Source organism: Mus musculus, chromosome 2, assembly GCF_000001635.26.
Source record: "Mus musculus strain C57BL/6J chromosome 2, GRCm38.p6 C57BL/6J".
NCBI classification, from domain to species: Eukaryota; Metazoa; Chordata; class Mammalia; order Rodentia; family Muridae; genus Mus; species Mus musculus.
Genome location: NC_000068.7, coordinates 170,423,109 through 170,557,121, shown reverse-complemented (window position 1 = coordinate 170,557,121; position 134,013 = coordinate 170,423,109). Strand labels below are relative to the sequence as shown.

At 47.4% G+C, this 134,013-nt stretch overlaps 3 protein-coding genes, 3 long non-coding RNA genes and 1 pseudogene across 26 annotated transcripts in view; 5 read left to right on the top strand and 2 right to left on the bottom strand.

The window, feature by feature from the left end:
• Positions 1-38,051: 38,051 nt before the first annotated feature.
• On the bottom strand, positions 38,052-60,694 carry Pfdn4 (prefoldin 4). 3 transcript variants are annotated; one of them, NM_001013369.2, is made up of 4 exons: positions 60,523-60,694; positions 41,276-41,383; positions 40,432-40,572; positions 38,052-38,449 (listed from the first exon to the last, which is right to left on the bottom strand). In NM_001013369.2, the coding sequence occupies exons 3-4, from the start codon at positions 40,531-40,533 to the stop codon at positions 38,318-38,320; spliced, it is 234 nt and encodes a 77-aa protein (NP_001013387.1). In that variant the 5' UTR covers positions 40,534-40,572; positions 41,276-41,383; positions 60,523-60,694; the 3' UTR covers positions 38,052-38,317. The 3 variants fall into 3 exon arrangements, with proteins under 3 accessions (NP_001013387.1, NP_001103622.1, NP_001186831.1); NM_001110152.2 differs by lacking the exon at positions 60,523-60,694 and adding an exon at positions 45,653-45,892; NM_001199902.1 differs by lacking the exon at positions 60,523-60,694 and adding an exon at positions 45,653-45,892 and having other exon boundaries at positions 40,432-40,560.
• Positions 45,195-57,765, top strand: Gm16796 (predicted gene, 16796). The gene is made up of 3 exons (NR_040367.1): positions 45,195-46,283; positions 52,759-54,431; positions 57,356-57,765. It is a non-coding gene; the product is annotated as a predicted gene, 16796 (long non-coding RNA).
• On the top strand, positions 59,977-74,165 carry Cyp24a1 (cytochrome P450, family 24, subfamily a, polypeptide 1). The gene is made up of 12 exons (NM_009996.4): positions 59,977-60,605; positions 60,758-60,948; positions 61,705-61,798; positions 62,950-63,046; positions 64,398-64,489; positions 65,423-65,534; positions 66,862-67,007; positions 69,082-69,248; positions 70,273-70,351; positions 71,038-71,235; positions 71,335-71,454; positions 72,780-74,165. The coding sequence occupies exons 1-11, from the start codon at positions 60,348-60,350 to the stop codon at positions 71,443-71,445; spliced, it is 1,545 nt and encodes a 514-aa protein (NP_034126.1). The 5' UTR covers positions 59,977-60,347; the 3' UTR covers positions 71,446-71,454; positions 72,780-74,165.
• A 482-nt stretch (positions 74,166-74,647) lies between these two features.
• Gm40000 lies at positions 74,648-75,520 on the bottom strand. Of its 2 annotated transcripts, none has more exons than XR_867042.1 (2): positions 75,306-75,520; positions 74,648-74,807 (listed from the first exon to the last, which is right to left on the bottom strand). It is a non-coding gene; the product is annotated as a predicted gene, 40000 (long non-coding RNA). The 2 variants fall into 2 exon arrangements; XR_867043.1 differs by having other exon boundaries at positions 74,648-74,767.
• Positions 75,521-87,077: 11,557 nt separating this feature from the next.
• Positions 87,078-92,075, top strand: Gm34608. 4 transcript variants are annotated; one of them, XR_001783587.2, is made up of 4 exons: positions 87,078-87,810; positions 88,001-88,262; positions 89,230-89,906; positions 91,794-92,075. It is a non-coding gene; the product is annotated as a predicted gene, 34608 (long non-coding RNA). The 4 variants fall into 4 exon arrangements; XR_375324.2 differs by lacking the exon at positions 88,001-88,262 and having other exon boundaries at positions 87,119-87,810; positions 89,230-89,482; positions 89,735-89,906; XR_375323.3 differs by lacking the exons at positions 88,001-88,262; positions 91,794-92,075 and having other exon boundaries at positions 87,119-87,810; positions 89,230-89,482; positions 89,735-91,615.
• On the top strand, positions 93,185-94,369 carry Gm14269 (predicted gene 14269; annotated as a pseudogene).
• The window catches only part of Bcas1 (breast carcinoma amplified sequence 1), an 83,939-nt gene continuing 79,136 nt past the window's right edge, over positions 129,211-134,013 (top strand). For 7 of the 15 annotated variants that reach the window (XM_006500381.3, XM_030252201.1, XM_030252199.1 and 4 more), the window contains exon 1: positions 129,212-129,376. The gene's annotated coding sequence lies outside the window, so the exon portion shown is untranslated. Of the gene's footprint in view, positions 129,377-134,013 lie in introns of all 15 variants that reach the window. The other 8 variants (XM_006500382.3, XM_030252200.1, XM_017319334.1 and 5 more) reach the window with 3 other exon arrangements.

Genomic DNA, 134,013 nt, shown 5'->3' with positions numbered 1-134,013 from the left:
AAGTGCAGACCCAGCTGCCCCTCTGCTGCTTCAGGAAGCACTTGAGAAACTCCCACGGCTTTGCTGGATCACACGTAGGAAGTGCAAGGTCACCCCGAAAGGGCATGCATGTGAATGATATAGGTATGTTTGCGTAAGCATGCACGCACTGTACTCACAGATGCTTGGGTAAGTGTTGGGAATGTACATGAGGTCAGAGGTCAATAGCCGGTGTCTTCCTCCCACACTCTATGCCTCCTTTTCTGAGGCGTGGCCTCTCACCAAACCTGGAGTTCATTCATTCAGCGGGGCTGTCTGTCCCTAGAGCCCTGGGGAGCTATCTGTATTCACCCCACCAGCACCCCGGTGCTAGGGTTATAGTTCTGCAGCTGTAGAAAACCCATTTTTCTAACAGATGCACTGGGTATCAAGACTCAAGACCATGTTTGCAGGGCAATCGCAATGCCGGCTGAGCTATCTCTCCAATGCCATGAGGAATTTTTGTTCTTTTTTTTTTAAATCCCCAATGCATTCATCAGGTTTCGTTCCAGGCTGTCTTTTCAAAGAAGGTTGGGAAGCGATAGGCCTTGGGAGATGGAGTTATTTACTCAGAGGCATGGGGCAAATTGGTGTCTTGACCAGCGTAAGAAGGATAATGTTTAGTTCTTAGCAATGTTGGGGCAGGTTTGCTATTGGCCGCTTTAAAAGACAGGATGTCTCATCTCAAGCTTCCTTAAGCTGTGGCCTGTGTGCACACACACAAAAATGCACATGTACAAAAAAAAATGCATGAGTCCACATGCATACACAAAAGTGCACACGCTGGTATACAAATGCATACAGATAGACATGTACGCATTCACACACCCAAATACCTTCACACACATTCACACACACTCACACACACACACACACACACACACACACACACACAAGCAGCATCTACGTGCGCTGCTTCCCAGTTCTGCCAGGGACCCTGGGAGGAAGAGGTGTCGCACGCTCAGGCAGTGCTCCGAGGTGCTCTGAGTTGCGAATGCCTTTTGTATCTGAACCAAGAGTCCTGTGGCTCCCGCCAGCACCTACAGAGCAACAGCAGAGCAGAGTCACGACTCAGGAAGCAGAATGAAGATCTCTGACCCTTCACCGTTCTTGTCAGAAAGGAGAGACTTTTGCCAAACAGAGTGGGGGGGGAAACATGATCCATTTCCCCGAAGGTGCTGTGGTATCAAATACGGGATCTCAGGAGTGTACAGGTAAAAATCTCGCCAAGGCAGGCAAAATCGTCAGGGCCTTCACACCTCTCCATGTCTCGGGTCTGAAAGGTCCCCGTGAGTGGTCCAAGGGGGACCGTGCTGGGTTGCTCTTCAGGGTTAACAGTCTATTAGAAGAATGCTATAGCAAAGACAGACAGACAGGTGGAGAGACAGACAGCAGCCTGGAGGGGTGGGGACTCTGATGAGAGTTCAGGTCCAAGAAGCCCATCTCATAACTCTCAGCATCAGGGAGGTCCCCGGTAGGGATGCAGCAGGGCTGTCTCTCTGATTCCCAGACTGTGGAAGGAGAGGTGAAAATTCAGGGGAAGGGAGTGTCAGGCTCTGACTTCTGCCATGAGGAAACTCAAGAGGGACACACCTAGTTGGGGGTGTGCCCATTTTATGGGTGGGAGAGATGTGTCACCTCAAGTGACATTTTGATGTCAGGGAATCTAGTAGGTTGGTGGACTGTCTGGCTCTCCTGGTAGCATCAGAGATTCCACAGTCAGTGATGAGGCCGGAGGCTGCAGCAAAGGTACCCTTGAGCTTGAGAGGCCCTGCCCTAGAATGCAAACTTTGCTTTCCCAAAGTCCCGTGGAGAAGAAGCATGGCGGTGTGTCACAGAAGGGCTCTCTGTGGGTGCTTGCCAGGAGCTGAGTAGCCCTGGAGAAATGTGGCTTCATTATCCCCAGCTTAAACCTAAGAGCATCCCACTCCAGTGTGTCTGAGGACTTTACAGAACAACCTGAGACTTCATGCAACGAACAAATGGGTGACACTCCAGCTTTGACCAGGATGCCCCAATCCCTTACGTACCAGTCTTCCAGCCAGACTCTAAAAACTAGTCTGGGTGACGGTAGGAGCTGAGATAACAAGGCTGAAAAAAAGTGGGTGGGTGCGGGGGAGAAAGATGGGTGAGAACAATAATGAGTGAGGAACTATGACCATGACACTGCATAGCACACAGGTCTGGGATGAAGCTGGATTCTCCACCTCCCTCCCGGAGGTTACGAATCTTAGCTCGCGGTGTGCTGGCTCTTTATCAGGGTATTTTTGTATGTTTATGTCCCTTGAGGTCCTGAAGTCCCAAGCACAAGAGAGATTCCACTAATGAGTGCCTCCCACTGCAAGGCTCTACCCATTCAGCAGAGAGCTCCCAATTCCATACATCATCCCCAGAAACCCCATCTTTGATACTGGATGCTAATCAATACAGTACTCAAGGACTCCTCTTTGTAGTACTACAAAACCCAAGTCCCTGACTGTCCCTAACACCAGGGAAGGAGCCCCAGATCTTTTTGGCCCCAGGCTTTGCTTTTGTGCAGAACAGAATATGCAGGGATCCCAGGATAGCCTCTGGGGACTTTTCCATTCGGTAGGGTGGCTCAACACTTTAGTATGCCTCTGCTGGCTTGATTGTCCTTCCCTGGGAACTTGGCTGGATTTAGAATGAACCAAAGGACATACCTCTGAGAGCATCTTTGAGGGTGATTGCAAGGAGGTCTTACTGAGGAAGGAAGACATGCCCTAATGTAGGCTGGGGTCCTGGGCTGAATAAAACTGAGAGGTAAAACTGAGAGCTTGCATGCATCTCTCTTTGCCTCCTGACTGTGAGTGCAGCAAGATTCACTGCCTCACACGCCCAAGGTGATCTCACCACCACCTCCAAGATAGACTGTACCTTGCAAACCAAACTAAAGTAAACCTTTCCTTTCTTAAGTGGAAAGTAAATGTCCCTGCTTGCTTGTGGAGAGAGAGAGAGAGAGAGAGAGAGAGAGAGAGAGAGAGAGAGAGAGAGAGAGAGAGAGAGAGAGAGAGAGAGAGTTTTGAGACCGCATCTCACTACACAGCCCTGGCTGGCCTGGAACTAGCTATGTAGACCAGGTTAGTATTGAACTCATAGAGATGTGTCAGTTTCTCTAGTGCCAGGATTAGAGGCATGCACCACCTTAGTGAGCTTTAAGTTGCTTTGGCCAATGATTGCCACGGCAGTGAGAAAGGAAACTACAGTGTGGGGAGCCTTTTGGGGTGCCACTTGGCAGGAAATCTGACATTAGGGCATGACAAAGAAGTAAGTTCAGGCAGGGACCTGACATTGGCCAAGGACAAGGAAGAAAGAATCTGGTTTTAAGGTGGAACAAAGAAGTAGGCTCAGATAGCTTGATCATCCTTAGAAACAGCGTCACTGGAGTGATCGTGTGGCTGTGTGTTTATTGTCTTGCTAGATTCCTCATTGTACTGCTCGCACTTAATACTTCCATGTAGTTAAAATGGCATAAAAAGCAGATTGGGAAAATTAAATTTGCCTTCAGCCTCAGAACTGGCCCAGTGCTTACCCGAACATGCAGTCTAGTCCCATCCTGCAGGTGGCTATCTCCTCCTTGCAACGATCTGGGAAAATGACTCAGACTCTACCTTATGATTGGCTCTGTCCCTTGGCTGGCAAATACACACCACCTGCACAGTGATGCACTGGTACAAGCGGTGGACTGACAGGTCAGAATTCTCGCTGAGCAGGCTGACTCTCCAGTCGCTGCCTGAGTACCAGGGTCTGTGATGGTTTGTATATGCTCTGTCTAGGGAGTGGCACTCTTAGAAGGTGTGGCCCTGTTGGAGTAGGTGTGGTCTTGTTGGAGGAAAAATGTATCACTGTGGGTATGGGCTTTAAGATCCTCATCCTAGCTGCCTGGAAGCCAGTATTCTCCTAGCAACCTTCAGATGAAGATGTAGAACTCTCAGCTTCTCCTGCACCATGCCTGCCTGGATGCTGCCATGCTCCCACCTTGATGATAATGGACTGAACCTCTGAACCTGTAAGCCAGACCCAATTAAATGTTTGTCCTTTATAAGCGATGCCTTGGTCATGGTGTCTGTTCACATCAATAAAACCCTAACTAAGACAGGGTCACTGTAAGCTTTACTCTCTGGTGTGAAAGAGGACCAGATTCATGTTATTTGTTAGCCTAAGGGTGTCCATACTCAAAGCTGCTCATCGGACTCTTAAAGAGCCGGAGAGAGAGCTCAGCCAGTAAAGGGCTCGCTTGCCACACAAGCATGAGGAGGACCTATGCTCCAACCCCAAGACCCATGCTTTCTTTAAAAAATAAAAAAAGGCCGGGCATAATGGAACTCGTCTGCTGCAACCTCTGTGCTTGGCATGCTGTAGGCCAGTAAGAGACCCTTGGTCAAAAAGCAAATTGAAGGTCACAAAGACGCGTGCACGCACGCACACACACACACACACACACACACACACACACACACACACACACAAAAGCAGGCACACACCACAGGCCTGTGTTATCATCCTCAAGTCTATAACCTCAAGCCTCCATCCACAAAATGGTACATTCTCCAGTGTTTGTTCGCTAAATAAACCTTGTCCACTCTCTGAGATCCTTTTACATTTTTATACTCGGAAACCACCCAAGCCTGAGAGCTGAACAGCCTGTCTTTGCACCTTGAGGTCAGGCTTTTGGGAGGAGTGGTGGAGCTGCCTGTCAGAGTCTACCCACTTCAGTGTGCTCCCACTTGCAGGGGAGTTGACATCCCCTTAGTGGAAGACAGCAACTTTCATCTCAGAGCTATGCTGTAATTAGTGGATTTCTTAATTACAGAGTGCGTGAATTACTTCCCGCAGGGGAGGGTGGTGAGGTAAGTGGGGTGGCTGCGGCTGGCAGGCGAGCGCAGTCTCTCAACTGCCTAGACCTCCAGAGAGTCTGCAGGCAGCTCTGCCAGTTTCTCCAGAAGTTTCTCCAGTTTCACCATTCAAAGGTGGCCCTCTACTTCTTAGTTAAAACGAGAACTTCTTATACTTCTGCTCACAATGGCTTGACCACAGAGCACAGTTTTTAGGGTTTGTTTGATGGAAAGCTGAGGGCTCTGTGTATCTGCCTGAGCCAGATATAATATTGTGTGTTGGATGTGTGTGTGTGTGTGTGTGTGTGTGTGTGTGTGTGTGTGTGCATGAGGACTGAGCCTAACCCAGCACATGTAATGCATGATAGGTGAGCAATCTACAACCAAGCTGTAGCAACTCCAGCCCTCCTTTTCCAGAACTCAGTAAATTGCCCAGGCTATCCTTGGACTCACTGTGTGTAGTCTAGGACAGCTTTCAGTGGGTAAGCCATGAGTGGGTGAATCTTCCTTCATCCGTTTTTAAATTCTTGGCTTCTTATTTAGTGATATGGTAACTGGTGTGTTTAGAAAAAAAATAAAGCAAGGAAGAAATGTGTGGTGGGTGCATGGTCAGGTATGGCGGAAGGGGGGTGCCTCCGCTGGCCAATGCTGAGACATCCCTTCCCCCTGAGGGACCAGGTATAATATAGAATAGAGTTTATTCAGGGCATGGAGAGGGGAGTTGGGAGGGTAGTAGAGACAGAGAAAGGCAAGGGGGGAGGGCAAGGGAGGGAGGGGAAGGCAGAGAAGGAGAGGAGAGGAGAGGAGAGGAGAGGAGAGGAGAGGAGAGGAGAGGAGAGGAGAGGAGAGGAGAGGAGAGGAGAGGAGAGGAGAGGAGAGGAGAATAGAGGTCGGCCATTAGCACGTGGAGAGAGAGGGGGGAAGGGGCAAGAGGACAGAGCAAGAAAGCAAGAGAGACAGGAGGGGGCAAGTAGCCCCTTTTATAGTGAGTCAGGCACACCTGGCTGTTACTGTGGGGCGGAGCTTAGACAAAAAAAAATGCTAACAGTAACTTTTGTTTTTAGATTGCATTGAGTTGGCAGTCAAAACTAACCATTGTCACAAGTCCTTCATCTGTCCTGCAGGGCCACCTCATTAGCATCACACTCTCTATTCTTTTTATTGTTGTAGCACCTAATGCTTGCACCTCCTGAACCCAGACTTCCATAATAAGGTTCATTTTAGGGAGTATTTTAGAAAATGCCTCCACAGCGGACAGCCTAATTGGGTTGCATGGTCTTCAGCACTTCGAAGATTATGTCATTTTATTTTCACTGGAATTATTTTTGTTGAGTTTTAAAGAAAGATGTTCTGTTGGCAAAGGGCTGTTTGTTGACTATAATTACCAAATTTTCCCACTGACTGCCCCTCCGGGCAAATCTACTCATAGCTATAGTGATAGCTGTAAAGGAAGGTTTTCTGTTTCAGTTCAGGAATTCATAAAGTTAGGGAGGTCATTTATACAAACTTTCCTACACTTAACTAGTCTAAAAGAAGGGGAGAGATTTTTTTCAATAGAACTTAAATGATAGGATTAATGACATCATTAGGAAGGGGGACTATTTCTATCGACTCCTCGAGAGATGGATTGTGCTTTCCCCAGTGCCCACGCATGGAAGCCGAGACACATAAAACAGGAAGGAAGCCGCTGGGCCTGAAAGGCTGGGAGCCAAGCTTAGTGCGACCTTGAGCCCAGAGCTCTGAGCTCTGTTTCTCAGGGGCTGCATTTCAGATGCTATAGAATTGGAAAGCTGACAACATCCACCCAGGATTCTTCAAGACTCTTTGCTTCAGAGGGAAATTGGCAGAGTTCCTAGTTTCTCTAGGATTGAACAGAGGAGCCAAGAGCCTTAATTGGGTTCCTGGTTGGAATACTTTGTGTGTGTGTGTGTGTGTGTGTGTGTGTGTGTGTGTGTTATACACACATAAATGTGTGAAGATATATGTTATGTGTTATAGTATATATTATGTACTATATATTAATTATGTATTATGTGTTATGTATTATATATTATTTATATATTATATATCCCTTTTCTCAAATGATTTAGTTTTCAACTACAGCAGAATTTTTTAATTTTTATGTCATACTTAAAAATGAAAGGGATGTCGTTGGGGAGAGTGGAAATGATGACCTGTCATTTTGAAATTATCTGTGTATCACACCCAGAATCTTTTGGGGACATCCTTTAAGAATGCCCTTCCCACACTCACACAGCATGGGTACAGGGTGTGCGTTGGACCTGGACAGAGCAGTACGCCCATGAGCAGCTTCTACTGCAAGGAGTTTATCCCTCCAGTACACTTACACACGTGCCCAAAGACCACCCAACACAGGCACTTTGAAAGGCATCCCCAAACACTGAGAAGAACTTTTTGTGCCCACCGGGGGAAAAGTTGAGTTCACTCAAGCAACAGAATGGAAAGTTGACTGAAGTCAGTAGGAAGGTGTTCCGAAGACTTCCAAGGGACATTACAAAATAAAATCAACTCTACTGTGGGTCAGACTGTAAAGTGAAACACATCTAAACTTACCCAGCTTGGGTCCCTCAATACAGATTAGCAACCTGTGTGAGACACAAAAACGTCTAGTGATGAGTGAGCAGATGTCATACTATCTGCCAGCCAATTAAACAGTAATAATCACTGATGGAGAAGAGAATCATTAATGATTCACATCAATGAGGAATAAATTGATCCAATAGCTGTCATTTTGCATTTGTATGTGAGAGTCAGCAGAGGTAGAAACAATATAAAAATATGCACAAGTCGGTTCTATTTCTTTCACTTGGTCCAATGAATTAAACTCAGGTCAGCAGGCTTGGCAGCAAGTGCCTTTAACAGGTGAGCCATTTCACCAGCCTAGCTTATTAAAAGCACCCCTGCTGCTGTGTCTGGCCTCAATGGGAGAAGGCCTAGCTGCTCAGAGACTAGAAGTGCCAGGGTGGAGTAGATACCCAGGGGCCCCCACCCACTGGGAGGAAAAGGGGAGGGGGGAGGGGGAAGGATTCTGGGAGGGGTGACTGGGAGAGGAGCTGTGAGCGGGATGTAAAATGAGTAAGTTAAGAAATTAAATTAAATTAAATTAAATTTTAAAGAAAGAACACCCCTGATTGTGACTGTGAATTCTTCTGCCAATTACTATAAAGACTGGGCTTTATGTGTTTTCTCTTTGCTATTATGCCAGGCATTGTTTTTGTGCAGCATACATACATATAAACATACATACACATATACATACATACATACATACATACATACACACACACATGCATACACATATACACACATATATACATACACATATACACATACATGCATACACATGCATACATACATACACACATACATGTATACACATACACACATATATGTATACACACATACACACATACATACACATATGTACACATACACTCATACATGCATGCACACACATACATACACACATACATATATGCATGCATGCACATATACACATACATGGATATACATATACATACAGGCATATACACATACATATACACATGCACATACACACACACATACACACATACATACACATACACACACACACACACACACACACACACACACACACACACACTGCCAAACTCACTGCAGTAAATCTTCACCCTCACTGAACCTGAGAAGCACTGAAAACCAGCATCTGCCTGACCTCATCCACAGCGGTGGGACTGACCCTCCAAGGAACAGCCATGTAACTAACTGTATCAAGGACAGGGATGGATTTAGGCACCTAACATAACTCATTTAACTCACTTTGGCTGCATGGTGGACTCACCTGGGAGACACACGAGCGTCTCAGCAGTATCACAGACTCATGAGGCTCTGGAGGCAGGACCTGAGCATTCGCCTAAAAAACAAACAAAGCTGGACTGGGAATGAGGCTGAGTTAGCAGAGTGCTTGCCCAGCATACAGGACCACACACACTGCATTAACCAGACACGGGGGTGCATGCCTGTAGTCCCAGCTCTCAGGAGGTGGAGGCCCAGAGGATTGGGTCATCACAATGCAAAGCAAGTTTAAGGCCAGCCTGAGACTGTGGCCTCACTCTGTCTGAACAGAATAAAAAACAAAATACACACTAAGGGGAACAAAATGTGTGTGTGTGTGTGTGATATAAGAGACTTTACAAAGACTCTCGAGTAGCTGGCCTTAGAAGCAGGGAACCAGAGATAAATTGACTCTGACAGTCCTGTGTCCTCAGAGCAATCACTGGGGTCAACGAAAACTCTAATTCTTCTTGAGGATCCACGGGAACTTGGAGGACTTTTTATTTTTTTAATCCACACTTTCTGTTGACAGTTTTTAACCACAGTCTGATTATGCTTTACCCATAAAGAGAAAGGTCACCTTGGTCCACTGTGGTGCCCTGGGTTTTCTTCCCCGAGTCCTGTCGCTCTCTGTTTAATCTTGGAAACAAACCCCTGAGCCTTGACCCTTCCGACAGCAGGTTATGCTGTAACTCTCCTGCCTCCTGAACATCTGGCCATTAACCCCACACCCCTGCCCCTTAATTCCCACAGGGGCAGATGTTGGCAATTAGCGCTTCTCCTGCTCAGACCTCCAAAAGGCCTCCTGCCGAGCCTTTCTGTAAATAGCTTCAACTACCTAGCAAAACTGACATAAGGACTTTCGGACAATTAACCAACCATGAGGGACAAATGCAGCAATCTCTCCAGACTCACTGTGAGTATATATCATAGATAACTAAGATATAGTTTAATTTAGGCACAAGAATGTTAGGGCACAGGCAGTCCCTTTCAGTAGCCCCTAAGAGGCCAGAAGAAATCAGATCACATCCCCTGAACCCCCTCTCTCCCCAACCCCCGTCTCTCTGTGTGTCTCTCTCCTCTCTGTGTCTCTGTCTCTCTCTGTCTCGGTCTCTGTCTCTCTCTCTCTCTCTGTGACAGGGTTTATTTGTTTGTTTTTTTTAACAAACAGCAACAAAATGACTTCTTTCACTTCATTTTATTTTTAATTATCCACGCTTGTGTGTGAGTGCAGGTGCCCTCCTCAGGTGCCTCACGCATGAGAGCTCCTGGAGCTGGACTAACAAGAGGTTGTGAGCTGCCTGCATCACGGTGTGCTGGATAGTTTTATGTCAACTTGACACAAGCTGCTTGTCAGGGAGGAAAGAGTCTCAATTAAGAAAATGTCTCTGTAAGATCCAGCTATAGGACATCTTCTTAATTGATGATTGATGAGGGAGAGCCCAGACCCTTGTGGGTGGTGCCATCCCTGGGCCGGTAGTCCTGGGTCCTATAAGAAAGCAGACTGGGCAAGCCATGGAGAGCAAGCCAGTAAGTGGCACCCCTCCACGGCTTCCACATCAGCTCCTGCCTCCTGCCACGTTCCTGCCCTGTTTAAGTTCCTGTCCTGACTTCCTTCAGTGATGGATTGTAATATGGAAGTGTAAGCCAAATGAACCTTTCCTCCCCAGCTTGCTCTCTGGGCATGGTGCTTCCTCACAGCAATGGAAACCCAGACTAATGGGTGCTGGGAACTGGACTTGAGTCCTTTTTGTAAGATCATCATGCTCTTAACCACTGAGCACCTCTCCAGCCCTGGGCCGTGGTTTTTATAGCTCCTTGTCTATGATACCTCGTTCCTTCATGTTCCTTGTCGTATTTAACCAAATCACATGGTATGAAGTTCCCTGAGCCCCCATGAAAGCAAGTAAGAACCAAGTATCCCCTTTTGGGGTGATTGCTGCTGGGGTCTAGGGAGGATTTCCCTGGGAAGGCACCTCCGGCCCTACCCTCACACACACCAACTCTCTCACGGATGCAACCTCTTTTCGGATCTCTCTTACTCTCCCTCTCCTTTCCAGGTTTTAAGGGAAGTCTCTCCTTCCCTTTAAGGCCCTTTCATGCTGGTTTTGAATAGGGTGCTGTTTATTTCTAAAACTGAATCAGCTCAAATCCCGATCATGCCCCTGAGGTCTTTTCTCCTAATAAAGCTCTTTTTAAATTCTTTATTCTGTTTTCTTTGAATGTCATACATGCATACTACACATTTAGATCATATCAACCCCTGACTCCCAACTTCCAACTCCTCCCAGATCCACCCTTCCCCAACATTAAGTCTTTTTTAAGAGCCCATCAAGTCTAATTTGCACTGCCCAAATACTAAAGGGGCCATTCCCGGGACTGTGGTTCACTTACCAGGAGCCACAACCTTAAAGGAGGCGGGGTCACCTCTCTCAGAAGTCTTCAGTTGGGGGTGGGGGCTCATGAGCCTCTCCAGGCTAAGGTGCAGACTGGCTTGATCTGCTACATGTCTCGTACAGGCGGGGACAGCTGCTGTGAGCTCATGAGTGGAGATATCCATGTGCAGAATATGCTGTTTGTGTCAATAAATCTCATTCTTGAAGGGTAATTAACTGTCAGTGTCCTTTGCACAAACTGACTGTGTGTTGTCAAAGGCCAGCTTCAACTGCGCTTGTCAGCCGAGGGCCGAGTGTGGAGTCAGAGATTAGTGACTCAGCAGACTTCTTCTGAGGGAGCAAAACTTAATTTTGGGGGGCTGGTGAGAAAGGGAGAAAATCACAGAGAGAGAAAGAGAGAGAGAGAAAGGGAGAGAGAGAGAGAAAGGGAGGTGGAGAGAGAGAGAGAGAGAGTCAGAGAGAGAGGGAGGGAGGGAGGGAGAGATTTGATGGATGAAGCAAGTTCCAACAAGCTCCTATAACTTCACAAATACACAGATAGACAGACAGACATATTGGATGGACAGAGCAAAGCTGCAACAACTTTATTTTTTTTTCCCCTTAGCCCTTTCATACCACCTAAGACAAAGTTTGTGTAAGAAGAAAATGAACTCATAACCACAAGTTCCTATTCGCTAAGAACAATGACCACAAAAACATATTCTTCAAAAACAGTTTTAAATCATTACACAAAAGGGAATCACAACGGGATTATTGGTTACGTATTCTTCTTTTGAAATTCATACCTAACTAAACATTTCCCATCTGTCTCTCCACAAGTTCATTGTAACCCCAAAGCGATAATTCTTTTGTCACTGATTAACAACGTTTAAGCAAGGTAGCCTGGAAGAGTCAGTCCTTTCCTAGGCTTGGCTGGTGAGGGTTTGTATTTACCAAGAAACATCGTCATCTAGCTTAAGTCTTACTTTGGAAGTCTTGATTAGCTAACCTGGCTAATCACCTGTTCTCTGTTCTTACATACACAATGAAATGACTTAACTCTTTGTTCCTGGCCTTCCTCTTCGTGGTGCACACCGAAACCCGTGGCCATATCCCCAGATCACAAGATCCAGGAGCTCAGACCCCAACCTGGAATGAATGTTTTCTTTGGATCATTACCTGTCCCCAGCCTACTTTTCTTGCTACTACAGTTAAGAGCTCACTATGCAGCTCTTGCTAGTCTATGAGGAAAGGGCACATTCTAGTCTTAATACTAACATTAAACTTTCCATCAACCACCCTAACTTCCCCAAAATCATTTAAACAAAAACTAGCTTTCTAAAACTAAATCAAACCAAGAATTCCATGAAACCATGAATTCATCTAAGCAGCATGAGCTCAAGAAAATTTATCTTCATGTTGATCTGCAGGAAACTTGCCCAACAGCGTGGGGATATCACACCCAGGAAGCAATCACACCAGGCTATAGGCAGTGAGGGCCCCCCCCCCCCACCACACACACACACTCACTCCATGCCAGGCCTATGAGGAAGGACAAACATGAGAAGACATGGCAGCAACCCTGAGACATGGCCCCTGGGTCCGTGTGTCTCCAGGGTATGCCCATTAGTGCTGAGCAGAACAGTGAGTCTTCTCCAGGAAGCTCACTTGCCCACTGCAGCTCTTTCTGCATGGCATCTTGCCAGTGTGTCTTGTTTCCTCCTTTTTCTTAGAGTTAATGAGCAATGATTCCCAGAGAGAAGCTGTGTCTTCGAGGGCTAATTAGACCTCGTGCTATGGAGAGGCTGAAATGGTGCAGGTCCCAAGGCTAATTACCATCTTTTGGGCTAGCTTCAGCCCCATGAACAGCTTTGCCCACCTCTTTGGAGGAACTAACATCCTAATAGGGAATGGCCTTTGGGAATCTATTAACATAGCAAACCACTTGCTTCCACCAACCAAAAGTTAAGTTTTCAGATAGCATCTATAGTCTCTAGAAGAGATTCCCCCATTTTGCTGGAACCACCTCCCTGAGGGTGGTGTCTTGGGTTACTGCTGCTGTGGCAAAACACCGTGAGCAAAAAGCAAGTTGGAGAGGAAAGGGTTTATTCAGCTTACACTGTTGAACCAGAAAGCCCTTCCTTGCAAGCCCCGAAAGACCAACCAAGAGCCGACTCTGATGTAATCCGGTCTCCTTATTTACACACCTGGGCTTACTCACTGCCAACCCACAGCATGGTTTGGTGAAGTAACCCTGAACTCTCCTCAGGACAAGGTTTGACAGGAGATGGCAAGCAAGGGCTGAGTGCTTCTAGCCTAGCAAGCATCTAACTGGGGGGGGGGGGGGGGGGGGGGGCGGTTACTGTGTCCTTTAACATAATTGGCTGGCACTGGGAGTCAAATCATAAACTTAACTTCTGTTTTCCTCCTGATTGGTGGAGTCTGAACACAAGATCTGGTCCCTCAACACTTCCACATTGCTGCTCATCACTGAAGAAGTCAGGACAGGAACTCACAGAGAACAGGAACTTGGAGGCAGGAGCTGATGCAGAGGCCATGAAGGGGTGCTTCTCACTGGTTTGCTCCCTGTGGCTTGCTCAGTATGCTTTCTTATAGAACCCAGGACCATCCGCCCAGGGATGACACCATCCACAATCCACTGGGCCTGCCCTTATTGATCACTAGTTGAGAAAATGCCTTACAGCTAGATCTCATGGAGGCATTTCCTCAATTGAGTCTCCTTCCTCTCTGATAACCCTATTTTTGTCTCAAGTTAACATAAAACCAGCCAGAGGTGGATATCAATGCGTTTATTACTTTCTTTATTTTGTTTCTATAAAATTCCCTGAAAAATGCTTCCACATCAGGAATGCGGGGGAGATCTATAGCTACAGTCATTCAAATTTGCTCGAGAATAATCCATTTCCCTTGTACTCTGAGTTGAAAGTTGTGTTGTGTCCGCATTAACAGAACAGCCACAGCCATGCAGGGTGCTCAGAGCTGGGGCACTGAGGTCTCCTCTCTCTAAATACCTTACTGGCTATATTGGCTGTACTCTCCCATCATGGCGGCATGAGCTGACATGGTGCCACCTTGTGAGGTGGTGTGCAGGAGGCAGCACAGGCCCAGTGACACAGCACTAGACTTCTGCAGAAGAGTCACCCTAACACACGCATAGCCATTCTGTGAGCGTTGATCTGATAAGCAGGAGGGCTGTTGACTAAGGAGCTGGAGCACAGACAGTGTGGACGTAAAGGGAAGACAGTGTGGACGTAAAGGAAAGACAGTGTGGACATAAAGGGAAGACAGTGTGGACATAAAGGGAAAATCCTATCCAGGCAGGAAGAAGCGGGGCTCCTTCACATTTCATCACGTCACTCAAGGCAGTATGCAACTTAAAACCTACACGAAATGGTTTACTTCTGGACTTTTCCATATGAGGTTCTTGAACTGCAGTAGACTGTGGGTAGCTGAACACAGAGCAAGCTAAACCACAAAGTTGGGGCCATGATAACATAGGCTAGGGTATCTAGCTTGATGGCACATCCTTAGGGCATGATGTCAATGATAAATGGCAAAAAGCATCATTTCCAACATGGGTGTTTGGTCCAGTCCACACACTCCCTCCCTCATTCGTTTTGGTCCCCCAGGCCCGGCATCCCATGTACTCCAGCACAAACTCTGTCTCGGAAGAGCATAGCATCTGGGAAGAATAGAAGTAACACAGCCATCAGTCACACAAAACGAGGCTCCGTAGCAGGAGATTAACACGCTCCTGGCTGTGTGGTGCTGGGGATCCTGCAACTTCCCTGCGCCTGGGGTTTCTTGCCAAGAAAGTTGAATTGTTGAGAGTATCAGGAGGCTGGAGAGATGTCTCAGGGCTTGAGAACACTGACAGCTCTTCCAGAGGACCAACATTTGATTTTCACCACCCACATGGTGGCTCATGACCATCTGTAACCTGAGTTCCAGGGTCATCAAAGCCCTCTTCTGATTCTTGTGGGCACTGCACATACATGGTACACAGATATAAAACAGTATGATTAAATCTAATAAAATTTTTTAAACACCACAAAAGAGGGCTAATAAGAAGACTCAGCTGCTTAAGGCATTTACTGCCAAGCCTGACATCCTGAATTTGATTCCTTAGGATCCTCACAGTAGAAGAAGAGGAAAAAATTCATAAAAGTTGTGCATCATGGCACACAAGTGCACCTCTCCCTCTCTTTCTCCCTCTCCCTCTTCCTCTCCCCATCCCCTTTCCTCCTCTCCTCCTCCCTCTCCCTCTTCCATCTCTGTAAATAAATAAATGTAATAAAAATACATACATACATGCATACATACATACATACATACAAGGATACTCTACAGAGAGCTAAAGAAACACAAACCCACTGGGTGGTGGACTTAGTGACCCTAGGCTATATTCTCAGAACTCTGAAAAGAGAGGCAAGACGATCAGGAATTCAAGGCCAGTCACAGGTACACACTGAATTTGAGGCTAGCCTGAGCTACGTGAGATCAGGTTTAAAAACTTAGTAAATTGAAGCATAAAGTCAAGAAAACAGACTCGCCCTTGGGAGGTTTAGCAGCTGGATAGAAAGAAGGTTTTAGTGTTGTTAAAAGCATCCAAAATGCATGGTTGAAATTCTGTCTAGAAAGACATGTAAAATTCACACTCTTTTTTTAAACTTTCAAATGTTTCTTATAGCTTTTTATAAGATATGCTTTTGGCCTGAATCTGTCATCCATAGGCAGACATTAGCATTTCCTGGAAGGGCAGACTGGGAACGTAAAAGAAGACAATGCAAAATAAACCAGATTGACCAGAATTTGTTTTAACGGTCCACGTATGTCAGAAAGGCTTCCAGAACGTGCAGACTCATAGCTGAGGAATGGCTAGAGGGTAGAGGCTCTGGGTACATGACTTTCAATTCACTGAGCAAAATCCATATGGAACAACAGAACTGTGTTTGCCATTCACCAGGCAGGGCGTCACATGTGGAGATGGATAAATCCCTGCTGTGCAGGGTGCTATCCCTTGAGACAAGATGCTTAGTGGCATCTTTAGCTCCTCCTCCTTGAGATGCCAGCAGTATTCACATCAAGCTACATAGGCAGGAATGTCCCCAAATATCACCAAGTCTTACCTGGTGAGGGGGCAGGGAGGTGGGACTCAGTTCCACTGCCCAAGGCAAGAGATAAAAAGATCACAAAAAGATCACAGCCTCTTCTCTCTCTCTCTCTCTCTCTCTCTCTCTCTCTCTCTCTCTCTCTCTCTCTCTCTCTCTCTCTCTCTCCTCTCTCCTTTCTGCCTAAAAAAAGCTGCCATCTTATCGAAAGGAGTATATATATATATATATATATCATATTATAGATTGTATATATGGTTTATTCTAAACTCGTTTATGTCATGATTTTTTTTTTGTCTATGTGTACATTTCACATTTAAAAAACAAAACAAAAACCCTTGCATTGCACAGGGATTAGCTATGGAGAACTAGAGACCAGCTTCCAAGTTTGAATCATTATCAAGCACTTAGTAAGTGTGTGATTTATGGCCTGTCATTTTTCCATCTCACCTACCTAAAAGAGAACCATATGCCAAAAGATTGCCAGAAATGGGCTAGAGAGATGGCTCGGCCAGCGGAAGCTCCTGCCATGCATGCCTGGTGAACTGAGTGCAACCTCTGGAACCCACACAAAGGCAGAAGGAGAGAACCGACTCCACAGGTCAGGCACTGCGGCACACCCCCCTCCCCCAACACACACGCCACCCCCCAAAAAAGACTGAGGTGGTGGTGGTGGTGGTGCACACCTTTGATCCCCAGGCTCAAGAGGCGGGGGCAGGCAAATTTCTGTGAGTTCAAGACCATCCTGATCCCTCTATGCAGCAACTTCCAGGCCAGCCAGGACTAGGTAGTAAGGCTCTGACTTAAAAACAAACAAACAAAGCTGGGAGTGGTGCACTTGGGAGGCAGAGGCAGGCAGATTTCTGAGTTCGAGGCCAGCCTGATCTACAAAGTGAGTTCCAGGACAGCCAGGGCTACACAGAGAAACCCTGTCTCGAAAAACCAAAACAAACCAACCAACCAAACAAACAAACAAACAAAACAAAACAATAGCAAATTATTGAAAGCATCTTTAAAAAAATCAAAGATTGACAAGCACAACCTGTAACATGTGGGCAGAATTCAGACAGCTTGCTCATCATACACCAGCAGTTGATTCCCAGGGGGGCGCAGAAAGGTCCCTTGAAGGCGGTGACAAGTTGTGCACAGTGTGCTTGACACACAATAAACTCTGCAAAGGAGGAGGGGCTGGATTTGTAAAACATCACCTGCTGCGTTCTCATCCCCTAGGATGCTGTAAGTGCCAACCGAGCACAGTGGTGTTGAGACAGAAAATGTGTAAGAGCTCCCGGTACCAGCGTAAAGCTGTCAGGAGGGATAACTGACTGCCAGTCACCAAGATCTTTCCTGTCCACGACTCTGAACAGAAGGCAGCTCAGGCAAAGGGGTGCAGACTCTGAGATCCTCACACACTTTGTCTCTCACCACTGGTGCCATCGATATCTTCAGGCTTGCTGAGGAGCTGGGATGTTACTAGCCCAAGCTGAGAGGAAAGAGAATGAGGTGGGCACGGATAAAGCTACACTCAGACGCTCGCCCACTCCCGCCATCTGTTGTTTATGTTCTGGCTTCATTGAACACCGTGAGGATGAAGGACAGAAGGAACAAGAACAGAAATCTGACTTCAAGTACTCAGAATTTGGGGTTCTGTGTGGAGCACTGTCTCTCAACCCCAGAACAACTGCGCATGACACTTCCCTATGCCTGGACTTCCTGACCCAACAGCAGGGATGGAAGCAAAAAGGGGATGAAGGAGCCACCACAGAGCCAGAGTTGAGGTTTCTTGGTGTGTTTTGGTCCACCTGAAGTTCTTTATTGGAATGCTAAGGGTCCTTTTGCCTGGATTCAAACCTTAGCCTCATGCCTGTTAGCTGTATGCCTTAAATATATTAGGTTCTCCATGGGTGTTCAAGGAAAAGAGGAAGACATGAATGTAAGTTTTCTCCTCCCCCCGCCCTCTTCAAACGCTCCTGTGAGGTCAGGAGAACAACAGGAGGCCATCCTTGAAGTGACTGACTCTGTCAGGTGAGGAAGGACCAATCTTTCCTTTCCTCTTCTTTGAAATGGGATTATGGGGTGGGGCTTCCTTTGCAATTGTTGCTGCTAGGTCACTGTAGAGCAAATCTTGGCCACCATTGGCCGCCATTGCAACCTCTCCACTTCAATCCACTTCTCCAAGCAAAATGCAGACCACAAAACCATCATCACAAGCTGCTCCCATGCTGATTACAGGCGAAGTCTACCATGGTCCAGATAGTCTTCTGGGCCTAGCACAAAATGGCGGTCTCCGTTTACCAGCAGGGTCTCTCCTTCTCTGACCTCTACCTGTAGACCATCTCATAGCCTAAGATTACAGGATCAACTTTCTTCCTCCCAGTATGAGCCTGGTAAGCTAGCACCTGAGATTCCTGGAATGCCTCTCTGTGCTAATGAGGTGTTTCCCAGTATCTTAAGCCTTCAGGCATGACTTTTGCCCACCCTGGATGTTCTTACCCCCTGAGTCCTCAAAACTATATAATCACCCCAGTAAAGTTAATCTGCTTCCTCACAGCTGGCTCCAGTGTTGTCATTACCGTAAGTAATCACAGGGTTTCTGAATGCCCCTCTATCATCTCTGCTCCATTTGCCCTCGGGGTCTAATGTCAGCCAACAATCGCTAGGGACCGGGAGAGTCACAGCAAGCCAGTATCACCAAGAATGACTAAATCCTTGATACCGCATAATATGAAGCCCATGTCTAAATTTTTCTCATCTTTAAAAAAAAATTTTTAATTGTACTTAAAGTGTGTGTGTGTAACTGTGTGTGAGAGTGTGTGTATGTGTCCGTGTGTGTGTGTGTGTATGTGAGTATGTGTATGTATAAGTGTGTGTGTATGTATGTGTGTGTATGTGTGTGCATGTGTGTGTATAAGTGTGTGTATATGTGTGTGTGAGTGTGTGTGTCTGTGTATATCTGTGTATGTGTGTGTATGTGTGAGTGTGTATGTGTGTGTCTGTGTATGTGTATATATGAGTGTGTGTGTGTGAGTGTGTGTATGTGTGTGAGTGTGTGTGAGTGAGTGTGTGTATGTGTGAGTGTGTATGTGTGTGTGTGTATGTGTGTGTGAGTGTGTATGTGTGAGTGTGTATGTGTGTGTGAGTGTGTGTGTGTGTGTGTATGTGTGTGTGTTGCATCAGAGGACAATCTGCTGGAGTTGACTCTTTCCATTGTGAGTTCTGGAGACTGAGCTCCAGTCTTCGGGCTTGGTGGCTTGGTGGCTTGGTGGCTTGGTGGCTTGGTGGCAAGTGCCTTTGCTTCTGAGCCGTCTCTTTGCCCCTTGCTTAGCTGTCTCTCACACTTTGTAGTCTTATTGCTCTAAATGTCCTGTTTGACAAAATTAGTGAGCTGGCAGCTTTGTGTCATTCTCACAGAGCAGAAAGAACATGGGGAAGAAGAGCACCTACCTCATGTTTTGAAATCCAGGATTATAGATGCTGGGCCCCAGAACCTGCAGCCTTGCCTTACAGATGCGCTGGACCTCAAGGCCTTCTATGATAATGCATTGTAGCCAAGGACATTTGCCTTCCATCTCAGGTCTTAGAAAAATCTGGAGAGCCATAGGCATGCGTGCTTCCTGCACCACTCGCTGCCTTTGAGCACAGCTCCTGCCTCACAGACACTGGTTGCTAAGTTAACTTACCCAACAAGTACCAATGAGTACTTACCACAGCCTGGTACTGTTATGGGTTAAACAAAGGACTCACTTAAGAGCCTTTCCTCACTGAGTACCAGTGAGGAAAGTGCTTGTTGCACAAGCATGAAAACCTGAGTTCAAATCCCAGCACCTACATAAAAACAGCAAGTGTGGCGGTGCGAGCCCATATTCCCAGTGGGGAAGCAGAGATAGCTTGACCAGCCTAACCCAACCAGAGAGCTCCAGGCTCAGTGGAGATCAATTGAGGAAGACACCTGACACTCACCTCTGGTCTCTACACACATTCTGCAATGTATGTCCATAGGCACAAACCCATATACACACACATGCACCCCAAACATCCATACATGAGAAGATCCTTGATTCTATAGAACTTAGATGCTGATGGAAACAGAGAAAACAATGAGTTCGTGTGTGTGTCAGGCAGCGACACAAAGCCAGGGATGTGGTTGGACGGTGACCGTGGAATGGAGCTGAGATGAGGCCAGGGAGTGAGCCCTGTGGTTCAGAGGGCATCCCAGGCAGGACATACTGCTGGCATTTAGTCCAGACTCTGCCCCACAGCTACCTGGCAACACTATAAAAGGGGCTGCTTGCCCCCTCCCCTCTCTCTTGCTCTCCTACTCCCATTCCTTACCTTCTTTCCCCATTCCCCTCCCCACTCTCCATGAGCTCATGGCTGGCCTCTACTCCTCTACTCTCTCTCTCTCTCTCTCTCTCTCTCTCTCTCTCTCTCTCTCTCTCTCTCTCTGCCTTTCTCTGTCTCTCCTCCCTCAACTCCTCTTTCTGTAACCCGAATAAACTCTATTCTATACTATGGCTGCTCCCTCAGGGGAAGGGATGCCTCAGCATGGGCTGCAGAGGCACCCCCTGCCCCCACACCTGACTACACCTCCACCACACCCTTTTCCCTGTATCTTTCTATAAAACACAACACATACCACATGTTGAAACTCTACAGTGGGAGAAAGAGAGGGAGTTCAAGGAAGGGGGGGGGGACTTGGTGGCAGGAGAGAGCACAAGAGGGGAGGGAGCTAGTGATGACTTCAGACAGGGAGGCAGGGGCATACCATCTGGAATGGGCTAGCAAGCCCCTCCTTACTGAACCAGGCAGTAATATTTAGACTCTCTAAGTCCTTTGGCCTTCATCAAAATTACTCAATACTGCCATCACAGAGGGAAGCATTGCCATAGGTAATATGTAAATGAGTGGGCATAGTTATACTGCAATAAAACCTCATTTATGGGAGCAGGTGAGATTTGGCTCAGTCTCCTGCCCTGTGATCTAGGGTTTTATAAGACCTGGTAATTAGCATGGATTTAATTAGAAGCACAGTTAGAAGCCACTTGAGAATTTTGAGCAGGAGAACAATATAATTTAATTTACTTTTTAATATGACCATGGCTGTTCTTCATGCACTGTAGAAAAGCAGGCTCAGAGGCCAGGAGACAAGCAGGACACACAGGAAGCTGTGATGGTTGATTCTGATTGACGACTTCATGGGACTTAGGATCATACCAGTGGTGGGTCTATTTGAGTTCCCAGAAATGTTTAACTGAGGAGGAAAGGTCTGCCCTCTGTGGGTGACACCATCCCATGGACTGGATCCCACAATTAATAAAGAAGGGAAAGTGAGTGGAGCGCCACAGTGCATCTTTCCCAACTAGAGACGCAATGTGAGCAGCTGTCTCCAGCTCCTGCCGCCATGATGGACTGGAACCTTAAGCCACGAAGCAGAATAAGCCCTTCGTTTTCAAGCCGCTTCTGTCAAACTTTGTCACAAGAACAGGAAAATAACTGGTACAAAAGTTAGGTATGTCCCAGGCAAGAGAAGGTGTAGCTTTGACAAGATGGCGGTGCATAGCATTGTGAAGAGCTGACGCGGCCAAGAACATACATAGCATTGGTTAAAGATCAAACGTGGGCTGTTGGAGAAAGAGTGACTGTCTTCTTGTCAAAGACATGCGTGCCAACTTCTGGGATGTCACCGAGAGACTGCCAGAGTTTGTTAGAAGAGAAACTTGGAGTGGCAACCCCCCCCCCCCCCCCCCCACACACACACACACACGTAGTTCCATTGCCAGGGAGGCTGAGACAGGCAGACCCCTGGTGCACACTGGCCCACCAGCCCAGCCTAGTCTGCAGGTTGTAGGTCGGTTGAGAGATCACGTAGGTTGAGAGATCATGTCTCACAACGCACCGTTAGTGTCATCAGAGAAGGAACGTTACCAACGCAGACACAGTGTACCTGGGTGCGCGCATGCGCAAATGTGATGTGTTTAGTGAGCTTGAGCCAATGACTTCCTGACGTACACAGCTAAATTATCTGAGGTTTTTTTGTTTTTGTTTTTTTTTTTAAACCCCTCTGTTTCTTGAGTATCATCCTGAGATTAAAGACTTTGGAGAGAAAGCAGAAGTTTCAGTGGCTCACTGTAGGAGTCCCATCTTTGCTGCTCTGTCTCAGGCTTTTCGCCCCGCCCCCGCCCCCCCCCCCCGCCGCCCGCCCCATTTTCCAGGGTGGTTTTCAGGGCACCATGTATAGTGATAGGAGGAAAGCCATGAACACCCAGCCCCACCCTATCCCCCTTCCTGGTTCCTGCTTAGTGGCCCCATTCTATAATGGTTTCTGAGCACTGTCTGCCTGTTACCTCCCCTCCCTCCCTCCCTTCCTTCCTTCCTTTCTTCTTTAATTCATTTTAGCTGGGAATGACTTTGCAATTCCTAACGTCTCTTTGACATTTTAAGCTCAGTTAAGGGTTTTCCTTAAACTTTAATGCATTTCATCGGAAGGATAAAATAAAGCAATCTTGCCAGCTTTTATGAATAATTAGTGACTCAGAAAAGAGCCTCGAGTTAGTGGGGAATTTGGTGAAGTGACAAAAATATGCTCAAGTCTATAGTTTGATGCTCTTTAAAGAATTCATCACAGACTAATAATAGGGTGTGTCAAAGGGACCCGTCAGGCTGACAGGAAAATTGTTTTTCGGGAAACAAAGTCGGTGTGGCATTTATAGCAGCCCCTCTGGAGGTTTGCAGAACAAGAAAAAGAGGAAATTTAATTCCATTATTTTCCTGTGCCCAATAAGTGATGAAGCCTAGAAGAAAGATCAGTGTGCTGGCACATGCACTTGTGCGCATGAGAACACACACACACACACACACACACACACACACACACACACACTCACACACATTCAGAAAGGGGGACACATTTTCTTTTACTCTCTAACATAGAGAGGAATGAGTCGCTTCTAACCACTCTTACCCTTTCCTTGAAAAGTCTGATTTTGAATAAAGTAAAAAAAATCGCACTAAATACCATAGTGGGAAATGGGGCCGGGGAGTAGGGTGGGGAAGGCTCTCGAAAACCGTTTATGTGACATGCTGTCGTGAGGATTTCAGACCTGGGTTGGGGATGGAGGGAGTCAGTGCCCCTACCCTCTCTTCCTCAGGCCCAGTTCTTCTCTGTGAAGCCGTTCCCCCTGGAGAAACGATGAGCTTGTGGGGCTTCCTAACAGACCATGAGTGAGCGTTTTCAGGCATGGGTGACCCCCAAAGAATCCACACTGAAAAGTCTACACCAAGTATAGATGATGGCTGCTAAAGCCAGCATGGAGGATGGCTTCTTCCCCATGTCTTTTTAGGTGGGTCCTCTCCCTCTGGTCACCCTCAGTCTGTCTTCCCTAGCCCCGCCTGAGACATAAACGCCATATGCAATTAGGGCAAAATTGGGAGGAACAGTTGTATATACTTGGGTCAGGGTCCAGTTACCTCCCACCCCCTTCCTCTCGGAGATAGTCCACAGGTCCAGCTGAGATGATGTTTCTCCAGCGGAGGCAGCAGATCTGATGGAGAGGGTGACCTTTTGGCTCCAAGGATGATTCTGTACAATGCATACTCATCCCTCTGACACCACCTCTCTCTGTCTAACTACACACATCAGTCTTGTCATGGGACAACTTGGCCTTCCCTCAGCCACTTGGTAGGTCCATGTCACTTCTCTTCCATTTACCCTGAAGATGTTTTCCACGTAAAAAAGCTGTAAAGCGGACCCTGCCCCTGCAAAGGCACGCCGGGGAGGTGGTTAAAGAAGTATGAGGACGGGAGTTCTGATCTCCAGAAAGCATCTAAGTGCCAAGCAGACAGGTGGCTGCCTGTCCAGTACAGGAGACAGACGCAGGAGATCTGGAAGTGAGCTAGACCGGACAAATCGGTGAGTTCTGGGTTCGAATGAGAGATTCTGCCTCAGTAGAAGGTGGACCAACCACGGTCCAGGAAAACACTCAATGTCAGCCTCTGGCCTCTGCAGGCACACACATGTGCAGTGCACTCATGTTCACCTATACACATTACAAACACACATATAGATATTTAAAAATAAATTAATTAAAAGTCACCTCTTCAGTAGGCAAATTCCCAGCTGCTACTTTGTCTATTCCTAAAAAAATAACCAGGAGTCTCCAAATATATAAAATCCTTTACAAATGAAGTAAATACCAAGCTTGTGGGTTTTGTTTTGTTTTGTTTTGTTTTGTTTTCTCAAATAGAGAGAAAAAAATTAGTTTTGTTATCTAGAAAGAGAAAAAAAAACAATTTAGTTTGGAAAATAATAGTACCTATGAATGAAAAAACGATTTTTTAAATCCCCAAAAATACTTGCCTGATAGGTTGGAGTCTCTCTGTCTGCTAAGAGTCCCCTTAGCAAAGGTACTGGACAGACTTACGGATGGTGTTTCCATCCTGTGCCCAGCGCTCCTTGGTGCGATCCCCCTGGGTCAGCCTCTTAGGGTTGAACTTAGTGGCTTGCTTTTAGTCAACCGCCCATGGTGGAGGTAATAGATGCCAAGGTTTTTTTTTTAGATTAGGTGACAGAAATCTGTGGCTTCCATATTTTTATACTCTCCCTTCTCCCTCTCCCCCCGCCCTGCCCCCGTCCCCTACCCTTCTTCCCCTTCCTTCTACTCCCCCTCCCTCTCTCTACTCTCTGTCATAGGACAGACCAATGCAGAGTGCCCTGTTAGCAAGCTCTAGGGTGAGTCTTCTGAACCTGACAATGCTCACAGCAACGGGCTCTGTCTGGAGACTACGCTGTCTACTTAGAAGCGAGAGATAGCCACAGCCTAGCAGATGCCTTGACCAGCAGCATCTTGTGAGAGTCAGAGAAGAGCACGCCCAGCTCGCCAGTTCCCAGAGACTGACCTACAAGGAGCCTGCTGACTTTTCTTGATCCCAGCTGCCAAAATTCAGGGAGATTTGTCTGAGCCTCCATAGTTAAGGGATGCAAGAAGTCGCCAAACCCCCGCTGTGACGTCTAAGTTGTGTCTGCCGTACAAAGGCTCCAACTAGGACCGGTAGGAAGCTCAGGTGTGAATGTTCACAATCACTCCCAGTGTGATCGGATGTTGCTAAGGTGTTCATTTTCCTCGGATGCCAAGGACTGATCTCATTGTTGAGATAGAAACGTGGAAGAAAGGAAGCTGTAAAGACACTTGAAAGGTTAAACAAGGAAGCTATAGACAATTAGAAAGTCAACATTTCTGCAAGAGGCATATTCCCATGAAAAGCAATCCTTACATACACATATACGCATAAGTCTGGCTTCCTGCTTTAGTCTGGGTTCGGTGTGGAGTAGAGCTCATGACCCAGGCTTAAGCAAGCAAACCACTCTATCTCCTTAATAATCGACAGACTTGTGGACAAGTGACCCGAGCTGGTCCAATCAGAACGAATCTCTAGTTTCTCCAGGAAGACAGTTGTTTTGAATGCTTGCACCCAAATTGATAAGCAGATGTGGCCACCAAGGCCATCTCTCCATGATGACAGAAGAACTCGGAAGAAGCCCCTGGGTTCTGATGCTTGTCATCTAGGAATGAAGCCAGAAAGCTGACGGGGGAGGCTTGCAATCTCTGCCACCAGCACGAGGTCTAGCCCCTCCCTGCATGGTTGGTTATGCGTGGCAGTAAAATTCCTTCTGAGTTTTGGCCAGCACAAGGAGAAAATTCTGCCTGGTTGTTTGCCTAGATCACATTCAAGTGTCTTCATATCTTCAAGACCTTTAAGAGGACAGCTATTCCACTGGTCAGATACCTTGAAGAGTCCCATTAACACCTCCTAGCATCTCGATTATAGCAGGAGATGCTGTTGGCAGCCAATGCAGAGATGAAAGAATACCCACTAAGATAACCATGGTAGCAACAGCCAGGCATGGAGCAGCGGCTGTGCACTGGGTTCTGTTGACATATACGGTATCTCGTTATACCCCCTTTTTTCCTTCTGTAATTAGGAAAGTAGTTACAAGGCAAATTCTAGGTCTCAACATTTAAGGCTCGAGGAGTGTTTCTGCTTCTTTCTACCAATGAGATTGTTTTCAAGGTGTCTTGTATTTAAAGTATTTATTTATTTTATGTATGTGAGTGTTTTTTTTTTCCTTCATGTACATCTGCACACCAAACATGTGCTTGGAGCCATAGGACCTTCTGCAACAGGAGTTACAGAGGACTGTGGAGAACCAAACCCGGATCCCCTGTGAGAGCAGCATGTGTCCTTAACCACTGAGCCATCTCCCTGCCCAGGTGATCTTACTTAGACTCTCCATGCTTCAATTTCACTGCCAAATGGGATGATGATTTGTGGAGCTGAGAGCCAGGGATGGTGGCACACACCTGAAATCCCAGAATTCCACAGGAGTGCGGGAGGGCTGGGAGTTCAAGGTCATCCCTGGTAACACAGGAAGTCTAGAGGCTAGCCTGAGCTATAAGAAACCCTGTGTCCTTCCGAGAAAAGGGTGTGGCTTGGGAGGTTAGTCAGTAAAGCCCTTGTATGTATGAGATCTGGAGTTTGGACCCACAGCAACCACATATATAGCTGGGCACAGGTGCCTGCAGTCCCAGCACTGGACAACTGGAGACGGAATTCCTGGAGCTCACTAGCCTGGTCAGTCTAGAAACAGGCCAGAGTCATTGTTTGGTCTGTAGGATCTGATTTTAGGATCATCTTATTATTAGCAGGGCGACTAGATGGAGCTCTCGGATTCTTCAGTGTTGCCCGGTAGGCTGGTGCTGCTGTCTGTTCAAATGCTAAATCCTGTACCCCAAGATTTCCCGAAGACTAGCAAATTACCATGTACACTAGCTTTTGTTGTGCAAACTTAGCCGCCCAACGGAAAGCTATTGGTTAAATAAGAATGGCTACAGCCAATTACTGGGGAGAATAGAGAGAGGTGGAGTTTGTGTTACCGGGACAATGAGGAGAAAAAAGAAAGGAGGAGGAAGAAGGAGTAGACAGTGATCTCCATTGGCCATTGGAAGTGATGGACTGGGAGCACGTAGCCAATCGAGATGGACCCTGAGGACAAGATGGTGGAGCAGAACTAACCCAGGGCACAGCTGGGAATCTACACTCTAGCAAATAGAAATATAGATTAGAGGTGATCCCCCAGTGATTGCGCAACGCTAAATAAATAAATAAATAAATAAATCATAGTTTGAGTCTCATTCATTTGGAAGCTAGATGGGGATAGTAAAAATTCTTAATCTGTACTTCATGGCAGGTGGGTAGCCTCCCTCAGTTCCTCCTCCTCCTCTTCCTCCTCCTCCTCTTCCTCCTCCTCCTCCTCCTCCTCTTCCTCCTCCTCCTCCTCCTCCTTCTCCCCCCACCCCCCCACACACACATCAGCTAACCAGCTTCATCAGAGTTAGCATGCAAGAGAAAAAGAAAGACAAGAACACCAGGAATGAGAGTCGTGGGTTGTCGAGGGAAGGAGACGTTTGTCTATACCACTGGTATGAAATTAAAACTGGTTCCGTTTGACTCTTGACTCATAGAGTCAGCCACTGTGAGGCTCAGTTCTCCTTTCTCTAAACTCTGTGTTATATAAAAGCTCCAAGGTCCCTCTCAGCCCCAACATGATGGCTGGGAGACCCCAAACATTACAGAGAGCACACCCGGAAGCCTCTTTGGACTCCAAAAGGGATCGATCCGACTGCGTTTGTTAATGCCACCTCCTATGGCCTTCGGTGCTAATAAAAGTCATAGTGAAGAAAGCAATCGGATGCTGCACGGGGTTCACCTCCTGGGACGCGAGGGGCCATGAGATCCAAAAGGGGGCCCGCTGTGGCCATATACCGCTTTGCAGCATCTGAGAAGGCGGGAACATGAGTTTCCAAAATTTAATTGAAATGGGAAGATTTTATTAGTTTACCCGCAAGTGTCAATAAACACTGGTGCCCAGCAGCCAGTTCCCTGCGAGCCAGCAGCGGCGCTGTCACGAGGTTAATAACTTCCCTGCTTTATGGACAGGCGGACCCTCTCGGACTGCCTGCCGTGCAGTTTGTTTAGATGTTTTCCTGACCGTATTTTCAAAAGCTCTATCTGTTATTTATTTATTTATTTTGAACTGCTTTCCTTTTGAGCGTCTTTGCAATAATCTCTTTGAAGTCACCATAGCATGGCAACTAAACGCCAGAGTTAACAACTCCCTGGTGGTGCATTTTCTTTAAAAATCCTTGAAATGCTTATTTATTTAAAGGGACCCTCCTTTAGACAGAAGATAGGAAACATTGTTGAATAATGCTGTTTGATCGAAGGTCTGAGATAGGCAAGATTTGATTTAGTTTGCAATTAATTGGAAGGATTTTTGTCGGTGCACGTGGACTCCCACGGCTGCTGCGGTCTCCTTTGGAATTGCAAGGTGTTGCTGGTCTGTGCTCTAGAACCGGCAACTGTTTGTCGTCTCTTCCTTGCTTCCCACCTCTTCATGCCTTAAGGTTGAATGATTTCATAACGATTGAAAGCTGAGAGCTCACACATGCATAGTGTGATGCTTCGTGACAATTACATATTCCGGAGTCGCGTGGGAGATGGGTGGCTGCGCATGCCTGTTCCGGATTATTTTGATTGAGTGAATTGAGGCAGAACACCAGTCCCCGGTGCGTGGCGCCATTCCTCGCCGAGGATCATAGACTATGTAAATGTAGTACCGGAGCCGAGTAGCGTGAACTCATTGCTCTCTGCTTCTTGGCTATGGATGCCTGTGACCAGCTCCCTGTGAGCAGCTCCTGCTGCTATGATGTCTCTATCGGAGCTGATTGTGCCCTGGAACCATGAACCAGAATAACCCCTCCTCCTTTCATTTAAGCTTTCTTTGTATTTTATCACGCAACAGAAAAGGATGACAGAAAGAAACGCATATGTCAAGCTTTACCCGACCAATCAGAATTCTTGCATACGTCCCACCCGACCAATCAGAATTCTTGCATGAGTCCCAACATGGCAACAGCTGCCCAAAGCCAAGAGGTTGTTTCCTCCTGGTGATGGGCTGGGTTACCTCGTTACAGCCATCTCTCCAAATGCCAAGGGTCTAAACAAGAATGCTTTTAGCTTAAAACAAAACCCCCTCTTTTATAGAAGCCAGAAACTTAGTTACTAAGTCCATAGAGAAGGTATAAACTATGGTGACCTAGAAATTTTGGTCACCTACAAGTCCCATAGCTATCACTTATTGTAGGAACAGGACCAAAGATGGGAGGTAAGAGGCGATGGAGTCACGCGATGAATCCTGGGCATCAGACTCCAGAGATCAGCATCCGGGTACAGATCTGAGCTTATTGACCAGTGTATACGTTTATATAAAGTGTTTGACCCAAGCCCAAACCCCTAAATCCTCAGCCAATCATATCTCACCACACCATCACCATGCTCCAATGAAAGCCCTGCCTGATGAGGTAACTCAGAAGGAGCAGAGGAAGGGGAGTCCGGGAACCATCACCTGTTAGGACTTCCGTGAAGAAGGGGAAGCAGCCATCGCCCTTTTGTTCCTCAGTTCCTTTTGCTGTCTCTCTGGTGTTCCGGGAGCCATCTTAGATCTAATGCTGTGTGTGTGGCGGATCAGGTCTCTTCAAGGAGTAGCAGGAGCCTGCAGCGCCTCGCTCTGCATCCCACTTTTCCCTGACAAGGTTGACCTCCGCACCCCCCACAACTTATCCAGCGTGTCTCATTCATTTAAATGAGATAGATCCTCGGCTACCAGAAGTATCCGAGTCACACCGAGGAAAGCAAGACGCGGTTTACTCCACTCGCTGTGGGAAGTACCACAATCATCCAACAGTCCGGTGTGGCCTAACTCGGGTTCTTTGTATAGCGCTGGCATTTCTGGATATTGTAATCGTCTGTCCTCACATTCCTTGTTCTGGGCAGCAACGAAAGCCCTCTGTTCTTGGCCATAGAGGAAGGCATGTTACTGCCTTTCAGCTGCCTTGGTTTTGTCTGAGTAGCCGCTGTAATGTCAAAACTAAGCCGCATTTTACGCTTGCTAGTTGTTCTTGCATAGGGTACATGGCTGTTGTCACACACATGGAATGTAGACAGGTAATTCCTGTTGTGTGAAATATATTTTTTTAAAAAGGCAATCCACGCTACCGCTAGCATGTCACCAGAGCACAGGCCAGCCTGTTCTCAGCCCGGCCTACTCTCTGACTCAGAGCTCTGTAATCTCTCCACCCAGCTCACTAAGTTTCCATGATTGGCCACTGCCAAGCACGCCCCACACTTCCGGATTCCTGTGGCTGGCTAGGGTGACCTGCGTCCATACCTTTCTCTGGAACTCAGTTGAGTTGCCAAGTTAAGGCAAACACCACACACTCTTAGTTTAGAATCTACAGGTAACACCATCGCTGGGCACAGAAACTAGCATCTTAATTTGGTAAGCTATAAGTTATAAATCTCCTAGTGGTGCATCCCAGGGGATCTGCCACCTAAACCGGGGACCTCTTGCTACCTACATTGGCTTTGATTTTTCTCAGCCCTAATTTTAATAACGGTTCTTAAATACTTTAACCTCCCTTCTAGCCCACCACCCACCAGAGGTAGTGTAAAAGAAAGGTTATTAGGATATGGGGAAGTAGACCTGTTTACAAACTGTTCTTTGGAGCAACTCCCATCTGCATTGTCAGAAAATCAGCAGTTCTGTTCACAGAAATCAGTAGTGGCAGCTCAGACCACTGGCAAACACTTCATGAATACACCAGCAGTCCAGTTCAGTAGAGTAGGGACAGCAAACAGGAATCAGCAGTGGTGACACAGCCTAGCAGAGACAGCCAGGCCTCAGCCACATTGGCATGAGTCAGCAGGAGGGACCAGGACCACCAGGGATACCAAGAGACCTTCTTTGCTGTCTTTCTCTCAATGAAGTGAAGATTAGAGACCAAGAGATGGGGGAAAAGTTAGTGCAACAGTCTCTGTGGTGTTTTCTTTTTTTTTTTTTTCTTTTTCTGTTTTGTTTTGTTTTGTTTTGTTTTTTGAGACAGGGTTTCTCTGTGTAGCCCTGGCTGTCTTGGAACTCACTTTGTAGACCAGGCTGGCCTCAAGCTCAGAAATTCACCTGCCTCTGCCTCCCGAGTGCTGGGATTAAAGGCATGTGCCACCACGCCCGGTGTAGTGTTTTCTTTTATGCTGAAGGGTTAAGGCAGGTAAATTTGCTTAGGACTCATGAATATCCTAGCGGAGGCAATGTGTTCAGGGTTCCTACTGTAACCGAGAATTCCTGGAAAAATGCGATGCTGGCAAAAGCTGATTGTCAGTGATGTGGGGGACATTGGAATGTTGCAGGCTCAGAGTCTGATCATAATTTCCCCGAGGCTATCCTTAGCCCCCTGCTATCCATTCCTTGCCCATGTCCGCGTCTGCCTTAACATTTTGTGTTTAACAGTAAAAACCTTGGGAATATGCAAAAACCCCCATTTCCCACCAATCTGAGGGCTAAGAATGCATGCTCACAGGCAGCATCCAAGGCTCACAGGTGAGGTTGTCTGCTTGGCTGTTCCATCTCTCTGATGTTCCCACCAAGGTCTTGATTCATGCCTGTTTTTTGTTCTGTTTCTATAAACACTTCCCTGAACTACTGCCATGTTGGACAACGGAATTTGGAGTAGCCAAATGTGTGCTCCTTGGCTGCCACCACTCATTATTGGCTCCAGAATCAACTCTTTCATCACGTTGGGGGTGAGAATTGTGGTTTTTGTGTTGACACTGCGAAAGTCACTTAGGAGTTGGTCCACACAATGTTAACTGTGGTGCAAGCTACACAAGGATGACGTCACCTCGCTGCATGGCTTTCAGTGGCCCCACAGGCCTCTGGGTTTTCACAGGGCCAAACACAGCAGGCAGTATTTATGGAGGGAGCCCTTACTCCATCCCGGGACTTGTGGGTAATGCACAGCATGCTGGAGTTGTCTCACACACTCCTTCAGCTAGGCTATGACAGGAGCTGCATCCTGGGTGGGAGGAGAAGCAAGAAAAGACACAGTGAGGTCCCACAGAGCCTTACCAGGTCCAGGTCTGCGCCTGCCCCACAGTGTAGCCTTCAAAAGTGGCTTCTCCAGTCATCTAAAAAAGTCAGAGTCTCCTCATTTGAAAAAGAGGGCTAACAGATTGAATCACAACAGTTCTAACTCGAGAAGTGGAGCGACTGGAGGTTCCCATTGTCCTCTTCCCTACCTTTCCCAGTATTTAATCCTCTAGAAAAAGCTGTCTTAGTCAGGATTTCTATTGCTTTGATATAATGCCATGACCAAAAGGCAAGCTGGAGAGGAAAGGGTTAATTTCAGCTCGTACTTCCAGGGAACAGTCCATCACTGAGGGAAGTCAGGACAGGAACTCAAACAGGGCAGGAACCTGGAGGCAGGAGCTGATGCAGAGGCCATGGAGGAATGCTGCTTACTGGCTTGCTACCCATGACTTGCTCAGCTTGCTTTCTTATAGAACCCAGGACCACCAGCCTTGGGATGGCCCCACCCACAATGGGCTGGCCCTTCTCCATCATTCACTAATCAAGAAAATGCTGTACAGACCTGTGTGAAGCCTGATCTTATGGAGGCATTTTCTTAATTGAGGTTCCTCCTCTAACATAGTTTAGCTCCTGTCAGGCTGATATAAACTAGCCAGTACAAGCTTTCGCAAAAATTAAAAATATACCAAGTTTCTGTCTTGCCCAGGAAGAGCATTCACATAACCACTGTGCCGTCGTTTCCTTTTGAAGTTATTTTTTTTGACTATTGCTGCGGTGGGTGGTTGTGATACAGCAGGTGTGTTGATGGCAGAGGGCAACTTTAGGGAGATCTTTCTACCACAAGATCCACAGACAGATCCATGTCAGAGCTGTGTAGCAAGTGCTTTCCCTGCTGAGTCATCCTCCTGCCCCATGGCATCCTTTCTTATCCCTGGCTGTGCTCCTGTTCCCCTAGAATTGTGCTCCCATTCCCTGGCTGTGCTCCCATTCCCCTGGACTTGTGCTTCCATTCCCTGGCTGTGCTCCCATTCCCCTAGAATTGTGCTCCCATTCCCCTGGAACTGTGTTCCCATTCCCCTAGAATTGTGCTCCCATTCCCCTGGAACTGTGTTCCCATTCCCTGGCTGTGCTCCCATTCCCCTGGACTTGTGCTCCCATTCCCCTAAACTTGTGCTCCCATTCCCCAGGACTTGTGCTCCCATTCCCTGGCTGTGCTCCCATCCCCCTGGAATTGTGATCCCATTCCTCTAGAATTGTGCTCCCATTCCCTGGCTGTGTTCCCATTCTCTGGCTGTGCTCCCATTCCCCTGGAATTGTGCTCCCATTCCCTGGCTGTGCTCCATTTCCTGGCTGTGCTCCCATTCCCTGGACTTGTCCCTTCTGGCTCCCCTGGGTCCTCCCACCTACTCCATGTGTAACCTTCCTATTAGGACCATATATCCCTTCTATCCCCTTTCTCTATTTTTGAAATAATAGACCCCAAGAAATTAGAATTCTTGGCCAAGCTTGAGGCCTGAAGACTTGAATTCAATCCCCAGGAATCAGAAAACTCCCACAGGTTGTCCTGTGACCTCCACATGTACGCTGTGGCTCACAGATTCTCTCTCTCTCTTTCTCTCTCTCTCTCTCTCTCTCTCTCTCTCTCTCTCTCTCTCTCTCTCTCACACACACACACACACACACACACACACACACACAGAGGCTGATTATAATTTTTTTAAAAAAGAAATTATAATTTCCCTGGAGTCTCGAGATAAGGACCTGGTGCCAGCCAGAAAGAAGGCTCGTCTCTGTGCTGCCTCCTTGGGGAGAGATTTCACATGTTGTAACAATTGTTACACCACTTTGCAGGGAAGACTGGACTGAAGACAAGGACAGGTGGACCCATGATGGACAGGACTCGGTTGTGTATACCTCTTAGCTTCTGTTTAACCCCAATCCCCGTGTCAAGACTCTGAAGACAGGCCTCACTGCTCCTTTTTCCCATCCGGCTGCACCGAGTGCAGTTCCTTTCCCTGCTTTCATTTGAAGACTGCCTTTGGGCTTCCATGAGCTCAGTCTCTTAGGGCTGCTAGGATCCGGTCGTTTGTAGTCATTTCCCCAGGAGTAGCATGCTGGGAAGAGAAAGCAGGCGCTGCAGCCTGTGCCTGCCAGTTGGGTGCTTGTTTCCTGGACAAAGCTTCAACAGCCTGCCTGACCACCGTGCAGGAGAGAGCAGAGCAGAGGCAAAGATGGGCCAATGAGCGGCAGTGTCTTAGTTAGGGTATCATTGCTGTGAAGAGACACCATGACCAAGGCAACTCTTATAAAGGACCTTTAATTGGAGCTGGCTTACCGTTCAGAGGTTTAGATCATTATCATCATGGCGGGAAACACAGCGACATGCAGGCAGACATGGTACAGGAGGAGCTGAGAGTTCTATACCTTGATCCACAGGCAGCACAAGGGACCGTGTGACACAGTGGGAGTCACTTGAGCACAGGAGACCTCAAAACCCACCTCCACAGTTTCTCCAACCAGGCCACATCTCCTAATAGTGCCACTTCCTATGGCCAAACATCCAAACTCATGAGTCTATGGGGGCCAAACCTATTCAAGCCACCATAGGCAGGAACATACTGACGAGAACCTCTTAGCTTGTCCGCAGGCCAGCACCCTCAAAGGCAACCTTAGGTTGTGGGAGGCCACTGGACCTGTTTATTTGTTCCTCTTTCTATCGCAGCCTCTGAGCAAAACCTCTGTTCTCTGCTTTCCACCATTGCAGGCCTGCTTCAGCACAGCTTGTCAGAGGGGTGGGGGCCGAGGATCTGACCCTCGAAACGCAGGTAACAGACACTGCTCCCCCGAAGCCTTTTCTTTAAGGCCTTTCCTTCCAGCCAGCAGCACCGGCTTTAAATCTGCAGCCTGTCTCCTTCCCACCACTGCTAGCCTCCTGGTAGGAATACGTTCACATCACCCACAGCTTAATCTTTTACAGTCACTACCAGCAGCCCAAATGCCTCCAGCCACCCTGAACCCTAAGCCTTGGGGTCGAATAGCATGATGCTCCTGTCTGGTTACCTGGTTCAAGGATGGTCTGTGCCAGATTGGCAGGTAGGGCTCCAGTCCGCTCTGCAGGCTCCGAAAGCACAGCGTTGTTTGAACCAGGCCCGTTTTCTTGCTGGTTCAGAATCACCTCAGGCCTGTGTTTTAGTTCGCTTGTGTGGTTAAAACAGACTGCCTGGGGCAGGTGGTTTTTCAGAAACAGTTTTTCCTTCCTACAACTCCGGAGGTTGGGGAGCTCGAGGGCACACAGCCAGCATCCAGAAAGACCTTCCTGCTGTGTCATCCAAGGAAGGCAGAGGACAACCAACGGGGACCAGACACATTCTATAGCAAGTCATTAGTTAACACTGACCCAGTTCTAGTGCAGGGCCCTCAGGTCTCTTGATTTGAAGAAGTTTTGAATTTTTTTTTTACATTTTATCTTTAATGATGTGTATGTTTCTGTATGGGGTTATTTGCATGAGTGTGGGGTGTATGTGCCTTCTGAGGCCAGAAGATGATGACGGATTCCCTGAAGCTTAAGTTATGGGTGGATGTGAGCCACCCAGCATGGGTGCTAGGTCCTCTGCAAGAGCAGTACTTGCTCTCAGTTTTTAACCCCTGAGCTACCTTTCCAAACCCTTGGCTTTTGAGACAGTCTCACCCTATAGCCCAGGCTAATTTAGGTCTCACTATATCACCTATTTCCTGACACACACCTCCCCCCACCCTCATTTCTCTAATAGCACATTAACTAAAAGCTTGAGAAAGGAAAATCCTTGTGAGAGTCAAGCAAGTATCGTTTTTTCAGCAATTTAACCTTGGCTTGGAGTCCATGCCTGATGGTGCATGCCTTCAATCCCAGCATTTAGGAGACAGAGACCTGTGGATCCCTGAGTTCAAGGCTGGCCTGATCTACATTTTGAGTTCCAGGACAGCCAGAATATAGAGACACCCCCCATCTCAAAGTTTAAACAGTTTGTCCCTAGGTTGGAGAGGTGGCTCTGCAGTTAAGCTTTTACAGAGAACCTAGGTTTGGTTCCACACTGAGTGGCCTACAACTGTCATTTACTCCAGCTCTACAGGACCTGATGCCCTCTTCTGGCCTCAGAAGGCACTTGCATTTAAGTTTGCCTGTCACACACAAATTAAAAATAAATCTCAAAATATTTAAGAATTTTAGAGATTATCTATTCATCTTTTAGCTTATTTGCAAACTCTTAACAAAAGTATTGCATTGCCATGCTTATCCTTGAAAGCTAAGCAATCTTCTAAAATTATAGTAAGAATGAGTAGCCGCTTTCTTGTAGGGCCCTTTCCTGGATATTCTGGTCGACCAGCGCCATCTGCTGAGGAGTTAATGTACAAGTTTTCCAAACTTCAGAGCACGCTGGTGGCGGTTTGGATGAGAACTATCCTGCACAGGCACTGTTTGGGGAGGTTGTGAGGTCCAGCCTTGCTGGAGGAAGTGTATCCCTGTGTGTGGGAGATCCCTGTGTGTGGGAGAAGGCTTTGAGAACGAGTGGCCCCCCCCCCCCCCCCCGTGACTTCCAGTTCAGTCTCCCTGCTCTATGCTTTCAGATAGGATCTCTTGGCTTTCTGCTGCCACATCTCCCCGCCAAGATAGACTAAGTCCTTCCCTCTGTAAGCCGCCTTGGTCAGGCTGTTTCATCACAGCAACAGAAAATTAACTATGACACGTCTTTTAGGGGAGGGGATGAGAGAGTATACTCATCTCAAAAAAAAAAAACAAAAAAAAACAAACAACAATAAAAAAAAAAACCATAGTTGCCTGATTTCTACATCTTTATGAATTTAATGACAATGCACTAAAAATCTAATATGAACTTACTAGAAATATTAACACGTTGGAAGCAGCAAACAGCTCCGCAGGTAAAGGCACTTGCAGACAACCATAACCTGAGCGCAATCCCCTAAACCTACACAGTGGGAGATAATCTCACAAGTGGACCTCTGACCTTCACACATAGCCAAACACAAATGCTTAAAAGAATGTAAGCAAACACTTCTTTCTACAGACCTCAACTCCTAAAATGTGTTTTCCTGTTTGTATGAAGGCAGGAATCATTTGATCTGAGTATCACCAATATCTGTAACGGATACATGTGTTACATAGGCCTAAGACTCCAGGTTACACGTATTGTTAGCAAGCGACAGTGCTTTGACTGTGAAGTAAGCCATGCAGGAGGTGTAGGCTGGGCCTCACTCGGGCGTCACCAGCAGCCTCTGAAGTCAGGTGGTATGATGTCACACACCTTTAATCCTGGTCCTCAGGAGGCAGAGGCAGGTGGGTCTTGAGTTCAAAGCCAGCCTCGTCTACATGTTGAGGACTACATAGTGAGATCCTATCTTAAACTTTTCCTTGGAGGCCGGAGAGCTGGCTATGCTCTTGCAGAAAACCTGGGTTTAGTCCCCAGCACCCAAATCCAGCCTGTGCCTCACCAGCCTGTGCCTCAGTCTGGCACCATGGGCGCCAACACAGAACACTCAGAGTCACACACACACGAATAAAAATAATAAACAAATCTTTAAAAATAAAAGAGAAAGACCCTTCCTCTTGTGGGAATCTCAGCAGCTACTTCACCACATTATCGGAGTGTGCGTGTGCGTGATTGTGCACTTGTGTGTTCATGTGGCGGTCAGAGGATAACTTGTAGAAACTGTTTCTTCTACAACGCAGCTCTCAGAGATCAAACTCAGCCACTGGGGTTGACAGCGAGCACGCTCAGCCATTGAACCATCTCTGTCGGATACTACGGTTTCTTAAGAACGAAAATGGAAAACAGAACTCTAAAATAATAATATAGAGACAGAGACTGTTTAACCGATTTTAATAACATGACATAAAGCTCCTAAAATTGATACAATCATTATGCAAAATACATACATGAACACTGTCTTCTTTTAAAAATATAAAATAAATAAGCAAGACATGTGAAAATAGGCGTTTCCATTAATTAAATGAAAATTCTTAAAAAAGAAAGTTTTCCTTTTGTTTCATTTGGAGAAGGGAAATTATCATTTAAGACAATATTCAAGTTTATTAAAACAAGATAAAAAAAAAGTATTATAAAATGTTTAGCTTTCATCTGCCTCGAGGTTTATGTTGCTGCCAAATTTCGCGTATAGCTGCACCTTCAGGTCGGCTAACACCCGCTGGATGGACGCCACTCTGGACTCTAAGGCATCAATCTCTTCTTGCAAAGTTTTCTGGAAAAGAAAGAGTTGAAATTAATTAGCTTCAGCTGGATGACCTATGAGTACAGAGTCTGGAATAATGGCAAGAATCTGAGGTACAAAACTCTAAACTGGTCTGGAGCAGAATAACAATAATCAGATCAAAGGCCAAGGCTGGAATGGGCAGCACTTACCTCAGCCAACACCAGCTCATGCTGCGGCTGTGGCTGCCGCTTCAGCCTCTGCTGGGATTTGAACTTGGGGCCTTGAGAAAAGCAACCAGGACTCTTAACCTCTGAGCCACGCTCCAGCCCCTATTTTTCTGCTTTTATTTATGTGTGTGTATGAGTGTGTGTTTGTCCATGAGTGCAATGCCCGACAACTCTCAAGAGGCTGTCCCTGGAGCCACAGTCACAGGAGATGTGGGTGCTGGGAACACAGCCAGCACTCATAACCACCGAGCCATCACACCAGCCCCTTCTCAAGGTTTATCAGATATAGATTTAATCAGTGGGAAGTTTGGTTTTAGAAATCTGAAACAGAGACCTATCACTTTAAGTTAGAAAGCTAGCAAAGCAACAATATTGGGGCAGCTGTCACTGAGTTCTCACACACTGGGTGGCTGGAAGACACCCGGCGTTAATATCACACACACAGCCTGAGCCCGTGCTGCATGTAATAATTAGAAACCAATCTATGTTATCGCAGGCCAGGCACCGGCCTATTCCCAGCCAGGTACAAAGCCCGAGACAGCAATGCTTCCCCTTGTCAAGGCCTCTCCCACCAATGCTGGCTCTGCCTCAACAGAGCCCGGAGACCCCTGTCTTGGTCCCCGCGGGAAGCTGTGGGTGCGCTCTCGCCTGCCCTCGCTCTGCCTTTCCCCTGGAGCTCAGTCCTTGCCCGATCTTCCCGTCCCAAAGCCTGGCTGAATTCCGCCTCGGCTAAGTTCTTTCCCTCTGGCTCACCCAGAGTCCCAGGGAAATAGAAAACACCCGGCCACCTTAGTTTAGAACCAACAGATAACACAACCGCTGGGCTTGGAGTCTACTGTCCTAAACTCATCAACTGTTCTGTCAGAAGTCTTCCCGTGGCTGGTCCTGGTGGATTCCGCCCCCAGATCTAACAGTCCCCGGCCTTCATCTCATTTGCTTTGTTCCCGCCTCTCTGTTCAAAAAGGCCGTTCCCTTCTCCTGTGTTCCCTCTTCCTTTCTGGGACCCGGAAGGCCCACCTCCTCCTCATCCAGTGATTGGCTTCTCGTTATCTTTATTATCTAATCAATTAATTACGGGGAAATCCTGCCACAATCCCAGCCATGATCAAGCTTCTTGATCAAGTGTTGAACAACACAAGTTTCTAACCCTGAACCAAGACTTATGTCTAAGATCGCTCGCCCACTCACCAAAACATTACTACAGCATGATATCAGAAACAAATTAATGCTAATAAGGCCACTGTAAGCAAATCAATGCCCATCACAACATTAAGATGGCCTCAAACAAATCCTAGGACAGTGGTGTGCTGGAGGCCTGTGTTGCTCCGTATCAATGAGTGGATAAATGAGCATTAGAGAAAGTGCTCCTCCCACGGTGAGCCACGTGTGCAGCAGTTACACAGATGGGGAGGGGACGAGGAGGAGAGGGCTCTAACAGAGGAACAGGCTCCTCACTGACAGACAGGACAGCGGACAGTGCAGACCCAGGGGCTCTCTTCACTTTGCAGTACACTACAGCATCTCAACATCGGCAGCAGAAGCAAAGCTCTGGGGGCCAGAAGACGGCGGGCATGTGCCATTTGGGGAAGCCTCGGCCTCTCTGAGCTTCTGGCTCCTCAGTTTAAACCGTGCTACTGATGGACTGCTATTTGGATTAACGAGAACCCCCCTGGCAGGGTGCTCAGGGCCGTGCCTGTCAGCAGAGCCTCCCCCGTTACTACCCTGCACCTGTAATTATGCATTCTCTGTAATGATAAACTTCCCAACTTGAAAATCTTTGCCCGAGGCAAGATTCCCACATACCTTTGCATCTTCTAACATTTCCTGTGTTTCTTCTTGAGAGTGGCTGATGAAAACGTCTCCGATCTGGTAGGGAATCATTAAGCAGTCGTCATCTGCCAGCATGATGTCATCACAGGCGTCCTCTAAGTTCTGGAGATGTTTCTATCAGGCAAGAGAACAACTATGGAGACACGCTCAGGATTTCCTCACAGACGCGAGAGCAGGCTCTTACGCAGGGACCTGGGCTCTCTGGGGACCGGCGTATAGCAGTTAGTGTCAGACACAGAGACGTGTCACATGGACTTGCTTAGGAGCCAGCACGACAGCCTCTACCCTCTAGGTAGCTTTAAAGTGTGTCCCCGAGAACTACACGAGACAGAGCTGAGCATAGGCCTGGAGAGTTACAGACACGCGGCATCAGCATGCATCCCTAAGTCTGCTCCAGCATCAGTAGACACGGATGCAGTTTTACCTGCAGCCAGATTCGCAGGCACGGCTACAGAACTGCACCGGGAAAACCTGCCCTGGACCCAATGGCCTCACTCACTGTTACCGTACCTCTCTTAAGAGCACAAATGACTTCTTGTGCTGGTCTCAGCGTCCCACACCTCAGTCACCTATACCCATACGCTTCAGGAGGCTGAAGCAGGAGAATTAGGAGTCTGAGGATAGCCTGGACTACATGGTAAATTGTCGGACAGTTTGACAAAGGAAGACCCTGTCTCAAACCAACAAACACAGACTTTTTATTAGCTAACTGGACATTGTCACCAGGGGCAAGGAGCCCATGAGGAAGCTGACAGCTGCTGATGGTCAGGCCTAAGGGCTACAGTACAGACGTAGAGCAGACGTACGTATCCAGTACCTTCTTCACTTCTATTTCCTCCTTTAGCTCTGTGATTCGACTCGTATTCCGAGCAAATTTGTTTATTTTTTGCTGATCTTCGAAAGTAACATTCACGTCTTCTGCAGCCTGAAAAAGATGTTTAATTTTTTTTTTTTTTAATTTCGATGGAGCAGTTACACTCTGGTATCTTACACTGTGACAAAGAACCAAGCACTCTCCTCACCCGAAGACAGCCGAGGGGCACAGGCCATAAGATATCACAAACGTGTCACACTTACGATCTGCTCACGACTCTACAATCTCTCCCATTATTCAATAGAATCATTCATGAGCAAATGCTTGAAATATAAAAAGTAGTTAATAAACGTCCCAATAATAACATTTTTTTTAAAGTTGGTGGTGTCACAAGCCTTTAATCCTAGCACTTGGAAGGCAGAAGCAGGCAGATCTCTGAGTTTGAGGACAGCCTGGTCCTCAGAGTGCGTTCCAGGACAGGCAGTGCTACACAGTGAAACCCTGTCATAGAAAACCAAAATGATAATGATAATGATAATAAAAGCCACTTGCCCAAAAGGCAGAATTTCCCAAGCTGGGACACTGTTTCCCTAAGATATTTCCAGCAAGCAAAATGTTCCATGGTCAAACGCCCTTAGTGACCATATTGCAGAGATTGTTTCTGGGGTAAAATGCATATGGGTATACTGTGCTGATAAAAATAAGACCATTTCTCCAACTTTCAATCTAATAAGCTGGCTAAGTCATCATACGTGTCGATGGCTCCACTCCATACACTTAAAATTCTGTATTTATTTTAAGGTTGGGAATCCACTATAGGGTAATGAAAATTGAGTTCCATATTTAATATTTGATATGCTTAAATCTGCAGACAAAGCTGGGTATTAGACAACAAAGCATCTATAAAATAACAAAAATGGCTAACACAGCCTGAGGTCCTACTGCACGCTTAGAACACTAGCCCCAGAGTCTTATGAGGGCATCACCAATATCACCGCTTCATAGATGACCAGAGACTGCAGGGTTTAGATAATTTGGCCAGGGTCAAGCATACCTATGCCTGTAAGTACAAGAGTTCCTGTTCAGACAGAGGACGTGGCTGGACGTTCTCAGACTGTTCCAATTCTTATAGGGGTTTCAATATACTAGAAAAGAAAATTAAACACTACACATTCCTTCCAGTGTCTTAGTAAAGAACAAGTGTACTTGACAAGGCCTGAAAGGACTACAGAGAGGCCCTACTAGCTGACATGACACACCTCTCAGCACATGAGGCTGAGGCAGGAGGATTACCAGTTTGAAGCTAGCTTTAGATGCATAGAGAAATCCTGTTGCCAAAACCTCGTGGCGCTGGGGAAATACCCTGTGGCTTAGAGCACTTAGTGCTCTTTCAAACGATCTGGGTTCGGTTTTCAGGTCCCACATTAAGTGGCTCACAACTGGCTGGGACTCCAGCTCCAGGGGATCTGAGGCCTTCATCTGGCTTCTGCGGGCACATTCATGCACATGTGTGCAAACACATGGCATATACACACAGGAACACACACATATACACAAACAAAAATAAAACCTTTAACAAAGAAAAGGCTCTCACTGAAGCTACAGATTTATAACAACATTATAGATAATACACCATATTGGAATTAATAAATGAAGGTCAGTAAGAACGGCTGGCTATTCTGCCAAAGGCAGGAGTTCACAGATCCACACTCCACCCATTCCTGGTCCCCTGGAAGCTATGGCATAAAGTGTGCATACGCAAACTTCTCCAGAGGTTGTAGGGTAACCTATAGTCTCGAGGCAAGGCTCAGTGGCCCAGATAGACAGGTGTTGGAATCTAGGCTCTCATCCCAACAAGCAACTGCGCATGCCCCAAGCCTGACATCAGCCCTAATGCGTATGGTCAGAGTCCGCCCCACCATGTGTGCACAGCGCAGAGCACAGACAGCACAGAGGCGAGCAGCAGACACTCAACAGACACGAAGACGGTGAGACCTGTATCCTGGTGCTTTGCCTACGAGAATTATCAATCTCCCAGAAAACCTCGAGGACTCCCTTCTTAACTCGGGAGTTTACAGAGCCCCCAAGCCCTAGGATGCATTTTCAGGTGTGTCTGTCACCACGAGGACTTTAAAAGCAACTCAGGTGAGAGGCCCTAGTAGGGCCTGCCTGACAAGCAACACTGGTGAAAGATTTCTGAATTAGAATCTAAATTACGATAGATCAGACTCAGATATTTTGACATCAAAGAGTGCTGGAAGTTGGCTGTTTTTGCTTTTTCCAAAGCAGGCATTTCCCGACATAGCCCTGACAAACAGCAGCCACCAGAAGCCACTTGGCCCCTGGGAGGCGGAGGCAGGAGGATTAACAATTCAAGGTCATCCTCAGCTGCATAGTGAGTTTGAGGCCAGCCTGGGCTATGTGAGAAATGAAGGCAGAATGGCAAAAAGGATCACTGTAGAGTTAAGGGAATTCTGCTAGTTATACAAGACATGACTTGCTCCAAATTCAAGAAGAAAGTAAGCTGCCCTGGACCCTGACTACACCCTGGCCTCAGTAACACCTTATGGGATTGTTAAGAGGAAATAAACCATACTCTATTCCAAGTTCAGGTACTGAGATCTGGGTCCCCAGCCAAAAAGCTCTCCACAATTTCAGCTGACAGTCAGATCTCTTAAGAGTTCCAGACCAGCAAATGCTACACAGTGAGACCTTGTCTCAGAAAAGCAAAAGCAAGGACAATGTTTATCGTGGAACTGACCAGTGTAACCCACAGCTGAGAGCACAGTCTAACAAGAGAGGCAAAATGAACCTGTTCCTACCTGGCCAAATCACCGTGGCCCCGGACTGTACTCTGCTACCGTGTAATAATTTGTGGGTGACAGACCAGGGCGAGGGGCTCTTTCGAACTCTGAAGCCTCCCCAGGCTCAGCAGCCATTCCCTCTTAATGAACTGGGATGCTGAGCATCAACCTTCAGTGGTCAGAAGCACTGACTACACGGTGCCAACAGCGAGAACACAAAGGCATTCTACAGGGGCCTTACAAAGTAGAGTGAAAGCAACTGTCTTCAGCCAAGCGCCTCTCATCAGAGACAGACAGGCAAACGGACAGACAGACAAGGAGCCCGGGGTGGGGTGGGGGGGAGACACACACACTAACACACACACAGAGAAACAGAGAGACAGACAGACAAGGAGCCTGAGAGAGGCAGAGGCAGAGAGACAGACAGACAGGAGCCTGGAGTGCAAATGCTCTTTAAATCACAGCTTTTCTTCTGCGCTTCAGTTTCCTCTTCAGCTAAAAGTGAATAAATACAGAATCTCCCAAAAGGTTGACACAGCAGATCAAAATAATTAGCAAATGCTAAGAACTGTCCGAACACACTGTGAAGCCCCAATAGCTATCAGCTGTTTGCTTGTTTGTTCTTTTTTTTTTTTCCCCTCCTCTGCAATTCTTTCCCTGTATTAGATACACCTGCACTCCTGGAAACACGTTTAGGTTATAAAAACCCACATGGAAGTTTAACTTAAGTTGGTGGCTCAAATTTAGCTCAAGTTTCAAAATATTGGTTGAAAGGGTTGCATAGCCATGTCTACTGCCTGTCATGCATGAAGCCCTGGGTCCACCACACCAGCACACCAAAAGCCAGGGGTAGTGGCACACACCGGTGATTCCAGCACCTGGAAAGTGGAGGCAGGAGAGTCAGAAATTCAAAATCATCTCTGACTGCATAGGAAGCCGTGGACCAGTCTGGTGTGTACACACACACACACACACACACAAGTCCGTGTCTTTCAAAAGTGTGATAAGACATCACACCGAGCCCCATGAACAAGGATCGGACGTCGTTTTAAAAATGATAAAGAGCTCTAATTTGACCAAACAAAAATCACCAGACCCAGCATCTCACCAGATGAGTCACCAAAGGAATGGCTGGCTGGCTGGCTGGCTGTGAAGTGTGCGGGGCAGAGCGTGGGGACCCGTGTCCTTCCTAATGGCTGGGAAAAGCCCGGAGAGCCACCGCGCTCGCTCGGGCCGACTGCTCTCAACGTCAATTAGACACTCGGTGCACGGAGCGTGGACCGACCGGAGCGGTCCGGGGCGGAGCACAGAGGTGCGGTAGCAGACGACGCCCCGGGATGCGGTAGCAGACGGCCCGGGATGCGGAGCCCGACCCGGTGCCCGAGGAGATGCACGACCCTGAGCAGGTGAGGCGGTTGCCCTGACGGCGAGCGGAGCGGACAGAAGCACCCCTGTACCCAGCGCGGGCCCCGGCCCCGCGCATCCCTCACCTCCTCAGACCCCGGCCCCCAGCGCCCCGCGTCTCCTCACACGCCCCGGCCCACGGCTCCTCGGACCCCGGCCCCGCCGCACTCACCGCCTTCTTCATGGTGGCCGCCATCTTGGACTGAACCACGGGGCGCGGGGGAAAACCACTCGGGCGTGCGTCACCCCCCGAGGTCCCTCTCGAGCCCTGCTGAGCCAGACTCCCCCCTAACGCACAGCACTATCTCAACACTGCTGCTATCTGTGTCTCTGAACTATAAATTCCCAGGGCAAGGACTCAGGAAAAAAAACTATGCCCTGGAAACACTTGGTATCTTCCAATTAAAGGGACAGGCAGCTTCCCTCTCGGCCGGCATAAATACCAAAAGCGGCCAATAGTCGGGCCCGAGATCCCAGCCACGGCCAGCAGGGGGAGCGCTGGGTACCACCCAGCTGTGTGGAATGGGAAGCTTAAGAAATTCTTTTTCCATTTATTCAACAACCTAGAGAGAAGCTAAGGAGGGTAAGGGCGTGGCTTCGGCAAAGTATTTGGTAAATCATTTGGTCAAGTATTTGCACTCAAGCATGGGGACCTGAGTTCGATCTACAGCCCCTACCACATAAAAACCCAGTGCTGGCGAAGCTACAAGCTGAAGGCCACTCTTGAAGTTGATCTTAGCTTGTATGCCACTGATCACTGCAGGGGACACTAGGGGATCAGCCAGGAATAGATGAAGCCAAAGGTAGGTGACACCCAAAAAGATCCAGAGCAGTGGTTCTCAATCTTCCTAGTGCTGAGACCCTTTAATACAGTTAAATGTTGTAGTGCCCCCCCCAACCATAAAAAGTAGTTTTGTTGCTACTTCATTATGTAAATTTGCTACGGTGCTGGGTCATAATGTCAATAAATATCTATTTTCTGATAGTATTAGGCGGCTTCTGTAAAGGGCTCCCGATCTATAGGTTGAGAACCACTGACCTAGAGCGCTATAACAAACTTAAATGCTTAGATAATAGCTTACTGGACGGTTGCTTGGCTATTTATATTTAGAGACAGGGTCTTGCAATGTAATCCTAGCTGTCCTGGAACTAGCTGTGTAGACCAAGCTGGCCTGAAACTCACAGAGATCTTCCTGCCTCTGCTCTCCAAGCGCTAGGATCAGAGGCGTGCTCCATCATGTGCAACTGAAATGAATTCTTTTATGTGTTTAAAATTAAATTGGTTCAGAAATATGTCTTCCACTCGCTCAAATATGTTAGCCTGGGAAGACTGCCCACACAGGGCCCAGTGGGCACCGAGCTTCCTTAGTAACCAGGGCCATTGTTAACTTCGGTAGCCAAGACTTTGCTCTCAGAAAGTCGGAGGTCTGAGGGCAGAAGAGCTTAGAGTATTGGGGTATGGGCCATTGTCTCATTTACCAAGGGACAGGGAGGACCAGGTGTGAGCCGCAGGACAGTAAAAGCACGGCTGGGCGCTCTTGCATCTCTGCCAGTCCCTCCTATGGCTTCAAGCACAAGGGCATGCCAAGGAGGGGAAGAGGGGCAGATCTCGCCTGTCTGCTTATGACGCAGTGGGTCTCAACCTTCCTAATGTGACCCTTTAATACAGTTCCTCACGTTGTGGTGACTCCCAACCATTAAATTATTTCATTGCTACTTTACAACAGTAATTTTGCTATTGTTATACATTGTAACGTAAATGCCAGACATGCAGGATGTCTGATACTTGACCTGGGTGGGAGGGCCATTCGACTTTCCAAAAGGATCACGGCCCACAGGTTGAGAACCGCTGTTCTAATGTATAATGCATGTGCCCATTTGGTTACAATCTATCTCCTATCGTTACAATGCAATCCTGCTCATTGCTTGCATACCATCAAGCCCTCTGGATATAATGAACTTGGACTCCACAGAGTGAAGTCCTAACACCCTCCTGAGGAAGGTTTGCCGTTTGCACTCTGCTACTTAGCAGTTGCACATACAGAGTCAAATCTCTGGACCTGGAATTACTACGGTGGCACCACTTTTGAGGAACTCATTTGTATATACCGCAAACCCCAGTCCTGAACTCTGTAACCCTTAGACCAGACTCAGAAGGGAGAGCTAGTGTCTGGCTGCAGTGGTCATGGAGAATCTGTAGTTAGTGGCATGTTGACTGGACCGAAAAGACACCAGACACTGGGGATGCTGCATGTCAAACAGATAAAGTACCCCGTCCCCCAGCACCTTGCTGTCTACTGACAGGAGACAGACCACAAACAACCCGTTAAATAAGGATAGTGTGTCAGAGAGGGTGGTTAGTGTAAATGTGGCTGACTGTCCCAGCAAGGGAAACACATGCAGCTTTCGTCAGGAGAACGCCACCAGAGAGGCACGAAAAAGAAAGAGAAAACAAATTCCATTGGAAGTGAATGTTGTCCAGGCTTGTCCTAGCTTTTAGACTGCGTCACACAGGGATGATGAGCATATTTGTCGTTTTGTGACAGTGTGTGTGCGCGTGCGTGTGCGCTCGCGCAAGTGCCCCTCCCCCAAGGTCCTGCGTTCCCTGGGGTTGAAGAGGAAAAGTCTGAGTGGCAGGAGCCACAGATCTCGCTAGCAGGAAGTAATTTGATCATCTGCCTGCAGGGGGCACCCAAGGACTATGACTGAATTCTCAGGCATCCAAGCCCATTTCCCAATGTTTTGGACGTCTTTTCATCTTATCCTGTTTGTATCTGACTCAAAGATGTTTGTAAGCTATTTTGTCCTGACAGGGTTTGAAATCCTCGTACCTCCCCACTGCACGTAGGACCGGTCAAACTAAAATTCCAAACCAAGGCGCGCCTCCCTCTCTGATCTTCGGGTAGCACTTTTCCCTGGAGAGACATGGACAAACATCTGCTCACCCTAGAAAGGAAAGCGATGATGGAACCAAGTAAGGATGCCACACGAGTTCAATTTAGTGAAACAATGAGTTTATCCCACCCGGGAGGGTGGGGGATGGGGTTACGTTCAGGAGTGTGAGGGGCCACTTGGAGGAACGTGGAGGAATCAAAGATACTCTTAGTCCAGTCAGCATGCCACCAAAATCCCCACTGACCACTGCAGTCAGGCACTAGTTCTTTCATCTGACAGCTCCCAGAATGGGAAGGACACAGGCCTCTTGGATGAAAAGGCCAGACCCCTCTCCAGGCATAGAACCTTCCAGCACCTTGCTTGACATTGGACTTGTTCACCTCCACAACTGTGCGAAGTTCATCTCTGTTGCTTAGGAATTACCAATAACCGGGTCGCGGGGTTCCTTGTTACAGCGGCACCAACTTACTGATCCACTTCTCTTAAACACTTTCACCCCTGCAAGCGACTCTATAGCTCTCTGCCCGTTTCCTTGGGAGCTATTTCTCTTCTGCTAAGCCAGGGGCACCAAGGGAAGCCGATCTTGCCTGCTCATTAATGGGTAAACTGATGTATGGACAATTAAATGGCGGCATATTTAAGGACTAGAGAGTATTGTGAGATACGAGATAGCTGCTGGTGCATTTGTTCAGTAACAGTGTTCCAGAGCCCATATTCGTGTTCGCATTTCTTCTTCCTGTGCCTAATATCAAACGCCTCGCATAAACTGTAGCTCTGTGGGCCCGTCTCCTGAATAACTGCATTTTGTCACCAGGTGGCGCCATGACTCCAAATTTTAGCTTTTCTTCTGTGCAAAGCCTTAGGAACCGGCCCAAAGGACATGCAGTCTAGTAAGCCACACTCTGGGCCAAATATATAGTCATCTCTTGCGAGTTTCAAGTTGTAATTTTTCCTAGAAGAGGTAGATCTTGTTTTCAAAGATATCCTGAATATATGGATTTTTAGATTTTTATGGAATAGACCGTTTACTGGGCTAAGCATTAAAACTTAAGTGTTAGAGTGTTTGACTGGCATCCATAATGCTTTGAATTCGGTCCCCAGAACAACAAAAAGACCGGGGGGGGGGGCGGGCAAACCATTACCTAATCTGTTAACATTAGTGGTACCCGGCCCTGCAATTTTGACATTGAGAAAGAAGTCATTATTTAGAATCAGAAGCTGTTGCCGGATACCAGTTCCCTGGAGTGATCGATCCATCCAGTGGGGATACGTTCAGAACTGTGTGTCTTCTCACTGAGCTGGGCACCCTCCTCACAGGGCCGCTGCTCACAAACGGGTCTGATACGCGCTGAAGTGGACAGCTTAGATATTTATGATCGTCTAAAGCACTTTGGATATCTTCCTAGGTCTCACTCTTACCTCTCCACTCCAGAAGTCAGACCTCAGCTTACCTTTAAAGATGAAGCCAATCAGATTCGCCAACACAGTACAGGCCCAGATCAAGCCAATCAGATTCAGCGGTGCAATGAAAGCATCCAGTAAAAACCTCGAGGGTGAGGGTGCTGCAGAGAATGGATTCTCAGAGGTCAGAGCATTGTGGGACCAGGAGCTCTCTGAAGCCACAATGAAAATGTACTGACTTTGATGAGCTGATTGGGGGGGGGGGGGGAGGAATGTAGGAGCCATCTATCAATCGAGGAGACCTCAGTGTCCTTCCATGAGTTTTGTGGTCATTGCATGCTCCAACCGCAGAATCTGTGCTCTTTCAGGCATCGTTTCCCCAGTTCCTCTGACGAATCCTGCTGGAGGATATCGTGCTGCTTGTGGCGTGAAGAAATTTATTGATATGTAGTAAAAAGTTACTCCTTAAAACTCCAGCCAAGAAAATCAAGAAGACTGGGGGAATGTGGCAATGTCGTTGAGGTTACAGTGGGGTGAGGATAAACACCTCACTCCGGGGTGAAATTCCATCTAAAGAAAAAAGAGCCCCCTCTGAAGGTTGCTACAGCGCATGCGTACACTTTGCCGGCGCTCATGCTTCCTGCTTTATAAACCCCACACTGGAGGAACATGTGCGGTTTTGTAAGTGTAAGGTGGACATGGGTCATGATGAGGAGTGACAGACTGAGACCGTCCATCAAAGTCCCTCCGTGCTGTGGTTCCAGTACAGCAGCCAGAATCATGAAAGGAAGCAGCCAGCAATGATGACTAGTGGACGGTGCTCACGCTAGCGGGAAAACACGACAAAGAAAAGGAGAGATCTCAGCTTGTCCTCAGTGCACCAAGTGAGATGGACTAGGAATGTGGCTCGGTAGAGTGCCTACCTATCGTGCACAAAGCTCTGGGTTCGATCCCCAGTACTGAATAAACCTAGCATGTTGGTGCACACCTATAATCCCAGTACTCAGAGGCAAGCAAATCTTTCTCCCCCTCCCCCCACCCCTCCCTCCTGATCAGGATATAAAGCTCCCAGCTACTGCTCCAGCAGAATACCTGTCTGCTTCCTGCCATGACCCTATAAAACTGCAAGCCCCCAATTAAATACTTTCTTCTATATGAGTTGCCCTATAGGAGGTCATAGTGTTTGTTTTGTTATAGCAACAGAAGGGTGACTAAGACAATGGGGATGATGTGGAGTCTCTTCATTCTGTCTCAAGGTAGACCTTTACCGGAAATCTTTGTTCACCTCATGAGCACTGAACAACCAACATGCATCTATGCAGTGCTGCAGAAAGAGCGCACCTCCCGCAATCTGCACCCAGATGCCATGGTTCCCAGATGCCATGGTTCCCTGAGTGACTGGAAGGAGGCTGCCTCAGAAGCCTCCCACTCACCCAGTGCAGGAAAATCGAAACCTAGCTGAGAGTGTTTTAAAGAAAAACGCTAAAGACTGCAAACCAACCTCCATTAACTTTGAATGCCCTGGCTCTCTAAAACACTTAGAGGAGATGTACTCAAGGTCCCCTATATGGATCGTGTGTATCCCTCTGCCGAGCCTGGGAGCACCACCTTTTAGTTTGTGTAAATGATCTTGGGTCTTGGGTTTAGATTCCCAAGAGAGTTATCGAAACTGAGATTCATCCACTTGGTTGACAAAGAAAAAAACCCTAAGCAGATTGAGTCTTTGAGGGGTGGGGAAGTGGCTCAGCTGGTAGGGCTCTTGTCCGGCACGCACAAAGCCCTGGGTTCCATCCCCAAGCAGTGCATAAACTGGACATGGTGGTGCATGCTCATAATTCCAGAAGTGAGTGGCATCTTAGCTACGTAGCACATTTGAGGACATTAATGCATAAGACCCTGACTCTCTTTAAAAAAAAGAAACTTTGAATTCAAGAATGTTATTAAATATATTACTGATACTCTTGTGAAACAGTGAGAAGATCTTCGTGTGAGACAGTGAGAGGATCCCCTTGTGAGACAGTGATAGAGGATCCCTGTGTGAGACAGAGAGGATCCTCGTGTGAGACAGTGGAGGATCCCCATGTGAGACAGTGAGAGGATCCCCGTGTGAGACAGTGGAGGATCCCCGTGTGAGACAGTGAGAGGATCCCCGTGTGAGACAGTGAGAGGATCCCCGTGTGAGACAGTGAGAGAGGATCTCCATGTGAGACAGTGGAGGATCCCCGTGTGAGACAGTGGAGGATCCCCGTGTGAGACAGTGAGAGAGGATCCCCGTGTGAGACAGTGAGAGGATCCCCGTGTGAGACAGTGAGAGAGGATCCCCGTGTGAGACAGTGGAGGATCCCCGTGTGAGACAGTGAGAGGATCCCCGTGTGAGACAGTGAGAGAGGATCCCCGTGTGAGACAGTGGAGGATCCCCGTGTGAGACTGTGAGAGAGGATCCCCGTGTGAGACAGTGAGAGGATCCCCGTGTGAGACAGTGGAGGATCCCCGTGTGAGACAGTGAGAGGATCCCCGTGTGAGACAGTGAGAGAGGATCTCCATGTGAGACAGTGGAGGATCCCCGTGTGAGACAGTGAGAGAGGATCCCCGTGTGAGACAGTGAGAGGATCCCCGTGTGAGACAGTGAGAGAGGATCCCCGTGTGAGACAGTGGAGGATCCCCGTGTGAGACAGTGAGAGAGGATCCCCGTGTGAGACAGTGAGAGGATCCCCGTGTGAGACAGTGGAGGATCCCCGTGTGAGACAGTGAGAGGATCCCCGTGTGAGACAGTGAGAGAGGATCTCCATGTGAGACAGTGGAGGATCCCCGTGTGAGACAGTGGAGGATCCCCGTGTGAGACAGTGAGAGAGGATCCCCGTGTGAGACAGTGAGAGGATCCCCGTGTGAGACAGTGAGAGAGGAGCCTCATCCTGAGCTCTGGACTTTTCCACCATGCTGTGTGCTGCACTGAAGTAAGCCTTTCCTTCTCGTTTACTCCAGCCACTGGTGTCACATGAGCCTCTATTGTTCCTGTCTGTCACCACCACTTTGATCTCAGAACATGCAGTATTCTTCCTTAAACATCCTAGCTCATAGTCCCCAATAATTTCTGAAACATCAGAGGCTGTGCTGTGCTGTGCTGTGCTGTGGGTGAGGAAGGGGGAGAAATGGGGAAATGAGGGTAAAACGAGCTGACTTCCTGCTCTGCAGCTGAGGACATGGCCAGTGTCGTGGCTGTACCTGGAGCTGTACACCCAGCACTAGAAGTGACCCCAGCATCTCATCCTACAGTGACCTGAAGACTCCTTGGAGACTCAGTGATTGTCTGCCTGTTTCAGAATCGATCAGACTGTCTGCATCCTCCAGAGGAAACCCCATTGTCACTAGAGGGACATAGCTTGCCTCTGCGACCTAGTCAATCATACTGTAACCATATCTGCCATTTCTCTGACATGTTCTTGTCTCGACTTAATAAATATCACAGTGAAGCTTATATGTGCATTTTTTCAACCCTTTCCTTCCAAGAGTTCAGTGTCCTGGAGTTTGATGCTTCTGCCCGGCATAAACTAGAACTACTTTAAACGATGAGGCTCCTGAGCCTCCCCCACTCAGCTGGCAAGCACTGACAGACACCGGTGAGGAGCTTTCAAGAGGAACCCAGCTCCAACCATTAGCTGTAGGACCTTCAGTGAGGACGGCTGTTTTTGCCAGAGTGAGGAATAACAAGAGAGATTGCTGTTTCCCGTTGGTGATGTGACAGATAAGAACCTGCAGTGACTCAGAACCCACGCTCAATAACAGAAGCCAGGAGGATGGCGGCTGGCTCTCTCCTGTTTCCTTGCAACTGTGTGAGTTGATGTCATCAGCAGAGAGTGCGTTCTAACTAAGCAGGCTCCTTGTTCCTCTCTGACACAGGGCTGGGCAGGGTGCCTAGCACGCCATAGATGCTGAGCAGCAATGCTAGTGACTCCTCCAAAGAATTCCATTCTGACTGGAGAGAACGAAAACAAGTCAAGAGATCTCTGGAGATGTATGTTAAATTATTTTTCACTGGAAACTGCCATCACAGTGGAGGGAGTCTGTGGATGTACGTGTATGACCACACAGGATCCCAACCATCTCGTCCAAGTTCCAGTAGCCTAGAAGCTGTCAGAACAGAAGGGCTCGCCTAACTGCTGTCGCTGGGTGGAAGAGCCAACAGTAAACTCTGTCATAAGAACAGTTAGGAAAATTGCCACTGCACAAGACTTGGGCACATTCTCTGCTGACTGAGCGCTTTTGTTTTTAGGAGAAAGGGATTCTTCCATAGTTACCTGGAATTGTCTCACTGGTCCTCTGTCTGATCATTGACACAACAGTGGAGTGGCCACGCTCACCCCACCAGGAGTTTACTTTCCCTAACAACAGAAATGCTTCCTGCACCGGTCCCTGGCAAGGTCTATGTTTGCTGGTTCACTTTAAAGCCCTGGAAAAGTATAATCACATTTCAGTGATACCCAAGGAAGTCAACAGTCCCTGAAGTCATCATGGAAGGCTCCCAACATACGAGAGCAAACAAAACCGTGCTTCAGACCCAAAGTATTTGGCACTGAAAATCCCATCATAAGATTTCCCTGTATTACACACAGATCAGAGTAGCCAAGTCATACCATGCAGGAAAAGACGCAGAACAGGTATCTATGTGATGATGTAATCTAAATTTTTACTTATGAAACATAGATGGTACCAATGGAATATCAGAAAACAATCCATAGGTGGAGGCTGGGAAATCAATTCAAAGGTCAGACAAGGTTTTAAATCACTCTCAGTTGCACAGTGAGATCAAGGCCAACCTGGGCTACATGAGACCCTGTCTCACCAAATCTAAACACATACACACAACCCCTGGAGTGTTTTTCACTGTCTGGTTTAACTTGTCTTAGACAGTTACGACTGAACCTTTCAAAGTCACCATTCCTACTGCAGCTCCTGGCTATGGCAGCCTCTAAATCCACACTAGAGAGGCTGAGGCAGGAGGCTTGCCACAGTTCTGGGCCAGTTTAGGCTACTTAAAAACTACCAGGCCAGCCTAAACTACAGAACAAGACCTTGTATTTTTTTTTAAGACTAATAATACCGATACTAACTGGCACTAGAGACGGCTCAGCAGTTAGGGGTGAGCCGCCTTGCGGGGTTCAGTTCCCAGGACTGATGTCAGGTGGCTCATGGTCACCAGTAACTCCAGCTTCATGAGCTTGGATGCCCTCTTCCGGCTTTCATCAGTACATGTGGCACACCACATACAGAGACATATACACACAGGCACATACATACATACACACACACAAGCACACATACAAGCACACACACACAGAGACATACACATACAGGCACATACGTACATACACACAGACACATATACACACACACAAAGGCACACACATATACACAGGCACACACATACACACACATACATACACATGCATACAAGCACACATATAGAGGCACATACATACACAGGCACACAAACACACGCACACACAAGTATACACATACATACACCCAGACTCAACAAACAGACACACACATACACACAGAGGCACACACACACATATATATATATCCAGGCTAACACACAGACAGACACACACATACATACAGAGGCACAAACATATACACACACATACATATACCAAGGCTAACACACAGGCACAACACATACACACAGAGGCACACACATATACAAAATAAAATAAATCTCTAAAACACTGACTTGTTTACACCATGCTCTTCCTGCTTTAAAAGAGAATGGCTCTTTTGCCAGCGAACCTCAAAAGCTCTCCCCCGCCATGTGACTGTGTTGGGAGTTCTCAGATACCTTTCTCCACACTTGGAATAAAATATTGACTGCTCAGCATGGCCTAGTTTTGCTCAGAAACCGGAAAGCAAGTGCGTGCCAAATGGAGTCCAGGAAGACACAGGCTATGCTCCACCTGAGCTCTTGCTCTCAGCCCATCTGGGGAAGAGTGTCCACTGACCTCCAGTGTTGCAAACGAGGAACCTGGACTCAGAGAAACACAACATCTTCCCAAGCCCACACAGCCAGTGAGGAGGGGAGACACAGTTTCATCCCAGAGGTACCCAGATGAGCATCTGCAGGGTTTACCAATAACTTCCTCAGAAAACAAACAATGTATTGTTACTAAACTCGCTGGGTTTTGCTGGGGAACGAGGAAAGAATCAATAATCAATTGCCTATTATTTGCTTATTGGGTGCTCTTCAACATAAACATCATGGGTCATGTGTTATAGGAGAGTCAATCAACAAAAGACAGTAGCTTACAGTTTCAAGGAGATTTAAGTAACTGGGAAGAAAGGTGCAGGAGAAAAGTCATGAAGATTGTGGCTGCAGAGTAGAGGGGTGGAGAGAGAAACTGTGTGAGGGGGGGGGCCTTTTTTTATTTTTTTACCTATTTTCTTCTATTTAACTGTACAGTTTACTGAATCAAAACAACATGACTTCAGCTGCTTGCAAGGCCTAGGTAAGACAGTAGCAAGGTTGGGCCCAGCCTAAGCAACTCAGAAAGACACTGTCTCAAAACAATAAGAGTCAGGAGATTCCGTGGTAGAATGCTTCTCTGGTGTGCACAGGGCTCTGTGATCAGCCTCCAGCACCACAAACACACACACTGCCACTATCTAGTTGAGCACAGATATCATGATTGAAACACCCTCCCTCTGGGTCCCAAGGAACCAGGTGTGCAATGCACAGCACTACAAGGTAAGTTCTTAAACGTCTCACTTTGCTGGGGACTTTGTGCAGCATCCTCACAGGAGCCTATGTTGGCACTCTTCCCATTTCTGTGATGTTTGAGTTTGGCTGTGAGGTTGGTTCCACCACCTTCTGCTCAAGAAATGAAAAGTCAGCAGCCCTCCGAATTCCCGCAATCAAAAAGCAGCTAGGTCACCCTAGGTCAGCCAAGGCTTGAGACTCAAAATTGTATTGCCAACCCATATATTTGAAAGAGTTTTGTATTTCCCAAGACAGAGGACCAAATCAAGCCCTTGCCCTCCAACAGGTTCCGCCCTACACACACACACACACACACACACACACACACTCACACTCACACACACTCACACACACTCACACATACTCACATATACACACTCACACATATTCACACATACACACACTCACACAAACACACACTCACTCTCACACACTCACTCACACTCACACACACTCACTCACACACACACTCACACACACTCACTCACACACACTCACTCATACACACACTCACACACACACACACACACACACACTGTCATGTGTGGTTGCATAGTAGAAAGGCTAGGGTCTAATGAATCTAATCAATCTTTGCAGGAGATAGTTAGGATTTCTCAGAACAGTAGAGGTGGCCTGGGCAGATCTTGGGAATGGGGTTGGCTCTTAGGAGCCACTTTCAGATCTTTCTTTAGGAATTTCTGAGAGGTAATGGCTGCATGCCTCACAGAGGCCATGGAATGAGGGAGGCCCAAAGCCCAGGAAAGAAGGTTAAGTTCCTGAGAGTATGCGCAACATAATCACTTTGGTGTTCTGAACCTCTTCCAGGACTGACAAATGTCCCACTCAATGGACCTCCAATAAACTCTATGCTGAGACTGGGGACTCTCCCCAGTGAACAGGAGACATGGACTTCTATGAATCTGAAATTCTCTAATTTACTTCTATAAATACACTAGCTAATAATTTCCTGTACTTCTGAGTATCTCTTTGTAATTCATGAAGCGGTCTAGTGCTAGCATTCAGTGTGGCACATAAGTTTAATCCCAGCACTCAGGAGGCAGAGGCAGGCAGATCTCTGTGAGTTCAAAACCAGCCTGGTCAACATAGCAAGTTCCATGACAGCCAGGACTACATCGTGAGACCCTGTCTCAAAAACAAAGCAAACAAAAACTGTCTAACGTTAAACTCCCAGGAGAATCTACTTTGTCTGAAACCTGTCTCGGTCTTGATCATGCAAAATAAAAAAAAAAAAAAGGAAAAGAAATAGTAGCTCACTGGCTGAAATAACAAGACAGTTGTCACACACACCCAAGGATGGGGTCTTTGCAGCATCCAGGCACAAGTGAGAAGAGATGCGGAAATAACACCTCCCTCTAAGGATGCATGCTCTCTGCCACTCTCTGCCACGTACCCAAACGAGAAAGTTCTGATCCCACCCTCCTCTGGGGCACATCGTCATGGAAGGAATACTTCCATCGCCATGGAAGAGAGTGATATGATTGGCCAGGTGATGTTAGGCATGGTGAAATAAACCATCAGCCAACACTCTAGAGGTGGAAACAGGAGGATGAGGGGTTTGAGCTAGCCTGGGCTATGAGACTGTCTCAAGAAAGCAATAGAAATAATGATACATATGGATGTCGATGCTGAAGAGTCAGGCTGGGTTAGAAACTGGGATCCAAATGCCATTGGGGCTACTAATGTCTGTGACAATGGGCAGGGGGGTGGGGGTGGGGTTACGGTTCTTTCACGTGTTTTTGATGTTGAGCTGAAGTGAAATTTGTCTCCTGGCACATACACAGCAGAGAGCTGCCTTGTCTGGCCTCAGTAGGAAAGGATATGCCTAATCCTGCCAGAGACATGATAAACCACGAGGGTGGGGGTGGGGGGTATCCTCTCAGAGGTGAAGGGGAAGTGGAGGGAGGAAGTGTGAGGGGATGGGGGAGGGGGCAGCATTTGGGAGGTAAATACATAAATAAATTATCAATCAATAAATAAGTATTGGAGTGAAATTCCAGTTTTGTCACAGGCTCTTGAAAGTCTAACATATGGTACTTTCACATGGCCTACAGTGCACTACATATATTATAAAATGTATGTTTCACAGAAACACAAGAGACTACATGAACTTATAGTGCATGCCGTATACACGACAGTGCATATTAACATTGATCTAGTGGATTTCATATAAATTATTGCATATATGCAGTTTTTGTTTGTTTGTTAGCACGACCTCTTAGGGGAAATTCGAGACGACAGTATTGGAGCACAAATCACAAATTTGCAAAAGCCTTTCCAGAAGCAGACAGGTGTTTACGGAAGACTTTGCTATTGCTTGGGTCACAGTAACCTTCGGTCAGGTGACTGGAAAGCCGAGGAGGAAAGTCTCTGCCTCCTGCCTGGTTGCTGGCGCTTGGCATTGGAACAGCAGGAAACAATATGAGTCACTTTAAATCAGTGAAGACCAATTTCCTTTCCAGAATTAGGAAAGTGAGCTCTAATCTATCCAGATACAAAAGCAAGGGTGCATCTGTGGCTAACTCTGCCTGCTTTAGGGAGAAAGTGGGGGCGCTTAGGAATCGGTGGGTGCCTCTGCTCTGCGAAGGGTGGGCGGTGTGCAAGAAGGAAAGGCTTAAGGGGACATTGGGAAGCACTCCAAAGGAACCAAGCCATGCCCTCAAGGCACTCCACAGTCTCCCGCAGAACTAAAGCCACTAGCATCCTTTGTTGAGGACATACACCTGTGTACGTGCATTCATTTATTCGGTTCCCTAACAACCCAACCCGAAGCATCGAGGAATCTGGTAAGGAAATTCTGCAAATCGCATTGGGCTTTCTTGCCTAGCTTAAGACCCTGGGTAAGAAAATTATCTCCGCCCCCCCCCCCCCCCCACTTGTTGGTATATCCTAGTAAGTTTCAAATCCTCTCTTCCTTCAGAGGCTCAAAAAGGCAACATTCATCCAAAGGAAGTCCAGCTCAGGCTACGAAAACTTGTCTCCCGGGATGTTGGGAGGCAGGCTCGCTCTCCACTCTCTTGGCAAGCGCGGGCGGTCTTCCGCACTGTCCTCAGGAACCTTGCCCGCCCTGAGTGGCGATTGTGCAAGCGCAGCCTTGGGCTCCTGCAAGGCCGGCTGCAACCTGCAGGAGGAGGGAGAGGAGGCGTGCTCGCAGCGCACCCGCTGAACCCTGGGCTCGACTCGCCTTTCTCAGGTTATCTCCGGGGTGGAGTCCACCACGGTGCGTCCGCCGGGCCAGCAGCGTGTCGGTCACCCGAGGCCCCGGCGCCCTCACTCACCTCGCTGACTCCATCCTCTTTCCACACCCGCCCCCCGCGTCCCTCCCATCCTTGCCAGTCGGTCCCCCTCCGCCCTTATTCAGCGTGCTCATTGGCCACCTCCAGCATGCCCTGTTCCCATAAATACGAGGTCCCTAAGCCCGGGAGCTCGGGGAGGCACAAGGAGGTACATCAGACCTGGCGGCATCCCTTCGACCCTCCTTGACCCCTCGTGGCTTTAGACCTTAGAAGTCAAATTTGCAAAGCCACAGAGTACTCGGGCCAAACCCCGGCCGCTCTTCCCCAGCCACTGTGGCCAGCTCAGGGCAGGGACCTGCGCCCTAAACAACTGCACCTTGCAGCATCCCTGGGCATCTGCCTCTTCCAAGTCCATCCTGTTGTACAGTATTTTACCACACCCGCGGCTTCTGTTTGCCTCTCTTCCCCAAATCGCCAAAACTTCAGAACCCAACAGCACTTCCGAAATACCTTACCCATTTCAGTCCCTACTGCTCCTCGAGTGTCACGGGTCGCCTGCTACTATGAGCTGCCCCATTGACAAAAGGCGCCCCCTGATCGCTTTCCTGCGCCGGCTGCGGGACCTCGGGCAACCCCCAAGGTCCGTGACATCCAAGGCGCACGTGAAGCGTGCGCCAAAAGAGGTGCCCCTCTGCCCGCTGATGACCGACGGTGAGACTCGGAACGTCACCTCCTTACCTGGACCCACCAACTGGCCACTGCTGGGCAGCCTACTGGAGATTTTTTGGAAAGGTGGCCTGAAGAAACAGCACGACACACTGGTAAATAGTTTGTTTCCTAATCACCTATTGTCCCCTGTTCCCTATTCCTTCCGGTCGGGGTGGCAGGGGGAGCTCAGGTCAGCAGCTCGAGGCAGAAGCGCCCGGGGCACCTGAGGATGCGCGCTGATGGCATTTGGCCCGCCCCGCTGCAGGCAGAGTACCACAAGAAGTATGGCCAGATTTTCCGGATGAAGCTGGGCTCCTTCGACTCGGTGCATCTGGGCTCGCCGAGCCTGCTGGAAGCTCTGTACCGCACAGAGAGCGCGCATCCCCAGCGGCTAGAGATCAAACCCTGGAAAGCCTATCGGGACCATCGCAACGAAGCCTACGGGCTGATGATCCTGTGAGTCAGTCCCCTCTGCTGGACGGAGACGATGGGAGGCTGGACGTGCGGGACAGTGGGGAAGGGGAGTCGTTAGAGTTCCCTGGGACGTATGGACAACGAATATAAAGCCCCTGCTCTACCTAGAGCTGGTGCCATCCTGAAATTGTGCTGTAGAGAGTGGGTTCCCCTCACAAGCTATTCAGTGAAGGGATGCACACATGCTGCCTCCCCCAACAGGACACATCAAAAGCACCATGCCCGCTTTATTTGGGCTTCACCTTCCAGGTGTCGTCTTGGGCAAGACTTAACCCTAACGTCAAACCAAATATTTTAACGTTGTTTGACAATTTTATACGTGTTTATAATGTATTTCCGGTCGCATTCATCACTCAGTGCCCTCTCTGATACTCCCACCCACTCCTATTGAGATTCTCCCTTGTCCCAACAATTCTCTCTCCTATTTTCATGTTGTTTTTATTTTGTGTTTATAACTCCCTGAGTTTGCTCGCATGACCATAGGTGGGGGTCATTTAGAGCACAGACATCTTGTCAGAGCCTACACCACTGAGGAAAATAACTACCATAAACTATCAGCTCACGGAGAGACACAGTGAGCCTCTTTCGGGTCAGTGATGGCTGATGGCGGCCGCGAATATTCATTGAGAGCTAAGATTCCTGAGACTTTTCCAGGCGATCTTCAGGGTTAGTTTTTGCGCTCCCCGAATCACTGCGCAGCCTCTTTCGTGGTGCTCTAAGCATACCCCTTCTCTGCAGGGAAGGACAGGAGTGGCAGCGGGTCCGCAGCGCCTTCCAAAAGAAACTCATGAAGCCCGTGGAAATCATGAAGCTGGACAAGAAAATCAATGAGGTTTGTGCACTGGGGCCAGCTTTCCTGCGGCTCTCTGCGACAGAGAGCTGTTAACCGGGGGACTTTGGGTCACAGCTCTAAATACAAAGGGAAAAGAATTGTGGATCATGGGTGGTTGAAGGGAGATGCTGTCTCTCTCCGCCTTTCATTCCTTCCTCTTCCCGCAAACTCATCTGCTCCAAATCCTAAAGTAATCCCACCGAGGGAACAGTTACAAGCTTCCTGGGCAGTTCCAAGGCTTCCACCAGCTAGCAGTGAGACCGGGCTGTGTTATTTAACTTCTCGAAGCCGATTTCCCAGTCTTTAGAGCCCCTAGTCTACAGTACTGAATGTGATGCCTGCTTCTAAGAGCCCTAGGCGGCAACACTTGAGGCGGGGACAGGGGTGGCAGGAGCGGGGAGGCTTTGCATTTGTAATAGGAATACAGTGGTAAAGAATCTGGGCGCGGGGTGGGGGATGGGGGCATGTTCCTGTAGAGACCGGTCTTCTGAAAACGTAGAGGAATAAAATGGCATGATGTGTCCAGAGATTTTGTACTCCGTGCTGATGTATGATTCTAAAAAGATTCTGGACCTTACCCGCCCCACCCCCCATCCCCACCATCCCCCTATGCCTGCTTTTCTAGTAAAGTGACAGATTCAGAGTACTTTCAAAGTGCATTACATAAGCAAACTAAACATGCTCCTCTGTTACCTGCCGGCTTTATGAGCCTACATCACACACACATACACACACACACACACACACACACACACACATGCGCACACACGTGCACACACTCACACACACATATACACAAAACAATTGCCAGGGACACTCTTTTTTTTTTTTTTTTTTTTTTTTTTTTTTGGTCTTTCGAGACAGGGTTTCTCTGTGTAGCCCTGGCTGTCCTGGAACTCACTCTGTAGACCAGGCTGGCCTCAAACTCAGAAATCCGCCTGCCTCTGCCTCCCAAGTGCCGGGATTAAATAAAACACACCTGCAACTGCAGTTTCAGTGGCTGCAGGAAGAGCTTAGGGAACAGCACAGGACAGGCCTGGGGGAAGACATCACCACCAAGAGCAGAAACGCCCTCAGAAGAACTCCCTGACCTGGAGGCTTCTCTCTCCCTCCTGTGATGCAGACGTGCCTTTCTTACTGCTTTCTTTAAGGTCTTGGCTGATTTTATGGGGCAAATCGATGAGCTGCGTGATGAGAGAGGCCGCATCCAAGACTTGTACAGCGAGCTGAACAAATGGTCCTTTGAAAGTAAGTTCTTGTTCACTTACGCTACAGGAGATCGGGGGCGGGCGGGGGGGGGGGGGCTAAGGCTCTGGTCTCCATAATGATAGATTATCACCAATCGAGACAAGGCCACACAAACTGGTTTTAGTTATAACTTATACTATAGGTTGTTGGTGAAGTCATTCAACAAATACTTCTGAAGCAAATGTTATGTGCTAGACACTATTGGGTACCAGAGACACAGCAAGGAACAAAATAGACAGCCTCTTTGCCCTCACAAAACTACAATTCTAACGTGACAAATACTGGTAAGGACATTTACAGGGGTAAGAAGGAGCAGAGACATGGGCCTCGGTGAGAGACTCCTCTCTGCTAAGATGAGTGTCAGATTATAAGGGCAGGAACGAGAAACTTAGATAGGTCTCTGCAGATGAGTGTTCCAGAAAATGGAGCCCAGAGTGAAGGCCCCCAACAGGCAGAAGTGGAAACACCAGGCCTCTGTTGTTAGCGTGTTGGCTTGAAGCAAGACAACAGCAGCTGCCCCCAGCTCTGTTGCCTCTGTATTCTACCAGAGACCACAGGGAAACGAGAAGAGAAAAAGAGCTTACTCTGAAGCCTTCTTGTCAAGAAAGCAAAGGGCTCATGGGGCATACACACACACACACACACACACACATACACCAGTGGAGAAACAGCCTGCCTGCAAACCTGAGGACCTGGGTTCAAACCTCACACAAAGCTAGACACGGCAACACAGGTCTGTAGTCCTAGTGCTCCTATGACAAGATGTGAGGTAGAGAGAGGAGAGTCCTGGGATGCTCACAGGTGGGCTAGCCTGGTGTATGACATCACAGTCCAGGTGGAAGCTAGCATAGGGGACACGGGTATTATGTAATTCAAATTTTCTCTGTGCAAAAACGTTTTAAAGACTAAGGAACCTTATTTGAAAATAGGTTGATCCTAAACAACATTATTAAATAAAAAAACAGGACAGGAAAACCCCTGTTCTGGGCTAGCCCAGTCCCTAGCAGGTACTAGAAACCCATTCACTCCATACTCATCCCTCCCAGCCCTTCTCACTGTGGTAGCACAGATCTCCGAGTCACTGACACCTCTGTCCTCACCTCCCTGTGACTGACACAGACACTGTGTCTCTCACCAGGAGGCTTCGAAGCTTCTGGGTCACGTGCTCCTGGAAATGACTTCTAGAGAGAGAAAGAGAGTGTCCCTGCCCTCCTCTCTCTTTTTGAGATTTTGTTTTCTAGAAAAAGACCACAGTCTCAGGAAACACAGAACTACATCTTTAACAGGCAGCTAATCATAGACTCTGGTTTGGCTACGGTTGAGTAACAGTAGTAATTATTTTCAATGACAGGCATCTGCCTTGTGTTATATGAGAAGAGATTCGGGCTCCTTCAAAAGGACACAGAGGAAGAAGCCCTGACCTTCATTGCGGCCATCAAAACAGTAAGCAGGCCCCCTGGACAGCATGTCCTCAAAGCTAGAATGCAGAATAGTTAAGGATCCCTGTGTCTCCCAAAGAGAAATATTCACACTTACTTATATTTTTAATACTTAATTCATTCCCTTTGATATCTATATTTTACTATATACATGTGTACCAATCACAAAAAAGCTAAGTCCATTACTTATCAATTTAGGCAAAGTTATTTTACAAAAAATATTATTTTAAATATATTTAAGGTATCTCAATTAATGGCCAGTTGGTTAAAAGATACCTTTTAAAGTTTCTGAGTGTTTCAGGTTTTAAAAGTTTTGAATGGTTTGAGTAATTTGAGATATTATAGATATGATGATTGATTTGGGATTAACTAAGGTTGTACTATAACAGAAACTGGAGCAAATAGGCCAAGTATAGTTTTCCAGGTTTTTCTTCTTTCTATACAATCAGGACATTAAAACCTGGGGCTGGCAGTACGGGTCTACCATAGCAGGGTACGGGTCTACCATAGCAGCTGCTTAGGGCTGGGTACGGGTCTACCATAGCAGCTGCTTGGGTGAGGTCCAGAGGCAAGATAATTGCAAGTTTTAAGCTGATTTTGGCTACAGAGTGAAGGCTGGCACAGGCTAGACAATTTAATGATACTTTGTTTCAAAATAAAAATAAAATAAGAGGGATACAGAATATATCAGTATTCGATGCTTTCTTAAGCAACCAGGAGATCTTGGGTTCCATTCCCAGTACAACCAAACATGAGACAGATATCTTTTTATTAAATGCAGCACAAAATTGTCTTTGAGATGAGCGAGAGAGATGGTGGCCTTTGATGCCCACCCTTCAGCGATGCAGAAGGGGTCTGAGTTAGGACCCTCCCTCTCCAAGGAGAATGCTGGCCTAGAGAGAAAATGGTGGGGTTCAAGCTGCTGTGTTTCTTACAGATGATGAGCACATTTGGGAAGATGATGGTGACCCCCGTGGAGCTGCACAAGCGCCTCAACACCAAAGTGTGGCAAGCGCACACGCTGGCCTGGGACACCATTTTCAAATCAGGTGAAAGGCCACCCTGTCCACTGCCCACTGCCATCCAATGACCCTGACCCTCTGTCTAGGATGGGCGTAGTGTGATCTGTCTGACTGAACCATTGTGATCGTCCCATGGTATTGCTTCTATACTCTAGAGTTTTCTCTGTTCACGTGCAGAGCTGGAGGAAGTGGGAGGAGCTAACTCTGCAGTCTGCTCTGCAGGGGGTTCAAGGAAGAACATCTGAGGCAGACTCAAGTTCATGCACAGTGCTTTGGCCCTGTGTGTCTCCTCCTTTTCATCCTCAATTGCCCCAACTCTAAAGTAACAAATGATACCAACTCCCTCATTGGTACAACTTTTAATGTGCCCAGCAGAACATAACCATGGAGTGTATTGTAATATTTTGATGGTTAGGGCTATTTCTGCTCTATGACGCAGGGTGCTATGTGTGTGTGCATGTATAGGTTTGAACCTTACACAAAGCCACATAGTCAACTCTTTTTTGAGTTCCCAAGCAATGGCCCTGAGACACACCTAAGTATCTATTCCAAGCCTCCAGGTTAGACCATGCTTCAGGACTAAGATACCAACTGCACCACAGGCAGTGACCCTGCTCACTCTCTCCACGGCAATCCTAGTCCGGGGTCTGCCTGCATAAAGATTTGAAGTGAGACAGTTGTCTGAATGTGTTTTATAAATGCTGAAAGTGCTCACAGTATTTCCAGGCACTGTACTTGCGTATGTGCCTAGTAATATCTGTGTCCAAGTTTGGAATATGTATACAAGCCCATTTCTCATCCCACCCCGCCACAAGCTGATCTCTTCTGAGCTCTGGGATTTTGTTCATTGAAGTGTGATGACCGACCAACAGCTTCTGCCCCAGGAGCTTGATAGAAATGAAGCCACCAAGGCCATACATACATACCTGGTGGTGCGTGCCTTAGGTACCAGCACTCTAGAGGCAGAGACAGGCATAAATCTGTGGGTTTGAGGCCAGCCTGGTCTACATAGCAGGTTCCAGACCAGCTAGGACTATGTGAGTCCCGAGAGAGAGAGAGAGAGAGAGAGAGAGAGAGAGAGAGAGAGAGAGAGAGAGAGAGAGAGAGAGAGTGTTCAGGCTCCTTCAGCCCTGATTCTGAATCAACACTTTTGGAAGATGCCCAGTGGATGCAGAAGAGCCTATTCATTTCAGATTTGCCCAGTCCTCATCATTATGGGGAGAGCATTAACCAGATACTTGCTGATCTAGCAATCGTCAGTGTCCCTGTCATGACTCAGTGCTGCAAGGTTTTCTTGGGCTATTTTCCTCATCCGAATTTTCAAACTCTCTCTCTCCTTTCTCTCCTCTGACAGTCAAGCCCTGCATCGACCACCGCCTAGAGAGATATTCCCAGCAGCCTGGTGCGGATTTCCTTTGTGATATTTATCAGCAAGATCATCTTTCCAAGAAAGAACTGTACGCTGCTGTCACGGAGCTCCAGCTGGCTGCAGTGGAGACGGTGAGGGTGGGCTGGGGTCTCAGCTGGCTAAAGTCTATTGGGTGGTTTGGTTCCCATAGTGAGTTCTTAAGCTGTCGCTGGAATCATTCTCTCCACCAGAATCACCCAAGCAGCAACCGCCAAATCGGTAATAAGAGTCCCACATTGAGCGCTGTAGGGATGCTAAGCACAGTGAGGTGCGGTAGGGACTGACTCTAATAACACGCACTCCAATGAAGAAAACACTGAGGAAGCTCTAGCCAGCGCGAGGCAGAACTGAGACAGGAATTTGGAAAAAGGTACCCATGCTCTGGCAAGATAATTTAACTTTTTCAAGCGGAAGGGCAGGAGAGAGAGAAAGCCCGCAGGTGAAGTACTATCTGTGCATCCACGAGGACCTGAGTTTGACGCCCAGAGCTCAAACTTTAAAAAGCCAAGTGTGGTTGCTCATGTATGTAACCCCAGGGTTGGGAATGTGGAGAGAGGGGGATCCCTGAAGCCAACCAGGCTAGCTAGTCCAGCAAAAGACCCTGCCTTGGAAAATGAGGTAGAGCCAACCTCCAGCTTCCACATGCACATCCATACGTGTGCCCTGATATACGAGCACACACATACACATCGCTCTTTGAGATAGTGGAATATATACACCATGAGCAGACATTTTAAGCAAGGGAGTAAGCTGGCTGATGTAAGCTTTGACAAGTGGAGGGGCAGAGAATGACCATAGTAGAGAGAGCCAGTTGAGGATGCGAGTGCCCCCCCCCAGCCCCCAGCCGAGGTCATGCGGGGACAGCCTGAGCCCTTGAGGTTTCCTAACCCACTTCCCTTGGAATTAAGCTCTGAAGTTTTCCTGAGGCCCCAGGCTGAGTCCCCTGGATGTGGTGAAACTGTAGTTATCCAGCTCCACGGAGCACTGTTTGGCCCTTGTGGTGAGACGTTACCTGATATGGTTCTGATCTGACCTGGTCCATTTCTTTTTCAGCCCTGTTTACTCTGAAAGTCACATTGGGTGGACAGAGGGATTTGACTGCCTTTAATTTGGAGGCCGCACCCTCTTCCTGTTCTGTAATAATGCCATCCAGGGTTTATTTCAGCCGAGGCCACTGGCCCTCTGACATGAAGAAGCTTGCCTGGGAGGCATGTTCTTCCAAAAATAATAAATGCCAGTTGGCTCTGAGCCATCGTGCACTCTGCTCCTTCGTGTGAGTGGGGGTCATGGCACCTTGATGTCTGCAGGGGGAGGATGTGACACCGAATTTTGGAAAGTGTTTGGCTTAAATTAGCTTGAGAGCAGCCAATTGCGTCTGACTCCTGGTGGTGAATATGGTGGGTGCCCCTCATTACCTTCAGAAAAGATGCCAAGATACCCTTAACAAGGCCATTGACTTTGTCAAGATTTGCCACTGACTTCTTGGCATACTCAATATGATGTTAGAATTCATTTCCTCTTCTATTCTCTTTTGGCAAGGTGCTGCATTCTCCTGCGAGGGCATTTTACATGTGGCTAAGGCCCCAGTGGGGCCTTTTCCTGATAGGGGTTAATTTAGGGTGTAGCCAAAAGACCGTTCATTACATTCCAGAAGGGCGCTGTCTTACACATTTAATTGCATAGAAAGCCTCTCTCTCACAAGTGCCATCAGAGCTCTCCCATCCTCTCTTTACTCCGTTTTACCTAAGTTTCGACCATTAAACAAGTTCTAGTTCGGTTTTTATTTTGAGGCCCTAATGGATTCACATTTAGGTCTGATGGTGGAAAACAGAGAGGACATCTTTGTATCTTGCTCCGGTTTCCCCCTAGTGGTAGCATTTCACGTAGCAGTAAAAGATGGCACAATTGAGAAACGAGTCTGGGTCGTCCCCAGATTTACCCCTCCCTTGCCAGTTGTATGCAAATTTGTTTGTGCCCAAGCAATTACACCCAACAGTAGTTTAGACGGGGCCTTTTGTGAGCCTGACGTCGATTTGAGGCCGGTCGTCGACAGACTCTATCTCATTCGTTTGAGACCAGCCATGCGCTGACTCGCATTTGTGGCCGGTTGCCTTTGTCTGAGACCAGCCATGCGCAGACTCTCATCTGTGGCCGGTTGCCTTTCAGACCGCAAACAGCTTGATGTGGATTCTCTACAATCTATCCCGGAATCCCCAAGTGCAACAGAGACTTCTCCGGGAAATCCAGAGCGTGCTGCCTGACAACCAGACGCCACGGGCGGAAGATGTGAGGAATATGCCCTATTTAAAGGCCTGTCTAAAGGAGTCCATGAGGTACGGACACACCTCTGGGCCAGTACACAAGAACAGGTTCTCCTTTGCTTTAGCACTAGAAAAGGATTCTCTCAGAGACATAGCGAGGAGACCTCAAAAGGGCTCCTCCTGGTTTATTATATGCATCTATCAAACTAGAGAGAAGAGCCTTGGAGTGTATGGTGTTTATATCGCTGGCTTTCCAAACTCTGTGAGCCAATCCGAGTAAATCCTAGAAAGCAGGTTTCTTCCTCTTCAAATTAATAGCAGCCAGCCTCGAATGGATGCTGTCAGTGATCAGGTGTGATTGTCAGGTCTGAGACGAAGGCCAAGCAAGAGGGCACGGAGATACACATCTTCGTCTTTGCAGACTCTTCCCGGGAAGTAAACCTCCTCCCATCCTTAGCTTAGAAGGAGGCAGCACTGCCTCTGTGGGAAGCAGCGGAATAAAAAAAAAAAAAAAAATGCCAGGCCTTGGGGGAAGCATGAGATGCAGGCAGAGTGAATGGAACGGAATAATCGATGAGCCACCAATTAGCCTTAGAAGAAAATCAGTGTGATGAGCCACTAGCTAGCCTTATATAAGGGATTTGACTAACATGATAAGAAACAAGTGGCACACATAGTGAGAGGATGGGATTTCAGACTGGAGAGATGGCTCAGCCATTAAAGGATAGGCTCACAACCCAAAGGGATTTCTTAAAAACAACACAGAACAGACCTTAATTCTTCGATGGTCGCACACAGAGTATTTGGTTATAACCATTCACCTCTCCCAGCCCCGCCCAGATCCACCCCCTTCCTCTGTCACCCAGTCCTCTGTCTGCCTATTTCACCAGTGGAAGGGTAGTTGATCTAATTGGGGCTACACCACTAGGAAAACCTGACTTTCCTTCTCCCAACTGCTCCTCATGGGAGTTGCCCAGAGCTCCTGACTGTGACATCTGACAGAATTCCCATTTCTCATTCTGTCTGTGTTCCTAATGCCCCGTCAGACAGCGTGGGGTTTGTGGCCACATTTACAATTCTGATTTTGACTTTCCAGGCTTACCCCAAGTGTGCCATTCACAACTCGGACCCTTGACAAGCCAACCGTTCTGGGTGAATACACGCTACCCAAAGGAGTAAGTAAACTCTGCCTATCTGTCCAGGAGCACAACTCGGGAAGATCACACTTCCCAAGAGTTTGTCGAAGCTCCCTGAAGCTTCTTGCTGAGAGAACATTTGCTCTGTAAACCCATAGAAGACGGAGCATGGCTGGCATGCTACTTAGTACAGAACTAGGGACAGTGGCCCTTGAGATGCAAACATGGACTCTGAGTGAGTTAAAAGGAACCTGCGAGCTTCATCCTCCCTCACCTGAAAACTGAGGAGAGATGAGGGGGTTGAGAAAATGGAACACAACAAAACTGCAGAATTCTGGGTTTGGGGAGGGGTCTCAGGGGGCCAGGGCACTTGCTGCACAAGGATAGGATCTGGGTTTTAATCTCCAACATCCATGTGAAAAGTTGAATGTGGCTGTTGGGGCCAGCATTGGGGGGCAGGGACAGAGACAGGAGAATCAGTGGTCCTCGCTGGCTGCCAGCTTAAATCCAGGTTCAGCGAGAGAACCTGTGTCCAGGGAATAAGGTAGCGTGAGAAGCCCAGATGTCTCCCTCTTGCCTTTGCACGTGTACATGGGTACACGTACTGCCCACACATGTCATACCTAACATATGTCAAGCAATATACCATCATTGTATTTATGTGAGTTCTTTTTACTGCTGATTTTCTTTTTAAAAAAAAATCATCTTTTTCTGTGTGTTCTTAGACAGTCTTAACACTAAATACCCAAGTGCTGGGCTCTAGCGAAGACAATTTTGAAGATGCTGACAAGTTTAGACCCGAACGCTGGCTTGAAAAGGAGAAAAAGATCAACCCCTTCGCTCATCTCCCATTTGGCGTCGGGAAGAGGATGTGCATCGGGCGCCGGCTGGCTGAGCTACAGCTCCACTTGGCTCTTTGCTGGGTAAAGTCTTCACTGGGTCTCTACAACCCCATCCTAAGCTACTCCACAGAGCAGGAGGCCAGAGGGTTAACTCTTCTTTTATCTCAATGTGTGTTACAGATAATCCAAAAATATAACATTGTGGCTACAGACAGTGAACCTGTGGAGATGCTGCATCTTGGCATCCTGGTACCTAGCCGGGAGCTGCCCATTGCGTTCTGTCCACGGTAGGCTGCTGAGGTGAGTGTCTGGGTCCCTGTTGCCTTCGGATACCTTAACCCGACCAGGACTAAGCAAAGTTCAGAAGTGTCTAGACTCAGATTTCTTTTCTTTTCTTTTCTTTTCTTTTCTTTTCTTTTCTTTTCTTTTCTTTTCTTTTCTTTTCTTTCTCTTCTCTCTCTCTCTCTTCTTCTTCTTCTTCTTCTTCTTCTTCTTCTTCTTCTTCTTCTTCTTTTTCTCCTTCTCCTTCTCCTTCTCCTTCACCTCCTCCTCCTCCTCCTCTTCTTCTTCTTCTTCTTCTTTTTCTTCTTCTTCTTCTTCTTCTTCTTCTTCTTCTTCTTCTTCTTCTTCTTCTTCTTCTTCTTCTTCTCCTTCTTCTTCTTCTTCTCCTCCTCCACCTCCTCCTCCTCCTGCTCCTCCTCCTCCTCTTCCTCTTCTTCTTCTTTGTCCTCTTCCTCTTCTTCTTCCTCCTCCTCCTTCTCTCTCTCTTCCTCCTCCTCAAGATTTTATTTTGAATGTGTGTGTGTATGTGTGCCACAGGAGTGTGGGTCCCCACAGAGGTTAGAAGAGAGCATCAGATGCCCGAAATCTAGAGTTACAAACAACTGTGAGCTGCCCAAATGACAGGCTGCTGGGAACCAAACTCAGGTCCTCTGCAAGAGCAGCAAGTGCTCTTAACCATGGAGCCATCTCTCTAGCTCCACCTAATTTCTCCTTTAAAAAAAAATTACTGAATTATGGGCTTTTTTTTTTCCTTTTAGCTTGGGCTCAAGTATGTCACTCAAGCCCTGTGCTTCTGTAGTAAAACATGAGCTTTGTAAGTCTGGTTGGTTTCCCCTAATGCACATTGCAATGGAATCAAAACCATTAATGCGATCCAAAAGTGGGATGGAGAAACTTTATTGTCTGATGTGGAAGGTGACACATCCAACCCTTGAATTGACAGTCACATGCTTGTGCTCTCCCACTCCCCCTTTCCAACAGTATGAGTAGGGCTTGCTCAGGGTCAAAAGGAGGAGCCACTGAGGCTGGTGGATCATTTAAAGGAGCACACAGTTATTAAGGGGGCTTCTAAAGGGGTCCCAAGAAATGCAGACATCATTCCAGTGTCCGTAGTAACAGAAAACGAGTCAAATTCTGAGGCTACATGAAGCGCCTCTCAGAGGCTTCTCAGAGACTTGTTCTTAATGACAAGCCCTGGGGCATCAGCAAGGTCAGAGTGCACAAGTCACTCAGGGAGCTACACTTTTGACAGATGCCCAGGACAATTTTAATTTTAGCTTCTTGCTTTCCAATGGCTGAAATACCCTTTGTGACATACGATGGGTGTCTAATTGATTTTACAGATTTTTTTTCACCCCCAAATCAAGACCAGCAATCTTCCCCCTTCTGCAAGAAAACTGCTTATGGCTTCGGTATTCCTAGACGGTGAACTTCAGGGACCAGAGCATGGGACAACTGCGAAGACTGGCACCCAAAGCCTTCTGCGGAATGATTCTGAAAACGATGTTTACAAAGCCCATTACTCAGGGAAGCACATGGCGGGGCGGGAATGCCAGGCGCCGCCCACAACACTTTACCACGTGTTTACAATAGCCAATCAGAGCCCTCAAGAGCCTGATGTCACTCCATCTTCTGTGACATCACCGGGAGGCTGCTGGTCAGCTACTCTAGTAAAGGTTACTAAGTGTTTCTAATACAAAAGCCAAAGAGGCAGCTTTAATTCCCATTTACCCTTGATGAAGACCTACTATGGCTTCATTGTCTGAGTGGAACTGACAAACCATTTATTATACTCGGTTTTGTTCAATATTTGAGGAAACGCCAGTTGTAAACAGAGCTAAACATTAGGTAAAGGCTCTCATAAAGCTACTTTTCCTGTTTACAAGGGGAAACATGGTTGGAAATTAGAGACTGTCTGCTTTAAGAAGGTCTACAGAGAAGCCAGCTCCTTGCTTACGAATGCCTCGTTGGTGCAGAGGACTCTGTCATTTCTTCTTTCGTTGGTACCTTTCTCTGCGGCTTTAGAGTGTGCACAGTCGAATCGACAGTTTCTCAGCTGTGTGTGTGTCCGCACATGTGTGTGCCAGCACATGCGTGTGAGTGGCTGTGGGCCCTGGGGTACTTTGCTTCAGTCATGTTTTTCCATAAAGGCATAGGGTACCCAATTTAGGGTCTGCAGTGCGGAGCTATGTCCTGAAATGTAGTCACAGCTTCGAGGGATGCACCGCAAGTGTAAGAAGCTGACTTTCTGCGCCTTAATTTCTTTATTCAAAGTGATGATTGTAACATATGCTCACTCCCTATGGATGCAGTATGTATAGTGGGGCTTGAGCCCCCTGGGTAAGCACAATTTCATAAACGCAAAACACAGTTATGACCTACTGACAACGTTTTTAAAATGTTTACATATGGCTTGTGCATTTTGAAACCAGCACTGTTTTCCTATAGATGTTTACTGATTATTTCTATATACTTGGTAAAGACTTCCCTTTTAGGTTATGGTCTTAGAATACTTCTGAAATACCCATTTACATGTACATTTGAATGAATCTGTTTGTATGGCTGACACAGGCCTATGCTTTGTCTTTTGTACAAAATTATTTTTAGAGTTGTAAATCCAGAGGCCAAAGATGTAGTTCTGTAGTAAGAGTTTTTGCTTGGTCCATGTGGGGCCCTGAATTTAATCTCCAGTACTGCCAAATAATAAAAAATAAAATAATTACACCTGTATCGTCAGATCTCATTTTTATGTATTTGTCTTTCTAAAAGCTTGTGTTACCTCTATTTAGGCAGGCACGCCTGCCACATCACACCTGTGGGGGGTGGAGGACAGTTCACTATCAGCTCCTGCCTTTCATGTCAAGGCGCCCATGATCAAGCACTTTTAACCGCTGACCCCAATAGCCAGCCCTTGTATTTTACATCTTTGAATTTTTGAAAGAATGATTTTTCCTCTTTTCTGTGCTTCATATGACCATTAAAAAAAAAAAAAACCTTAAACTCTGTTTTATTAGTAGAAAATGTGTGCCCATTTTACAAGTCCTCAGCCCCCTCAGCAAACTTAAGATTTTGCCAGCCCCTTGGCTGAAAGATAACAAAATTAACTTCCAGGTTTTGCTCCTACCAACTTGCTAGTCTCGTGCCCATATCCCCGCCACAGTATCCGTGTTTATATATGATCATTCTGATCAAACACCCGAGAACAACCAGCCTAAGGAAGATGGATTTATTCTGGCTCCCAGTGGCAGGATACAGTTATTCATGACGGGAAAATGGGAAAACGTGGAGGCAGGAGTGTGGCTGTCCCTGCAGGGGCAGGAGGAGCGGGAGGCTGCAGGGGCGAGAAGAGTGTGAGGTTGCTGGTCACACCTCTGCAGACCAGAAAGAAAGTGAGACAGAAGTGGAAACAGTCTCCAACCCCTTAGCGTTCCTCCACCTAGATCCCACCTCCTGAAAAGTCCAGTCTCCTGAAACAGCGCCACCAACTGGGGACCAAGTGTCCAAGCAAACGAGCCCATGAGGATATTTTACTTTCAAATCATTATTAACCAGCAATTCCATCATGCTGGCTGTAGGCACTATTTTCCTCCTGGACCAGTGCAATAACTCCAACTCAATACTGATTCTTCTCTGCATTCTCTATTCTCCCCACCCCAAACTCTAAACCTCCATCTCTCACACTCCCTCTTGCCCTCCCTCTCTGATTTTCAGTTTCTCTTGGTCTCACTCTGCTCTGTTCTTGGGTAATACAGGCTGACTTCAAATGTGCTATAAAGTCAAGCTTGATTTTTGAACTTTTAATCCTGCCTGCATTTCTTGAGTGCTGGGGTTATAGCCATGTGCCAGCATGCCCAACTCTTTTCACATACCAATCTTGACCCCCATCGCATTACTTAGTAGCTGCCCCTCAGGTCCTCTAACACAAAGATCCAGTTCTATAAACTGCTCTTTCCTGCGTCGTGAAGTGTAGATCCACCAGCTGGGTAGCTCAGCCTGCTGTGTTCATCACGCGGCTCCAGAAAGACGACACCAGGCCAAACAGTCCCATGTGAGAAAATGGCAAGGTGGCAGCAGAAAGAGAAGGGGGGGGGGGGGAAGAGAGAGATCAGAGGGGCCTTTCTTTATATATGGATGGTGACATAGCCACAGGTAAAAGTGGGAGGTGAGCCAAGTGGATTCTGGGAATATGGAGGCTGTTGCCTTGGCAACAGGTGTGTGGATTGTGCTGTTGCCTATGTGATGTCACAGATTTCCAAGGTCCTGATACCAACACAGCCCACATCAGCTTTCCCAGCGCCTCCGCTCTCTTCTATTCCTTCAACATTTCCCCCTCCAAATCTTGTGCACCTACTGTGCTTCCCCCACCTCCCTCCCTGTAACTCTCTGCCCGTCCCTTACCATACACCATGCAGAGCTCAGTTCTTGCTTCCGCCAGGTGACGCAGATTCTGTCCACAGACTCTGACTCTAGGAACAGGACTCATTAAAGCTATGATTCCTGGTGAGTATTAGAGACAGACCAGGGAGTGGGCGAGACTCCTGGTGTCCTGAAATTTAGGCTGTGTCATGGGAATTTCCTCCTAGGTGTGCCTGGCTCTCACTGTATTCAGGTACAGTTGCAAGGCCAGCTCACGGATTGTCTTTAAGGAGGACTACAGGTATCAGCCACTAGGAGCAGAGCACAGAGACCAGAGAAGGCTCACAGATAGGAAAGAAGCAGCAGAGGGTCAAGCTAGGGCGAGGACAGTGCCCGCCACCCCTTGCCTGCTCATGAGAAGGCCACCAAGGATGGTGACATAACCCTGACCTGGACAGTTAGAATCATAGTAACTACTAGCGTTTATGAACTCTCCCTCTGGGTAAAAGAGAGTGATCGGTAGAGAAACTTCCAAGCAGGTGGCAGAGTTAGATAGGCTGCAATGGCCATTTAACCAGCTTTAACCTGTGTCCATTGGTCATTCCTATGGGGAGCACAGAGCTGCCCTGGAGAAGGAAGTTCATCTGAATCCAGCAACCCCAGCACAGGCACAGCGGGAGACAGGCGATGGACTCCACTCCAGCCTCATTTCTGGTGCATATCTCAAATGGGATGCTGTGACGGTTTCTATACGCTCGGTCCAGAGAGTGGCATTATTAGAAGGTGTGGCTCTGTTGGAGTAGGTGTGTCACTGTGGGTGTGGGCTTAAGACCTTAGCTGCCTGGAAGTCAATATTCTGCTAGCAGCCTTCAGATGAACATGTAAAACTCTCAGCTCCTCCTGCACCATGCCTGCCTGGATGCTGCTGCCATGCTCCTGCCTTGATGATAATGGATTGAACCTCTGAACCTGTAAGCAAATGAAATACTGTCCTTTATAAGAGTTGCCTTGGTCATGGTATCTGTTCATCGTAAAGAAACCCTAAGACTGCTGATGACAGGGCTGGTGAGATGGCTCAGTGGGTTAGAGCACCCAACTGCTCTTCCGAAGGTCCAGAGTTCAAATCCCAGCAACCACATGATGGCTCACAACCATCCGTAACGAGATCTGACTCCCTCTTCTGGAGTGTCTGAAGACAGCTACAATGTACTTACATATAATAAATAAATAAATCTTAAAAAAAAAAAAAAGACTGCTGATGACAGAGAATGCAGCGAAGAATTCATGATGCTCTGCCTTGTGGTTGTAGGATGTAGGAATGGAACATGGGTGGAGCCTCCCTGACCCAATCACGTGCTTTGTTTTCATGGGTGGCGCCTTCCCCTGACCCAATCACATGTTTTGTATTCAATGCAAAGACGCACAAGCCTCTTCTAACGCTGTTGGTGTGGAGTCCTGAGCTACAGTCTAAGGGCATGAGGGCTGCTGTAACCCTTAGAAACCGTGTCTCTGCTTTCTGATTTCCAAACCCAAATCCTCAATGTCCCTCGGCTCTATAGAAACACCCTCTACTTCCGAGGCCTTCAAAGTCCAAGCTGGCGTAGTGAGGAAAACCTGGCTTCCAGAAGAGATGACCTTACGTGGGCTTCTGCCATAGAGAAACCATTTCTTAGCTATATGATGGGAGGTGTCCACTATTAAGTGGAGACTAATATACTTCCCATGAGGCTTAGGGATGCATCTTGCTTAGGGCTTGACTCGGAGGAAGAATGGGGTCAGACGTCGTGCGTTCTGGATCAAAGACATGAAAATGAAGTGCACCCCTTTATAGGGACAAGGCATCAGACGAGGTGCTCAGGCCCTGGAGGTAAAGGGAATACAAGCATAGTCAGGTGTCTCTAAATTAGCTGAGATCTAAGAGGGTTGGGAGCAATTAAAACTTTAATTCGCCTGGAAAATCATCAAGACAGTTAACACACTGTTTTTAGTCCTGATGTTTTATGTTAAATTTTAAGCTAAATACTAAAAACTAAAAATCTGCACATTAAATTTGACATGCAACATGTGGTTCTGTGATGGATGCCCACGTGCAGTCTCTCTGAGTCTGTCCATTCCTGCAGTGGTATCAGCTGGCATTCTGTCAGGAGCGTCCATCAGGGTTAACTTGCTGAGGTGTTTGTGGTTAAGTGAGCTGTAATCTGTCACTGTCATTCCTTTTAACGCTCAGATTGTCCTGATTTAGCCAGTATGATCTCTTCAAATAGATCCCAGTGAGCACTCAATGTGCTGCATTTTTTGAGCCCCTCCATCTCCAGGGACAAGAAGATACCATGATCCATTTTTCTACACCGGTCCTAGCCCAGGAAGCCTTTCCCCTTTTAAAAGGTCCAAGTTTGTTTCAGTGGAAAATGGCTTTCAGAAGCCAAGATCTGGTCCTGGGTGTGGCTGTCTAGACACTATGAGCATGACTTAGGAAGTGTGGGGGGGGGGGGGTGGGAGGAAGAGACAGACTGACTGACCGACCGACAGACAGACATGCAGCTTCTCTGAAATTGTGTCAATGTCATAGATCTCAAACACAGTGAGGAACAGACCAGCAGTTCTGCTAGGAGCCGGGGTGAGTGCAGAAGCAGGTAGCTTTGCTCTGAACCCCGGTTCTTCACTGTGGGATGCTGGGCAGGAGATTTTGATCTGTCTGTGTTTGAATTTTCTTACTTTCATAGACACCACGGTGTTCTTGATAGTGTCACTGAGAGAATAAGTTTAAAACAACATGTCCATCCCCCTGAAGCCTACCTTTCTCTTCTAAGGGCCGTGAGTGTCAAGTCAGTCAGTCTGTCTGTTCTTTGTCTGTTGAGTTGACTGATTTATTCTTGCATTAAAATTTAACATGTGGAAGACAGGACGAATCTGTACACATTCCTCTTTGAAAACAGATCCAGTCTGTATGACTCTGAAGCCCAGGGGCAAACCACAAGTGGGGTGCGTGCCTGTAATCCCAGGACTCACGAGGTAACAGTGGGAGAGTTCGAGGTCATTCTCAACTACTTAGAGTACATAGAGAGTTCAAGGATGGCCTGGCAACAACAGACCCTGCCTCAAAACCAAACCAAACCAAACCAAACAAGAGAGAGGGGGGGGGAGGGGAGGGGAGGGGAGAGGAGAGGAGAGAAGAAAAAGAAAAACAAACAAACAAAATCCAGAAAAGCAGAGACTGAAGGAATGACCATCCAGAGACTGCCCCACCTGGGGATCCATCCCATAAACAATCACCAAAATCAGACACTACTGTGGATGCCAACAAGAGCTTGCTGAAAGGAGCCTGGTATAGCTGTCTCCTGGGAGGCTTTGCCAGTGCCTGGCAAATACAGAAACGGATGCTCACAGCCATCCATTGGACAGAGCATAGGATCCCCAATGAAGGAGCTACAGAAAGGACTCAAGGAGCTGAAGGGAGTTGCAGTCCCTTAGGAGGAATTAACCAGTACCCCCAGAGCTTCCAACCAAAGAAAACACGTGGTGGGACTCATGGCTCTAGCTGCATATGTAGTAGAGGATGGCTTAGTTGGTCATGAATGGGAGGAGAGGCCCTTGGTCCTGTGAAGGTTCTATGCCCCAGTATAGGGGAATGCCAGGGTCAGGAAGTGGGAGTGGGTGGGTTAGGGAGCAGGGGGAGGGGATAGGGGGTTTTCGGAGAGGAAACTAGGAAAGGGGATAACATTTGAAGTGTAAATAAAGAAAATATCTAATAAAAAGAAAAAAGAATAGTCACGCCAATATTAAATATCTCTAGCATAAAGTCAATCATCTCTGATGTGGATAAAAGTTTACCATTTAATTTAAGATGAAAAACATAACTAATAGTGAAACAAATACGTATTTTTAAATACCATTCACCATTATATAATAAACTGGGTTTTTTTTGTTACACAAACAAACAAAGAAACAGAAAACCTGCAGACAGTGAATGACCACCAGAGCCAGCTCCTTACTCAGACAGCGCATGAACTTCCAGCCTTGACCAGCCTTCCCTGGTTAGGTCTCCTGCCTGCCTGACTCCTGACACTTGCTGATTCTTTCCTTTGATATTTCAGTTCTCGGTATATTCACCAACAAATTAAAATGCACCAAATATCCAGTGTGTTGGTTGGTGTTATCAACTTGACAGACTCTAGAATCTCCTGAGGGATGGGCCACCAAGTAGACCTGTGGGGCAATGCCTTTATTGTGGTAATTGAGATGAGAAGACCCACCCCGTTCGGGTAGCGCCATTCCCTAGGCAGGATCCTGGACTGTAAAAATGGAGAAAAAGCAGCTAGAAGCAGCATGCGTTGCCCTCTTCTGCCCATAGAGCTGCAGTAAGGAAGAACCTTGGGCTCAGGCCCTGCGTTCCACCGTACTTCTTGATTTTCCCACACTCCATGGCACTTGAGGTACCTAAGTGGGTCAAGACCCTGTCATCAAGTGTCCAGGATAAGCTGACTGGCTAAAAGCCAAGACTCCGCTTCTCATTCAGGCTAATGTGTTGACTTGTCTCTAATCTCCTGAACGGGACCTTGACCTCAGTGGCAGAACTACTTAGTGCCAGCCCTCATCACTGTTGACTGCCAAACCTCTTTTATCAGTGACACTCTATGCTCGTAGACTTCTCAGTCTACGAGCTGATGTCTCAGCACCGGACCTTCTCCGTAGCAGCCCTGCTGAATGCTGTCAAATGGTTTACACTTGCCCAGCAAAACCTTTTTCCTGACCTATTCATTTTTTCCCCCAGTAAAAACAGAGTAAGATGCTCTTAGTAAGCCTGGAACAAAATGTTGAGGTGCCATGCTGTCATCTCGATAGGACTTAGACTAACCGTGGAAACGAGCCTTGGGTGTATCTTTACTGAGTAGGGGACACGTGTGGCGCCACCTTGTGGACTGGAGTCCTGGGCTGGATAAATGGGCGACAAGCGGAGAACTGACTTCCATCTCTCTGCTTCCCCACTGTGGATACAGAGTGGCCGACCCCATCCTACTTCTGCTGCCGTGCTCTCCCCATTGCGATGGACTACACACTCATATCATGACCCAGAACAAGCCTTTCCTTCCTCCAGTTCTTTTGTCTCAGCAACGAGAAAAGTCATGAGCATACATCAACGCCATGTGCTTGGTGATAGCTTCCTGAGACAACCCTGAGAAGCCTCTGAAATTAAGGCAGGAAGGCAGGATAGAAGTTTCCCAAATAGTGCACGATGCTTGTCAACAGTACCAGAAGAGGAAGTCAGCCTGCTTTTCGATTTTCTCGCCCAGGGGAAAAAAAAAATCTTGATAGCAAAGCTGGAGCTACAAAGTATCAGCTTATCGTTTTCAAGTACCTACTGGGTAGCTCTTGTAGCTCAGGCTGGCTTAGAACTTGTGATTCTTACCTAATCTTTCAAGGGCTACTCTGTGGTACCTCCCTTGCCTTCCAAACATAGTGAATGTCAGGCCAGCCAGAGCTACATAGTGAGACACTGTCTCAGAAAAAAACAAAAAACAACAAAAAAAAAAACAAAAACAAAAACAAAAAAACAAAAACAAACAAACAAACAAAAAAACCCAAGCAAACCAAAAAGACAAAACAGCAACAACAATAAAAAAGAAAAACCCCCTCTCATTTCTCCTGGAAATTTTAAAGCAGGAAACCCAGAAATGGATAAAAGGAGAGACACTTGACTTTTGAGGTCATGGTGCTGCAGTTCTTATTCAGAAATAGAAGCAGGTTATTAATTCAAATGAAGAACTGGACTCCTAAACACAAGGGTACACAAGGGCCCAGGTTCCAGAGGACCAGTGTTGGTTGGACCACAGCTAGAGAAAGCTCCCAGTGAGATTCCTAACCCTGTTAATCAATCTACTTTGTCTTCTTAAGAGTTTCCGGAAAAATCCTGCTGACTCTTCCTTTGGACAAGCATCGTGCCAACTTGCCAAAGCATTCAAAGGTTCACTAGCAAGTGACCTGGAAAAAAATTCCTATTAAGACTCTAAGAGTCTCCAAGTGCCGGAAAAAGCTTAAAATAGTTAACTCATCAACCAACCTAGAGGGGACTGCAGCAAGCTTGCCCTGCAGACTCCTTGTAGGAACCAGAGAAAGAAAATCAAAAACATCCCAGGAAGAGGGAACAGTCCCATTGTGTGGTCAATATAAAACTCCCTAGCCAATGAGTAACTCCAGCGGTTATTCCTACCCTGCCACGTCTAACAAAATCTCATTTTACTCACAAATTTCTAGATGACTTCTATCAAGAGACCTTGGAAGTTGGCAAAGAACACCGATCTTATTAAAAAACAAAACAAAACAAAAAACCCAAATTGAGTAACTTTTTTTTTCTTTTCTTAATGCTTTAAATTATCTGTGCCTTAAAACATGACTTGAATCTCACTCATAAAACCCTCTCTCTTGGCAGTGTATGCTTTATTTTGCCTGGTTTGGATTTGCTTTATAAACTTGTACTTAAGCCATCTGTATTTCTTGGTTGAATTATTTTTTTTCCTTCAAGAAGATAAGAACCTCTACTGGGGATTAAAAAAAAATAGCAAGACATAAAGCACATTTTCGGGGGGGGGGGCTGGAGAGGTGGCCCAGGGGTTACAAGTGCTTGCTGTTCTTCCAAAGGACCTGAATTAGGTTCCCAGCACCTATGTCTAGCAAGTTACAACTGCCTGAAACTCCAGCTCCAGGAGCTCTGGTGCCCTCTTCAGGCCACAAGCAGGCGCATGCACTCACGTACACACCCACAGATGGATACACAAAAGAAAAACTAAAATAAAATGAATCTTAAAAATAGAAGCTGCACTTTCAATGAAGAGTGCCACATGGAAGTCGCTCTTGTCAGCTTCTCAGTGTCCTGTTGATCCCACAGGCAAGAGGATGCCACACAAGAGCTGTGATGCCTGCTGAGAACGGCTGAAGGCTGCTCAGTTGTGTTCTCCATGAAGAAGTTGGCAGTAGTAGCAATACTGAGCAGCCATTAGCATTCATCGAAGCACTCGGCACGCATTACTGAACTTCAAATGTCCAGTGCCAACAGGTCAGTACTGCTACCAACACTAGGACTTTTTTGCAAATACATTTGCAAAAGAAAAAGTAAAACCTTGCCTGTCACAAAGGACACTAGACATTGTTCTAGAATGTTAGTTGTAAAGCCCAAGGTCTTAAACACTATTATTTCATGAGTTAGCTTCGTAGGATTCTGGGTCCATGTGTGTGCACATGTATGTGCTTGTGTGTGGTGAACAGAGACTAGCATCAGGTGTCTGCCTCAGTCTGTCTCCACTTTCCTTTTGGAAACAGGGTCTCTCACTGAGCATGGAACTTTCTGATTCTTCCTGTATTAGCTCTGAGATTACAGATGCAAGCCACTGCACCAAGACTTTATGGGTGTGTAGTGGGCATCAAACTCGGGTTCTGATGTTTGTACAGCCAGGACTTTACCCACTGAGCCACTGACCCAGCCCCTCATAGGAGATTATATATATATATATATATATATATATATATATATATATATATATATATATGCTGAAGTTTATGGCTGCCCTGTGTACAATACAGTATGGCACAGCCACTTGGCCTCAGCCACACGAGAAGCCCAGGGCACACTCTCTCAGTTACATCACTAGTGACTGTCACATGTGATTCTGGGAGGTGACATCACTCTGGCTGGGCGGTATGAGCGACAACTCTGTGATTAACATTTTCCTGTCTTTGAATACCTTGGGGGAATACTAGAACATCTCAGGAACCAGACACAAACTCTATCCATGGAAATGACAGTACCAAAAGGAATATGTGTTCTTTCCAAACACATGTATTAGCTCCCCTGAAACCAATGTGCAAGACTTTAAAAGTGTTCCCAGTGGAAGCTGAGAACTCAAAGATATGTAGGAATGAGTTGCCAGTTGTTGGGGATTAAATTTTTTGGCATGGCTTGGCAGTAGAATAAAGAATTGGCTTTCTGGCCAATTTAAACTAACCAAATTGAGACTCATTGAGGTAATTAAGTTTATACTGACCCAAGTATAGCTTGCCTTTACCCCATATAGAAGGAATTTTACCAGGTGTCTTAGGCAAAGCTTGGGGAATGTACAGACTTTCCTGCCAACGCTCAAATTCCTCCGGAGATCTATTGATTAGTAAATACCGTCTTCTAACACAAGTCATTTCTGTGAATCTCGCGTCAGCACTCAGAGTCAGTGGAGAAAAACGATTTGTGAACCAAATGTTGTGGGTGACTTAATTCAGACAATGGCTTTTACTGACATTTATCTCAATTTTATTTCTTTTTTAAAGATTTATTTATTTATTTAATGTATTTGAGTACACTGTTGCTGTCTTCAGACACACCAGAAGAGGACATCAGATCCCATTACAGATAGTCGTGAGCCACCCTGTGGTTGCTGGGAATTGAACTCAGGACCTCTGGAAGAGGACCTCTGGAAGAGCAGTCAGTGCTCCTAACCACTGAGCCACCTCTCCAGCCCCATTTTATTTCTTATTACATAAGTAGGAGCATTTTGTTAATGGGATCTAAATGCTATTTTATATATATCAACCAGATTCCCCTTCCCCAGCCACCATAACTACAATCCCCCTGCCCCCAGTGACTGTAATGCATTTCCGTGGCCAGTTAGATACACCTCAAATTCCCAACAAGTTCTGACAATCTGTAGAAAGTTGAGGCGCCAAGCTGAGTATTCCGTCTGCACGCATGGTCTGGTTGTTGGCGTGATCATTTTTTTAGCCATAAAAATTAGAACTCGGGTCTTCCTCTAAGCTACTGCACCATAACTGTGCCCCAAGCTAGTATGTGTTCAGTAGACTGCTTTTTAGTGAGTGATAAGGCTTCAGCTCTCTGTGTGACTCCTAAACCCCTCACATTCGCAAGTCTGAGATGGAGGGTTCATGGTTCAAAGTCAGGTTGGGCTAAATTCCAAATCCCAGGCCATTGAGTCCCTGCCTCAAGCAAACAAGTATGCAACCAGCAGCCATTGATCTTATTTTCTAGAAGATTCCGGGGAAGAACTTGAGACCCCACTTCTCACTGTCTTCCGACGTGAATCCTGGGATCTCCATCTCTTGACTTTGAACGCCGATTGCATTTTTGCACCGGGACTGGCCTCAAACACCCCTGTTCATGTGAGGGTGGATACTGAGCCTGCCAAGTTTGACCAGACAGAAGAAGGGCGTTTATGATAGGCTTGTACCTGGTATCCTGAAGAAGCACTACCAGGCCTCCCTCAAGAACCTGGGAGTTCGCTCTCCCCTCAAGTCAACATGTGCTGGGGACACAGGGGTCCTTGTGCTCACAGAGAAGCACTGAGAGAAACAGGACCCGTAATCACTCAGGGTATCTCCTCACCCCTGGAAGAGACAAAATCAATACCTGCATTTCACCTGGAAAGCTGAGAGTGGAGGTTGCTAATGTCGTGGTGACCTCTTTTCTACCTGCAGAGGCGGATCTCACCCACCTTCTGCTATAGAGACAGACCTCACCCAAATTCCCGGGAATGAAAATCCCAGTCCCTAGGCCATCACTCATCCTAAGGGGAGAGGTCACATGTACTTTATCAGAGACCACACTAGATTCTAGGCCTTAACAAGGAGGTCCTCACTGAACCTGGAGCTCGCTGTGTGGAAGGCTGGCTGACCACTGAGCTCTCTGGAGCCACCCACTTTGCAAGGCCAGGCTCACAGGTGCAAGCAGTCACTCCCTGCTTCCGTACTGAGGATTCAAATCGGGGTCTTTATGCTTTCAGCTTAAGCATCCTACTAAGACATGTCCCTCATTCCTCTCTCGTTAATCTCTTTATTGTGGGCTAGGTCTTGGGTTTTCTATCTTTTACAGGTAAGGGAATAGAAGCTTACAGGAGAGAAGGATGTACCATGGGTTGTAGAGACAGGAAATGATACACCTGGGAATCCAATATTCCTTTTGACCCCGGGAATACAAGCTCACAACAACCTTGTGGCTTTACATCTGCCCCTTGTGTACCTCTGAATATCTAAAATAGACAACTGAAACAGTTCCGACAGATAGGTCTGAGTTACAGTTGTGTGTGTGTGTGGGGGGGGGGGGGTGAGAAGAGCATCTGTGGTTTCCTGATCCAGTCAGTCCTTACCTTGAAGCAGGAGATGACGCCCTTTCCTAAGAGCCACGCACCAAGCCGAGGTTGACAGATTCTCCATGAAGTTTCTATTCCACAGCATGATGAGGAGACCCCAGGGGAACACAGTACACAATCAGGGTGCAAAGAGAGCATGTGACAATGGAGAGCCGTAAAGGTAGGGATTGCTGTTTTAGGTGGTGTTAGAATCGTGGTTCCTGTCCGGACAGACCACACCAGGCCAGTACAGTTCCACGTGGGGTTTATTGTGGGGTAAGAGGGCAGAGGTGGCAACAAAGACAAGGAGAAAGAAGAAGAGAGGCCAGAGGGAGGTCTGCTTTTTATTTGGATTGTGACATAGCTGCTCGCAGGTAAAGGTGGGAGGTGAGCCCAGTGGATTCTGGGAATGTATGGCAGTTGCCATGGCAACAGGTGTGCACGTCTGTCTTCTATGTGTGATGTCACTAGGTTCAGAGCTGATCTGCCGCTCTGGTTCCTGATACCAACAGGTGGAATGGGCAGAGAGGATGTCTCTGACAAGGACTGAGAACTAGATGAAAAGGGAGAACAACCCTGTGGTACCTAGGGGGACAGAAAAACACACTCTGCAGGATGAAGAGGGAGCTGAGAACCTTCTACAACTATAGAAAAGAAGGATACAGACCAAACAGGAAGAGACTTCACAGGTAGCCTAGCATGTCATCTTGGGAGCTTGGAAGGCCACCATACTGAGTCTTCAAAGTTTATGAGAGGGTTGTGACTCCCCCACATCCTGGGTGTGTGCAGAATGGGTTACAGCGGGGGCAGAAAGAGAGACGTGGAAAACACACTAGCAGATGAAATGGTGATTGATTGATTGATCAGAAGCCCAGAAGGAGGTGACCTGAGCAAGCTAGCACCTCACCAGCCCGGATGGAAAGATGGAAACAGTGGTATTTAATAGACGGGAGACCTGAGGCGAATTTGAGAAGCAAGCCAACAAGATTTACTGACAGGAAGATCATCAAAGCTGCGGTCCCCACCAGCAGCTCCTGACATTCCTGAGGAAACCTCCTTCCTTCCCTTTGGCCTCTTGTGGCTACACACAGTCACTCACTGACCCTGGCACACACTGTAGGTCCTCAGTAGGAAACCAAGCTAATCTCTCTCTCTAAGGGTTTTTTTTTTTTTTTTTTTTTTTTTTTTTTTTGCCATTTTGAATCTTCCAGGAGAGCCTATCTTGCTTATTCTTGTAGCTAATCCCAGCCCCTTGCACCGTGCCTTCCCCATAAAGAGATGTGAATGAACCACTGCTCCACCGGTGAGCAAGTGGGGGAGAACGGGAAACAGCTCCAAGTTGCACTTACAGAAGACTAAGTACTGACAGGAAGCGCTGGTTGGAGAGTAACTGACCACCCTGGGAGAGCAGCCACTGAGAGGAACAAAGACACCTTTCACCCTGCAGGATTTCAGTCATTCATGACTCAGCACCGGGAGGGAAGCCAGACACAGTGCAGCAGGATCCTAGCCCTGAATGGGGATAGATCGGTAGCCCAGCCCCACTAACAAGAAAGGATACAAAAAGGATACAAAGGCATACAGGTGAAAGGGACTCCATACACCATCCCAGCACCGTGCCCCAGCCCATTTGAAAACCCGTTATGGGGCAGATCATGGCTGCTTCCACACTCAACAGCAGCGACTAGTTACCTGGGAAGCCTTGCTTGGCTGCAACTTCAAAGAAAACGCCACGCAAACAAGAGTGATTTTACATTGCTTTCCTATCATACATTGTTCCAAGCCCATCCTAAGGGGGTGCTCGGAATCCAGTAACGATCACACGATTGCCAACTAACCTCTCCTCAGCAGCCTCACACTGATGGTGGGGGTACAAGCTAGCCACACACCGAAGGTGGGTATTTTAGTCATTAAAGACCAAATGCAGGAATAGTGTGGGTTTTTCAGCGCACACACACACACACACACACACACACACACACACCCTGCTATGTGCTGCCCAAAATCTGTGGGTGGGTAACTCAGGCTTGACAGTATGTAAAAGTGTCTCTCTGTGGCTGAATCACACTCTTTGTGATCTGTAGTGCGTAGCACTGATACATGCAGGTTCCTAGCATCAACCAAGGCTTTGAAGGGGAAACAATTTGATCTCTTGAGATGGAAGATTGAAGTTCTTGCTTTGGAAACTGTTGCTGAAGGGGGTAGAGAGTTCACCCTTCCCTGTGAACCTCGAGACATTTAAGAACCAATAATGAGCAGGTGGCTGCTCAGATCAGCTCATCCCTATCGTATAGAACAGGACGTCTGTGACCTGCAAGGGGCTTTCCAGGAGGGGTCATCTTGAAGGTATTTTCATTCCCTCTTTCCCCAGTCTTTTTTTTTTTTTCAGACAGTGTTGGCCACGGAGATTAAAATATACCCACCAGTGTTTGATGAGGCAGATGGTGCCAACCACAACTCCAGCTTCTGTTTCTCTCTGATTCGGGTGCAGGAGACTTTCCCAAACCCATGTGATTTTAAATGTCACTAAAATACACTTTGCACATTTATAAGAAGAGAGTGTGATCAGGCATTGTGGGACAACCCCGTAACTCCAGGAGTCCTAAAGCTGGAGTAGGACGGTGGCAATTTCAAGACCAGCCTGCACTACGAACCGAAGCCCAGCGACTGTTCTACAAACTATTTGCAGGATGCAAATATTTGAAGCTTGGCTTGACCCCTCTTACTAGCAATTCTTAAAATCGTACACACACATACTCCCTTTCCTTGATCCAGATTTCTGGATGACTTATAAAGAAAGAAAAGAGTGGAAATGATTTGCCCTTTGCCTCTGAAATGACAGAGTATAGTATCAAGTCCATCAAAACAACTACACAAGGGATGGGAGACAGCTCCATGATAAAGAGCACTGGCTGCTCCTGCAGACCAGTTTTGTTTTCCCCACCAAAGTAGGCTGCTCACTGGCAACTGCCCATGACTCCAGCTCCAGGGGATCTGGTGCCCCTTCTGGAATCTACAGGTACTGCACTCATGTGCACATGCCACAGACAGGCACTTGACTAAAAATACAATTTTTAAAAAAAGAAAGAAAGAAAGAAAAGAAATCCAAGAGAAACAGAACAGAGTCTGGGGTTTAGATATGTATGTATTGAACTACTATTCTAAAGAGGAACCTAAAGCCATGCTTTTATCATGCCTATTTATCTTCTCCACATTTCTCTTAATTAATATATTTTAATTAATTGTCAGGGTTAATTTAATTTAATTAGTCGTGGCCTGTCTGAATGGCGCATTCCCTTGAATCCATGCCCAGGTATTTACGGCGTGCCTATACTGTTGAGTGACAGTCACATTCTTCTTAAGGATTAAGCCTCATCAACCATTTCAAAGCCATCTTGGGTTTACTCTGGCACCGAGAGACGGAGACAGAAATCAACATCATCTCGTTACGTGATCATCTTTGGCAAGAGACGACATGATTTCGCCTTCACAGGAAGGAATGTTGCCTGTGTGGAGCAAATCAGGCCCAGTGAACCTGTTCACCTACCAACCCCTCCGCCACTCGAGTGAGTCAGAGGGAGACGGCCATGTTGGTTCCTCTGGCTGGGTTTGGCATTAGATAAGCAGGTACAGAAGTGTCTGGGGTCTTTGATGTATCTAGATACAAATGACCGGGAAGTTCCTCTCCTTGGATGATCTGGAGCACACAGGAAATCTCGGGAGGAAGGAGGCTGCCTCTATGCTGTCCCCAACTGGGGTGAAGTCACTGTGGCCAGCCATAAGTGCTCTTAGAATTTGTCTTTTGGTCATCACAACAGTGATGGAGAGAAAGCCTCTCTCCTGGTGGCCTAGCGGGAGGCTTGTGATTGGTCCCAAACATGAAGGCGAGAGAGGCCAGGATGAGAAGTAGACAGAGGAACAGAAAGCTGTGGAGAGCCAGACATGTATGCTCATGTCTTCAAAAGAGGGTCCTTGGATTGAGATTTCCAGGTTAGTAATCGCACTATGTCAATCATCCATCTATTTAATCCTCAGTGGATGCCACCCCATGCAAACCCCACCAAACCCATACTAAACCACCAAGAAATCCAACCGGGACACCCCAGTTCAAGCATTCCTGGGCTAACCATTAATGCCATACTCTCTGGCAGAAGGGAAACAGAAAATGGCGAATGTATCTGCATTTGGTGGTAGCCAGTTGGAATGAGAAAATGGCAAAGGGAAATGAGGTTCCCACTAAGGAACAATGCTGAGGTGAGTGGTCCAGTGGTTCGTCACAGCAGAGGGACACTAGGTAAGCTGTTCCACCCTTCACATGGGATGTGAAGCACACATCCAAGGGCCACCGTCTGGTGGCAAAACGTGCTTTAGCACAGTTCTGCGGGGGAATGGTTTTTCCTTTGAGCCTGAAGACCCCAAACATGTATACTTCATGCCAAGCCACTTCCTAGGGAACAAGTCCTTTATCAGGACACACCCACCCAGCCACGTGGGTCGTGGCAGGCTCAGTAACAGCTAAGGAGAGAAACAGCGCTCAAGGTTCACCGAATACCACAACGCCACGCAAAAAGTAGACTCTGGTTAAGAACTTTTTGTTAACCTGTCTTGGGTTGTGAACATCGATGGGAAGAGGGTGAAGCGGCTGCCTCGGTGAGCAGCTAGGAAACAGAATGTCTACAGAGAGTGCTGGAGAGAGCACGGTGGCTAACAGTGCATAGTGCTATTCCAGAGGACACAAACTCAGCCCCTATGTGGGACAGCTCACACCTGCCCACAGCTCCAGCTCAGGAGATGGGACACCTCTGGCCTCCCCATGCACCCACACTCAAGTGTACCTAAACACACATGCACACACATACACGTGCACACACGCACACGCACGTGCACATGCACAGGCAAGCACACATGATAAAAATAATAAAACAAATATACAAAGACATTAGAAGACCAAGATTAGTGTTATGGCTCAGCTTGTAACAGCATTAGACACATAAGCCTGAGGTCCCAAGTTCAATGGCTGGGACACCACATAAAAAGGCTAGATGCACGCATTGGTGCAGGCTTGCAATCCCAGCATTCCTAGGGTGAGAAGGGAGGCAGAGACAGGAGACAAGGCAGGAAGCAATGGAGTGCAGCTGGGCAGAAACAATGTGAGGCTCTACATTAGCAAGGTGGAAGCAGAAAACTGACTCTGATCTGTACACATGGGCCATGGCACCTGTAAGTCATGTCTTCTCTCTCACGTGTACATAGTAGCAGATAACGCAATCATTTAACAACAAAGTAGCATCGGTACTCAATTATGGACCTGAATTTTGTGTGTGAGATGATGTGCTACTCCTATCTCCACCTGCACCATGCTGGTGTGACAGGTACGCACCATCACACCTGGTTTCTGACAGGTGCACACCATCACACCTGGTTTCTGACAGGTGCACACCGTCACACCTGGCTTCTGACAGGTGCACACCATCACACCTGGTTTCTGACAGGTGCACATCATCACACCTGGTTTCTGCCATGCTGGGAATGAAACCTGGGCCCTGTGCATGCCAGGCAAGCATTCTGACAACAGACCCAGGCCCCCAGCCCATTAATTTTAATTTAAATATTTATTCATTGTAATTAGCTAATTATAATGAATTTTCACATTCTAAACAATTCAAATTTTCAATGTTTCTTCAAAATATAATGCCTTGTTCAATACAAACAAAATATATGTGCCTCACAAGTATGACTTAATTCGTAAAGTCAACATGCCTGCTTGTTAAACGGGGTGAAATGAGGGATTATCATCTAGGGAAAGCATCTAACGTTATATAACTTATAACTGACGTTCCCAAGTAGACAAAAATTATATATATAATTTCTTTCCAGACATAATGTAAACTAGATGTGTGAGGAGTGGACTGACCCTTCCTGCGGGCGCTGTATTCCCAGTAGAGGGGGAGAAGGCACTGCAGAGGCCTCCGAAGTCCAGAGAAGGAATGAAGCTGGGAGATTAACCATTTGCCAAGCTGTGTTTTTTTCTAATCTATTTTTGGGTTCTGCTGAGCAGAAAGCCCCTGCACTTTCTGAACCTGGACTCTGAACATCCTCTGTCTAGTTTACTATAAAAAGAAAATTCTTTAATAATAATAAAAAAAAATTAGTGCTGGCATAAGAGTTTAAAGTGTTCTCTGGCTCTTCACAGCCCCCAAATGCCTGGCTGAGTAAGCACAAGCTGGTGAACGGCGGGGAGGGAACAGAGTGGAATAGTGTCTCTATTCAAGGTCTGAGCCGGGGCGAAGGCAGTGTGCATGCTGGGGGCCAACTCAGGAAATACATGACAGGGAGGGGAGAGGGGAAAAAAAAGGAGGAGGGAGGGGGAGGAGGGAGGGGAGGAGGGAGGGGGAGGAGGGAGGGGAGGAGGGAGGCGAGGAGGGAGGGGGAGGAGGGAGGGGGAGGAGGGAGGGGGAGGAGGGAGGCGAGGAGGGAGGGGGAGGAGGGAGGGGGAGGAGGGAGGGGGAGGAGGGAGGGGAGGAGGGAGGGGGAGGAGGGAGGGGGAGGAGGGAGGACGGGGATGGGGGAATGCCTGCCCTGTCTTGGGACTGAGCAAGGTACTAGAGGATTCCTCAACAGGAGTTACTGACACAGCCAGATGTGGACCTCAGAAATCCTTTGCTTGCTTCACACTTACAAATTCCTCAAGAAGTTCTAAGACCTCAGGATTTTCACCTTCTCTGTGGAGGTTTGCCTTTTGTTTTGGAAGCCACACCTGTCTGTGTAGGTGTGAGCCCCCTTCCTGCTCTCTGCTACGTGTAACAAAAGCTTTCTTAGGCAGGCCACGTCAGTTTCATATTCCCCATGTCCTCCCCTGCTCCCTCTCCTCCAACTCCCTTACCAAACCCTCCTCACACTGGAGATGCCAGCAAATGTCACAGGTCATGGGCAAGTTGGGTTGGTGTGTGTGTGTGTGTGTGTGTGTGCGCGCGCGCGCGTGTGTGTTTTTACTAAGTTCACCATCTTTTTTTTACCTCAGAAATGAAGAAAATTAAAAACAAAAAATCAAGTTGAGAACAATCACTGCACTTCTGTAGACACTGAAACTCTAGAAGGACACCCCCCCCCCCAGCCCCAAGTCTGAAAAGACGTCACTCTATAACAGAGTGAGATAGTGCAGGGGTTCCTCCACCTTGTATTCTTGACAAGGCCATTTTAGGTTTAACTAGATTTTCGTCTTGATAGAGATTCCCGTGGAAAATTAGCCAGCTCTGTTCTAGAAAGCAGAGGTCGGGTTGCCTTGGGTTCTAGCTCCTGTTAAATCACCTGCTGAAAACCTCAGAGTGAGGTTCTGCCTGCCGGAGGCCGCAGTGGTGCAGAGACCCCCGGGTGAATCCACGTCCCATGTCTGACCAGGAGGCAAAACCTTCAACTGAGGACTTAGGCGATAAGAAGGAAGGAGAATACATTAAACTCAAAGTTATTGGACAGGACAGCAGTGAGATACATTTCAAAGTGAAAATGACAACACATCTCAAGAAACTCAAAGAATCATACTGTCAAAGACAGGGAGTTCCAATGAATTCACTCAGGTTTCTCTTTGAAGGTCAGAGAATTGCTGATAATCATACTCCGAAAGAACTGGGAATGGAGAAAGAAGATGTGATTGAAGTTTATCAGGAACAAACGGGGGGTCACTCGACGGTTTAGATAATTCTTTTTATTTTTTATTTTTCCTTTCCCTCAATCCTTTTTTATTTTTAAAAATAGTTCTTTTGTAATGTGGTGTTCAAAATGAAAATTGAATACTGGCACTCCATCTCTTAGAACATATGAATTCTAGTGTTCAATATTCATTATTGGTTGTTTTTGTTGTGCTGATTTTTGGTGATCAGACCTCAGCTCCCTTAATACTGCCCTTTTTCCTTTAAGAGATTTCATGTGTGCACAGAGAGGCCACCCTTTTTAGGACTGTGCATTTTCAGGTTTGTGATGATAAAAAGATCGACCAATGGGAGCTTTCCTATGACCTTTCAATTGGCTCTGAAGTTCCAGCATGTGGTTGCTTCACTCCTGGACTGTGATTTTCAGTGGGAGATGGGAATTTTTCAGAGAACTGAACTGTGGAAAATGACCTTTCCTCAGCTTGAAGCTACTTTTAAAATCTGCGGGTCTGGACCAAAAGAAGAACATCATGTTTGTAGTCAAGATGACAGATACAGTGAGAGCAACAGCTAACTCCAAAGGTGGCTTCACTGGAGAGAAAGAAAGTGTCTTGAGCAAGACAGTATTGTCAGAAGATCCCAGCAAAGTTCTAATGTTCATCAGCAGTTATTAATAAAGTTACTCATACAGAAGTGTACGCAACAGACACTGCTTTTGATTCTGTTTGTACTTTTTGGCCTGGGACATGGGTTTTCAAGGGACATCGTCTGTACCAGCTTCATTAAAATAAACAATATTTGTAAAAAAAAAAAAATCACCTGCTGGGGCAAAACCTTGCCTTGCAGCTGCAGAGCGAGAAATTAGGCTGTGGTATTTGCCTTTAAAGACCTCTCCCTGTAAACACTCAGTGCTACAGTTGGGTCCCAAATAGCTGAGTATAGTCTTTATTCCAGCCATCGGAATAAAGACTTTCAATTGACTATAAACCGTGTCTGAGTGGTCATCTCTGGGGGTTGCCGTGACAACTAGAGAAGGGAAAGAGATCAGGGCGCCGAACTGAGCATTTGTGGGTTTAAGCACTTCTGTGGAGTGCTGGAATTTGCTGCTCTGTACTCTCTTGTCTCTAAATGGGTAAACTCAACAACTGGGGAGACTTAAAGCCAGTTGGGGAGGCAGATCGAAAAGTCAAGAATTGCCTGAGCTAAGTTCAAGGTCAGACCGAGCAACTTAGTGAGACCCAGTCTCAGAGCAGAAGGAAAGCAGGGCTGAGATGTCCTGCCAGGGTAGGGGGCTGCCCAGTGTATGCAAAACACTACGTCCGACTTCCACTGCCAGTTGATTCTTTATGGTCTCTGGCTGGGGTGGAGATCAGCGGAAGAACACTTGCCTTGTGTGTGCAAGAACCAGACGTTCCTCTCATTGCCTTTAGCAGATCTGAGTCCTGCAAGCCCCCAGGTGCCCCATGGCTCATCTGTCCATGGCTCCCATGTTTCTAGTATTAGAAAACACTGAAATCTGACCTGCACATTTCCGCTCGACTCTAAAACTCCATTCATTTTTTTTCTTCACTCATCCAAGATAATTAAGATCTTTTATACCTGACCTCAAACGAGGACTGAACTTTAGTCTCAGGAAGGCTGCTAAAGGCAGCGACTCCCAAGCAGAGCGTTGCAGGGGGCGGGGCTGCCAGCAATTGCCTGCTGAACCACAGCACCTTCTTGGTTCATCCGGGAGTCACTGGGTTCATGTATTGCAAAACCAGACCTGAGACACTGTCTTGCATCCTTCTTGGGCAAGCAAACAGCACAAACAGCTTTGAGAGAGGGAGAGAAAGACACACACCCACCAGCTAGAACATTCTTCCAGATGACTACTGAGAATCATGGGTAGCAAGACAGTTGAGATGTTGTTGAGAGTCATCTTTCCTTACTATTTCAATATTTTTCTAAAACATGTAGAATAGAAAAGCACACGAAGTTACAGGGTGAATAAGTACATAAGTTTGGTGTCTATGCTGCAGGTATGTTTGGGAAGCAGAGCCAGGGGAAAGAGCATCATTGGTGGTGGTGCGTGCCAACATTCTAAAATGAGACGCTTGCTCTCATTGCAGCTGATTCCCGAAGTCAGCAGACTGGGCACGAATCAGGAAAGATGGGGAACAACCCCAAACCTCCACGTGGTGCACAGAAGCTGCCTGTCTCCCCGCCATCTCTCAATGGTGCATGTGTCCTACCTGAGAGATAGACCCACTTCCACGAAGTTAAACAGTTATCTGCATAGACTGGGATTTGAACACCAAAAGGCAGTGGTGCACATGGACTGCAGGAGCTGTAGCAGAGTCACCATCCCATACCAAGGAAAGAAGCCCATAGACCTGGCCATGGTCCATGTGAGCCGTGAAAGTCTGGCCACTGCTGGTCTCCAGGGATCGTGGACACACCCACTACGGCTATCCCAATCCTAGAACAGAGATGAGAGTTAATTCAGAGGAATACAGTCCTGCCTAAACCACATTAGCCTGGGGCAAATCTGCCACCTATGAAAGGTACATCTGTACCACCATGAAAATATCCAAAGGGGTGTGTTATTACAGTCTCCCATCCAACCATTCACTCCACAAACACCGAGCGACCTTACTGGGCCCTGGGAGCCACTGGTAACCCATAATAGTCACAAATGTCTGGAACATCCCGGACATTGATCTTCCTGCTTCTTCCCACCCCTCTACAAGGTTGTAGTGATGTTTAAAAAAAAAAAAAAAAAAAAAAACGGATTATGCCAGGCACGGCGGTGCACACCTTTCAGCCCAGCACGTGCAAAGCAGATGCAGGCAGATCTCTGTGAGTTTGAAGCACTGGGCGAGCATAGACACACACACCTACTTGTCTTAAAATGTAACGTATGGGCTCCTGCATAAACGCACATGAGGTACATCTCTGAGGCATGGGGCAGGCTTCTGCGTCTCAATGGGCTTGCCAGGGAGAAGGCACACTGAAGCTTGATAATCTCTGCCCTCTCTACACTGTGCCTATAGATGAGATGGTGTGCACTTAAAGGGCTGTCAAGAGTCGGGTTGGTGGTACGTGTCTGAGAACTCGGCACTTGGGAGGCTAAGGTACAGGGAGAAAGAGCTCCAGGACAGCCTGGGTTACATAGGGAGACCCTGTCTTAAGACCCACAAGTAAATCTGTCAAGAGCATGAATCCTTTGGTAGGCATTGTCACAACAGTAAAATGTTAAATAAAATAGCGAGACAGAATGAGTTAACCGCCACTGCTCTATCAGGGAGAATAATGGCTCCGTAACCCTCCTGGCTTCCTCTCAGTGGCCGTGATTTGGGGCTCCCAAACTGCCCATCTTCAGTGAGTCTTCGCCTGCTACGTCCCGTGCGTGGGCACATTACCATGTGCTGAGCCCAAAGGGATCAGCCCCTGAGATGATTTACACACTTGCTGAGTCACCACGTGGGATTTGCTCCTGTTGACACTGCGCTGAGAACTCAGTGCCCTGTGTCCTCCTCTGCTGAAGTCACACTTTAACTGGGAAGTCACAGGCCTCCCTGGCCTCCCTGACCTCTCTCAGTAGGTCAGTGATCTCTGTACACACTGCAACTCCTCTACGCTGGAACCAGCTGTTGCTTCATTGATGAGGGATGCAAGGAGCTGCTGAGCCGCAGGTGATTGGCAGCGAGGTTGGAGGGGGGTGGGGAATGCTGTGGGCCTAGCCTCTGAGCTCTGCTCCCAGATGCTTCTGGGCCTCTGAAATGTGTGAGCGGCCTGGCAAAAGGGGTCTCAGAGGCATGGGGTCACATGGGAGCTGAGGAGATAGCACATGCTACCCAGTCTCCAGCCTGTGTGGCAGCCCTCACTTCTAAACCCAGAAATAGAGTCTCAGTCCTCCAAGCTGGATTCTATAAACCCGAAACATTTTGTGAAAGGTTTAGAACCGTCCCCAGAATGCCCCAGAAGATACAAAGGGTGCTGAAGCAGTAAAGAAAGACACAGGAGGTGTGGTGCGTGCCTTTAATTCCAGCACCCAGGAGACAGAAGCAGGAGGATTCCTGCACAACCGAAGCCTATCTGATGTGCACAGAGAGACCCAGTCTCAAAAACAATCCAAAGAAAACAAAGGTCTGGAGACGTGGCCCGCAGGTTAAGAGGGCTGGTTAGGCAATCACAGAGACCAGAGTTCAGTAACGACTGGTGTCTCACGCACACCTGAAACCTCGGGTCTGAGGGAGCAGAGACAAGAGGATTACTCAGTCCCTGTCCCAGAGGCGCCAGTGGAGAATGACAGAAGGGGACATCCTCTTCTGGTGCCTGCACACACATGTGTGCGTACACAAAGTAAAAATTTAAAGGCGAGAGAGAGAGAGAGAGAGAGAGAGAGAGAGAGAGAGAGAGAGAGAGAGAGAGAGAGAGAGAGGTTAAGAGGAGATTGTTAGGGCATGCACTGCTCTTCCAGAGAACGGAGTGCCTTTGGTGGCAGCACACACACAGGTGGCTCCCAGCTGCTTGTAACTCCTCTAAACTCCACAAGATTCCTATTCCTGCTTTCTTGTCTAGGAGGGCACGACCCACCTCCACACACATGGAAGAGACAAATAGCAAATCCCCCAAACGGGTGTTTTTCCTTTCTTTTGAGGTGAGGGTGGTATGGGTTGGGAGGTAGGGGTTGTGTGGAGTTAAGACAGAATTTCTCTGTGTAGCCTTGGCTGTCTGAGAACTCACTTTAAAGACCAGGTTGGCCTCGGAGTTCACAGAGATCGAACTGCCTCTGCCTCCCAAGTGCTGGTATTAAAGGTGTGCAGCACCATGTGTGCCTATAAATAGGTCTTTTTAGAAATAAGAAATGTTTCCAGGGTTGGAAAAAGCAGTGGCCATCTAATTTGACTTATACTTTCACAGTTCAGCACTGCAGTGAGAAATGAAATATTCCTGATGTGTTTGTCTCCCCTGGCTTTCCATGGAGCAAGCCCTTGCCCTCACCGCCCTCTCCAAGGTCACACACATCCCGAGCCAGACCGTGGTATTCACTGGTTTACACTACTGTATCAAGTCAATGTGCTCAAGATATGACCAGGCCCTGGCATTGTCTCTGAGCTTCATTCAACATCATGTCTGCGGTTTGGTTTTTATTTCAGCATCTCATTTTGACAGTGTTACCTTGCTCCTATGTCACCGAGATTTAGTTGATGTTAATTTTTAATTTGAACATAATATCAACTGAACGACTTATCTCCTCTTGTTTAGCCATTATCTTGTGGCTGGGTGTTCAGGGGCTTTCTCCATTGTCTGTATCAAATTATCATGTCCTATATACTCCTGCCCGTGTCCCTTGTGTGTGCCTAAGAGTACGCTGCCAGCTCACTGGGGACTTGCAGGTCACAGCCACATGGGGCCTCTGTAAAAGCTCACCAGATGGCTCTCCACCATGGTCACAGCATTTGAAGTCCTCATCAGCATTCTGTGAGAGTTTGGGTCTTGTATCTACAGTTATTAGCATGCATAGAGCCCTGGGTTCCCTCCCCTGAACCAGACAAGCTGGCCAAAGTGGGATATGCTTGCAACCCTAGAACCCAGGAAGTAAAGGCATGAAGATTACAAGTTCAAAGCCATCCTATCCTACATTAAGCAGAAATTTTGAGGTAAGCACAGGCTACAGGAGATTCTGTCTCAAAACACAAAAAGAGTTCTGCTCTTACAGCCTAGTGTCCCTATATTCTGGGTGTGCCCTGGGGTGTTCTACAGAACCTCATGGCTCACCTTCCTCTCCTGGCATTGACACCCTGACACCACTTCAGACACACATACCAGGTCCTCAGTGAGCAGGTTCCACTCTCCTCTGGTGTACCTGGTGACCCGAGGCTGCCTGCACCCTCCACCTGCCTTTGCACTCAGTGCCCTGACTGACACCTGGCATTGCCCCCACAGCAAACCAGCCCTGAGAAGGGGACTTTGTAACACTATCAGTCTAAAGAAGTCACAGGCTGGGACACTCTCCACAGTCGGTGACCGCAATGACCTGGAGAAACAACTGCCCCAAAACCTCCCTGACCCTGACTGGGGAAGCTCCCTGCTCCCCAGGAAGGCACACCCAGGACTGATTAGTGCTGGCTGAGTCTGGGCGGTGCCCCTGCCCAGGGAGCATAGGCTGTTGCTGCAGGCCAAAGGTCAAGTGCTACTCTTTCTGAAGTCACCTCCTAGATTATTCAATGACATCTGCTCGCTCTGCTCTTTTCTCTGCACCCAAAGATGAAGAGCACCCTGTGTGACTGGTCCCATTTGCCCCAATTCATCAGTTGAATGTAGGCACCGGCATGACGCATTTGGCTAATGGGGGACGATCCTCTCATCGGATGTCCAGTCCCTGAGGTTTGTGATGGGGTTTTGATACCACTCAACAAGAAGAAACTGGGTCAAAAAGGAAAAATCTTTATTGAGTGGATCTGAGACCAAGCAAACAGTAACTTAAACACAAAGGTATAGCATCTACCCGAAAGGTACCCCCTATACCACAAGGACTCTTGTCAACAATGTTCATAGCAACCGTATCCATAATAGCCAGAAACTAGAAACAACTTAGATGTACCACAAAAAAGATTGGATAAAGAAAACGTGGTACATTTACATAATTGAATACTACTCAGGTATTTTTTTTAAAGGACATCATGAAATTTGCAGGCAAGTGGATGGAACTAGAAAATATCATCCTAAGTGAGGCAACCCAGACCCAGAGAGACACACACAGTATGTACTCACTTCTAAGTGGATATTAGTCATAAAGTACAGGAAAACCATGCTGCAATCCACAGATCCAGAAAACACTAAGTAACAAGGAGGGGTAGTGGGTCTCACTGAGAAGGGGAAATAGATTAGGTCCTGGGGGTGAATGGAGGGAGGTCATTGGATGGGAGAGAGTTGGGGATGAGAACAGGAGGGATGAGGTGGCGAAGAACAGAGAGGATGAGAACTGGGAGAAAGAACTGAAAGCAAGGACGATGGAAACTTGCAGGAATCTGTGATGATGACCCTAGCTAAGACTCCTGGCAACAGAGAATGTGGAAACTGAAACAGCCACCCCTTATAACCAAGTAAAACTTCAAATATAGGGATGAGGACACCAACCCACCCACAAAACCTTCAACTCTAAATTGGTCCTGCCTACAAGATGTGCATGGATAAAAATAGAGAAGAGTTTGTGGGAATGGCCAGCCAGTGATTGGCCCAACTTGAGGCCCCTTTCACAGAAGTGAATGTCAGATCTGGACACTATTAATGATATTCTGCTATGCTTGCAGACATGGCCTACCATAACTGTCCTCTGAAAGGCTTCACCCAGCAGCTGATGGAAACAGATGCAGAGACCCACAGCAAACATTGTGCAGAGCTCAGGGAATCTTGTGGAGGAGTGGAGGGAAGGATTGAAGGAGTCTTCAGAGCAGAGAGGTCAAGAACACCACAGGAAAATCTACAGGATGGATCAACTAACCTGGACCCATAGGGGCTCAGAGGAACCAAACCACCAGCCAAGGGCATGGTTGGGCTGAGCTAGGTTCTTACATGTATGTAAGTGATGTGTACCTGGGTCTTCCCGTGCTGCTCCTAACAACGGAGCACAGACTGTCTAGGGCTCTGTTGCCTTTCCTCTAACTGGGCGACTTTGTCTACCATCAACAGGAGAAGATGTTCCTAGTCATTCTGCAACTTGATATGCCAAGGAGGATTGAAATCCATGGGCTGCCTCCCCTTCTCTGAGGAGAAAGGGGTGGGTCTTGGGGGATTGAGAGGAGAGAGGGGAACTGTGAGGAAATGAGAGAGGGAAGCCATGATTGGGATGTAATGTAAACAAATAAATTAATCAATGGGGAAAAACACACACACAAGAGAATGAAGGAGTCTGAGCTCTATCAGTGTGCCTCCTGAGAATGGCGATGCCCTTTATAGGTCAGTGTCCCTGAAGCTGCAGGTCTGTGGACCACACTACATCAGAAGAAAGATGGAGGACACTTTCCTGGTTGCCGTGATGAACTCACAGAGGGTGTCTCCTTGTGGTAGCCATTGCCCTATGGGTTCCCTCAATGCTGATTGTGCACCTTTCAAGGAATCATGGAGAGAGTTACCTGCACGTCCCCTGTGACCCCCACTTCCTGTTCACCAGAACTCCTTAAAAAATCCACTGTGTATAGACTGGTGTTCTGCTTCTTCCTGCGTGTCTCTCTCTATCTCTTTCTCTCTGTCTCTCTTTCTACCTTTGTTTTGCTAAGTAAACTTCTTGTTAAACTATCTATGTGTCTAGGCTGAATTCTTTCCTTCTTTCCACAAGATGAGAACTGAGGATTTAAAGCCTTCACTAATTAAATTTGTTCCACTAACTCCAGTTCCAGGGGATCCAATGCTGACTTTGGCCTCCAGGAAACACACACACACACACACACACACACACACACACACACACACACACGGTACAGAAACATCATCCAGGTAAAATACCCATATCCATCAAAGGATAAATTTATGTATATTTATATATCTTTGTACAACTTCTGGTTTTCCACAGATTCCCCCCACCTTGTGCACTCATGATGTTTGCTGTGAATCCCCTCTTTTGTCCTCAATAGTTTAGCTCCCCTGTTTCTGGGCCTTTGTTGAAAACCACCCAAACCTTGAGCTCCATTCTCTCCGGTTCTAACTCCAGCCTCCTCTGCAGTTACCTTGTGCTGCTCTTCCCGAGTCACCTTGAAGCTGGGTTTGGTTTTTCCGTGGTCTGACCTCGTCTGTTTCTCTGGGCTCTGAAGACCATGGTGAGCTCCTCTTGGTCCCTCCCTGACTTTAGAGCATAAGAGCCTAACACTGGCAGTCAGTTCCATTTGCACATCCATCCACCAATGTGTGGGCAGACTGGGGAGGATGCTCTGTTGTAGAGTACTTGGCTACTGTCCTCCAAAACCTGGCTTTGATCGCTATGACTGCAGGAAACCAGGCATGATGAAACCATTGAGAATTTCAGCCTATGGGAGATGGAGACTGGGGGATCAGAAAATCTAAGTCGTACCATGCTGCACAGATTAAGGTCAGCACGGGCTGCAGCAGACCCTGCCTCAAAAAACAGAAAGAGTTCTGTTATATTGTAGTGTCCCTATGTCATGGGTGAGCTATGGGATGTGCTACAGAACACCATGGCACACCTTTCCCCCCTGGCATTGACACCCTGACACCACCTCAGACACACATACCTGGTCCTCAGTGAGCAGGTTCCACTCTCCTCTGGTGTACCTGGTGACCCGAGGCTGCCTGAACCCTCCACCTGCCTTTGCACTCAGTGCCCTGACTGACACCTGGCATTGCCCCCACAGCAAACCAGCCATGAGAAGGGGACTTTGTAACACTATCAGTCTAAAGAAGTCACAGGCTGGGACACTCTCCACAGTCGGTGACCACAATGACCTGGAGAAACAACTGCCCCAAAACCTCCCTGACCCTGACTGGGGAAGCTCCCTGCTCCCCAGGAAGGCACACCCAGGACTGATTAGTGCTGGCTGAGTCTGGGCGGTGCCCCTGCCCAGGGAGCATAGGCTGTTGCTGCAGGCCAAAGGTCAAGTGCTACTCTTTCTGAAGTCACCTCCTAGATTATTCAATGACATCTGCTCGCCCTGCTCTTTTCACTGCACCCAAAGATGAAGAGCACCGTGTGTGACTGGTTCCATGTGCTCCAGTCCATCAGTTGAATGTAGGCATAGATAGGACACATTTGGCTAACAGGGATATTACTCTCATCAGATGCACAGTCCCTGAGGTTTGTGATGGGATTTTGGTACTGCTCAACAAGAAGAAACTGTCTCAAAGAGGAACAGTATTTAGTGAGTGTAACTGAGACCAAGCACACAGTAACTTAAACATTAGAGTAATGGAGGAGGCTGGGTTAGTTCTGCTCCTCTCCTGTGTCCATGTGGCTCCTTAGGATGGCAGTGCCCCTTTAAACTTCAGTGTTCTTAGATGCTGCGGCTGTGTGGAATCTTAGCCTTCCTTCTATGCTCAGGCCCATAGTTACCTGGCAGCAGATATGCCTGATTCAGTATACAAGGAGCCATGTATGCTCACAGTCAGCTATTGGATGGAACACAGGGTCCCCAATGGAGGAGCTAGAGAAAGTACTCAAGGAGCTGAAGGGGTCTGCAACTCTATAGGAAGAACAACAATATGAACTAATCAGTAACCCCAGAGCTCGTGTCCCTAGCTGCATATGTAGCAGAAGATGGCCTAGTCGACCATCACTGGGAAGAGAGGCCCCTTGGTCTTGCAAACTTTATATGCCCAGTACAGGGAAATGCCAGGGCCAAGAAGCGGGAATGGGTGGGTAGGGGAGCAGGGCGGGCGGGGGGGGGGGGAGGGTATAGGGGACTTTTGGGATAGATTTGAAATGTAAATGAAGAAAAGATCTAATAAAAATTTAAAAAAGAAAGACTACATAGTCTTGAAAACTAGTTTTAGAAATGAAAACAAATATTTAATTTAGTAAACAATAAAAATTTAAAAAAAAGATGTTTGGAATTTATGGTTCTATATTATGTCAGAAAGGAATGCATTTTGTGCCTTCCAAACAACCAATTTCTGTCAATACTGCTGTTAGTATACATTGCTTTTCCATATATTCTGAGATCTCATCCCGGATGTGTTATTTGTTACATTGATCTATTTATCTCATTTTATATTAATATTAACTTGATTTGATCATGGTGACTTAATTACTATTCCCATCACTTAGCGAGGAAAATCCCCCTTCAGTGTTCTTATTTTTCAGAAATTTCTTGTCTACTCATTTGACCCAATTCTGAAAGGAGGAAGAAAGGACTGGAGGAATCTTAGCTGATTGCATTAAATTTATCTCTTAATTTTGGGAGATTCAGCATTAAAAAAAAAGGGGAGCCATTTGCCGCCCCAAAAGGAGAGGAGGGGAGGGGGGAAAGGAGGGGGAGAGGAAGGGGAGTCTAGTGTCACCTCAAATCCCCCTCTCTTTTTGATTTATAGCAAGTTCAAGGTTCAGGCTGGCTCGCAGAGAGACCTCAGACAAATGGGGAGGGTGGAGGTATCGTTCTTTGATTTGGGGAGCATGTCTTAGGCTAGTGCTTTGCAGCTGTGCCCACATGCACACCTCCATTCTAGTTCATCCCTGTGCGTGTTATAGACAGGGACCACTGGGGACCCAGAGGGAGGATTGTAGCCCAGGACTTCAGGACTTCTAGGTGGAAAAAACAGAAGCTGTGTTCTGCTGACAGCTGTCTTGAGAGAAGTATGCTGTCACCTGGGGTGGGGGTGGGGGTGCTGAGGGCTGTTCTGAGGGCAGTGGGTGGGACAGATGGACGATGGCAGGCCATACATTGGGCAAGTGTCTAGATCTAGAACACACACACATCTACACCTCACGTGGGCCGAGCTGCCTCTCCTCTATCCCGGGTGAAGTTAGACTAAGGCCCATGGAGCCCAGCAATCTGCACAGAGCTTGGGGTAAGGTTTTTGGCTTGTGTGGGAACACAGCGTTTGGGAATGCACACAGGGTGCAGGAGAGCATGGCCAGGTTAGCTAACAACACCATGAGTTGGTCCTTGGATACCTTCTTTTAACAAATGGTTTCCCATCGGCCTGGAACCTATCACCCAGCCCAGGACCCTTAAGCACCACCCCTCCTTGCAGCCCAGGGTTTATAGGCACTCACTGTCACACACAGCTTTCTACACAAGTTGTGGGCATCTGAAGTCAAGTCCGCACACTGGCAATGCAAGCACTTAATGGGCTGGGGCCGATCTCCTTCCCCATGAGCCCTGTTTATTCAGAAACCTTGACAGACTTGGGAGGCACAAGGTATTGTAATCAGCTCACTGCTCGCAACGGGATATGGCTCTATCTTGTAACCCTCACTACCAAGCTTCTAGCCACCCCAGCACCCTTCCCTCAGCACTCGGGGAGGACTCCGCAGCCTCTGTGCCTAAAGCCTTCCAGAGTTAACATCCTTAGTGCAGACAGAAGGGAAGTTTGTATTGTATCTAAGGCGTCAGGAGAGTTGAATTCTCCTTTGAGTTCAGGCCAAGTATAGCTAACTATTGTCCTGCCTTTCATAACGACAGTAACAAGACACAGGCTTGCTGTCACAGACGCTGTCAACCATTTAACACAGCATTTAACGCTCAGAAACTTAAACTACTGGGATGTTTCTTGTAATCTTAAGCGTGAAGTCCGGGTCCAGGAATCTCCTAGGAGATGAGGCTGGTGCAGGGTGCCGACCTCTTAGAACCAGGGCAATAGCCTGAACGTTCCCTTAGACTGGTTCTATCACATTATCTGATAAGTACAGCGACTGTTTATTCGAGGCTCACAACTATAAGGGGTTTGTTGTTCATTAACTTCAGTCCCGGTCCTGACCACCGAAAAATGTGGTCCCGCTGCGCCACCTGCTGACAATGTCAGAAAGTACATGTGGTGTCTGGATCCTGTTTAAGAATGGCTGAGGCAAATATATACCCAAGCAAACACAGGGCCCTGTTGGACACTGCCAGGTTGTTCACTTGTGTTCCCTGAGGATATTAATGGATAGGTTGTGTTTTTAAAATAAGCTCTTTGGGCCAGTGATGTGGATCAGTGAGTGGCTAAAGGCGCTTGCCTCCAAACCTGAGTATGATCCCAACCCCCTATGAATTGACCTCTGAGAGCACACACACATACGCACTGAATAAATGAATAAATAAACAAGCAAACCAGCTTCCTGGTCCTCACCAGAGGTGCCTGGCCTGTTGCAGTCAGTGAGTACTTAACACCTGCAATGCACCAGGGACCTTTGACACATGAACGCCACTGCTCCCTGCTTCCAATGGGGAATGTAGGCACAGAGATTTCAAGTAACTTGTCACAAGTCACACAGCCAAAAGTGTCAAGGACAAGATCCCAACCAAGTAACCTTGGCCAGAGATCCTGCTCTAAACCTCTGTGCCGTTCGACCTCCCAAAAAAGCAAAAGTAGCTATAAAAGGTACCTACTAAGTAACTTTTTACTTAACTCAACCTTCCAGGGAGGGTAGTTCTAAAAGGTACAAGCTTTTCTGTCCCATCTCTTTGCAAAGCTCCATACTATACTGTTTCACTATGCTTAGAAATCAGGCAGCAAGTATTGGCCTGCATGAGTAGTGAATTCAGGGAAGTGAACATTTTCTTCCACATCAAGGAACAAACAGGCCATGACCTCATAATGCTGCTTCCTAAGGCGTGGGCACTCCTTCTGAGAACTGTTTCTCCAGCACCCATGAAGGGCAGCGGCTTGGCTCCAAGAATATGTTGTCCATGTAGAGAAACTACTTAGAATAAATTCTTGCATTCAAGAAAGGGATAATGAGTTGGATATAGTCTTTGAGCTTTTAAGGCCACAGATAGGAGAAGGCAAGCCTTAATTTGGGTATAGTCTTTGAGCTTTTAAGGCCACAGATAGGAGAAGGCAAGCCTTAATTTTAAGGCAGTCCTCATGATACCAGGACATTTACATTACCACACACAAAAAGAACGCTAAAGGCAGATCAAGTTCAAGCCACAAATGTCTTCAACAGGGGCACTGTTCTCCTGGGAAGGCTGAGGAGTGAATGTAAAACTTGCCCAAATCATATCTAGAAATGGCACTTCATGTTTTTCTCTCTGACTAGTTGCACCATGGGGTTATGCACCCATAAGCCAACTGAGGGAAGGATACACAGATCTGCAATGGAAGGCACGTGGTGATTTACACATGCTTGCTTTAAAACCACACACAGTGTCCTGTTTCTGCATGCCATCTAATCTTGGGTAATATCCACCCCCTGCTGATTAGCTAGCCTGCTTTGCAGTCTCATCCCGGAACCAGAGAGAAAGAAAGAAGAGTGGATAAGGCCCCTTCCTCCAGAGAATCTTAGCCTTGGACACACATAGAAAGACCCAGGAGACTTTAAGTAACAAGAAGTATGGCTGCCCAGACACAGGTATGGATTCTCAATACCTAGGAGGACTGCTCACTGCTCCATGAAGCAGGCATTGTGAAGCCCTGAGTCGACAGCACCTCTGTCTCCCATAAGAAGCCTCCATGCTGTCTTGGGGATATGCAGAAACTTCTCTTTGGGGCCTTGGGGTATAAGGCCTTATCCAGGGAAGTGAAGAGTCTGGATACAGAGAACTTGTAACACCCCCAAGCTTTCTTGGGTGTGTTAATACAAAATTTCTACATTAAACCCGAATATGACAGCATATGTCCTCACTAAGTAAAGAACTCATGGGGCAAACATTTACTTCTCCATTTCTGCAGGCCGAACCCTGATTGTTTTCCCAGGCAGCGATACATCTGCCGTAGGGGATGATGGAGCTTGCCTCAAGCCAGCTTTCGCGTGTTGTGACACGCTGAGGCAGACAACTGCTAGTAAGCTTCTCCTATCCTGGCGAATCCCCAGGCAAGGATGTTCAAGGCCTGGCTACAGGTGCCAGTAACTCTAAGTGGGGACACAGAGAACCATATACAGATATGATTTTCAGCTACAGATCATAAATATAATCCCCAGAGCTTTACAGTTTTCCTCATCATTTAGTTTGGAAGAGAATCTGACAGTGACTTTTATGGTTTGGTTTGATTTTATTTTTTTTTAAAGATTTATTTATTTATTATATGTAAGTACACTGTAGCTGTCTTCAGACACTCCAGAAGAGGGCATCAGATCTTGTTACGGATGGTTGTGAGCCACCATGTGGTTGCTGGGATTTGAACTCTGGACCTTCGGAAGAGCAGTCGGGTGCTCTTACCCACTGAGCCATCTCACCAGCCCCTTGGTTTGATTTTATATAGGGTCTCAATAGGTAGCTCAGGTTGGTCTTGAACTCAGTCCTTTTGCCTTGGTCTCCCAAGTGTTGGTGTTACAGATATACGCTTCCATACCCAGCTTAACAGTGTGTATCTATGTAAATGTATATGTGTGTATGTGTGTGTGTGTGTGTCTATGTATATGTATATGTGTTTGTATGTCTGTGTGTTTGTGTGTCTGTCTGTCTGTCTATGTGTGTATGTGTGTGTGTATGTGTCTATGTGTATGTGTCTCTGTGTGTGTCTGTGTGTATGTATATGTGTGTCTGTGTATATGTATGCATGTGTATATGTGAGTGTGGGCACATACACACCACAACACATTTGTAGAGCTCAGAAGACAACCTTGGGTACTGGCCCTCCCCTTCCACCTCCTTTGAGGGTCTCTCTTGCTCTCTGCGGCACCCAGGCCCTTGAGATTCCGGGATTCCCCCACCTCCATCTCCCATCTTGCTGGATCATAGATAGGTGTGACCCAGTCCAGACTTACAGGAGCTCTGGGGATCTGAACCCAGGTCCTTATGCTCAGGTGGCAAGTGCTTTCCTAGCTAAGTGAGCTATCACCCCAGCCATATGCAATTGTCTTTTTTCCTCTTTTCTTTTTTAACTTTTTTTTCTGAGTTTCACATCATGAACCCCAGTTCCACATATCATATCTCCCCTATCCTTCTATCCAGCCTTTGCTCTTGCAACCCCTCAAAATAAAACACACAAAAACAAAAAGAAAAGCATAGAAAACATCTCATCGTGGAGTGTGTCAATGCATCCCGCAGTATATCCTGTCTACGCATCTTCACTTGCAAGTGTTCACTGCAATGAGTCACTGCTCACAGCAGGCGACTCCTCTAATGTTTAAGCTGTCTCTTTCTCTCCCATCTGTCTGCCACACGCTCGCACATCATGGTGGCTCCCGTTGCAGGTTGGCCACATGGTTGGCAGGTCCCCGGGTGACATCCTCCATCCCCCCTGTGTGGCATGTCAGCAGGCGAGTGTCTACGAACTGTCCATGCCTGCTGGAGGGCAGGTCTGTGGTGGCATGGTGGTCTCTGTCTGTCTTCCTCCTCCTGGGCTGCGCTGTCTGGGTTGTTTGGATTGGATTGGATTTGTATGAGTCCTGGGCACAAAACAGCTTTGCAGTAAGCTGGGCATCAAGCTAGAGTGAGGAGAGAGCTGCCATCTGCCCTGCCATCCCCTGCCTGATATAAGAACAACACCAATTATGTTTTAATAGTTGGCCCTTGTTAATCTCTTTGTCCCTGCCTTCAGGGAAATTAATTGATGTATCGACTTCATTTCAACCTTGTAGTGTATTGGGCTGTTTGGTATTTCTTTCAGTGGCTGCTGGCAAGCACTTCAGGTGTAAACACAACTGGAACAAACAGCCTATCCTAGTACACACACTCACACACACACACACACACACACACACACACACACACACACACACACACCACTCAGAGGAGGAGAACAAAGAAGCCCAGACCTCGGACTCGCCAACTCCAGGTGCAGCCAGCTGCCAGGATAGCCTTGGCATTTTATGGGCCACTGTACCCAAACAAAAGGTTTGCTTATCACAGAGCTCATTAAGAAATATGTGCCCCGTAGCTCTACCACAAACATGAGTAACAAGATCTATGTAACTTCGGTGAGTAATTCTCTCACAAGCCACTTCTTTCTTGGATTACAGAGCAGCTCAGCTCTGGCTGATAGCTGGAGCTGCTCACTAGGCCAGGGTAGTTGTCCATAGGGCTGGTAGCAAGACTAGCACCTCTGGGGCCATCTAATGCAGGCAGCTCACTGGCCTCTGCTCTCTTGTTCTAGTTTCTCTGTTTGTCCGGCTGGTTTGTCTTTCCACCTTCTCCCAGCTCCTATCTTCTGTGGTAGATGAACCATATCCATACTTGGTAATGAGGTTCTGCACCCTTGAGCTCCTTAGTGGCTTTGGGTGAGGTAGATGCCAGGCAAGATACTAGGGGAGTCAAAGAGGGGCCTCCGGTTGAATCATTCTTCAACAAAAAGTTGCTGTTCTTATGCTGAGCACAGTAGCTCACGCCTATGATTTCAGAATGTGGGAGATATCAAGTCAAACCCAGAGTACATCATGAGAGGCAGTCCAGCCTGTGCTACTGTGTGAGACCAGGTTTCAAGAGCAAAGTCACTGTTCTTAAAGCAACCAGCACCAATCTACCCTTTCTCCGGGGACATTGCTGCTACCCAGGGGTTCCCAGGCTATTCTGTCCTGCTATATACACACCTTGTAATGAGTCTTTCTGGTAACACACACACACACACACACACACACACACACACAAACACACACCTTGTAATGAGTCTCTCTGGTGATAGCCCTTGCTTTGAATCACCTGCATAGTGGAACCTGTCACCCATTTCGTTTGGACTCTCACTGTGGGTGGTTCCACGGATCTCTTGGCTAACTCGTGGTTTTGAGTTGTAGGAGAGACGGAGTGGGTGGAGTGAACCAGCCTCTGAGATGCATTCCTTTAAGGGGTAGGTGCCAGATATTAGAAGCCACCCTTCCGGAAACAAACTTGGCCGTGAGGGTGTGCTCTTATTTGCAAAACCCCTTTCTATATACATGTACCCGAACAGCTGTTTCCACGGGCCAGGCCCTCTAGAAAGTTTGTACAGTGTAGCTCAGACAAGACAAACACATGGTTCCCAGGAAGTGGGCAGTCATAAGTGTGTCATTGTGGAAAGCTGGCAGAGCCAAGCACCCTCAGGTTCTGCTTGCCAAAAAAACCTTTCTTGGAAGCCTAGAGGAGGGGTGTTGAAAGTGTGTCATGCTGGATCATATGAGGTGTAAGAAGTACAGGAGGCAAGGACCTGCAGATACTAATAAAGCACCTACTATGGGTCTGGCTCTGCCAAACTTGGCCTCCCTTCAGGATAACCTCAGTCTGGTTATGATGGTCTTTCTATAGGTAAGAAGTCTGCCGTCAATGGGGCTTAAATGATACATGACCCCTCAGTCAGCCAGTGAGCCACAGAACTAGAATTCAGCCTCGGGTTTGTGGCTCCAAGCCTGCTTGGGGATGAGGAAAGGGGTCCGCATACTGTCCTTGACACAGAGAAATCAATGGCAAACCAACTGGGTGACTTCCTCGATGCTGGCCCGCTTGCCTAGTGCAAGTTGCTGGAGGAGAAAAGCCACCTGTGACCTTACCCAGTGCTAGACCACGCAGCTGCATTCCTGTCCTGACATAAAGCCGTGACCACTGGCAGAAGAGTAGCACAACTGTTACAGGGTATCTAACCACTTGCTGATTGGATTTGAGGTCTGCTCCACAGGAGGGTCCTCAACTGTACTGTAATCCTGACCCAAAGCCCATGGCTCGGGAGGTCATAAGCCTAGGCAGAACCTGCAAAAGCTATTCACTAAAGGGCATGCTGCCAAAATGCCCTCTAAATATTTATGTCTATACCCATGGCCCCGGGATGTTCTCAACGTTGGTTGGACAAGAGTCAGTGCAGATGTTCATAACTTCTAAAGTGACGAGTGTTCCACTCCACAGAGGACATGCTGATCAACTCCAGCATTATCAAGGTTCAAGACCGGGGTGGGGGTGAGGTATCAAAGCTGGAGAATGAAGAGGGGCACTGGGAAATGAGGTTGTCCAGACACAACATGGCTATCACACATGTGAACCGCCAACAGCTGTGGTTGCCAGCACAAAACCAAGCTGGCCAGAATCCCAGCACAGCGCGGGTAGGTGACCTACAAGACACCCATCCTTTACTGAGAAGCCATTAGAAAGGGAGGGAGCATCTTTAGTTTTTGAACATGTGGCTGCTGGTTGGCTTCCCGAACACAAATGGGAAGTCCTAACTGGACCTGCTGTGTTTATAGAAAAGGAAAAAAAAATGGCAGGAAGTTGAGAGTGGAGCATGCTGGAGAAGAGGCCCGGGGAGTTCTGGAGAAAGGGGGTAAACGTGATCATATTCCATGTGGACAGGAATGGAATTCTCAAAAATGAAGAGAAGATGGGACTGCTAATGGAGATGAGCTCCCACGTGGTGCTGGGAACCAAATCTAGATCCTCTACAAGAGCAGTAAGTACTCGTAGCTGCTGAGCCATCTCTCCTGCCTCTGGTTATATGATTTTTTTTCTTTTAATTTTTGCCACTTCAGCTTGAACAAACAAACAAAAAGCACCCACAACTGTTCTGGACACTTCAAATATTAATTGTGTATACTTCGTAAACATTTCCAATATCGCTACAGTTAGCACTGCCCAACAAAACAAGCAGAGGATATTCGGGGACAGAGTCATTCGGGAACATCCCAAGGTAGCACAGCCTTTCTGATCGGAGCCCGGTTTCGCTCAGATTTATAACAGGGTAACGGCATTTTAAGTATGTCAGGACTGAACTGCCCGCACCATAGTTGATGGGAATTAAGAGTGTCGACATGCTGTCACACTGAGACTGCACACGCTGGCTCTCAGCCACCAGCGGTACTGTAAAAACATAGGAGGGTCCATAATGGCCTCCTTGAGAACACCAAGATTTATAAGGCAAACTGTACCCTGGTCTAACCCCAGACTCTGCCAAAACCTCCAGGTCCTCTGTGGACAGACAGCATAACTCTGCAACCATGACTGATCTGGGGAGATGAGCTGGCAGAGAACCTGAGGCCTTGCTCACTAGGACTCTATGCGCCGAACACCAAAGGCTCAGCCCTTGAAGGGAGACTCTGGCATTTGATCCTGGTGTCAGACAAACTTGGCCAATATTGATGCAGACCTGGCCAGCAAATACAAGTGAAAATCCAACTTCTTGGGCAGGGAGAGGCCAAGCAACTGACTGAACATCAGGAGGATTGATGGAGGATTGAGGCAGTCCACTGGGGCCTAATGCTGGGGCCTCTGTCTGACACTGGACCACTAGAAATACCATTCACACAGACGTTCAGCGTGCTAGACAAAGCCTCTCCATCCCTCCCTGCCTGTGTTTTTAGCCTGACCGATGCCAGCTAGTGTTTTTGAAATCCGATTCTCGGTTTACAAAGCGTTTGCTTCAACACCAGGCTGGGAATAAAATCTCTTCTGAGACTGAGACTCCCCCTCAGTTTACAAGCCTTTGAACAGTCCCAGCTTCCACACAGTCCTTTCTAGACAGTGATCCCTCGTAAGACAGACAAACATTCACTCTCTCTCCTTTGGAAGCTTAGCCTTTAGTGTCCGGCACACTGTGGGCGCTTAATAAGTGCTGGAAGAGATGAGTGCTTGCATGGAGGCCTGGGTGTATGGGCTGGTGGCTGGGTAGGGGAATGGGTAGTTCAATAGACTTATATCTGAATAATCTGGATAGGTGGGTAGATGAATAGTTGGTTGAGTGAATTGTCTAATGTACTGAGAGCTGCTTCTGTGAGACAGTTGATAACAGTGACAAGGGAGTCCCAAATCTGGAATTTGAAGAAACCTGTGCTTCGCCAACTATGATTAGTCCACACAATCCTAGAAGTCTGTCACTGGGGAATAGAGTGTGTCCTCACTCCAGAATGCAGGTGCAGGACCCTCCTGGGATGCCATCCAAGCCTCTTGACCCTTGAGCCATTCCTCTTTCTAGGGAGTGTCCTATACGAGAACCCCGAGAGGAGACACCCACAAGTCCTGTTTGACTCACAGTATGGAAGCTCCGGGCTAGAAGCAAGATCAGAGTGACCGGTCTGAAGGAAGGGTGACTTCAAGCTATTGAAAGTAACGTCACATCTGAGTTTGGATTTCAGCTCTGTCAGGTACTAGTTGGGGAAACATAGTTTCTTCTGTTCTCTAAGCCTTGACTGTTTTACTTAAACATGAAGAGTAGAAACATTTTAAAACAGTAACACACAGGCTGGACAGATTGCTCAGTAGAGAGCACTGGCTGCCCATGTAGAAATCCCAGGATCCACAAGGTGATTCATAAGCCTTTGCCATTCCAGTTCCAATGAGTCTGATGCCCTCTTCTGGCCTCCTTGGGAACTGCACACATATATACAGGTAAAAGCTCATACACATAAAATAAAATAAATAGATCTTAATTTTCTTTTACTGCAAAGAGCTATATTAAGAGGCAACAAGGGCTGGTGAGATGGCTCAGTGGGTAAGAGCACCCGACTGCTCTTCCGAAGGTCCGGAGTTCAAATCCCAGCAACCACATGGTGGCTCACAACCATCTGTAACAAGATCTGACGCCCTCTTCTGGAGTGTCTGAAGACAGCTACAGTGTACTTACATATAATAAATAAATAAATCTTTAAAAAAAAAAGAGGCAACAAAGTAAAATGGTGTAGAAATTGTTCAACCAGTAAAACATGGATATGGTAGCTGGTAGGGATAATAATCAAGTTTATCAATCAGGTTATCAATAATAAGTTGCAGCAGGTCTGTGTCCCACAAACCATGGATACTTGCCAACAGCAGCCAAGAAGATTTTACATCAAGTTCATCTTAAGTCCTGGGGTCCATGCAGGTGTCATGGCCATCAGGACCATGAAGAGGTGAGAAGGAGACCTCAGGGCAACTGGCCTAAGTCAGGCAGGCTGGATCAAACGTTGGCTCCGATACCAGGTCGTTTCTTGTAATCAAATTGAAACAAATCACAATTTGGAGAAAGGTTTCCAGACAACAATCATTGCCACTCCAGGTGCTCAATAAAGCTCAGAGTGTGACTACACAGAAACCCTCTTGCACAGTACATGTGACCATGGAGATGGGTTTCATAGCTTAAGAAACTTGGATCTGGTGTGGTCTCTGAGCCAAGATAGCAAAGAGGTCAGCAGGCTGTAAATTACATGTGACCTCCCCCACCCTCCGGGATAAGTTCTATTAACTGGGAGCCAAAGATAAAGGCCTAGGGAGGGAGAGTCTAGGATGAACATCCCAGGGGATTTGGATAAGGTCTGGCCCTTCAGATAGCAAAGATCACCAGGCCATTAACAACATCCACTCCCAGAGTTCTGGGTGGAAAAGAGGTATTCATTTCTTCCATTGAAGAGACACCCTGTATGATTAGTATTCCTGGTTTATCTGTGTTTATCTGTGGGCACAGGACCTCCCGCCCTTCACGTTAGGTGACACTGATGTACCCAGGAGGAAGCAGGAGACCATTTATGTGGCTATGTCCTTTCAGTTATGGACTAGCACTTACAGTTGCATCAAAGTCAAAGCCCTTGTCTGATGTCAGGACCTCTCCAGCATCTCCTCCTAGATGTGGCTCTTAGGCGGGTGCTTGTCCTGCTTGGCGTGCTGATAAAGACCTCAGGGGACTAGTCCTGACTCACTGTTTCAGCCAACTTTATCCCGTCATATTGGACAGAGCACAACAGTTAACAAAATCATGGCAGCCACGAAGGAGAAGGAGAAAGGGGGAGCTTGTGTTCCCAAGTCCCCCCTTTCTTCATCTTTTACTCGATCTGGAAGATCCTCAGCATATGGGATAGCACCGCTGACGTGATTCAGGGAGAGTCAGCCCCGTATGGTAGTTCACCTTCATTGCCAACTTAACTAGACTTGGAATCAGCACCAATGCACACCTCCGGTCGTGTGTCTGAGGATGCTTCCAGAACGACTTAGCAGAAGAGGAAAGAGCATCATTGAATGTGCAAAAACCACCCGGTGGGCTAGGGTTGGATCAGGAGACAGGGTGTGGGGTAAGCCGAGCATCAGATGAGATCAGTGTCCATCCCCCTCTGCTTCCTTCTATGCAGGAGATGCGATGTGGCCAGCCGCCTCACGCTCCTGACAGCAGAACTCCCCAGCATAGTGCGCCCCACCCGCAAACTGGGAACAAAACTATCTCTTCCTCCCCTCGGTTGCTTTTGGTCAGGTATTTTGTCAGAGAAAAGAATAGATTCACTACTGCACCCTTTAGTGAACGCTGTCTGGCGGTGGTGCCCTCAGACTCACAGCCAAGATGAACCATCAATGTAGGCAATAAAATTTAACCAGAATATAAGATTTTGGTTTGTTTGGGGTTTTGTTTTGTTTGTTTGTTTGTTTGTTTTTCCAGACAGAGTTTCTCTGTATAGCCCTGGCCGTCCTGGAACTCAGTGTTTTCAAACCTCTGCTGTATCTTTACCTTTCAGATTTTTTTTTTAATCTATAGAAGACAGTGTTTGTTTTCTGCTTGCAGCAGACATCCACTTCTAGGATATGTGCGTGCTCTGGTGCACCTGTGGAGGTCAAAGGGCAACTTGAAGGAGTCAGTTCTCTTTCTCTGTGTGAGTCCTGGGGCTTGAACTCAGGCTGTTGAACTTGGTGGCAAAGAGCCTTTATCTGCTGAGCCATCTCGCTGGCCCTGGTTTCCTTAAATTCAGTAGATACACGGTGAGCCACTTTACAGGGAATGTGTAGCGAGGCAGGAGGCTGGCTGTGGATAACTGAAGTTGGGGAACAACCTTAGGAGGGAAGAAACGCAGCTGCAGTGTGTTCAGCTTCTGCATCCTGCTCTGACAGCCTGCCCTGCGTTTCCCTGGTTCCTGCTTCAGTGGTCTGATCCATCCTTCACTGCTCCTCAGGAGGTCATCTCTCCTTCTCAGCCGTAGCTCTAGAGAGACAGAGAGGCCCCTGATGTGGGAAAGCAGCAAACTCGTCTCCTGAAGGGAAAGACCCACCACTCAAAAGGTTCAGCTTGAAACTCCCCGAAGCGCACCAGGGAGGTGGGTGCATATATCGCGATCCAAACATCATAGGAGTCGGAAAGCTAAGACTGGGAGATGGCTCCCTCAGGAAAACGCTTGTCGTTCAAGCGTGAGAACCTGAAGTTGATCCCAAGAACTCATAGGCTGTGTGGGCAGAATACTTTTAATTCAGGGGAGGCAGAAATAGATGGATCCCTGGGTCTCACTTACCACCCAAGCTCACCTAACCAGCAATGCCCAGCCGAGTGAGGGGACCTTGTTTCAAAAAACAAGCGACAATCCTGAGGGTGACACCTGAGGTTGACCTCCAGCTTCCACACACATGTGCACACATACACACATACACACGTAGGCACGAACACACCCAGACACAGAAATCAGGAAGGTGACAGAGGGCCTATGATTATTACCTTCACACAGACTCTCTGCTCAAAAGGCCTGGCTACCTCAGCACGATCTAAAGTTCATTTTAAATAATCAGAATATCTTAAAAATCATGCTTGCTGTTCTAAACTTTAAGTCTCTGAATCTCTACTTCATGTAACTATATATACGTGTGTGTGTGTATATATATGTGTGTGTGTGTATATATGTGTGTGTGTGTGTGTGTGTGTGTGTGTGTGTGTGTGTGTGGCTATATATGTGTGTATATAACGTGTGTGTGTGTGTGTATATTATACACACACACACACATATATTCTAAGCTATATGGTTATTATATTAGATTAACTATAAAATACACAAAGCATTTCCTTTACAAAACTCTTGCATACTTCACAAAGACCAGGGGTTTTCTGGCCACTTTTCAAACTTTTGATAAAGCATGCATAAGAAACAGCTTTGATACTTGTGAATTTACCTCAAGAGAAGCGGGGAGTGGGGAGTGTGTAAAATTGAGGCCAAGTGCCAGCAATGGCTGGTTCAGGAGCCAGGGGGTAGGTAGGGTTTAAAAAGGCAGCCAGCTCTCAGTTCTGCTCGCGCTCATCGGATTCATGAGGACATTGCTCTAATAAGCAAATGAAGGCAGTGAGTCCTCCTTTGAGCCATCAGTCTCTGGAGCTTCGCCAAAGCAAAGACCTGGAGCGCTGAAGGATGACGAGAACTGGCTGTCAGGAGCTTCAGCAGTTGACAAAGCATAAAGGCAAATGTCCAGTCAGAACGGTTCCAGATTCACAGTCCCCGAGGAAATGAGTTTCATCCGGAATCCTAGGCATGGATCCTCGTATACCCATCGCTCTGCTCCAGGTTGCCCTGGGTCAGGCGCCACGGAGGAATGCGGAGGGAGGGCTGTGAAGCGTGCCCAGCGCCCCCCTGAACGGCTGTTTTTATTTATCAAGGGGCCTGTGGTCAAAAGGCACTACAACAGAGAGGCAATTTGTTACAAATTTAATCTAATCCTAGAGCTTAGTTTCAGGTCGCACATGGCAGTCATTCTTGGGAGTGTAAGAGGATGGGTGTCCACTGGGGAGGGAGTCTCGGTCGGCTGAGTCCGGTAGGTCCACATAAGGCAGAGAGAAAGACCAGATCAATATGTTGCTAGCCCCTGTTTCTCCTTCAGGTTAGGCGATCACAGCGGACACGGAGGCAGAACAGGGGGTGGGCTCTGATCCAAAGCCAGCAGGGATCCTCAACTGGGGATTCTGTCGCAGTGAACAGGGGTCCTGGAGAATGGACAGGGGAACAGAAATCTTGCTAGGAGCAGGAGCCCAGAAAGAAAGGAGTACTCAGCAAAGAGCCAAGAAAAGAAGGGGGCATCAAGACCCCCACAGTAGGGCAAAGTCTGGAGGGACTGTGAGAACCGGACCGGATGTGAAACGGGTTGCAAGGCGCAGCGGGTGTGAGTGCTTGTGCTGAGGGTAGAGTTAAAGATGATCAGCAGACAGAAGAGGGCGTGCCCTAAGAGCTGAGGTTTAATTGTAGTTATATCTACAACTCCTGTATGTCTTCTTACATTTTAATGGCCTTCTATACCTAATTATGTTTGTAAAATTCTTGAAATCAATTATATCACAAATTAAAACTTAATAAATGATTCTTTAAACACATAAAAAGTGTACTATATCACAAGTATTCAACAGATATAAACATAGGAGGAGCAAAGCAATCACTTTAAATGTATTCTAAAAGGGAACTATGTGTCTTTAAGCAGGCTATATAGTTTAAAAATATACATCTTAAACATGTTTATATTTATGTATATATACACCCACACACACCCAACCCCATATCTTTAAAAGAGATAAGAATGGTTTTATCCCTGTACACTCATTTTATAGCATGGCTATATATCTTATTGTTTTTTTTTTCATAATAAGATTGTTCCAATTTGCTTTCTGCTCCTATAATAAACACCAAGACCAAAAGCAACTTAGAAGATGCAAGGATTTATTTTGTTTTGCAACTCATAGTCCATCATTGAGAGAAGCCAAGGCAGGAACAGAAAGCAGAAACCATGAAGGAACACTGCTTACTGACTTGCTCCTTCTGACAATCTCAGTCTGCTTTCTTACACAGCCCAGGACCACCTGCTTAAGGGATGGCACCACCCACAGTGGAGTAGTGGCTGCTATATCAATTAGCAATGAAGAAAAGGTCTCATAGACATGGCCAAGGCCAATCTGGTGGAGGCAACTCTTCATCGAGGTTCCCTTTTCCCAGGTGACGCTAGGCTTGTGTCAGCTAAGGCTGACTGGGACCTGAAATGACCACTGGAAGAGCTGGACAGCTCCAATTACCTGATTAGAGCAGGGACTTCAGTGTGGGAGGGGATTTGTCTAGGAAGGAAAGATGGCCTGAGGCAGTCTTTGTTCTCCAACCAGCAAAAGGAAAGAAATTTTTTTCTGGAGTAGAATTTTCATAACAGGATTTGGAAAGCAGCCCAAAATTGGCAGAGAAGGGAGGTAGTTTTTATAGCAAGAGAAAGGGAACGTGGTCAGTTAGGAGTGTCAGATTTGAGAATGAAGACCTGGATGCTGGAGGGTGGGGCAGGGAGAGCTGAGAGAAGGGTGGTAGGGGTGGAGGGAGGGGGGAGCTTTGGCAGCATGAAAACCCAACCCATCTTCCGCCATATTGGAGAGAGTCCTTGAAGTTTTGATGAGTTTGGAAGTTAGGACTACCCTCTGGCATTCTTGAGGGGATATTTTAGCCAGGCCATGTTACAGTTGAACATGAGAAACTGAGGAAATGGAGCCCCCTTTAGAGGATTAGTGGCCCATGTCTGTTCAGCAGAGTGAAGAAGAGGATTCAACAGAAACCAGGCTGCGGGGAAGGGAAGAATTGAAACCAATGGCTCTGCTTAGTAGAAGCCCACAGGGAGGAAGGGAACCCTATCCACCAGTCCCAGCAAGCGAAAACTCTCTGCCTCATGTCTGGGTCTCTGTAAGTCTGTAAGTAAGTCTGTGTGGCTCATGTCTGAAAGAAGAGTTTCCAAAGCAGGGAGAGATCTCAAAAGTCACCTAAAGGTGACTCATTCGGTGGCAGTTGCAATGAGAGAGAAGCAGTCTTTGTCTGAGCTGCTCAAGGAGAAGAGATACAAAGAATCCAGGGAGGGGGCAAAAAGGAGAACAGAGGGGAGGGGAACCCCAGTGGAAAGAGGAACTCCCCGACTCCGTATGGGAAGTAAGGTTGACTGGAAGAAAGCAGATGGAGGAACCACATCTTGACATGCATACATTTCAATTGGGAGGAAATCCTTCCTGAGGGCTCTCTAATTTGAGAGCCAGAGCCTGCCACCTGTTCACGCTGAGAGAGTTAGAGGGATGACAAGGGGTGGGGAGAGAGATTGAGAAGTTTCCTTTTGTGACCACAGGGGTAAGTAACCAGTGACTCAAAGACTGCTGAGACATTAATAACCATCTTCCTGGCCAGCCACTCCTGGGCTGTCAGTGACCAGGGAGGGAAGAATCTAGAAGAACAAGTTGCTTTAGTTCCAGGGACCAAATTGCTTTAGTGTCAGTGATTGTCACTGCTTAGCCCCAAAGGGGGAGCTTTACAAAGATGGAGTGGTCGTGACTACCAAGACCTTATCTCCAAACAGAACTGAAACAGTGTTTTGGAATGAGTACTCTGAATGTGGTATCAATATGGAATGGGGCAATATCAAAGAAGATCTTCGAAAGACGGGCTGATAGGTTTTTTTGGTTGTTGTTTTTTTTTGGGGGGGGGGTTGTTTGTTTGTTTGGTTTTTAGTAATAATGGGATTTGAACCAGGGCTTGCTGAATTCTTTCTGCCACTGAACTATACCCTCAGCCCCTGCCTGCTCCCTGTGGGCTTTCTAATGAAATTTTACTTCTCATAGAATTATGGCCAGGCGTGGTGGCGCACGCCTTTAATCCCAGCACTCGGGAGGCAGAGGCAGGTGGATTTCTGAGTTCGAGGTCAGCCTGGTCTACAAAGTGAGCTCCAGGACAGCCAGAGCTATAAAGAGAAACCCTGTCTCGAAAAACAAAAAAACAAAACAAAAAAATTATGGAAAAAGAATTAAAATTTTGTCCTCTGGAGCTGAGTTACTTGCCTTTCTCACTAAGACAGAATACCCAACAGGGACAGTGTCCGAGATGCAGAAGGGTTAGTGCTCAACCTTTTCAAAGCGTTAATACATCCCGGGGGAGAGGGACATGAGTAAGGTTAGGGGTGGGACAAGCTTGTGGTGGGCTTCTCACATCACGGTGCCTGCCATACAGGAATCTGATGACACAGGACCAAACCAGGAGTGGGTACTACCTTCAAGGGCCAGCCCCCTAGTGACCTATCTCCTTCAACTGGACACTACCTCCCCCTTTGAAGTATCACTGTCCTCAGGAGACAGAGCGTTCAGAACATGATGTGTGGGGGCAGTTCAGTCGCACCCTGACACCATCAGAAACAATCAAAGGCTGAAAGGAGTTTCTGTTTTATTCATATGAGATCTAGCTGTAGCTGCAAGTTTTGGCTACATGGCTTGCTCCTGGCTAGCCACGTGAGCGCACCTGCCCGGTCACGTGCGCGCACCTGCCCAGGAGCTAGCCATCTTGAATCTGAGAATGAAAGACGTTAGCTTATTTTGTAAATGGCTTGGCAACCTCAAAGGGTGGGCACTCATAAACCTTCCCCTGCTACCCCAGGCCCAATGGGGATGTGGCCAGTGACCACTTAACGAAATCTCACATGATTGCTTGGTTTTACCTTCTGCCGCTCCAGCATCCCATTCATCTTCCCTGAGTTCCGGCGAATCGCCTGTTCCTCTCTGCATCTACCCCGCAACTCTAAGTGTCCCGCTCCATGGCTAACCATTGGCCCTTGGTATCCTTACTGATCAATCAAAAACCAACTGGGGGACAAGGACCTTCAGTTGGACACACAGATTTCTGATTGAATCAAAGCATTAGAACACATTTCCAGCATCTAGAGACATTTGTCATGTTGGAAATCAGAACTAACAAGTTTTAAATGTTCTTAAGTTCATTTAGACGTATAATAAGCTCATCCGATGTTAACTATTTTTTTCCAATAGTCCCCCAATAAAACTACTTATCTTTCATGAAGATTTTTAAAAGGCAAAAATAACAGTATGATTTTAGATTTTTGCAATTCGTGGGTGTCTGCCATGGTGGAAGAGATCTCCTCCTGCCTCTCTGCCTCTCTGCCTCTCTGCCTCTCTGCCTCTCTGCCTCTCCACCTCTCCGCCTCTCCGCCTCTCCGCCTCTCCGCCTCTCCGCCTCTCCGCCTCTCTGCCTCTGCCAATGTCTCTGCCTCTGCTGCTTGGTTAAGGTGAAGAACACACAATTCCACAAGCATGAAGCTGAGGGAGAGAGTCAGAGTCTAACAATTGTTTTCAGATAACTATTACTACTATACCAAACTGAAGAGTGGTCAAGTCTCATTTTATTTTATAAGAGAAAACAAGGAAAGCAGGGGGTTGGCCAGACAGTTAGCAGTTGAGAGTGCATCCTGCTTGTTAGAGGGTCACAGTTAAGTTCCCAGCTCCCATGTCAGGTGGCTCACATGGCCAGTAAGTCCAGCTCCAGGAATCACACATAAAAAAAATAAAATAATTTTGTTCGCTTTCTTTTTTTTTTACTATTGACTCTTGCAATAGTCACTGATTCCCGACTGGAGATGTTTCTTTTTCTTTTTAACTATAATATTTTTATTAAATCTTTGGATTTTTCAAAAATAAGATAAAACCTTTTTAAAAAAGAGAACCATTTATGGAATAATAGAGAGTTATAAATTATTCTTAAGAATACTCAATGCTATAAAATATAAAATTTTTTCCAAATATAGTAAATAAATCTAAATTCACTTTTAAGAGAATCTTTTCGGGGAGGTTCTTTTTCTTTTCTTTTTTTTTTCTCTTTCTTTTCTTTTTTTGCATGTATGGATATGTGAATATGCATCTGTGCTTGTGGTGTACATGTAATACACACACACACATATATGTGTGTGTGTGTGTGTATACATGTATGTATATGCACATATATACATACATGTATACACAGAAGTGGAAAGTCAGGTATCCCGCTCTGCTACTGTCTACCCTACGCCCCTGAGACAGGATCTCTCGTCAGAACTAGAGTTAGGCTGACAACAGAAACCCTAACTGCTTTCCTTTCCCTGCCCCCTACAGTACTGAGATTGTGTGTGAGCTGCATCACACCAGGTCTCTCTCATGGATGCTGGGGATTTGAACTTAGATCCTTATGCCTGCCCAACAAATGCCCCAAACCAATGGGCCATTTCTCCAGCCAAGTCTATATTTTCTGCCCTCTTATTACATTTATTGCAGAAAAACATTCACCCTGAAATTCATTGGATGAGGGAAACTACCAGGATCTCTGAGCAGTGCATTTCTAACTCCATTTAAAGTATTTACAGATGTGTCTAAATCAAACAGTTTTCTGATTGGCTGTGGTGGCTCAGGCCTGCTCCCAGGACTCAGGAAGCTGAAGGAGGAAGGCAACAATGTCAGTGCTGAGCCTGGGTCATACAGCGTGACTCGGTCTCCAAAGAGAAGTATGAAGGGCAGGTTCCTGACTTGTCTCCCCAGAGACTGTATGGACCACACCGCAATGTTTATACAGCCCTGTTTTGCCCTATATACTTGCATACAACTTGTAGAACTTGTCTGTTCAGATGTGCACATATTGAACTTTTATATATGAATACTGGACCTTCAGTTGCTTAAAAAAACCTGCACTTCTGAAGACCAACGATATGTGTGAGAAAAATCTCAATACCACCCCTTCATGGCCACGATAATCTAACTTGGTCGAGCATTTTCTGTGATTAATCCCCTTTAGTTCGCACAGGAACTCTGCAATGGGTAGCTACCAATACACTCCCTTCATACATGTGAGAATCGGCACACAGAGGGGGCAGTGGCCTCCCAGAGTCACATAGTTGCTCAGGTAGGTTTTCTGTCATATGCAGTAACTCTAGATCCCACGTTCCCACGTGATAGTGAGACCTGATCTCCCCATGAGCTCCGAGACCAACGTCAGCCACAGACTGAACTAGGGTAGACAGTGGTCTTCTCTCGGCTTTTTTCCAGCTTCCCAAATACAGCAGCATCACGCTGTTATGGGAAGGACAGCATCAGATAGATTAAGAGAACCATTTAGGAGAACACTAGGCGACAAGTGAGACAAAGGTGATACCAGGCTTGCCCTCTCAGACAGAGCAGACTGGCCAACTCACTCAGGCAGGAGGAGGTTGACTGCCCTCTGCAGGTTCAGTCCGCATGACTGCACTGTAAGGGTTCACGCCCAGTCCAGCTCAGCTCCTTAAGCACAGCAGAGGGGCTCAGTCGGTAAAATATGTGCTTCACAAGCACATGGGCCTGAGTTTGATCCCCAGAAATCATGTAACAAATAAACAAACAATCAAACAAACAAACAAACAAACAAAAACCCTGGGGCATTGCATTGCAAAACCAACATTTATATTCTGATTAGTGGGTACCTGGGGCTTGCTGGCAGCCGGCCTAGCCTACTTGGTGAGCTCAGGCAAGTGAGAGACACTTCCTCCAAAACACACAAACAACCAGCAACAAAAGCAGTGAGTGATACCTGAGGAGCTGTATCAAGGTTGTCTTCTGGCCTACACATGCGCGCGCGCACACACACACACACACACACACACACACACACACGCATACACACCAACATGCACACACACATACACACACACATGCACATACACACACGCATACACACACACAAACATGCACACACGCACATACACGCATACGCATACACACACACACACACGCATACACACACACATATGCACGCACAGCTGACATTGGCTCTGTGAGCAGAGGCAAAGCGTCTGTATGGAAGACCAGGGAAGGCTTGGAGATGGTACTAGGATACTTCGGATTTCTAGAAATTGTTCTGTAACCGGCTCTATCCAGATTCTGGAGATGGTAGTTGACACTTGTATGGGTCAGTCAATATTTGAAGAGGGGTGGAGATCCTAGGGCGAGAAGATTAGGAGGTGAATCATGTCAGGGGTGTGTCCTGGGCACCTCAAGTCTGTAAGCAGGGTGGTTGTGCTCAGTGTCCAGCATGGCATGGTTTCATTGGGAGGTAAAGTTTACACCAGGAAGCCTTTACACTGGATGCGCACTGTTATCTCTACCAGGGCTGCTTAGTGTTCTATGGTCGCCATCTTGAAATTCTTCCTCCTCCTCCTCCCTTCTTTCTTCTTCTTCTTGCATATGTATGTGTACATAATGTATATGAATGTATATTTGAGTACACTGTTGCTGTCTTCAGACACACCAGAAGAGGCCATTGGATCTCATTACAGATGGTTGTGAGCCACCATGTGATTGCTGGGAATTGAACTCAGGACCTCTGGAAGAGCAGTCAGTGCTCTTAACCCCTGAGCCTTCTCTCTACCCCATCACTTGATATTCTTAACAGTGTAATCTATGAGCTGGGGTTGTATAAGTCAAGCTGAGAGTGCATGAAGGGTGTGTGTGTGGTGTGTACACACAACAGCTGTGCTCACTAGCCTTTCACACCCACCCCTCAGGGTCCCACCATCCGTGCGGAGGTGTTGAGCAAGCCTGAAAGTCAGAGGTTCATGCTGCATCTACAGCCAAGTCTGTACGCTCTGGGTTTCAGTTGGTTTGCTGTGCGAGTCAGTGTGGTGCCGAGCACAGAAGTGGGAGCCACCAATATCAGCTGGAGAGATGATTCCGTCAGCGAAGTGAACTCAATCCCCAGAGCCAAGGTGAAAAAGCCAAGCACAGTGCTGCATGCTTGTAACCCCAGTGCTGTGGAAGCAGAGACAGGAGGAGACGAGAGGAGGCAGGAGGGTCCCTGGGTCTCTTGGGCCACCTGGCCAACCGTAATCAGGGAATTTCATGAACATTGAAAGACTCTCTTGAAAGAAGATGAACGACCAGCTTTTGAAGAACAGGAGCTAAGGCTGACCTCTGATCTTTACATAAACACACACACGTGTGCCTGTGTACCTGCATATACGCAAACATACATGCACAAGAACACACACACACAAACATATACATATATATCCTGAAGCCTAATTCATCTTCTTGGCCGATCTGTCAGCCTGTGGAGCCATTTGTGATGGTAATAGCTCAGCGAGTAGGAAGGGACCCAAAGGTTCTTTTCCTTTTCTGTTCTGTTTTCGTCATCAAAATCCACACTAATGACATAGTTTTGTAATTCTGTCTTAACTTACAGTATAATCCATGAAAGGTGAATTGGGAGAAGGTAGGAGAAAGGGAAAAATCCTGATTTCATTCCTTCCCCAGTCCTTCTCCCTGCTTTTGAAACAAGCCTGCACTGTTTTCTCTGTGCAAACTCCATAGCCAGCCACTGTGGTTTGGATAAGGACCCCTTAGAAAGCCACAAGGTACAGCCTTGTTCCCCAGTCTGATGTTATTGGAGGTGCTCTGGCCTTGAGGAGGTGAGGCCTTACTGGTCCTTCAATTTTTAGGAACCCATCCGCAAGGGGTTTTATGGGATCCATTGTCTCTTCCTCTTGCTCTTCACTTCCTGCCCACAGAGGGTGAGCGTGGTTACTCTGCCACTCTTTCCCACTGTGACGTGCAGCTCAGACTCTGGGCCCATTTGATCATGGACTGGAGCCACCAAGTCATGATCCAAAGCATACCTTTTCTCTCTATAAGCAGTCCCGACTCAGGCATTTCGTGGTAGTGATGGGAGGCTGGTAGCACACAGGCTACACACAGTGTGGCTTTTGGCCCAGTGGTGACTGAATGAGAGTCTACGACCTTCTGCCACTTCCCAAGAGCCTCACCTCAGTGAGTGTCCTCAGCCAAAATCCCTCTGCAGCATGACCTTATGTGAGGTTCAAAGAGAAGGGCAGCAAATAGCTGTGAATGATAATTTGAGGGCAAACAGGGCCAGTCAGCTCTTAGCTATGGAATCTTGCTCTTGGAGACTTGTCTGCCAACTGCCCCAGGGAATCAGGGATACGATACAAATTGAACACAGGGGGCTCCCAGCCAGGAGGCTGAGAGACACTTGAGGGGTTAGTGACACATTCAGTCACCAAGCTGGTCTGTAAGAATCAAGGTCTGAGCCAAGACCAAGGGGTGGAAGCTTGCTTTACACAGTGCACAGTGGTGGCCGCTCTGCAATTGGTCCACTTGCAATTGGGTTCCGGGCATGTACACTTTCCGGGCAGAGGCCAGAGCTGAGCGCTCCTGCCTGGGGATTCAGTTTAGTTCAAACAGATTTGACTCTTCTGCAGCGTTCTGACTGACTCCATGTTCTCCGGTCTCTTGGTTGCTGCTGCTATTCTTTGTCAGCAAGGCTCGTGTGCTGTGAGTCCAATTAATGTTAGGACTCCGCCCAGTGATGAGCCCAGGTTGGTGGAGAGGCCCCGCCCACCAGGCCTATACATAGCCTGATGCTTAGCAAACAGTCACGATGAGCAGCTGGATGGGCGAGTTATTGACTGAAGCCCCAGTAATTACCGGTTTACACTTCTCTTGAGTGTTTTCCCAGGGGTGCCCTCAACACATCTCCCATTTGCCTTGTCTGTCAGCAGGCTCCTTCCTGCTCACCAAGTCTATAAATAATACCCAAACTTACTCTTTGTTATTATTCTTCCTCTTTCTTTGTTTCTTTCTTTTGTTTGTTTGTTTCTTTCTTTTGTGATTTTTTTTTTTCAAGACAGGGTTTCTCTGTGTAGCCCTGACTGTCCTGAAACTTGCTCTGTAAACCAGGCTAGCCTCAAACTCAGGAATCTGTCTCTCTCTGCCTCCTGAGTGCTGGGATCAAAGGCGTGCACCCCCATGTCTGGCTACACACTTGCCTTTTTGATCCTCTTTGTGTGTGTGTGTGTGTGTGTGTGTGTGTGTGTGTGTGTGTGTGTGTGTGTGTCTTCTTTGGCTTGATTTTTTTCTCTCTCTCTCTCACATGTATCATATGTAAAACAATGTAACTAACTTGTTGCATACTTTTACTGTCGGGGCTTGAGGATGTAGCTCAGCTGTAGAGCAGCTTGCCCAGTGTGCACAGAGCCCAGAATTCCATCTCTTGAATCATGCAAGTTGGACATGGCTGTACACGCCTGGAATCCCAGCACTGAGGCGGTGAAGGCAGGCAGATCAAAGGACGCCCTTAAACTGCATAGTAAGATCAAGGCCAGCCTGAGCTACATGAGACCCTGCCTCAAGCAAACAGATAAGTCAACTGAACTTCTGGCCAGCAGAGGAAAAGAACACTCAGCAATGTCACATGGTTTTGCTACAGCCACAAGCCACCCTTTGTTTAACCATTTTCCAGGGTTTAGAGCTGTTATGGGACTAGGCATTGGGGAGGGGGGGGAGGTGTCTCCTAGCTAGGTGACCTGGTCATGGTAGAGATGGCACCCAGAATCAACACAGGTAAACGGCAAGACCAAGCTGCAGACCCTCACAGAGCATGTCCTCCCTGCTCTGACCGTGACCTGCAGTTGTTACAGAGAGGGACTGCATCCCAGGTCCACCTGCACAGTGTTCAAAGTGCCCAGCAGGCATGAATGTAAGAGCACTTAGGTGTTGTGTTGCTTTTTTTTTTTTTTTTACTGGGATTGTAGGCACCTGAATACAGGAAGAGACGCGTTTCCATAGGGCAGGCAGGGGCGGGGAGGACTCCTCCTGGCGTGTGTTTGTCCTGCTCTGTGTATTCAGCCAGCAGGCCTAACAAGGAAGCAAAGGGCACAGGGCCAGGCTCTGCAGCTAGTCTGAGACTGGGCAGCAACCGCTGAAGACGCAGGACCCTGAGCAGAACCAACTGTTGGAAACTGTGGGGGACCCAAGATACTCCCACCGACTTACCAGGTAACTGCCTCCAGACTCTTGAAGCTCCGCTGGAGTGTCTATTGCTCATGGTGTGGGGTCAGATAGAGGGTAGAATTTGACCCCATCTCTTACTCACTTGCTGTGTGGTCTTGGGCATGTGGAGTCTTGGTTTTCCTGTCTGTGAAATGGGACTTAGAGACTGCTCTTCGTAAAAAGCATCAGTGGCTGTGTGGACCTTGTTGGGTTGGATCAGCACAATGCACTCTGGTCTCTGTGGAGCAGTGGAGGGTCATCACAGGCTGAGGACCAGTGTCAGGCCAAGAATCTCACAGCCAAGCAGGCTTCAAATCTGTGGCTACAGGTGTTGTCTAAGGACCCGAGGAGACAGGGGGAGAGGCTCTTTAAGTGTCCACTGTGGGTCTGACTCTTCTATCTGGCATGTACTAAATTCAAGGCCTTGGGTTTTCCCATCACCCTCTGAACCATTTTGCTGCCTGGAAAATCCAGGATGCTCAGAGGATGGTCTCCATCCTGTCACAAGCTGGTCGGGTACCTTGGGGTCAGATTCCTTCAGCTTTATGGGCCTCTACTTGCTTGTCTGTACAATGGGGATCACCCCAAGTCTGAACTCAGTTTAGATGGCAAATGCACATGAAAGCCCATACATGTAAGAAACTTCAGTCTGTGTCAGGTGGCATCCACATTCCAATGCAGAGAACGAGGCTGGGGAGAGGGCTGGGGACTGGTCCCGAAGCTGCAGGGTGGGTGCTGTTGGATCCAAGTGACAGCCAAAAGGAGGGAAGCTGTGTTCACAAGGGACACCATAAGATTCAGTCGTCAAGACCAGCTAAAGCTGGGGGTGGTGGCACTCAGGAGGCAGAGGCAAGAAGGTCCCTGGTTTAAGGCCAGACTATTCTATGTGGCAAGTTCTAGACCAACCAGAGGGATATAGTGAGACCTTGTTGCAAACAAACAAACAAACAAACAAAGGCTGGAGAGGTGGTTCAGCATTTCAGAAACCATGTTGCTCTTGCAGAAGACCTGAGTTCTGTTCACAGCATCCATGTGACAGCTCACAACCATCTCTGTGATATGATGCCCTCTTCTGGCCCCTGTGAGCACTGCATGTGCATGCATACATATACATACATACATACATACATACATACATACATACATACATATGGGCAAATACTCATACACATAAAATAAAAACAAATTTTTAAAAGTTAAAAATATATAAAAGTAAAAAAATATATATAAAAGTATAAAAAAGGCAAGTACATCTTAAGACAAAATTCACAAGGTGAAAATTAATGCAAGACAATCTTTGATTAACAAAATCTCAATTCAGTAAAAATAAGACCAGAGACAGCATTAATCTTGATTTTCAAAAGCTGTGTTAAAGGGATTGGGGATTAAGGGTTTAGCTCAGTGGTAGCCTAGCAAACATGGGGCCTTGCATTCCACCCTCAACAATGTAGAAAAAAACAGTCAAAAAGGAGGCTCACACCCATAACCTTGCACTGAGGCAGAAGGATTGCAGTGAGTTGGAAGCCAGGCTGTTACATGGTATATTTCAACCTGCACAGTACTGTGAGAGCCCTCCTCAGAAAAGAAAAAGAAAGAGCCCTGCTTCATCCTGATGCCCGGGATTCTTGCCTTTCCTCGCACCTGAAGCCACTTCACCCTGGTTCCAGCCCTGCCGTGATCTGCTGCCCTCAGCCCTGGGCCACGTGACCTCTTTCCCAACACAAGACATGAGAAGGTGTGCGCAGTGGCTCCAACCTGAGAGAGAACGGCAGGGAGCCAGCTCTGACCCAGACATTTTTATTTACTTTTTTCCCCCCAAAGAACTCTAAGACCCTCAGGAACGTATGTATCTGGTTTTGATTGGTTTTAGTGTCTTGACAGAGTCTCACTGTGAGAACCAGGCCGGTTCCAAGCTCAGCATTCCCTTACCGTAGCTGAGTGCATGGATTACGGGCATGCACCACGCAGGAAACCATGCGTCCTGGGTGTGTGATCACTTTGAGAAAGAAGATGTGTGTTCTAGGAAGCAGTGTGGATGCCACGCCCCATTCTGGCTGGCTTGTGGCTAGAGATCCAGGGGAGAGGGACAGACAGCTCTGAGAAGGGTCACCTCCCTCCCTCCAGCTCTGCTCCTGCTGGTGCCCTGCGCAGTGCCTGTCAGCGGCAGAGGCTTGTATACTTCAGTCTAGTACTGTTCAGTCAAGTGGCTGAGGGCATACTGAGTCCTCAGAGACTGAAGTTCAAACCCCATCTATGTCTCTCTATGCTTTCTTCTTCTCCATTAAACCAACAAGCAGGCAGTGAGACCTGGAAGAATGCAGGAAGGACAGACAACAGGAAGGACAGACAAGGTGTGTCCTCCTTAGAGATCACATGCTTATGGGGAAGAACCACAGAGCCAAGCCTCAGTTTCTTCTTCTACTGAACGGAGACTGAGAGCTTTTGGAAGGGAAGCAGATAGCTGGTGACGGGCTGGGCTAGGTGAGGTGTGCAGATGCCCTCAGTGCACTGCAGGGGGACACTCCCATCATTACTCAAGGCTGGCCATCCAGGCTCCAAGAAGGATACCTGCAGATATCTGCATGTAAGGGTGCCCAGGTGGACCAGTGCTGGCCCTGCCCAGCGCACAGGAGGCCTCCACTTACGGCTCCTAGCCTTCATTTAAAGATGTTTGGTTCAGTTCTCAGAACAAGAGTAGTCAAATCTGGGAGTTCCAGCTGCTCTGAAACATCTGAGGCAGGAGGATTGCAAGTTCAAGGTCTCGCTGGGTTACAGAATAAACTCAAGGGTAGCCTAGGCAATGTAGTGAGACTTTCTCTTTAAAAACAAGCTAGGGACCAGGATGTAGCTCAGTGGTAGCGCTCTTGCCTGGCATGCTTGAGACCCTGGGTTCAATCCCCAGTACTGGAGAGAGAGGAGGGAGAGAGAGAGAGAGAGAGAGAGAGAGAGAGAGAGAGAGAGAGAGAGAGAGAGAGAGAGAAGGAAAAACCTAATAAGCTGTCCACCTTCCAGAAGTAGTCACTGTATGCAAAAGCAAGCGAGTGTTCCAGGAGCAGGGCCCATTCCTAAACCTGCAGCCAGAAGCCCTTCCCCTGAACTCCAGGCATCGCATGCAGGGGTGGGTGAGGAGTTCAGGGAGGGTGGGTTCCCGTCCTGAGCCCCCAGTACAGGAAGCAACCTATACCACTGTGTATGACCAATGCCCTGGTGGGAGCCACAAATCCTGTGCCAGGCCCTCACTCAGCATGGTGGTCCTGAGCACAGTAGGTCTACTCTCATGATTCACCTGCAATACCGACCTTGCCTTGGGGGCCCAGAGAAAGTCTGGCACTGCCCAGGGTGCCAGCCTGGCCATGTTGGCACACTCTCAGCAGAGTGGTGGGTGGCTTGTGGCTTGCCTGCATTCCACTGCATTGATCAAAGGTGTTTCTTGTTTGCTGGGTGACTAATTCTGTCACCATTCCGCCCTTCCAGGCCCTCCCCCTTGTACCTAACAGTCATTTAGCTATGGCGGGGCTTGGTGCATTTATCCCCAACCCAGGAGTGGGGATTCCACAGTTGAAATGAGGGGCAAGGGTACAGCCACAGCTGTCAATCAGGAGGCATTCCTTAGCAACCCTCAGAGTGGCACATCCACAAGAATCAGAGCCCAGAGTGGCTGAGCCCAAGGCACTATGACGAGAAGGAAACAGTACTCATGATAGCAGAGGCTAGAAAAGGATGCTGGGCCTCCCAGGATTAGAGTCACAGATGGTTCTGAGCCATCATGTGGGTGCTGGGAACTGAACCAAGGTCCTCTGCAAGAGCATTTTTGGGGGACAGGATCTCTCACTGGTCCGGAGCTTACATCGTAGGCTAGACAGGACAACCAGCAAGATTTTTTGATGCTTCCTTCCTCAGTGTTGGGATTAGAGGTGCACGCCACGGCAGCCAGCTGCATACAGAACCACTGGAGCCTGGACTCAGCCTCACGCTTGTGTGGAAATGTTTTACCCACTGAGCCATCTCCCAACCCTTTAGTCTGCTCAGGCCACAAAAACAAGCGTACCAGAGACAGGAACAAGGGGCCTTAACGACAGAACTATTCACAGTTCCCAGGATTGGGACCCAAATACAGACTCTACCAAACACCTTTGAGGGAAACTGACCAGAATTAGCGAGGACAGTAAGAAAGCTGTTCCTGCCTGTGGCTAGAATTTAGGTGACACTGTCATGTGCCAGCCCCCGTGCAGAGCACCTTGAATATATTAACCGGCTTAATCCTCATTGTAATCTCTCAGGACGGGCCTGTTGTCCTATTTAATTAATTAAATTTAAATTAGCATGGAAGTATTAGGTTTCAGTATGACATCATCAAATGTTTTGTCATCATCTCGAATTCTCCTGCCATCTCTCCTTGCTCACAGCCATGTTCCCCCTCATAGTCTCCCACTCCCAGTAGCTCCCTTTCTGCTTCTATGCTATAAGCAAGAACTTTCTGAACCCGGGCTCAGACAGCATAGAAAACAGCACCAAGAACTAACTAATCTAAGACGGCATGACGTTTAAAAGTCACTGCATAGCAAAGGAAACTGTCGTCAGAGCACATAGGAAACCTGTAGGGAACAGAAGAAAAGCCTCTGCCAGCTGTATGTACCTGGACA

What these genes read in the sequence shown, in the direction of transcription:
- Pfdn4 (NM_001110152.2), bottom strand. Translation starts at nt 45,676, where the DNA reads ATGGCGGCCACCATGAAGAAGGCG. An exon ending in AGGAAATAGAAGTGAAGAAG is followed by an intron (nt 40,573 to 41,275) that starts GTACTGGATACG and finishes CTTGCCTGATAG; the next exon opens with AAACATCTCCAGAACTTAGA. An exon ending in AAATGTTAGAAGATGCAAAG is followed by an intron (nt 38,450 to 40,431) that starts GTATGTGGGAAT and finishes TTTCTTTTCCAG; the next exon opens with AAAACTTTGCAAGAAGAGAT.
- Cyp24a1 (NM_009996.4), top strand. Translation starts at nt 60,348, where the DNA reads ATGAGCTGCCCCATTGACAAAAGGCGCCCCCTGATCGCTTTCCTGCGC. An exon ending in AGAAACAGCACGACACACTG is followed by an intron (nt 60,606 to 60,757) that starts GTAAATAGTTTG and finishes GCCCCGCTGCAG; the next exon opens with GCAGAGTACCACAAGAAGTA. An exon ending in TCCACTTGGCTCTTTGCTGG is followed by an intron (nt 71,236 to 71,334) that starts GTAAAGTCTTCA and finishes TGTGTGTTACAG; the next exon opens with ATAATCCAAAAATATAACAT.